The sequence below is a fragment of the Peromyscus eremicus genome, chromosome 2 (genome assembly GCF_949786415.1).
Source record: "Peromyscus eremicus chromosome 2, PerEre_H2_v1, whole genome shotgun sequence".
NCBI lineage: Eukaryota > Metazoa > Chordata > Mammalia > Rodentia > Cricetidae > Peromyscus > Peromyscus eremicus.
The window spans coordinates 68206248-68317874 of NC_081417.1; the positions used below are offsets into that span (position 1 = coordinate 68206248).

Below are 111627 nucleotides of genomic sequence, written 5' to 3' on the forward strand. Positions count from 1 at the left end.
GAGTCACTCGTATTAACATTTTACCTGCAGACAGCCTTGAATAAAGTAGTACTTTGGCATTAATTTGTTGAGCTTATATGCAAACATAATAAACATTATTAAATATCAAGAAAGCTAACATTTCACACCAGATCGCTTCAGACCAAATTCAAATCGAATTTGAATAAATTAGAAGTACTGAGCGTACATAACCTTCTTGTGCACCTTGAATATTCGAAAGTTAATCCTTGTTTTGGTCCTGTCTGAAAAGCAGAACAGCAGCACAGTGCTCTAGGGAAAGGCTGCTCCTTTTGGTCAGCCCATCGGATTGAAGGGAAAGGACCCTCTAGGCAGCCTATCTGCTGGTTTGAAGAAACAATGGCACTGTTTTAGTTCCAGGGCCAGACACTAGTGCTAAAAGAAAAGACCTATACAGCCAGTGCTCTTCTGTCTTCCATAGTTATCACAACTATGAGAGCTTCTCAAGTCAGCAAGCCGTTCAATTTTTTTATTTTTGAATGTTGACACACGAGTGTACGCAGAGTGGATGGCACACTAGCTCTGAGGAGGACAAGCACTGATGCAGGTGATTCCTCCCCTGGAGGGAGTGCTCTCTCAGTGCGAAGCCACGCTCAGCTGGAAACCCGGATCTACCCGTTGTTATTGGAGAGTGCCTTGCTTTTGTCTCGGAGGGCTGAGTTTCCCAAGCCCGTCTCCTCTAACAGCATTGCTTCTTAGTGTGTGTTAACCTGTGCTCTGAAGGAAATGCTCTTGTACATTAACAATGTAAATTTAAATAATTAAATTAAATTACATTTTACCAATGGCTACCGGTGTGTTGAATGGGCATGCTTCCTTTAACAGCTTTCTCTTAATCGGTATAGTAATATTTACTGTGAAGTCTTTAAACGCATCCACAAATGGATTTTTTTAAAGGCTTAGTGATGCTGCAAAGTTAATAGATATTCTGAATTGGGAATAGATTAAACCTCAGCGATTGGGAAGAAGGATGCTCTAAATTCAATAACCATTTATTGACTGTTTCCTGGGGGCATGCTGGTGTACCTAGGACACACACACCACACCACACACACACACACACACACACACACACACTGTGTGAAACTACATTTTTTTTCCAACTGCAGATAATGTGGATGGAACTAACCATTTGTTGCCTAGTAGTCTTTTTAGAGGCAAGAAGGAATCATTTTTGCATCAAGATGATATTGTTTGTGAACTCAAAATTACAGAATTGAGGCTGTAGTCTTCCAAGACTGAGCAGCAGCGTGCTCTGCTCTGCCCCCACCCCCTCCTCCTGGTTTATTTCATCACTGCTGCCTGGACCAAAGCTCCTTCTTTTTGAAGCCTGCAAACTCATCCCCAAACCTCAGAGAGTCTCAGTCTTTGAGAGCTGATACTTTGAAAGTAGAAATACTCTGGTTGTTCTAAGGAAATTCAGCAGTCCGCACGTTAGGCATTTTCTGTGACAACTAAATCCAGTGTGAAACTTAGGAGTCAGGCCATTCTCCCTACTTGTCAACAGCAGGTTCATTAGCTCAACTATAAAATATGCTGAGTAAGAAACGAAGGAGAGATATAGCAGATCTCCACCCGTATATGAATTAAAACCAATGGTAAGCCAAAAGCAAAACCAATAATAATAATAATTAATGAAGCCCTTTTCTGGAGACCATAGGGACAAAGGCCTGGTTTGAATAGGAAGGGACAGGAGACCAGGGATAAATAAATCAGATTTGCCTGTAGGCGAAATTTACACATGTACAGGGATGTACACAGAAAGTTCGTTGTTGACTTTTTTCCATTGCGTGAGACAAACATTACATAGGAAGTACCACCGTTGTAACTGCACAGTTCGATAGTGGTACATACATTTACACTGAGCAAGCAGCTGCCAGAATATCCCCATCTTGCAATGCTGAAATTATACCCATTAAACAGCAGCTCCCCATTTTCCACTCAGAGCCCCTGAGAACCATTTCTGCCTCTGTCAATTGACCACAGGATTTGCCCCTCTCTGTCTAGCTGATTTCACTTAACATTCTGCAGCCCACGCCACAATTTATTTCTTTTCTAAAGCTAAATACTCTGTTGTAATGTATAGTCCACATTTTGCTTATCCACTCCTCTGTCAGCGCATACTTGGACTATACTCACCTTCTGGCTGTGGTGAATAACAGGGGAATAACAAAAAGGTGTTCCAACGTCCTAACACCCTGCTTTCCCTTCTCTGGCTAACAGTTGGCCTCTGGGCGTAAGTAGGATTTAAATGCTTTCCAAGGACAGTCTTGGTTATATGTGCATTTTGTTATTGTTTTGGTTTGGTGACTTGGGGTTTTGTGTTTTACCTTAGCTGCTGATTTCAGGGAGTCCTCCACTAGTTCCTTCTTTCAGGAAAGATCTGAAATTTTCTCCCCAATCATGGATATTTATAAGCCTTTGTTCTAGAGCTAGACTAACAACTGAAAAAAAAAAAACAAAAAAAAACGAAATCTAAGAGGCTTTCAGTACTGGCCCAGATATTTGTCTTTGAAAGATCTCAGCCAATTGAAAAATTCCCAAGTATTAAAGAATGAGTCTGCATGAAGACCACAGTTGGAAACTGAATCCCATATGTAAAAGCAAAGAGCCTTTATTTTCAAGCTTGAAGCTTGGAGCTTGGACTCTCTGTCTGACACAGTGAATAGAGTAGAGAGCCCCACGCCCAGGCAGAGTGGTTTTTTGTTTTGTTTTGTTTTTGTTTCTTATCATAGCAGAGGTTGGTGTGAGGGGATTTCCAGGGTTCAGGACCCTGATTGGCTGACATTTGTCTAGGGGTATAAGGAATATTTGGAATGTCAGGTATTTCCCCTTAGATGCAGGCCCTCCCTGGGTGGGGTCAACTCATGGCTTTTTCTGAATGTGGCTGTTACCTGCCAGTAAGCCTGTTAAAGAAGCTGTGTCTGGGCCTCTAAGTCTGTCATGGCAGTTGTGTGGTCAAGCTGTTTTGGGCCACCCACAACTCCACAGGGTGGACAGAATTTGTGGCAGTTTGAATGTAATTTGACCCCCATAATCTCACAGGGATTGGGACTATTAGGAGGTGTGGCTTTGTTGGAGTGGGTATGGCCTTGTTGGAGGAAGTGTGTCACTGTGGGGGTGAGTTTTGAGGTTTCCTATGCTCAGGATACCACCCAGTGTCTCTGTCTATTTCTGTTGCCTGCAAGATGTAGGACTCTCGGCTACTTCTCCAGCACCATGTCTGCTTGCACACTGCCATGCTCCCCTTCATGACAATAATGGACTGAACCTCTGAAACTGTAAGTGAGCCACCCCAGTTAAAGGTTTTCATTTATGAGTTGTCATGGTCATGGTGTCTCTTCACAGCAAGAAAAACCCTAAGATAGAATTCTTCAGGAAATGTTTCCCAGAACCTTCCTCAGCATTGTCCCCAAGTTTTTCTGTGACACTGATGGGGATACCACAACTGATGTAGCTGTGTGACACCCTCCCAGCCTTATTTATTGCTCCCATCTCTACATCAGGACCATTCCATGGTTCCATTAGAGTCGAGGGGTCATCGACTTCTGTCACCGGCTGTGATGAGACCACCCCTCACACCTCCAGAGGTGTGTGATTTGGGGGGAAGAAAAGAGAGATCTAACATTGATTAAGCTCCTACTCTTTACACCAGAGATTCTAGTGAGCCCGTTTACCCATGGTGCCATCTAATGCTTAGCATTTCTCAGTGTGGTTTTCCTTGGTCTAAAAAGGAGGAGGGAGGTGAGAGAGGTTAAAGCTATAACCCAAGATCCTACAGACAGCCTGTGGGATTTGAATACAGGACGGCACCTCCCTGCCGCCCCTCATTGCCTTCTGGAATTCACTCACTACCTGCTCCTGCATAGAACTGAAGCCACATAACCTCAGTTCCCTGCTCATGAGCAAAGGGTAGTAACTCCACCCCAGTGCCACAGCCATACTCCAGTAAGCATTTGTCCTTCCTGCCCAAACTGCTGGCTTCTCTACGGCACTGGCCATGCTGCCCCCACAGTTCTCAAGCCACTAACCTCAGACACACTGGACTGTGTAAGGACCAGGTGCTGGCTTCTTGGACTCCCTTCAGGTGCTTCTTTCGAAACACCAGTATTCTCTCTCCTCAGAACAGACTCCACATATCACTATTGCCTCCTAAAGTTCAGAGGACTTGAAACTTGCACTCCTGAGGCCCCACCCCTATCTGAGGAGCTATAGACAGTTGATGGCTGCTGGAGGAGGGAGAGTCACTTTTCTTTAGGCATGTGGCTACCAGTAGGCTTTCCAAGCCCCAGTGGATGATGCCATGCCTGTGGGATATAGGCGGCAAGAACTGGACTTAGTGGGTTAAAATAAATAAGTAAAACATTATATATATATATATATATATATATATATATATATATATATATATATATATATATATATATAAAAGGACATGAAGCTGAGAGAGAGAAAGACATGGTACAGATCCTGGGGGGAGTTGGAAGGGGGTAATGAGGGGCAGATATGACCAAGATACATTGTTAAGTCCCTATTGCCGAAGACATCCTGCACTTCAGACGCAGGGCCCAGAGGACCCTGAGCTGGAACTGACCTGAAAGCCTTCTCCCTAAGGACTAGCTTTCATTGTACCAGAAGGTGCCACTCAAGCTTCCAGAAGGGGGAAGCAACCAACAGGTCTTCCCAGATCTGATGCCTATGAACCACAACCAGCATGGTCGCGAAATGTGTACCTTGGTGGTTACCAATAGCTCTTCAATTGGACTTAAAACCTGCTCAACAAGAGGGAAATCATGCAGGACACTGGAAACCTAGCCAACCACCTGGGGTTGTGAAGTCATCAGTCTTGGAGGAGAACTTACAAATGCCACTCTGCTAAACCAGCATCAATCTAACCACGTCCTAAACAATTGTCCTTATACCCACAGGTAAGTGTGATCCTCATCCCTCATCAAGGAAACATCTCTTTGTGGCAAGTGGAGACCAATATAGAAAAGCACAACCAACCAAAATGCAGAGTTATGGAGCCCTGCCCCAATGGATACATCTACAATACAACTCCCACACCTAAAGCTCAGGAGTCATTGTGAACGTAACAATTGTAAGAACCAGAGGATCGGGGAGTTTGCTATGAGATTGTGTCTCCCAGGAGTGTCAGAAACTACACCCATAAAATTGCACCAACATGAGCTGAACAAGGACAACAACAGATACACCAAAGTGGATGGGAAAGTCCTCAACCCTGTACAAAGAACTATAGGGAATTAAGGAATTCTGAGAGAGAGAGAGAGAGAGAGAGAGAGAGAGAGAGAGAGAGAGAGAGAAAGAGAGAGAGAGAGAGAGAGATCTTCCCTAGGGAAGAGTACCCCAACTAGTTATCTCATAACAAATGGTCATCCCTGGAAACATATATGCAAGTAACATTATATAGACTGAGCAGGTTGTATCTATGTGTTTAGGGCTATGTATGTATACATACATACATATGTATATGTGTGTGTGTATGTGTGTGTGTGTGTGTAACAACAATTAATGAAAAAAGAGGCCATAAATTTGAAAGAAAGAAAGGAAGAATGTAGCCAACAGTCAGACTTAAGTAGGTATATAGACTGCATTAAAAACCCTGGTGGCTCATACCTTTGGTCCTAGCATTTGAAAGGCAGACACAGGTGGACATCTGGGAGATCCAGACCAGCCAGGACTAAATAGTGATACTCCGTCTGAGGAAAAAGAAATATACACTGTATACACGTATGAAATTTTCAAAGAATAAATTTAAAAAATAAGGAAATTATTGTGCTAGAGTGTACAGTGTTGTTCCAGCAGTGACTTTGTAAAGCTCATGTTTACTGTGCCTTCTGTTTGTATCAGAGGCCATGTATTGTGACTGACCCACACCATCTGTGAACACACATACACACATGTTTGCATACTTGACACATTACCTACAGACCATTCTCAGAACTTACTTTTGATGGCTATTTTGGTTGTCAACTTGACTACTCTAGAATTAACTAAAAGCCCCCAAAATGGCTAGGCACACCTGTGAGGGATTTTTTTGTTTTGTTGTTGTTGTTGCTTAATTAAATCATTTGAAGTGGGACAATCAGATCTTTGAGGTGGGAAGACACACCTTTAATCTGGGCCACACCTGCCGGAAGCCTATATAAAGCACATGGAAGAAGGAAGTTTTTATTCTTTGCCTGCTTGTTCTTGCCTTGTCTAGTAAGTGCATCCCTTCACTGGTATTATATTCTACTTCTGGATTCCAGTGTATACTGAGGACCAGCTGAGACATTCAGCCTTGTGGACTGAGCAACTATTGGATTCTTGGACTTTCCATTCACAGCCATATGGTGATACTTTATTTGTGCTGAAATGTGATTTTATTTCTATGTTAATAAATAAAGTTGCCTGGGGGTCAGAGCTAATAGCAAGCCATAGCAGAAGTCTGGCAGTGGTAGCACATGCCCTTAATCCCAATCACATGACAGGCAGATCTCTGTGTGTTCAAGGACACCACCAGTATGGAGACACACGCCTTTAATCTCAATACCAACCATAGAAGACCTGGAGGTTTGTATAGGCAGGCAGTGACAAGGAGGTCATGTAGTTGGGTTTACAACCAATGAGAAGGCAGAACAGAAAGTCAATAAAAAGACAGATACACAGGAAGTAGGTCTCTTTCTCAGGGGAAGGACCGCAGCGGCAGCGAAGGGTAAGAAGACAGTTTTAAGTCTCAGCTCTTAGCTATTGCTCTGACCTCTTGGGCTTTTAACTCTGCTTTGGTTCTGTGTTTCTTATTTAATAAGATGGTTACATCTACATAGCCAGCTATTGCTGGGTTAGCTGGACCACAGCCTGTAAGTCATGTATATATATATACTACTATATATTCCATGCCTGCATGGAATACTATCATCGTCCTTGTCACTGCCTGCCTATACAAACCTCCAGGTTTGCTATGGTTGGTATTGAGATTAAAGGCGTGTGTCTCCATGCTGGTGGTGTCCTTGAACACACACACACACACACACACACACACACACACACACACACACACACACATATATATGAGACAGAGATTCATTCTATATGTTCTGTTACTCTAAAACAGTAGTTCTCAAACTTCCTAATGCTGTGACTCTTTAATACAGTCCTCATGTTGTGGTGACTCCCAACCATAAAATTATTTCATTGTTACTTTATAACTGTAATTTTGCTACAGTTATGAATCATAATGTGAATGTCTGATATGCAGGATATCTGATATGCCATCCCCCAAAGGGGTTGTGAGCCATAGGTTGAGAACTGCTGCTCTAGAGAATCCTGATTAATATTCCTATCGTTAAATAATTCATGCCTGTCTAAGTGTACAAGAGGGTGCTCATATATGAGAGTATATACACACATGTATATCTTCCTAATATGTCTGCTTTCATGTTCCCTTATCAATACACATTTATTTATTAGGTTTTCATTTTTATTATTTGTGGGGAGATGGTGATTTGTGTGTGTGTGTGTGTGTGTGTGTGTGTGTATGTGTGTTTGTGTTTACCTGTGCACTGGCATACAGAAGCTAGAACTTGATGTTGAGTGTCTTCTTCTATCTTGCTTGCTTGCTTGCTTTATTTATTTATTTATTTATTTATTTATTGAGACAGGATTTCTCACTGAACCCTAGAGTTCACCAATTTATCTAGACTGAATGGCTGGCAAGACCCAGGAAATCTTCCTGACTCTATTTACCTACCCGCACACACAAGCATTGAGGTTACATGGTCCTGAATTTCTGAATTTTTACATGGTTGCTTTGCAGGGATCTATATGCACAGCAAGCATTTTAGTAGCCAAGTCATCACACCAGACCTCTACAGTTTTTATGATCTTAATCACGTATTGATTTTTAATGTTTTTATTTTAAATTTTTTTGTACTTTACTTATAGGGAGCATGAATGCTATGAAACTCACATGTAGGCCAGGGGACAATTTTCAGGAGTCACTTCTCTCCTTCCACTATATGAGTCCAGGTCATCAGACTTGGCAGCAAGTTCCTCTACCCACTCAGCCATTTTGCCAGCCCGGTCTTTCTTATTTTAAAAGGATAGTTACCCTTACATTTATATTTTTGGTTCTCATGTTGCCAAGATTCTATGGGAAATTAAAATAATATAATAATTGGAAATGCATAACTGATTTAAAAGTGAAATATTTAACATATACAAAATTAAATCTAGTTAAAAGCCAAAAATTACTAAAATATTTTATACAATCAAAAAAATAATATAACAAACATCTCTGAACTTAACCATCAACACGAGGACATCTAGAATTCCCCAGTGTCCAGTTAAATTTCCCTTCTTCCCTCATATTCTGAATATTGGATTACCATTGGCTATGACATATATTCCTAAGCAATGTCTGGCTTTAATATCATGGGTGTATAATTAATATTCATAAATTAGATTTTCCTCAGGTCAAAACTATATTAGAGATATGTCTATGGTTTATAGAGCTCTTTTTGGTTAATTTTGACTATTCCTTAGTGTTGTGGAGTATTATTTTAAAGTGTTTTGCATTTTTTCCTACTGCTTGTGTTAACAATGCAAAAATGTGTTATATTTGTTTGATTAAATAAAATTAACCTGTGAGCAGGAGGCTGAGTCAGCAAGTAGCTGACAAGAAGTGATAGGGAGGAACCACTTGTAACCAGGGTTCTGAAGTGGGGACTAAACGGAAGGACGGTTGGGTCTTTTGGAAGACTCTAGCAAAAGGAGAAGGTGAGCTACTTGCTATTCAGCCTCTCTGAGTGAACAGAATTCCACCTCAACCTTTGAGTGGTGAGTTCTTTAGAGGGATAGAGATTTAGATAAGTTCCCTTAGCTTTGAAAGAGTGGGTGCCTGAGGGAACAGAATCCCCTCAGGCTGCGGCCCTTGCAGCCTGACTGCTGCTGACAGCAGCGGAGTTACAATCTCATTACACAGCCGTTGGCAGCCACAGTTATAAAGAAAAACAACTTAGTACCTCTCTTGATATGCTATAATTTCTCTATTCATTTTGCTTCAGCCAATGCATTGTTTTCAGGCTCTCCCTCTAAACTCATGTTGTGAGCATTTTTTATATACATCTCTTCATGGGCACATTTGGGAATTCTTCCAGGTTTTTAAAGTACAATTCACACTCCAGCAGCATCTGCCTCCAGCAGCAGATCTGAGATCATTCTAGAAATGTAACTTTTTGACCCTCATCCCAGACCAATGGGGTCAGCAACTTTTGGGGGAAGAGAGCCTACTAGGTTACATCTTCCCCAACACTTTATCACACACTCTCTTAAAGTTATTAACTAGTGGTTACAAAATAAACCTTATGGTGTCTTATAGTTATTCTTTTTGAAGAATAAACTTAATCTGCTCAAAACAATGCTAGCCCCTTACCTTTCAGAAACAACTAACCAGTCCCCCATTTCCCATTTTTTTCTACTCCCTATTTCCAAGAGGGTGAAGTTTCTGTCATCTTGAAGACTAGAAATGTCTTTACTATATTCACATGCCATGGCATCTTCTAGATGGCATTTGAGACAGCACAACTGTTGCCTGGCCCAGAGATGGCTCTGTGTGAGGAAATATCAACTTGGAGGAGAGTCAAGGACACTCTCATGATAGGCAGTATCTTTGGACGGTTTATAAATAAATGAAAGACTGGTATTGGCGGAATCTGTCTGATTTGTATTGTAACCCATATGTTAGCTAAGGCCTTTTCTCCCTGGGATCTAGAAGGGATTATTTTAAACTCTGTTCCACAAATAGGAAGGTCCAAAGACCTCCTCAAGATAGCTACAGATTCTGCCAGTTTCTGTACCAGCTCTGGCTTCAGGCTCCCACTTCTGTTTCATCAGCTTGTTCGTGGCTCTTCTTGCTCTTTTCCTGGTGTTGCGTCTGTTTCTTGTGCTGCTCTAGAAGGACTTAGATCTTTCACATAATTTCTGCTCATGAATTATTGATAAGACTTTATCAAATTCTACAAACCTTTCTTAAGCGACAATTGGTGCTTTGTGCCTTTTCTTCTCCATCCTTCTAGCCGTCCTTCCATTGGGGCTGTGAATGCCCCCTTAGGCCATGGAGATTAAAGTGTCTCCTACAGACCTTAGAGAAGTGAGTTGGAAGAGATTGAGTCCCTGAGGGCTCTATGAAGGAGAGCTATCCTGTCAGCCCTGGATAACTTATCAGTAGACTCTTCCCGAGAGAGGAAAGTGACTCTGAGTTAAACCATGGTTGTATCGGAGCCAAACTATATCCCAAACAGAACACACGGGATGCAAGAAAAATGCTTGTGTAAAAGACAGGTGGGAAGATTCAGGAGTGTTAAGGACAATGACTCAGTATGAGTCATCATGTTTTTAAGATGCTAAAAATAAACTACCAAGATGTCTGTTCTGTTGTGCTTTCTGATGCTGTGATAAAACACTGACCAAAGCAGTTTGGGGAGGAAGGATTTATCTGGCTTATCCTTAAGGTCATAGTCCATTATTGAAGGAAGTCAGAGGCAGGAGCCTGGAGGCAAGAACCATGGAGGACTGCTGCTCGTTGGCTCACTCTCAGGTTCATTCACTGGCTCATTCTCAGCCATATCTGAGAGTTTTCTTATATGCTACTCACAGTAGACTGGGCCCTCCTGTATTAGTCAACAATCAAGACCGTCTGCCACAGCAAGCCCACTGACCAGCCTAATCTAGGCAATCTTTTGACAGAGACTCTCTCCGATGATTCTGGATTGTATCGAGTTGAGAGCTGAAGCCACTGAGGATACTGTCTAATGGATTTCTTCTTTATTCATTCAGTGTTGAGCAAGCAAGGCCTTGTGCTTCTCCTTCCTCATAACTTGTAGACCTGGTAGTACGTCCTCAACATTTTCTTCTGTTTTATGGTTTTCTCTTATTATGGTTTTTTTTTTTTTTTTTTTGGTTTTTCAAGACAGGGTTTCTCTGTGTAGCTTTGCGCCTTTCCTGGAATTCACTCTGTAGCCCAGGCTGGCCTCGAACTCACAGAGATCCTCCCGCCTCTGCTGGGATTAAAGGCGTGCACCACCGCCGCCCGGCTCTTATTATATTTTTATTTATCTCTAGACATCCCATTTGGCATTTCTCAATTCCCGAGAGAGAAAACCTGATTAGTCTGCCTTAACTTATTGTGTTAGGCCACATTGCAGATGCTGGACATTCAGTAGTAGGTTCCTTTAGGTAACTGATCCACTCAGCTGTGGTTGAAGAGCACTAATCCTTTAGAAAATTTGTGTGTGTGTGTGCATATGTGTGTGTTCATGTATGTGTGTGAAAGGACCAAGCAGACACCATAACAGGCTGTCAGTCTTCTCTCAGAGATCAGGCCTCAATTTCAGTTTCCTGAGACTTGAGCAAGCAGTTTCTGGAAGGGCCATGAATAAAAGACATAGTCCTTGTAGTAGCTCCCTTTCTTCATGTACTCTGACTGTTCAAGGTTCAGTCAATTGGTTACTGTTTGGGACCCCTCACCAACTTAGAGCTACGTGCATGAGTCAATGTGAATGTGCTAGGCCAGCCAGCCTCCATGGCAGCTCAAGGACAGGGCCTGGGCCACTGAGTCAGCCCCCACAGTCAGTACGTGTGAGGTCAGTTAGCCTCCATGGCAGGCCAAGGACAAAGGCTGGGACTATCCAGGCCTGCCCAAAAATGATAACTGTAACCCCCAACTGGTAAGTTCAAAGGTTATACACCCTCACTCAATCATATGACGCAAAGGCTTGTACCACCCCTCTTGTGGTTTTTCCCTTTAAAAACCCCTCATTCTGAGAGCTCAGGGCCATCCTCCTCCACCTGCTAGTCAGAGTGTTGGACACAGACCAAGCCAGGGCTTGCTTGTTATCAATAAACCCCTGTGTGTTTTGCATCGGATATCGGCTCTGTGGTGGGCTTGTTCGGGGAGTGGGGGTGGGGTCTTCAGACATGGGCATTACATGTGCACATATACATTCAGATGGAGACCAGAGGTACAAAAAAAAAAAAAAAAAAAAGAAATACAAAATATCTGCCGGGCGGTGGTGGCGCACGCCTTTAATCCCAGCACTTGGGAGGCAGAGCCAGGCGGATCTCTGTGAGTTCGAGGCCAGCCTGGGCTACCAATTGAGTTCCAGGAGAGGCGCAAAGCTACACAGAGAAACCCTGTCTCAAAAAACCAAAAAAAAAAAAAAAAAAAGAAATACAGATGGAGACCAGAGGTCAATGTCAGGTATCTTCTCCACTTACTCTCCACCTTACTTTTTTGAGACAGGGTCTCTCGAGGAACCAGAGCTCACCAAATCATCCAGGCTGACTAGCCAGCAAGTTCTAGGATCTGCCTACTTCTGTGTCCCTAGCTCTGGAGATCACACCACCATGCCCAGCTTTTTATACTAGTACTGGCGATCCAAATTCAGGTCCACAGCAAGCACTTTACCAACTGCTCCAGCTCCCCAATCCAAAACATCTGGATGTGGACAATTGCACTGTGGAGAAGCTGGAGACACTGAAGAGTCTTGTGTATGGTATGGATGGAAGCTTGGCTTGGCTTAGGGGCAGTCATGGAGTTTAGTGGAGTCATTTTTTTTCCCTCTCTCCAGTACCAAACATAACACCTGGTTTAGGGGAAAACATTTTTAGAAAATTCTCATTGAGTGAATTCAGGCTAGACGTTTGCTGATGGGGGTTGGAAGTGGAAAAATGTGAACATTCCACAAGGAAGAAAGCATGCCATGATTCTCAAAGTTGGTGTCCAGAGCCAAAGTGTCTAGTTTCATCTTCTTCTGAACTTTCAATGCAAAAGAGCGAGTGAGCGAGCGAGAGAAAATCAACACAACCCCGAGGAAGGTTTGTTTTTGCCTTCCCTTTAGAAAGCAGCTGTCAGTTTAACTTATTGCAAAATAAGTGATGAGCATGACTGAAAATGCGTTTTATCTGTAATTAGAGAGATTACATTAAACACTATTATTTGCAGACACACATTGAATTAACCCTAATCGAGGCTAGCAAATAGTAGAGCCTGCCTATTTTTCGCCTCAAAATTTTTAGAAAATTGTGACAGTTGACACACAGGGACAATGCTGACGAGATTTCTTTCTGTCAGATGCCAGACAGTAATTGTAATTGCCTTTAAAAATGTTTTAAGCAGTTTCGTTAGTAAATCAGAAGTTGCCACAAATCAGGCTGATAGTTTTGAAACATGGGGGCTGTTGACTGTGCATTCCAATATGAGTTTAATGAATTGATTTTCTAAGGAATGTAACTTTGCATCTGTTTTCAGGTGTAATTAATTCGCTCTGATTAATGTGATTAGCATGGATATCGGTGGATTACATGGGATGCCCCTTATTTGTTCACTTGTTTTTAATCTGCCATGATGTCCTTTGGGAAATTATATAAGTGATTTGGGGGGATATGTCTTACTGGTGGCGCTGATCACATTGAATTTCTGCAAAAGAAGAATCCTGGTGGGAATTCACTGATTATTCACAGACAGTGCAGCCATGTACTTTTGTTTGAGGGACTTATTGAAGTTTACACAGTCCCTGTCTTTAAGGAGCTTATAATCCAGAGGGGAAGATGAGGCAAACATTCCAATGCAAGTCACTCACAAGGAAGAATGACTGTCCTCCAGTTCTTCCTCTGCACGGTCCTCCCCATTTCTCCTGAATCAACACTGCTGCTGAAGGTGTGTTAATGGCCACCTCACTGCTAGTGCTTCCCACTCTCCTGAGCCGTCTTTATGGTGTCAGCCACTGCCCTGAACCCTCCATCTCCAATTCTCTTTTCCTGGGAACTCTAGGCTTGGGAGGGGAGCACCAGATGCTTCCAGATAGCTTCATCTACCTATTGCAAAGGTAGTCCAGCACCCTAGACCCAAATCTACTCCAAACTCACTTCTGCCCCTATATAACTGCAAATGGATCTCCCATCCACCCATACAAGCTAACTACTGTGAGCCTCAGGACAAGAAGGCATTCATCTGTAGCATGCGGTTCTTAAACAGTAATGCTCATCTTTACAATCATAGGGAACCATTTAGAAAGTTTACTGAAAGATAGTTTCTTGGGAGTCATGTGCAGAGATCCTGATTCAATGGACTGAAGAGGGGTCCATGAGTTTGCATTTCCAACAAGTTCACAGGCAACGCCAATGCTATTGAGCCAGCAGTCACGTTCCGAGAATGATTTGCCTTAGAAAACAAAGAGGATGCAAGAGCTACCAAGTCACCATCGTGTTAGTGGTCACTGCTAGAAAATGAAGGTCCAGAAATCCAATCGGGCAATAAGAAGAATGGCAGAGCACTGAGCTAGGCTATGAAACACAACACTGGGTAAGGTTTTGATACAATGTGTGTCTGCAACCTCGGTTTCCTTGGGTCTTGTCTGTCTCGCCTATAGAAGTAGGTAATAATGCCACTGTGCACCAACTTTATGGGCCATACTGGAGGACTCTATTAAATACCTAATTCAGTGCCTTGCACATTGATTCTCAATAGGGATACTTAATAAATTATATTAGTTTGTATTTATCTTTGGAATTATCCACTCCTAAGTGATCTGTAAATAGTAATTGTCACATGCTTGTTTGTTTGGGTACTGGAGACTGAGCATGTGCTTGCCCTCAGTTTTAGTGGCTATCATTGCTGGAATTATGTCATTGCTTTCCTTGGTAAGCTTACCCAGGTTATGGAGAAATTATAAGAGAAAAAATTTCAAGTAACTGAAGACATGATGAAACGCCGAGGGTTATAAAACCTAAAGTTTCTTTTGCTCCTTAAAATTATTGAGTTTGGGGTATTGATAAACTTGACACTTCCCATGAAAGGCCTTTTTCCAAACTTTTGTACTATTTTACCACCTGTGATTCTTCCGGGTAAATTAAATTTAGCTCAGGACTTCTGGGTAAGATGGCGACTTAGGGGCCGGGCGGTGGTGGCACCCGCCTTTAATCCCAGCACTCAGGAGGCAGAGCCAGGCGGATCTCTGTGAGTTCAAGGCCAGCCTGGCCTACAGAGCGAGATCCAGGACAGACACCAAACTACACAGAGAAACCCTGTCTCAAAAAACCAAAAAAAAAAAAAAAAAAAAAAAAAGATAGCGACTTAGAAGCCACTTCGGGATGAATAGCCGATCACAGTTGGAGAAACGGAGGGAGTGGAAATATTTTATCCTTTCATCGGTGGCTTCTCCAGTCCCCAAAACAACACTCCCACAAACCTCTTCTACTGTCAGACCCATGAAGCTTCTCTTCTATCAGGTTGGACTTTTTTGCAAGCTGGTTAGAAAACCCTCCCGAGGAAATCTACAAGCTGCTGGCAGGGGTTTATAGAAGGGGTTCCCAGTGACAGCTGCCAGGACCATAGTCAGTACTTGGACAAAGAATTAAGCATAAGCTGTAAACAGTGTCCTCCACTATTGCAAAACCACATCACTGATGCCTGTTGGGTACGGATCACACCAACTGCACCTGGGCTATCTGGCTCACCAAATCAAGAAAATGCCACACAAAGGGGAGCTGAAGTCCGTAAGAGAAAAACAAGGCTGGTGAGTAGAGTCCAGACCAGGATTGTGGAGACAAAGCAACAGGTCCACCAAGGAGACCAAAGGGCATCCGTGTTAGCGCAGCCCCATGTCCTCATCAGAGAAGCTTCTTTGTGCAGTGGACAGTGATTACCACTTTGTGCAGTGGACAGAGGCTCACCACTGACCAAACTGCTGACTGAGAACAAGTGGTTTGTGGAATTCTCAGCCATGAATGAGATATCTCTATTGCACCTTCCACCCAAAACTCAGGGAACATTATGGAAGAATGAGGGGAAAGATCCTAAGAGCTAGAGGTCAGGGAGGAATGCCATGGAACAGTATTTTCTGGACATGGCAGGACCATTGCCATCGTGAGGTCAAGCCTCTGTGGTTACCTGTATAAGATCAAGCCCATTGTGCTGGGGTGTGGCTCATGAGTCCCCACCCGAACCGAGGGACTATTAACAACTGGAGGCTGCTAAGGGAGGGAGGGTTAGTTTTCATCCAGTGGGTGGCCCTATATCCATGAGTACATGAACAGCACAAATTGGATTTTTGAGAGAGAGAGAGAGGAGAGGAGGAGTTGGAGAGGAAAGTAGGGAGTTAACATGATTGAAAAACATTATATGCATGTATGAAATTCTCAAAGAATAAGTAAAAATACTATATTAAAATTTTAGCTCAGACAGCAAGAGGGTGGACCAAATCTGATCCTCTTTACTACATTCTATCGATGATGTTTCAAGTGTCTTCTCAAAAGGGAGTAAAAACGGCCAGGCATGGTGGTGCACACCTACACTCTCAGCACTTGAGAAGTGCAGGCAAGAGGAGTGGAAATGCTGTTATTCTCTACGTGAAGAATCCATTGTCATTATGGGCTACATAAGCCATTCACCATGCACATACATAAAACCCACAGGACAGGGGAGAGAGAGAAGTAGAAAGGAAGGGAGGGAGAGAGGGAGGGAAGGACAGAAGAGGGGAAGGAGGGAGAGAGAGAGAGAGAGAGAGAGAGAGAGAGAGAGAGAGAGAGAGAGAGCGCACAATTTAGTGGATATAGATAACACTCCGGCTGTTGAAGACTAAATGAAATACAGCCATGGATTACTATGAAGCCTTTGACAACGGTATTAATTTGTACTTAATGAAATTAAATTCACAGAAAAATAGAAAACATATACAGCATTATGCATTTTCTTTATTAATGAGTGTAGGTTTATTTGTGTGTGTATGTGTAGAACAATATATACCTAATTGGTAACATAATATTTTCTCTGTGGTGTAATTATGAACACTAGCTATGAGTAATCTGTACTTTTTATATTTTACTCTGTGATTATTTATGATTGGTATAATAAACATTTAGCAAAGACAAAGACATAATGAGCCCACAGGTCCTACAAGGTAAGTGGCAGGAGCTTGTAGGTTAACATTTCTCAGGCTCTGGTGCATATTAGTATCACCTAGGAGCTTGACTATCTAAGTGACTAAGATCAGAATCTCCGGAGTGTAAGCCAGGATTCAGTATTCTTTCTATGCTTCCCAGGTATTATCAGTGTGAGAACCACTGCTGTAGGAGGCCCTCCTCCATCTCCTTGCTCCTGAAAGGATTTTGGGCTCAGATTTACACAGGGACTCCACTTGTTCCCACAACCAAGCTAGATACTAAGAGAAACAGCAGTGTTCCTTGGTTCTTAATGCCAATGAGTTTTATTCAGATTTCAGAGCCATTTCATAATGGATGCTGGCTAGAAATGACTTTAGGCACTGGATGACTATAGGAAGAGAAGTTGGGAAGTGGGCAGGAAGTGGAATACCCACGTCCTTCGTGAGATCTGTCATCTTAGAGCGTTGTGATCTTGAACAAATTACTCCCTTTTCAGAGCCTTCATTCCTCATAGTTCTGCCTCTCTGGGTTACTGTCAGGATTCAGTGAACCAAAGTACTTGAGTTTTGTAAACTAGGAGGCACTGTAGAAGTACTATTATTTTCTTACAACCAATAACATAAACACGTGCTCAGGGAAAGACAAAGCTTGGTTTAGTCTCTTAGAGGAGGCCTCTCTATGAACAGGGAGACCTAAGTTCAAAGAGAATTAAATAAAGCGTGAATCCACAAGCTGAGACTAAAAGCAACTTGACAGGCCAAACATGAACTACTCCTTTCTCAGAAATCCAAAGAAGCAACTCTGAGAAAGATCTTCCCTATGCTTTTCTGATGGCTTCCAGGAATTTATCCCAAAGTAGTGATGTCCCAGAATAAATAGGTTTTCTTCTCATAATTAAGCCAGAGGTTCTGGGAATGGGCTGAACACAAGGCTGAATTCATTACTGAGATTGCTTGCAATTTAATTCAGGTCTTAAGGAGGTGGGTCCTATGTGTCACTGGAAAAGAATCCTTGCATCTAGACAACAGCCTACATATGTCTCTAGATTGACTTTGAAATGGGACTTTTCTCCTCCTCTCCATTTAATTTATTCTCTGAAATAATAGGTCTTGGAAGGAACTTCACTACCACGCTGCCTAGGGGAGGAGCTCACGTTAGGTGGGACCATCTGAGACACCATTCAACAGGATCAACGAGTGGAAGATGTCAAGTGCCCTTCAGGAACAGAGACTATGAATTTTCATCTTGTCGTCTCTGTGTATTACATAACACTGTGCTCAGAGCACAGCGAGGCGTTGCTTTGGATGCCTCTCCTAAAGGCACACAGTTCCTCTGCATGAGAGGAACTTGATAAATATTTGTGGACTGCACAGCACAGCACTGCCACCAACCAGGTCTGCTGTCACACAGAGACATTTTTCTTTTGTGCATCCGAGCTCATGAATGGCTGTGAAATTGATTTCATCCCCACAGTGTCAGGGTTAAGATGCATCTACCCTGAAGGCAAACTCTAAGGTTTGCATGGTGCATTCTAAGCGAGTCATACAATTACAGCTTCATAGATTCAGAAGAACGCCTGTTCCATTCTTCCAGACAACAGATAAAGGCAACCTAAACAAGGAGAGGAAGGCATGGAAAAGCTCTCAGGCTTGGTTTGGACACGAAGTTGGATAGCAATGCTGTTCTCTGACAAATGAAGGACTCTCCTCTTGGAGGGGAAATACAATGAGATGAGTTAAAAGCAGACTACATTGAGCCTACCTGCACCCAAGGAGAGACACTGAAGATACAGCCGAATATGCAAATACGAAGCTCAGAGGAAGCACCTGGAGAGGCATATTCTTGAGAGCCACATAATAGGATAGAAATTCAAAATGAATGAGTACGTGGAGAACGGTAAAGGGGCTTCAGGGAGAAGGAGGCGGCCAGGGCAGTAACAGAAAGTCCAGATGAAAGGTGACAATGAGCACATATGGCATGAAGGAAAAAAAGGTGGAGTTTGGAAGAGCGCGAAGTCAAGCTGAAGCTAAGTGCTGGTGTGCGACGACATGGGCACCTCTGAACCTCTACAGCTAAGGATCTCCATTTCTGAACCCAGCAACCTTTGAGAAGCCATGAAAACGGATTCATTTTGCTTTTCAAATCTAGCCCAGGTTCTTCTCTAGAGCAGCTCTAAGATTCCCATTAAGAAGTGGAATTGGAGGAAATTTCTTTTTTGGTGTATCCGTGTTGGCACAGCACAACCTAGGACAGTCAGTCCATCCTTGTCAAATTGATATTCATATATTGCCCTCTTCGGTTATATTTAATTCCCATATAAACACAAAAGCAAGAATCACACTGCTGTAGAATAGGATTCAGCTAATGAGTTTTGCCAGTCATCTGGCTCTGAACTGAGTCTTTAAACAGTTACAAAATGCTATCAGGTCAACTCCTTCCATGGCAAGACTAGGATGTTTGTTCTCTGTAAAATGATTCCTCAGCCCAGAAACCAGGCCCTATGGGAAACCGTGGGGCCACAGCAAACAAGGCATTCTGTACGAGCAATGCACTTCTCTTTCTGTGGTGAAGTGACCCGATATTATCATCTCAAATACTTGGCCTGACAAACGGTGCCAGTTTTGAGTTGGTGCTGGTGTTTTCGGTTGGCTGTTGGAGATAACCATGGAGGAAACCAAACTGGCTTTAATGAGAGAAAGCCCACTCTAGTAGAAACCCTCCACCTTGAAGTCATGGCTCCTTTATGGATGTACTGAGCAAGAAGAGGAGTAAATAGGAAAGAGACTGACTAAAAACCCAAACCCAAGTCACCTTGTTACCTGGTAAGGCTATCTTTTGGTGAGGTTACTCACCTGAGGCACAAGTGCCGTACTCTGTGTTCATTTAGAAAAGTCTGTGTTTACAACAGTTCTCTAGACACCACCGTTTCCAATTTTTAAATCATCTTTCTTCTAACTTTGTGACCAATCAACCAAACTGTTCATAAATGGACACACCTGTAACGATGACCAACTCTCCGTCTTAGTTAGGATCAAAAGCAACTTGGGGAAGTAAGGTCTTATTTCAGCTTACAGTTCTTGGGACACACTCCATCATGAAAGGAAGTCAGAGAAAGAACTCAAGGCAGAAACCTGGAGGCAGAAGCTGATGCAGAGGTTATGGAGAATGCCGCTTACTGGCTTGCTCCTCCTGGCTTGCTCAGTTTGCTTTATTTCCCCCTTTACCCTAGGTTGCTCTCTTATACACCCCAGGACTAAGTACCCATGGATGGCATTGCCCACAGTAGTCTGAGTCCTTCCATGTCAATCAAGAAGGCACCCCACAGGCTTGCCTGCGGGCCTATCTGTTGGGGGCATTTTCTTAGCTGAGGATGCTTCTTTCCTGACGACTCTAGCATTTATCAAGTCGACAAAACCAGACAAATTAACTAACAGGCCATCTTTGCCGGCTTTATCTCAGTGGGGTTATAGCACTACAGGTATCTAATACCAACTTGTTCCAACATTCTTAGAAGACAACTGTAAGTTTATCCCTATTGTTCTCTTTCTCATTCAACTGGCCAGAAGGAATACCCTGTGAGACCATGGGCGCAGATTAAGAAAAGGGACAATATATCAGAAGCAAGGCTCATGGAGAGCTGAGCCACTTGCCAGAGCAATTTGTTTGTCCTCAGGTCTATCTGAGGCCAATTCCATGCATTTTTCTTGATGGTGAAGTGTTTCTATGCACTCAACGTTATAGCTTAGTGGGTCAGTCATGATACACTTTGATGGGCAGCTCACAGGATAGCTATCATGCTCACATGATAGCTTGGTGTCCCACAGATAAGTAATTGGTCTCTATTGGGGTCTAGGAGCAAGCCATAGGCTGTTTTCAAAAGAATAGTAATTTGGAGAGAATGGCATAGTTTTGCTCCAAATTTCTGTGTGCATACACTCAACATATAGATGACCTATTAATCACAACTCTAACCAGACATTCTGAAAACACTGGATCTTGTTGACCTGAACACCTGCTTTTTGTGACCTTTACTAGCAGGCACCGAGGAACAAGTATTTGCCTATCAGTCCATATCAGAGGAAACATTGTTTTGCTTCAGCAAAGAACCCTCTGAGGCTGCAGCAGAGTAGGCGGCCAGTCAGCAAGAAATATGGCTGACAGATGCAAAGCAGAGAAAGGACAAGCTGGGTTGTGCTGAGTGAATGAAAAAAAAAAAAGGAATAAAAGGAAAGGAAATGATTGGTTCCAGGTTTCAGCACCAGATGAACAAGAAAAAGAAATAAAGGAAAAAACGTGACTGCTCCTAGGTGGAGGAGAAACTTTATTATAGATATGTAGGAGAGCATAGCCAGAGGCAGGACTTCTGGAGAGTCCAGAGTGGACCTGACCAGACTGAGCTGGGCCATGTGATGAGAGAGGGAGGGGAGAGAGGAGAAAGGGGAACCAGGTGCAGCAGCCAGGAGGCCCAAAGAGAGGAGACATACAAGGCCAGGCAACCAAAATGGTTGGATTATATAGGGAAGGGCAGTTGGGGGAAGGGCAGCCCAACCCCTGGGCTGGAGAAGTTTAGGGTAGGGGATGGGGTATGCTGGCCAGGAGGGCTCTGGAAACAGGTAGGGATGGAGGGATGCAGAGAGAACCTGGAGGCCAGCATCTGCTTTGATATGTTAAGTAGTCATGTCAGCCATCACTGAGGACCTCTGCCTAACTCACCCCAACAGTGACAACCCTCAGAGTATAAGGGCTGCTACACTTCCATTGTGTGTTTGTGCACACTCCTCTGTGAGGCCAACAATAACCCTGAGTTGGGATCAGAACTGAGAAAAACCCATTCCCAGCCTAATCAAGATGACTCAACTAAGCCAGACATGGGTCAGCAAGATGGCCAGAGGGGAAAGGGCCACCAAGCCTGATGACCTGAATTGGATCCTCACTATCCACAAGATGGAGGGACAGAATTGACTCTCTAAAGGGGACCTCTGATATCCATTCATGTGCTGTGACACATGCGTGCACACACATACACACACACACACACACACACACACACACACACACACACAAAGTAAATAAATAAATGTAAAAATTTTAAATTGTTATTCTTTGTGTGTAAGGCTTAGTTCACAGTTTTAAACATTGATGTTCAGAAGTTTTCCCATCAAGTTATTTGTTTAAAAACATATTTGTTACTAGAAAAAAAACTGTTTGCTGTAGACATGGTCTTCCCTCTCCTAAAGAATGGACTTCTGTTCTGCGTGGATCTGAGACTGGAGAGTGGAGTGATGGGCAGATGTGGAGAAGGGAGTGATGGGCAGACGTGGAGGAGAGGGGAGTGATGGGCAGATGTGGAAAGAGGCTGTAGAGATACAGGAGTATGGAAGGCCGTCATAGAGGGAGGGAGAAGTTTTCTGGAGAGGAAACCTGCTGCCCACAACAGAAAAAGGGGGAAGGAGAAGATATATTTAAATGGATTTTATTAAGGTTTGAAATATGATTTTGCCATATAAACACTCTTTCATTAGCCCCTTAGAGATTTTCAGCAAGAACATCCTCTTCCTCTTCTACACACATAGAAGGAATGGTTGGTAGACTTCTACGCCTGTGTTGACTGCAGCTTCAGTAGCAGCCTTGGAGTGAGAGTTCTGACTGCCTCAGGGAGCCTGCTACACACCCCAGTGGCACTGGCCAATGGAACAATGCTGTGCACTGTTACAGAGGAGCAATGAGTGGTTTATGTCATACAGGAAGACATGTGGAAACAGATTGTTCTTTGTTTCAGGGAGATAAAGGCCAGAATCAATCAGCCCGTTACTCAAAACCAGCATTCACCTATTCATGATGTAACCAAAATGCTGATATCTCAACCTTAAAAATAAATAAATAAATAAAAGTGGATGTGCTGTAATGTAGATTGTCCTGGAAAGATTTTGGCAGCCAGAGTGATGGGTCCACAGACTCTTGCATCTTTGGGGGAAATGTTTATTTTCTCTGTACAGAACTGAACTGGAGGATTACACTTACAGATACTCGGGTCTTGAGGAAGTGCCCTTCCTCACACCATATAGGAAGGTGTGAGGAAGAGAAAGGCAGAACAATCTTGGAAGAAACACTAACCTTTCCTTGGCACAGTTTTCAAAAAGATCAAGCTCATTGGCTCATGACTATCAGATATTTAATGCTCTATGCATGGATCATGTGACTAAGACAGTGATCCTAACTAACTGTTAGACCTCAATGCCACTCAGTTCCTCTCAACCATTTTCAAGCTGTGCCACCTCAGGCAAATCATCAAAGGGGCATGGAGGGAGTTTAGCACAACGCACAGTATCTCAATATATCTCAGATCCATTATCTTGGCATTAAAAATGAATAATCTAGAAAATACTGACACTGGGTCATCCAACATATAATTGCCTTGTTGGAACCTGCAGGCGAGGTCACTCCTCTGTGAGTCAGTTGGAATGTCTTCTTTGAAGAAGTAAAATTCCCAATGTCACTTGTCCCAAGATGTGACTCCCAAGGGCAGATGGTAGAATGAATGGCCGATGATAAACAGTGAGACACGGGCTGCAAATAACAAGGCAAGTATTTTCAAGGAAGTCCCAGATCTCCCGAAAGAAACAGAGAGTTCTGAGGAGGGTTCTGCGATGCTGGAAGTCAAACTCTCAACCAGAGGGCAGGTGGAAAGGACTCAAACTATTTGAGGGAGATGCTTCCCATGGCAAGGAACTCGGGTCTAAGGAACAGAGGAGTTGAAATCTGAGCCTCCTCACTTTCTTACAATTTGTAACACACTAAGAAGACAATTTCTGTGGTTATATGTCTACCTAAAGGTCACACTAAAACCTCAGTGGCATAAACAAAACTTCGTTATCTTCACAGTCTGTGTCCCAGAAGTTTGGGCCTCACCGCAGGGATGGCTCATGTCTGCAATCTGATGACTGAGCCTCAGCTGTGAAGGCATAAAGGCTGGGGTCAGGTCAGGAGACTCAGGGGCTTGGATCACATCAGCTGGAGGGGTGTCCATGGTTCGTACTAGTTTTGGTGGGACCTCAGTCGAGTTGTTGGCTGGAAGAAGTACAAATGACCTCTCGATAAGATGTCCCTGCATGAGCTAATTTGAGTTTCTTTGTAGCTGTTTCAGGGCCATGTTCTAAAAGTATTTCATAACAGGCAAGCAGAACAGTTATCATGTTTCATCTGACGTTGGAAGTCGTGTGACATCCTCCAAAATCAAGGCCCATCCAGACATCATGAAAGAGAACACAGATTCTGCTTTTCCACGGAAGGAGAGTGAGTCAGTCACATTGTACGAACAGGTGGTGTGAGGCTAATCCTTTGGGTCATCTTTGGAAAAGTCAATTGACCTCAGATAAATGATATATATTACGACTGAACCTCTCTCTTATCTGGACCTTGGGAAATTCTTTTCATGTCCCTCAACAGCTAAAACAAATGTCAAGTCATAGAAATCCTGCTCTGGTAGCCCAATAGCACAGCATTTCTTTGAAAGTTAAATTGGGGTGGGTTGGTGGTGCACACCTATAATCCTATCATGTAAGAGGCTGAGGCAGGAGGATCACGAGTTCTAGGCTAGACTGGACTAAATAGCAACACCTTGTCTCAACAACTACAAAATTAGATTGGGGAAGTTAGTCTGGGTGATAGGTGATTATCTGGAAAGGAAAATTTTTCTCAACACAGACTGGAACAGGGATAGACATCATGTTGGAAAACTGAGAAACAATGGAAGCAGATTCTGCTTAGAGGAGCCATGAGCAGTGGAGGCAGGATGGAGGATGAGAAGTAGGAAACCAATGAAGTCCACAAAAGAAAAAGAGTTTCCATGATGTATAACTAATCCCAATGAGAACAAAGAGACAACAATTTTTTTCCCACTGAAGGAGACCATTGACTGAGACAAAATATTTGTTGTGACTGTGTATAAACATGGAACATTCTCCAACACTTGTCAGTGCTGGCTCAAATGGGGCCAGTGTGGCTCATACTCCCCCAGACATGCTGATATCTCAAAATTACACAGTGATTTGCATTAATACCTGTTATAAATTTGTTATAAGAGGCTTACCACATTCATTGTTTATTATATTAAGCTAGTTTTTTTAATGTTTTATTTATAGACTAGGTATCCATCATCTTCATTTTATGTCACTTCTGAACCTACATTCTCCTGGAGTTTGTGAAACTATTTAGTCATCACCTCCTTGAACATTCTAGCACCAGGTGACAGCAAAATCTGAGGGCTGAGATAAAATTCTTGGCAGGGAAAGCAACAGCTAACGGAAATCTACTTCAGCCTTCAGAATGGTCAATAGGGAACTGAAAGTCTATTACTTCCCTACCCCCTTGTTACGTTTAGCGGTTGTCCTATTCCCACCCCCATCCCACTCCATGTCTCTTTCCACTCTGCTGGCTCTCCCTCTGCCCCTCTTATTTTAGTGATGGATTTTCCAAGCTGTGTATACACCCAGATCTCCCCTCCACCCTGCCCCACACCTTACACTCTTGTAGATACAGAGAAAAAGCCAAGTAGCTCAATATACTCTGCTGAAAACCAGGTTCACAAGTACAAGGACTGAGGTAGCTGGGTTGAGAAAGAGCAGCTTAAACCAAATTGGAATCTTAAGAAGATCTAAGATCTAAAGAAATAGTAATCAAGTTCAAACACTGGTTCCACAAAGCCAGGAGTACAACCAAAGAAGAGATGTAAAGCAAGAACAGATAAGAAAGCCAAACAGTGGTGCACCAATAAAGACCAGTGAGGGCAGGTACTTGGGGGAATTTTGAGTGGGCGTTTAGGAAGAGAAGCAACTACACTTATGTTGTCTTTCAATGCATCCAAGACTTGAACTTCTAAATCCTACACAATTCTCATTCTACCCAGGATGACCGAAGGGCAGAGTGCTAGGAACCTTTGCTGATTTACCCTGCGCTTGTTGAACGGTTCACAATGGTTGTCTGTGAGTCTGAGGCGACTCCCGGGTCAGAAGGGAGTATGAATGCTAATGGAGCCTTGCCTGCAGACACGGCAGTGATTAGAATGGCAGGTCCAATTTGCTCTTATTTGAGAAACTCTGCCTTAGTTCACTTCAGATCTTATCTGGACAGAGCCTAGTACTTAAGCTGTCAACCTGGATAGAGACGCATACTTTTTAAATATAAAATCATTTTAAAGTCCGTCAAATGGATTTTTTTAAAGTTGGTGAATAACTCAAAATTGCCAAGCAGCTTCATTTTCAGGTGCATCCTTAATCATGACATGGCTCCAAATAGTATTTTCCAATAATTATATTTTGTAAGCATCTTTAAAAATGGGTGTAGAAGCATTTAGATGTTTTCGATCCTTTTTCCTAGTTGTTTTAAAAGGTCTAGGAGTCAGTCTTTGGAACATGTATCAAACTCTCAAATTAGACACCATCATTTGAAGAATCCCTAAAAGGTTTGGAGGAGTCTATTGTAATCTATCTTTATTCCCGAAGCTTTCTGCACAGCTGCGCATTTCACTGTGCAGCTGTAAAAATGGATTTTCATGTCATACACTCAAAGCAGAAACAACAGTCTTTGTTCCGTGCAGTATTTCAGAAGATCTGCAGGTGTCAATAGGGAGGAGGATTCCAGGTTTTGCTCTTAGAAAGAGAAGATCCACTGTGGTCAGTAACTGCCTCCTAGAGGGTAGCTGTTCATGCCTGGCCTTACAAAGCCGGAGGTGGATGGTCTTCACCAAGCAGCCACTTATGGACACCTAGCTCCAAGATGTAGTCAAAGGAGCCATGGGGAAGGGTTTTGAGTTTCCAAAGAGGCCTCACAGGGAACCTGGCATGATCACCAGAGTCTATACCTCAGGAACCTGATTTAAACCTAGGAAGACACACACACACACACACACACACACACACACACACACACACACACCACTGTGACACACACTAACAAGCCCTGATACACAAAACAAGAAGCTCACCTGCTATATATATAACTGGCACTTGGGTCCTCTAGATAAAGACATTTTTTGTCTCCAGGCAGATCTACACAGAAAGCCAATTATTGCGAGAAGTCTGTGGCATATAAGCATAAACTCAGAACAAGAGAGCCAGCACATAATTCAAGTGTTTAATAGCTTTGTCTCTGATACAGCCCCATGTACTTGTCTCCAGAAGGAACAAGACAAATTAAAGTCCTCTTTTGTTTCTTTATCTGGGCTTGATTTAATGGGGTTTTCTAGTTATGATGTTTTATACCCAATTTCAACTTGATTTCCATTTTCTTCTGAAAGCAAATGGAAGCACAGTAGGAATTCAAAAGAGACACAAGCACAGAGAACTGTGTCTCAAGACGTGAGGAGAAGGAGTTAAGTGCCCTTAACTACTTTACATGACTTCAGAAGTCCCTAAACCCATAGGAATTACTCCAGTAGTGTTCAGTAAGCAGCCAGTCATCCCTGAGACATCGAAGATGTCACCAGAGAAGAAGAGGGGCTGATACCCTAAGTAACAAGCAAGGGTTCTGATGCTCTAAAACAGGGAAATGAATCAAACCTGGAAGGACAGGAAAACGAGTCTGAGGTAAACCTCCAAAGTTCACTGAGTGCACAGTTCCTGGGTTTGCTTCCAGTGCCTGGCCACACGTGCCTACTGTATACTTTCTAGTCTGGGTTATGTGCAGCATGTTGATCGGCTTGCTCACAGGATTTAAGGGCAAGCTCCTATTTAAGACAGAAAATCAGTTTGATGGTATTTTTGACTTTCTTTTATATTCCAAATAGATTCGAAATAGCGATAGTTTGTTCAGCAAACTCCACTCTGTTCTTGAAGCACTCCAGTCTCCTCTGGGATTAGAAGGTGTCCTTCCAGTTCCACAAGACAGCCTTGATTTAGAATCTTCTGAACCCCTCTTTCTTTATTTGTTTTTGTTTTCCTAAGACAAGATGTCAAGTAGCCCAGGCCGGCCTGAACTCTTCATGTAGCTGAAGCTGGCTTGAAACTCCCAATCCTCCTGCCTCACCTTCCACACACTAAGATTATAGGTGTGTACCACCACACCTAACTTCCGTTTCCTTTCTAAAGCCTGTGTTTTTTCTTTCACAGGCAGAAAGTCACTGCCCATTTGGAGACTGAATGAATTTTTATTTTGTTTTGTTTTTCAAAATCAAAATCTCTTTAAAAATAAACAAGAAAAACAAGATGAACTGTACCAGGCTTTTTCTTTGGGGCCACCAACCAGCTCTCAAATCATGTCATGGAGGCTTATTATTAGTTTTGAATGCTCAGCCTAGCTTAGGCTGTTTCTGGCTAGCTCTTTTAACTTAAACTAACCCATTTCTCTTTATCTACCTTTTGCCTCGGGGCTTTTTATCTTTTATTCTGTATGTCCTACTGTGTGTCTGCTAGCTAGTGGCTGCCTGGCTGGCCCCAGGCATCTCCTTCTCTTCCTCCCTCTCTCCCTGTCTTTCTCCCTTGTTCTCTCTTCTTCCATTTGTCTCAAGCTTAGATTTCTCCTCCTATTTATTCTCTCTGCCCATCAGCCCCGCATACCCCTCTTCTGCCTAGCTACTGGTTATTCAGCTTTTTATTAGACCAATCAGTTGCCTTAGGCAAGCAAGGTGAAAGAGCAACACACCTTCTCATAATTAAACAAATGCAACATAAACAAACGTGATCTCTTAGGGTTTTCTTTTTAATTGAAGAAAGTATCTTTGACATCTTCAAATTCTAAGTGATAGAAAAAATTGAATGTAGGAATATAAACAAGCTTTTCTCTGCCTTCTTTCTTCCAGTCTACTATTATAATCTAAACAATACAAATACAGTTTAGTAACAGGACCAACTACATTTCATTTAACAGACATTTTCACATGTATGATTTTAAAAATCAAGATAACAGATTTCGTTTTCTAATGTCCCTGTAAGCTATAGATATTAGTTATTTTATTTAAATTTAAACAGATTTTTTATTAAAAATATAATTATATTATTTCTCCATTTCTCCCTCATCCTTTTATCCCCTCCCAAGTCGTTATTGTCCACATGCCCCTATCAAATTCATGGCCTCACACTAGTGGAAGCCCATGAACTGTGGACTGGTGGCTGTGGAGCCCCCAAAGGACTGGACTAGATCCTCTGGATACAGAAGATGGTTGTTTGGCTCGAACTGTTTGGGGGGAACCCAGGCAGGGATATCAGGATCTGCCCATGGTCTATGGGCAGGCTTCTGGGAATCCAGTGCCTGTGGTGTGACGCCTTGCGCAGCCTTGGTGCAGTGGGAAGGAGCTTGGATCTCCCTAGGCTCAGTGTGCTGGGCTCTGCTGATCCCCCATGGGAGACCTCGATTTGGGGGATGTGGAGATGAAGGGTGGCTTGGGAAAGAGGGCTGGGGGTGGGAGATGGAGGGGGGATCTGTGGATGGTATGTGGAGTGAGTAGAAAATTTCTTAATAAAGAAAAAAATGTAAAAAAAATTCATGGCCTCTTTTTCTGTAATTCTTATTGTTACACAAACGTATGCAAACAAATATATAAATGCAACCTGCTGAGTCTATTTAGTGATGTTTGTATGTGTATTTCTTTAGGGCTGACCACTGGGATTAGGTAACCATTTAGGGGGCTCATCTCTTGTGAAGACTAATTCTCCCTCTCTCAATAATCGTTGGTTGCCTGTAGCTCTTCATCGGTTGGGCTCAGTGAGAGTTCCCTCATCCATGTTGGCAGTCAACTGGTATTGTCATCATTCAGGTCTTGTTTAAGCAGCCATATTGTTTAGATTTCATGGGTGTAACTTCCCTGATGTATGTAGAAGACATCCCTGAGCCTTGAGTAGGGGTTGTATTGTAGGTTTGTCTATCGGGGTTGGGCACCAATGGTGGTTTTCTGTGATTGCATCTGTCTGCTGCAAAAATAAGCTTCTTTGGAGGCCAGACTAGTCTATAAAGCAAGTTACAGGACAGCCAGGGCTACATAGAATGACCCTGTTTCAAAACAAACAAACAAACAAACAAAGAAATTTCTTTGGTGAGAAGTGGGAGCCACACCTGTGGGTCTAAGGATTAAGTATTTAGAATGTAGTTAGGAATTATGCTGGTAAACAAAATTTTTCCAGCACAGGAAAAAAGATTTAGAGATTTTAAGTTTGCATCTTGAACTTTTTTGAAAACAAAATTCAAGCTTTAAATGCAAAAATACCCCCATTGCCAATAGATTTGTTATATTCAATTATTTTGTTATACATGACTTTCACCAAAATTTAGAAGTTGGGAGACAGTGTTAGTGCCAAAAAGAAATGGTGGTAATGTTACTTTTTCAACACACTCCATCTGTGTCAGTTTCCCCTGGGGATGTTTCAACTCATCTTCACAAAAAGTTAATTAAATAAGAAATAAAAGCAGGAGTTGGTATCTATTTATAACCTCATTCCAAAATAAATTGAAAGTGATTTACTAAACTATCTATAATTCAACAAGATTTCATTAAAAAAAAAAACAAGGAACGATAAATAAACTGAGGAGAGGATTCATATTCAAATACTTTAAAGTCCTGTATACTCACCAAAGTTGGCTTTGGCTTATGAATCACCAATACAGAGAAGGAAACAGTTGTACGATTCATAAGTTTTTCAACTCTTTAATTTATAAGTTTTTTGTATTCTTTAGAGGAGTACAACATTCCAGGTTCTTTGTGATGTGAGGTATTGTCTACACCATTGCTCTATTGGCATATCTGTGGAGGCCTGGCTTAACGTTCACGGAGGTGGGAAGTCCAGCGGTTGTTAGGTGCCTTTCTGTTGCTGTGACAGAACACCCTGACAGAAAACAGCATAATGGAGAAAAGGTTTGATTTTCCCTACAGTCCCTGAGGGGATACAGCCCATTACGACAGGGAAGGCACAGAAGTAGGAGCAGGAGCCTTGCCTGGCAGTCAGAAAGCTGGAACAGGAAGTGAAGCCCAGCTATGCAATCCTCAAAACCCACTCTAGTGATGTACTTCCTCCAGCAAGGCTCTCAACCATTCTATAAAGTTAACTAAAACCTCCCCAGTCCTCATCTCTGTCTAGAAGGCCTTCCCCTGCCAGCTGTACCTAGTGAACACCAATTTATTTAAAATTAATTACAATAAAACTAATATATCATTCACCAATCATAGCTATCAAAGCAGCACTTTGCTTTTGTTTTTGTTTGTTTGTTGTTTTTAGTGTTCTATAAGTGCACAAAATATAAGTGCATAAGTCTTTGTCATTTCTTGTGATTCATCCTTTGCAGTCAGGGCAAGGATCATAGTCCCTGTTCTTCATTGCAGAAACCAAGCTCTATTCAGACCATATCCTTATTAAATGCAATGTTATGGCTTAAGTTTTTTTTAATTTTTTATTCTATTTTTTTTAATTTTATCTTTATGCCCACAGATATGTCTATGTACCACATGCCCACAGTGGCCAGAAGAAGGCATCAAATGCCCCAGAACTGGAGTTACAGACAACTGTGAATTGCCTTGTGGGTGCTGGGAATTCAACACGGGTCCTTTGGAAGAGCAGGTAGTGCTCTTAACCACTGAGCAATCTCACAAGCCCCATGGTTTGAATTCAAAATGTCCCCAACAGGAAATGTGTTTAAATATCTGTTTCCCTTCTGGTGGACCGGTTTATGGAGGTGGAGCCTGACTGGCAGAGGTAGGTCACCTGGAATGAGCCTTTGAGTGTTTTAGCCCAGTTATTCTTCTGATTTCAAGACTCACTTCCTAGTCAGTAGCCAGGGTGTGAACCAGCCACTCTGCAAGCTCCTGCTGCCATGGATGAAGCTGCTTCTGCTACCATGCCCTCTTAACCATGATGGATGACTGAGCCCTCTGAAACTGTGAGCCAAATCAGCTTCTTTAGATTGCTTCTGTTAGACAGTTTGTCACAGCAACAAGTAACTGACCCAGTGGGAGATACCATTTCAGCTTGTTTTCTAAATGAGATGTGGCCTCTTTCTCTCATTCAACCCCCATGACATTCAGTTTGTACATCACTTATGTCAATAATAATAATGGCATAAATTTTATATAGTGCAAAACACTTTCTTGTGCTGAAGTCTTATTTTTTCATTCTCACTACAATTTCACTGTAAGAAAAAAAATTCTTTCCTTACTTCGATTATCCTGTGACATCATCATATTCTCTAAAAATAAAAAAATAAAAAAATTTAAAAAGTAAGAACCACTCAATAGATCACTCCACTGATCACCATCATCTTTCAAGAACCATTAAGCTTGCCATTGTTAAGGGCCATGCTTTCTAGTGGGTGCTGGGAGAACTTTTATAGCTGATGTGGCTTCCTTTTATCCCTTGGTTCCTTTAGTTGTTAAACTTCACACACACACACACACACACACACACAGAGAGAGAGAGAGAGAGAGAGAGAGAGAGAGAGAGAGAGGAGAGAGAGAGAGTTATAATCTAAAATCATATATGCATTATATGTATTTTCTTTCTCTATAAACACTTTTACTAGTGGCAAAGGATAAAAGACCGGTTGTTCTACAAATGAACTGACTTTCTTTCTGAAACTCGGGTTCCCTATACCAAAGATTTCTCTGGGAAAAGATCAATCTCTTCAGACTTTTTGGTCTCCTTTGTGACTGATATAAGGACCAAGTCTACTAGGAATCCACTGGATGAACCAGGACATGTTGACAAGAGCTCCTCATTAAGGGGTTTCTGATGACATCATCAGGGAGGAAAATAATTTAACATAAATCTTTCAGTAGGGAGGCTGTGATTTCTCCACCTTTGCCCAGAGTGAGGCACCAGTCTGGGGATAGACTCGAAGTGGACTGAATTCTCCCCAGTCTCAGGACTAGAAGAACCTTATGCTGACAGGGAGTGTTATACAATTCCAGGAGAAGGCACTGTTCACATGGAGCACACGGTGCATCATGCCTTTGATGTTCTATGACGTGGGGTTTAGTTCATGAGGACCTGTTCTGCTTTCATCTTCTACACAATGAGCATCATAAGGGACATTTGTCTTAGTTTTGCTGACGCTAATAGCACTGCAGACTAAATTATATGGAAAAGAGGTTTATTTTGACCAATACTTCATGCCAGCAGAATCCAAGGAAGCACAGAATATCCCATGGCAAGAGACAGGGAAGAGGTGTGTCTTTGTGTGAGTGTATTGGTGGAAGCATTAAGGCAACTCCATGTAGTTAAAAGGGAGGTTTATTTTGTGGGGTAATTTACAAGTAAAGAAATAGGTTATGGGGTCCGGGAGAGGTGTAGTGCAGTCCAGCAGTGTTCTCTGGAGAGCTCTGCTCAGTCTACCTCCAGTGTCCAGGATCCAGGAACCAAGAGAGCCAGCACATCTAGATCTCAGGTCTTAAGGGCTCCTCTCTGGGCCCTGTCTCATAGGTGTGACAGTTACCTGAAGCCTCAATGGGGGTAGTACTTCCAGGTCAAAGCTGGAACAGCTACCCACTACATCTCCCCTTTTTGTCTAAATAAGAAAGTTCTAACCTAATACAAAACTTTATAGAATTGGAATGATTATCAAATATTGTCCAGGAGAAATAAGGGATAATGACCTAGACAAGATGGAGCTACAACCAACACGAACAATATCAAACAAGAGACACATACTAAGATCCAGAGAAGTCTGGAACATGGGTAGACGGCACATTACAGAGATCATTCCAAAAGGTGCCCTATCCTGAAAAACCTGAATCTAATACTTAATATGTTCTAGCTAAGATAGAAGATTATAACTGTAACTGTTAAGTCTTCAATCTCATCAAAGACCTGAGAAGGAATATAATAATATCTAAGAAATGTGAGAAAGACACAGGCAACTTTCGGGAGTCTTTCAAGAGTAGACAGAGACAGCTGGCAGCCTGGACAGTCACCTAATGTTTCTCAGCATCGTTGGTACATCCCACTACATGAGTGTGTGTGTATGTGTGCATGCATGTGTATAGGGGCTTTTCTGGTCTCCTCCTCTTCTCAGTAAGTCACAAGGATTCAACTATGGAGGGTCCACCCTAATGACCTTATGTGAGTCTAATCACTTCCAAAGGCCTTGTCTCCAAACACTGCAGTCGGGTTAAGTTCCCAACCTCTTCATGTCTCTCTCACAGTAGGAAATAAATTTCAACTTGAGTTCTTAGAGTGGACAAACCACAGTGATGTTTTTGTGTTTTTTTGTGATGGTCTTTCACTATGTCACTTTTCTACTCCGAGTGCTTATCCCGCCCTTTGGTAAGCCCGACATATTGACTAGACTCCCAAGTCACTGGTCCGCACTGCTTTCTGTAGCATTTTTGTAGACACCAGTGGTTCGACACTTGTTAATTGTGTTGTGTTTGTTAACGTGTCTGCTGATTTATCCAGACTGGAAAGCTACTGAAGGTAGCAAGTGTATCTTTGTTGACTGTCAGTCATTATTTTACAGTTCCAGTGGCTGGCATGCCTGTTGAGCCAAACTGCCTGAAAGAAGGAAGGAAGCACTTACCAGATGTCTAGAAAGCTCAAACTATCAATTGTGTCCTTTAGTAAATGTTAAGCATGGGGTGTGGGGAGGGCTTAGGAAATCTTGCCACATTTAAAACCATCCACTTGGGTTCAGAGCATTGCTTTTCTTGAATGTTCACCTACATTAGCAAAATGACCTACCAATTTTATTTCCAAGAAACAAGTACAGACTCCTCTTCCATTAGTAATGATCTGCCCAGAAATATTAGTGTATCTTTGGCTATAGCAAATATAAACATCACTCAAAAACCTTTTGCAAAGCACTGAAGCCTGCACTCAAGGCGAAACATCCCCTAACGGGTAGGACAATGGGATTTGGAACTTGCTGGGCTGTGCGAGAGGGGAGGTGGGGCTCTTTGAGGATTTTGTTGATTTCCAATTCCTTAAATGTATTCCACTAGTTGGGGGATTAAAAGGTTTACTGGGGAGAGTGTCAGTTGTCAAAAGACTGAGGAGCGATCCGATAATCCTGTGAAAGAGAGTTCTCCAACCAGAATGTAGAAATATTTAGTGTCTCCAAAGTAATTTTGCCCTTTGTTCTGCTCACTTGGTTCTTTGATAACAATCCAGCTGCCCTGGGAAGAAATGGCAGGTTTCATAAGCTTAATTTTCACACTGTTTGCATGACCCTTTGTCTCTCTTTCTTTCTGCATCTCTCTTAGATTTTGTCTGCGGCATTGTGACCTCCAGTTGTTAGGTGCGTCCACATTAAAGACTGTTATCTTGGAGGGTTGAGCCCTTTATTATTTGGTACCATGGCCCTTGCCCTGATGACTTCCATTGTTCTGACACTCGTGTAGCCTCTCCATCTTTCTTTTCACGGTAACACTGCATATGGTGAGCTGAATCGGGTCCCTCTAAATATTCATTTGTCAAGTGCTAACTCCCAGCTCTCTAGATTATGACTGGATTGGAAATAGGGTCTTTAGAGAGGCAATTAAATTAAAATGACATCACCATGGTGGGTTCTAACTGATTGTGAATGGTGTGCTTCTCAGAAGGGAAAATCTGGACAGACTTGAAGAGAAGAGTCAATATGAGGGGTTAGTGAGAGGCTCACCACCTGAGAGCTCAGGGAAGAGGCTTGGCACAAATCCTTTCCCCACAGCCTGCAGGAATAAACAGTCCTGGAGCACCTTGATCTCAGACATCCATCCTCGAGAGTGTCAGGAAATAAAATTGTGTTGTTAAGCCGCCTAGGCTGTGGTACTTTGTTACTGCAGCCCTAGGAAACTAGAGCAATGTGGAATTTCTTTTTGTATCCCAGTTACTTTTGACATATCTGTCTCTATACGTAAAATGAGTTTCTTGTAGACACTGCATAGTTGAGTTATATTGTTATTTTGTGTTATACCTACAAAAGGTGGTATATACTTACAATTTACACTTAAAGTCATTGATGTATTTGGTTTAATATCTACAGTGTGTAGCTGTTCTAGCTATGACCTTGAATCACTGCTCCTAGTGAGGTAGCAGGTAACTGTTACACCTGCCTATGACCTTGAAGTACACACCCCTGGGGCATGGTCGCTTGGGACCCTGAAGATCTGGGATGCATGTGTACGACTTTCTTCACTTCCTTGTGGGACTTGGATGCTGGGACAATCTCAGGCGGAAGAACAGTGTGGGACTGTGCCTCACCCTTCCAGGATCCTGCAATAATTCCTATGTTCTGTATCATGAGTTTCTTTCTCTAATAAATGCCTTTGTCCTTTAAGCAGACTCCATGGATTGCTAGCGATATTTCTCCCATTAGCTGTGTCCGTGGAGTTTTCTGTTCTTTGCACTTTTTCTTTATTTCTTTTCACTCCCTTTCTGACTTTTCTGATACACCAATTATCCTTTCTTTGAATTTTTTGTGGTTGCTCTAGAGTATGATATATGTGCATACACACATATATATGTGTGTGAATATATATTACAATTAATCTAACTCCACTTCCAAAAAACTTATTACCACAGTGAAGATACCGTCTTTTTACTTGTTCTATTCTTTTTAATTGTATATGTATGAGTGTTTTGCCTGCATGTTTATTTGTGCATCACATGTGTGTCTGGTGCCCATAGAGGCCAAAAGAGGACCTCAGATTCCCTAGAACTGGAGTTACAGATGCTTGTGAGCTACCACATGGGTGTTGAGAATCAAACCCAGGTCCTCTGAAAGAGCAGCCAGTGCTCTTAACCACTAAACCATCTCTCCTTGAAAATACCTTCTAATAGAGTATTCCTCCTCTCCCTCAAGATACTGCATACTTTATGTACTGTGTTATGTGCTTCACCATATACCATAATTGTCCAATCATTGTTACCATTATTACTTTGAACACAAAGCTGAAAGATTGAAAAGAATTTCAGGGACAACAAGACATCTTGATTGATATGTTACGGTGTAGAAAGTAATTGTCCAAGGAAGATTACATTATAAGGTAGTAAGCTGGAAGAAGGAAACATATTTAGAAACTTCAGGAATACTAGCAAAGAAATGGATGTATGAGTAGGATCTGGACATGCAAAGAGGGAGCTGCAATTAGTACAAAGTATTCCAGGAGGAAGGTATATTTTAGATTGCAGAAAGGACTGATGTAAAGAAAACACTGAGAATTTCATTTCTATAGAATTGAAGAAAGTAATGAATATAAAACTAGAAGGTAGCTGGAGTCCATGAGGAATTTTTCTTCACTTATATGACTGTACATCTTTCATGTAACATAATTGACCGTGATAACAACTAAGATACCACATGACTCAAGAAGCATTATAACTGGCTAAAGTTTAAACAATTTTTTTATTATCATCTTAATAATAAGCATGTTTGCGCCGGATGGTGGTGGTGCATGCCTTTAATCCCAGCACTCAGGAGCAGAGACAGGTGGATCTTTGTGAGTTTGAGGCCAGCCTGGTCTACAGAATGAGTTCCAGGACAGTCAGAGCTGTTACAGAGAGAAACCCTGTCCTTTTTTTTTTTTTTTTTTTTTTTTCCGAGACAGGGTTTCTCTGTGTAGCTTTGCACCTTTCCTGGATCTCGCTCTATAGACCAGGCTGGCCTCAAACTCACAAAGATCTGCCTGGCTCTGCCTCCGGAGTGCTGGGATTGAGAAACCCTATCTTAAACAACAACAAGAAGCATGTTTGTTATCTTCTAATGTGAAATGTAGCAAAAAGCTGAAGATGAGTTGGGATGATAAAGTTTGCTTTATTCAGTGACATTAATTCTGACATCATCAAAATCATAATTACCTTAGAAAAATCTTGAAATTGCCCATAAAATTCATGCAGTGTGGTTTTTATGCATACTGCCTTGTGCAGCAATTCCTAGACACCCTACATTTTGAGAACACCTGACCTAGATAAACTAACATCTGAAGATAGCTGAGAAAGAGAGGGGTTTTACAGGAAGATCTGAGACTGTAATATATTCTACATGTAAAATGGTGATCAAGTGCTTGCGTTGTATCTTAGAGTTTCTGTTGCTGTGAAGAGACACCAAGAGAAACAGCAACTCTTATAAAGGAAAACATTTAATTGGGGCTGGCTTACAGTTTCAGAGGTTTAGTCCATTATCGTCATGGTGGGAAGCATGGCAGCATGCAGGCAGACATGGTGCTGGAGAAGGAACTGAGAGTTCTACATCTTGATCCGCAGGCAGCAGAAGACTGTGTGCCACACTGGCCAAACTTGAGCTTATAAAACCTTAAAGCCCATCCCCATAGTGACACACTTCCTCCAACAAGGCCACATCCTCCAAAAGTGCCACTCCCTATGGGCCAAGCATTCAAACACGTGAGTCTAGGGGCCATACCAATTCAAACCACCACACATGGTGAATGGGACACAAACAGAAAATCCTTGTGTCCCTGTTTGCCTACAGTGTGTACTCCAGGTAATGTGATTTTTTAAAAAAACTCTAGACTCTTCATAAAGATGAGCATATTGCTTGGTGATGGTGGTAGTGGGTGTATGTACATGCATGTGCCTGTGTCTGTATCTGTGTGGTAGCAAGAGACAACATAGTAGATCAGAGAACAAAGAAGTTAATCCATGAAAACATTCAACCCAGTGGCAGCACCAGATGGTAGAAACACCAGGATGATGTGTCTGCAATAATTAGGAGTGTGCTGATTGAGAGTTGTTAGAATTTTTGCCTGAGGTAGTTAGAACAATTAAGGGGAAGGGAATCCTGTGGAAGAGGAGGCAGAGAGAGTGTAAGAGCCAGAGAGGATGGAGTATACCAGGTGAACAAAGCTTTCTAAATCAACTGAGCAAAGCTCATTTGAACATCCAGAGACCGAAGCAGCAAGCACAGGGCCTGAATGGGTCTGTCCCCAGTCCCCTGTGTATATATTACAGCTTTCATCTTAGTATTTTTATGGGACTCCTGAATGTGTGAAAGAATGGGTCTCTGATTCTTGTGACTTTTCTTGGGGTTTTTTTTCTTCTGTGGGTTGCCTTGTCCAACTTGAATGTGATGATTTTTGTTTTATCTTATATTTTATTTTACTAAATATATATATATATATATATATATATATATATATATATTTTTTTTTTTTTCTCAAAAAAAAAAAAAAAAGAAGATACTGCCTGTCTTAGTTAGGGTTACTATTGCTATAATGAAACACCATAATCAAAAGCAACTTAGGAAGGAAAGGGTTTATTTCACTCACAGTTCCATATCATAGTTTATCATCAAAATCAGTGAGTGCAGGAACTCAAGCAGGGCAAGAACTGGAGGCAGGAGCTGACACAGGAGCTATGGAGGAGTGCTGCTTACTGGCTTGCTTTTCCTTGCTCAGCCTACTTTCTTACAGGACCCAGGACCACCAGCCCAGGGACAGCCCCACCCACAATGATCTGAGCCCTCCCTCATCAATCACTAATTAAGAAAATGTCCTACAGTCATGCTTACAGCTTGGTCTAATGGAGGCCTTTTCTCAATTGAGGTTCCCTCCTCTCAGATGACTTTGGCTTGTGTCAAGTTGACATAAAATTATCCAACACACTGCCTAAACTGTAACCCAAATTTTACTTCTGATCTTTCAATTTCAGATACCCAGGGTGTATTTTATTTTGCTAGATTGAGTCAGGCATTTTTCCTGATCAGGTGCCCAATTTCATGTTCATATAAAATGGTCACCAGAGGCAGAGCAATTCCCAGGGAAGGAGTAGTGTGGAAAGATAGCCAATTAGACCCAAATTATTGTGGCAAATTAGAAATTGACCTTGTATCTTCCATGTACTTGTACTAAGATACCTAAAAAATGTTTCTTAATCCACATAGTGAATGTGTATTATTTTCCTAGTATGTTACAGGGACTGTGTTAGGATCTCTGTAAATGATACAGATCTCTCTTCAAGAAACTTAGATTCTCATGAGAAACACACAAGGAGATGAGATATCCTACTGAGTGTGACAGGCACCATTGAAAGGCTAGAGCAGAGCATTGTATTAGCATATAAGTGTCGTTTAACCTGGACTACAGAGGTTTAAAAGCTTTCTAGGGACAACCCGTTTCTTGTTTTTGTTTTTGTTTGTTTGTTTGAGACTGGATCTCATTCTATATATAGTTTTCACTGGCCTGGAACTCAATATGTAGAACAAGCTGGGCTTGAACTCACAGTGATTCTCCTGCCTCTGCCTCCCAAAGAAGAGTAATTTCTTTCTTTCTTTCTTTCTTTCTTTCTTTCTTTCTTTCTTTCTTTCTTTCTTTCTTTCTTTTTTTTTGGTTTGTTGTTGTTTTTTTTTTTTTTGGTTTTTTGAGACAGGGTTTCTCTGTGCTGTTTTGGTGCCTGTCCTGGATCTTGCTATGTAGACCAGGCTGGCCTCAAACTCACAGAAATCTGCTCTGCCTCCCGAGTGCTGGGATTAAAGGCATGTGCCACCACCACCCGGTAGGAAAAGTAATTTCTTAAGAAGAAATAGGGGACCGGGTGGTGGTGGCGCACACCTTTAATCTCAGCTCTCTGGAGGTAGAGCTCCATGAGTACAAGGCCAGCCTGGTCTACATGAGTGAGTTCTAGGACAGCCACAGCAGTTACACAGAGAAACTCTCTCTTGAGAAACTTAAAAAAACAAAGAAAGGAAGAGAGAGAGAGAGAAAGAAAGAAAGAAAGAAAAACATATATAATAAAATATAATAATAATAAAGTATTTATTTAAAAAAGAAGAAGAAATAGGGGAAGTGAGCAGAAATCACATTCAAAAGAGTAATAGTTACAAAACCAACAGGGATTTTGAAAAGGGTGTTTGCCAGGCGTGGTGGCACATGCATTTAGTTCAGCATTTGAGAGGCAGAAGCAAGAGGATCGCTGTAAGTTTGAGGTCAGTTTGGTCTACATGTCAAGTTCTTGTGGGCTAGCCAGGGATATAGAGTGAGGCTCTATCTCAAGAAAACTAATCAATTAAAGATTTTAGGAAAAGGTCTGTCAATAGATAAGTGGGTAATGAAAATGTGATACATTACATATACACAATGGGATACTACTCAGCTCTAAAAAAAGTGAGATCATAGAAAAGATTATGTGGTGGTTTGAGTGAGAGAATGAGAACGACCCTCCTGGGTTCATAATGTGATAAATCCACAGGATTCTGCTTAAGGAGTATTAGGGAAATTTATTAGAGTAAATTGAGGAAATACACTCACAAATACAGAACAGAGTAGACAACTGAAGTCATCCTCTGATCTGACCAGGAGCGAATCCACCTGGCAGTTCCATGGGACCAAGAAGCAGGCAGCAGAGAGAAGGGGCTTGTGACCCTTCTCCCTTTCCTTTTAAGAGGTTATGTACAATGGCAAGAAGTACTGCCTCCTTCGGGCCCTATAGCCCAAGGTCATGGGTGGAGCAGATACTACTACAGGCTCATGTATTTGAATGTTTTTCTGCAGTTGGTAGAACTGTTTAGGAAGGACTAGGAGGTATGGCCTTGTTGGAAGAGGTATATAACCAGGGTTGGGCTTGGAGTTTAAAAAGTTCTTGCCATTCCCAATTATTGCCCCTCCCTCACCCCCTCCTTGTGATTGCTGTTTTAATATGTAAACTCTGCTACTACTTCAGTGCCATGTCAGCCTGCCTGCTGCTGTGCTTTCCACCATCATGGTTATGAACTGTCTTACTCAGTGTTCTATTACTCTGAAGAGATACCATGAGCACAGCAATTCTTATCAAATTAAGCATTAACTTGGGGCTTGCTTACAGTTTCAGAGGTTTAGTCCATTATCATCATTGTGAGGAGCATGGCAGTTTGCAGGAAGACATGGTAGCTGAGAGTTGTATATCCAAATCCCTAGGCAGCAGGAAGAGAGTCACTAGACCTGGCTTGGGCTTTTGAAACCTCAAAGCCCACCCCCAGTGACACACTTCCTCCAACAAGGACACAACTCCTAATCCTTTCAAATAGTGCTATTCCCCAATGACTAAGCGTTCAAATACATGAACCTTTGTGGGCAATTCTTATTCAAACCACTACATGGATTCACCCTCTAAAAATGTAAGCAATCCCTCAATTAGATGCTCTTTTTAATAAGTTGCCTTCATCATGGTGTTTTGTCACAGCAGTAGAAAAATAACTAAGACATATTATAGAGAGTGAGGTAACCTAGACCCAAAAAGACAAATGCTACATGCACTCTCTCATCTGTGTTTCCTGGTTTCAAATCTTTAGGTGTGAGTATATAACATGGAATAGCCACAGAAACTAAGAAGTATAAAGGAATGGGGAGGGGTTGGAGAGAGACATAGCAGGATGCAGGTGATATGAAGCTAGGAATGGAAAAATGGGGAGGAGGGCTCCAGTTGAGGAAAGAGAAGAGAGATCAATAAGAAGAAAGAGGGACAAATAACACCAAGGTTGTTTGATAAAGTCTCAAGGAATCTAATTCATTTATATTCACCTAAAATTATACACAACACACACACACACACACACACACACACACACACACACACACACACAGTTATGCCACTATGGCTGACCATGCTCCCCATAGGAACCATAGACTAACAAAACTCCCTAGTACCAGCCATGAAAAATCCCCCAAACAATATAGTAACCCCCAAAACAATATAGACAATGGCTAATGCCCTTGGTTGCCAGAAAATACTATGCAAGTTGCCAAGGGAGGGAAGCAGTTAATGGTCCTACTCAGTTGTGGCACCTATGAACCACAACAATGACCAGCATGGCAAGATATCCAGATGGATGCAGTAAGTGGCACTCATAGGTTGGTGGTACCCAACAGCTGTCTAATTGAACTTAAGGCAGGAGGAGAGAAACCGTGCCTCATACTAGAAACCTAGACAACTACCAGGGGCTTAGAAGAGAATCTACTATTACCCACTTTGCTAAACCAGCATGATTCCTAGCTATAATCTAACTCTTATCTTTGTACCCACAGGTAAGTGTAGCTATCATCAATCATCAAAAAACTTTCTCCTTTCTTTATAGCAAATGGAGACTGTTACAGAAAACCCAATACAGAGATCAACAGATCTTGAGGAGCCCAGCCCCAATGGATACATGTATGTCATAGCTCTCACATATTTGTTTCAGGAAATATTGGAGAAGAAGGGGAGGAAAGAGTAAGAGCCAGAATACCTGTAAGTCTTCTATGAAACAGTCTTTTCTAGAAATGACTGCATAAAGTAAGGCTTGTTAAGGAAGGGAATGGCTCAGTTGCCTTTGGCCTACTGGCTATGTGTGGGTTAGGACTTCTGTTGGTCTTTTTTGTGTTGAACACACAGACTGCAAGCCCAGCACCACTTTGAGATCTTTGGCAGCAATTAACTCTGCAGCTCACACACGATTGAGTCTGTATGATAATGAGTATTCAGAGACAGGTAATACCTGGGGGGTGCTCACCAACCTAAGACAGAGCGCCTGTGTGGCCTGGGCAGGTGTCTCCATGGCAGGTAAGGTGACCTGCTGACGCCCCACGCAACCTACATCAGAAGCTCATTTTTTAGTAAAAGGGGGACCTGTAGGTCCCTGGCCCCTGTTTTGGGTAACTGTTGCCTTGCTTGCTGACCTTGACCTTGATATCCTTCCTATGCTAATTCCCTGCCGGGTTCCACCCTCCTAAATGCTTAAGGGAAGATCCTTATCTGTGTATCCTGCATAATGGGCGTTAACAGCTTAGATGTAAGATTGTAAAACATTGGTAGAGAACTTCTGCCCTCCGGGGTTCTCCCATTGTGCTGTAAGTCTGTATTTAAGACCTCTTCCCTCCTTCAATAAACGCCATTCAGCATTAAAAAAAAAAAGAAAGAAAGAAAGAAAGAAAGAAAGAAAGAAAGAAAGAAAGAAAGAAAGAAAGAAATGACTGCATAAACAAGACTGGAACAATGGCAAGGTCAGTAGACATGCCAAGTGGGAAGTGAGAAAACCTCACAGGGTCACACCCCTGGACAAGGAACCATAGGCAACTTATAACTACTGAGAGAGAGTTAGCTTCTTCCAGTGATGAGCCTCCTTATTGGTTGTTCAAAACAAAGTGGTTATCCCCGAAACCATATAAACACAAACAACAAGAATGAACTCAGCAGGTTGCATTTATAGATTTGCATACACACACACACACACACACACACACACACACACACACACACACACACATACCAGAAATAATCAGAGAAGAGGCTATCTCTCAGAGCGAGGGAGGACATGGGAGGAATTGCAGGGAGGGGAATTGGGAGGGATTGGTGGTAGAAAAGTGTGGGAGCCCAGTTGGGAGACTGGCTCCCACATTTTGCTACAGGGTACTCTTGAGGAGTGAGGGATAAGGGATATTAGAAAGAAGGATAGAGGGGGAGAGAAACAGATAGAAACACAGGATAGCCTCAGGAGGGCTTGGATCATTATCCAGTGGCCCCTTCTGTCTCTTCTAAAGGACCTTTTAAAGGAATGCCAAGGGGTGGAGCAAAAGACCCTTTCCAATTACGTGGTAACCACACATGTGGTCAGTCAATCCTCTAATGCAGCCCTTCTGGGTAAAGCAAGCTCAGATCTCACTAAGAAACCTTTGTGGGCCTCCACAGAAAATGGAAAGTTAGAAGGGATATGATTGTATTTTAATAAAAAATGTATTAAAAAAAACCAAAAAGGGATGTTTTATCATAGAAACTATTATGGGATTTTTGCTAAATTTTAGAACTAATTACAGGGAAATATCTTTATGAGATTGAGTTTTCTTTCCAGGAAAAAATGTGTCATTTTTTCACATATTTGAGTCTTTATTTGTGTCCTTTATGGAGATATAAAGATGATACTAAAAGCACAGGTTTTGTTCTCAGGTAAGACTTGTGTTATTCCTGTCCTCTAGTGTGTGAGACCTTGACCATGGTAGCTTTCTCAGAAGCCTCAATTTCTAGTCTGGAAAGTGGGTGTGACCGTGCTGTCTACTTTTGAGGTTGCTTAGTGGAGTTCCTCATGTCCTTTTTCCCTTTATTGAAAACAGATTTCCCACCTCATATAATATATCTTGATTACAGTTTCTCCTCCCTCTCCACCTCCCAGTTCCTTCCTACCTCCCCTCAATCCAGATCCACTCCCTTTCTGTTTCTCATTAGGAAAAAAAAAAACAGGCTTCTAAGGGATAACAATAAAATACAACAAAATAAAATATAGTAAGATAAAATAAAAACTATCACACTGGAGTTGAACAAGACAGGCAAACAGAAGAAAAAGAGACCAAGAAAAACTACAAGAATCAGAGTACCACTCATTTGCACACTCAGGAATCCCACAAAAACACTAAACTGAAAGCCATAATATATATGCAGAGGACCTGGTACATACATAGCAGGCCCTGTACATGCTGCATCAGTCTCTGTATGTTCATATGAGCTTTGCTCAGTTGATATAGAGGGCTTGGTTTCCTTGGTATCCTCCATCCTCTCTGGCTCTTACACTATTTCAGCCTCCTCTTCCCCTGAGCCCTGAGAGGAAGGATGTGATGGAAACATCCTACTTAGAATCGAGTATATTAAGGTCTCTTAATCACTGCCTAATGTCTGGCCATGGGTTCTCTGTATTTGTTCTCAACTACTGTGGAAGGAAACTTCTCTGATGATGGCTGAGCTAGGCACTGATTTCTGAGTATAGGAGTCATTTTATTGCTATTTTTATTAGAGCAGTAGTATTTGGTTTTACCCTAAGTTCCTGGGCTATCTAGTCTCTGGTTCTTGGCCACCTAAGCAATGTTGGATATGGGTTTTATGCCATTGAATGGGACCTGAGTCAAATCAGATCTTTGTTGGTTACTCTCACAAACTTTGTGCCACCATTGACCTGGTATATCCTGTAGGCAATGCACCATTGTAGATCATAGGTTTGTGGCTGGCTTGGTGCTTTCATTTCTCCTTTGATAGCATGCAGAGTACTTTCCTATACCAAGGACATTAGAATGTAGGGGTAAAGTCTATATGTAGGCACCAATTCTACTTCTCCACATTCAGTGAGTTGTGTAGGTGTTGTCTTTAGCAATGGGACCTTGCTGTCAGTTTGTGGAGAGCAACTGCTTGGCAATAGCCTGGGTTGTCTGGGGATTCCTATGGGACCCCTTTGGCCAACAACTCAATTAGATGTAACCCAAATGTGGTATTGTAAGCTTCATTTGGTGACAAGAGATGGCTAGTTGGGACTCTGTCTCTCCCATTATTTGGCAACTTCATTTAGATTGCCTTTATATATGCATATGATTTAGGAAGCTTCTACTGTATTAGGTTTCCATACTTCCCCTCAAATGGTCCTTAATTTTAGCTGTCTCTCTCCATCTTCTCCCCTCATTCCCACCTTCCCCTCTCGACTTGATCCTCCTGTTCAAATCCCCCATCCACCCATGATTATCTATTCTATTTCCCCTTCCTAACAAGATCTATCTGTACCCTCTAGTTCCTTATTCTATACCTAATCTCTGTGCTTCTATGGATTGTAACTTGATTACCATTGGCTTAACAGTTAATATCCACATATAAGCTAATATGTACCACATTCATCTTTCTGTGCCTAGGATACCTCACTCAGGATGATTTTTTTCTATTTTCATCAATTTACCTACAAATTTTATTATGCCATTTTTAATGGTAATATTCCATTGTGTAGATGTACCATATCATCTTTATCCATTCTTCTGTTGATGGGCATCTATCTAGTTGTTTTCAATTTCTGACTATTATGAATAGAGCAGCAATGAACATGGTTGAGCAAATGTCTCTGTGGTAGGATGAAATGTCCTTTGGATATATATTCATGAGTGGTATAGCTGGATTGTATCTATCCTTACATTGAGGTCTTTGATCAATCTGGAGTTGAGTTTTGTGCAGAGTGTTAAAGTATGGATCTATCTAGATTCTTCTACATGCCAACATTCAGTTTGACCAGCACCATTTGTTGAAGATGCTGTCTTTTTTTTCCAGTATGTATTTCTGATTTCTTTATTTTAAAAAATCAGGCGCCCATAGATGTGTGGATTTATGTCTGGATCTTCAACTCAATTCCATTTATCAACGTGTCTGTTTTTGTGCCAATACCACGCAGTTTTTTATTACTATTACTCTGTAGTACAGCTTGAAAATGGGGGTGATGATATACCTGGCAGTTCTTTTATTGTTCAGGATTGTTTTGGCTATCTTGGGTTTCTTGTTTTTCCATATGAAGCTGAAACTTATCCTTTCAACTGTGAAGATCTGTGACGAATTGTGTTGGAATTTTAATGAGGACTGCATTGAATCTGTAGAGTGCTTTTGGTAGAGTGGCCATTTTAACTATATTAATCTTACCAATCCATGAGCATGAGAGGTCTTTCCATCTTCTGATATCTTCTTCAACTTCTTTCTTCAAAGACTTGAAGTTTTTATCTTACAAGTCTTTAACTGCTGGTTAGAGTTACCCCAAGATATTTTGTATTATTTAAGACCATTGTGAAAGGTTTTGTTTCCCTGATTTCTTTTTCAGTCCATTTGTCATCTGTACATAGGAAGGCTGCTGAATTTTGTGAGTTAATTTTGTATCCAGCTACTTTACTGAAAGTATTTATCAACTGTAGGAGTCTCCCAGTGGAATTTTTAGACTTACTTATGTATACTATTATATCACCTGCAAATAAAGATACTTTGACTTCTTCCTTTCCAATTTGTATCTCCTTGATCCTCCTCAGTTGTCTTATTGCTCTAGCTAAGACTTCAAGTACTATATTGAATAGGTATAGAGAGAGTGGACAACCTTGTCTTGTTCCTGATTTTACTAGAAATGCTTTGAGTTTCTGTCCATTTAACCTGATGCTGGCTATGGGCTTGCTGTAGACTGACTTTATCATGCTGAGATATGTCCCTTGTGTCCCTAACCTCTCCAGGACTTTTATCATAAAAGGGTGTTGAATTTTGTCAAAGGCCTTTTCTGCATGTAACGAGATGATTTTGTGTTTTGTTTCTTTCAGTTTGTTTATACCTCATGCTCCTTTTAAGCTTCTCCTCCCCCACCTGACCTCTTTGGAGCTCCTCAGCGCTTCCGGCAGGTCCTCTACTTTCTCATAAACACAAGCATACTTGTTTCTGGGTGTTCACTTTCCTGCTACATTTTTAAACTTGTGATTATCATTTAGGAAAGTTGCCTTTCTGATCACCTTGAATTTGTTTCAGTGCATCCCTGCCAGCTCTATGTGAACATAATCATGCTACCAGACAGTAATTTCTTTTCAGTTTCTTTCCAAAATGTATACTGCTTTCTGTTTTCTTCTGCTAGGATCTACTGGGTTCAGTTAGGATCTCAGAAAAACTTTGTCTTGTAGCAGCAGATCTGACTCTAGTAACTTTATGGCTTAGGGCAAGAGCAAAAAAGGTCACACACCTATGTCTACATATTGAAAGATTATATGTGTAGCTAGCCAAACTGTTAGATTAAGTGGTTTTATCTTTCTACATGACACACCTAAGTTATAGCAAACATCATATAACCACCAAGAAGGCCAAAGTCAATCCTAAAGTGCCATGGCTCCCTCTTGCACTGGAGGCCTCCTTTTCAGAGCTCAATACCAATTCTCTTTAATTCAAAAGGTTTTGTTTAACTGATTTTTTTGGCGTGCATGACAGCATAGTCTCTCAGTGAACCCATAGCTCACCAATTCAGCAAGATCAGCTAGCTCATGGATCCCCCGTTTGTCTCCAGAGTGTTAGGATTACAAAAACATGCCACAGAGCTTGGCTATTTATGTGAGTGCTGGGTGCCTGAACTCAGTTCTTCAATCTTGCACAGCAGGCATCTTACCAGTTAAACCCTGCCCTAGCTTTCTTGTTTAACTAATTCTGACATTAAAAAAAAAAAAAAGTGTTTCCTATGGTATTACCTAATGTCTTTATTTTTCTCCTTAGGATGAAAATTTGATCAATATCTCGTTCTTTGAACTAAGGGTACCATAAACACTAGCCTCCAGTATGTCCCAAAGAAAATCCAAATCGCTTAGCAAGTAGTATGCTTTATTTTAGAAATTGCTTTCAATACTTTTTTAAACCCCTAATCTGAGGGCCAAAATTCTCCCTGCACTTTCATTCCACTTGCAGACCTTAAGAATTGAGTTTCCTTAGAGTTGATATGAACATCCTTAAGATTGTTGAAAACTACATCATCAGGGGAACCATTCTTAGCAATATTCTGATCAACACACACACACACACACACACACACACACACACACACACACACACACACACACACACACACACACGCTTATTAGTTGGCTGGGTCTGGAGGTATAACCATTCAGAGAGGAGAACCAGTGACCTGCACACACTTCAGAGCTTGTTCTTGCAGCAGCTCGTCCAACTGGAATGACTTGAGAAGGAAATTAGGTAAATCAGCTGTGAGTACAGCTCTGTCACAAACAGGCTGAGCTGGAGTGAGTCACTTCAAATCTGTGCTGAGCCTCAAAGTCACCAACTATCATTTTAATAAGGACAGACGCCCAAAGCGCTGCAGCAGGCTCTGGACAAAACCATAATTCGTCCCTGCTTCCATCTGTGCCCTTGGCCATTAAGGACCCCCCCGGCCCCCCACCCCCGCAACGGCCAGCCTGTCACTCAGGAGTTTTGGGGGCAGGGCGAAGGCACACCTCTCTGAGCTTGTTTCCACACACCTAAAGAGCTAAGGGCACATGGTCATCCTCGCCTGCAGAATTCAAGGAACACGAGAAAATGCGCAGGAAAACTGTAACATGCAGAGGGTTATCCAAATGTAAACCGTCTTGGACACAGCACACAAGGCGACCTACAAAGCACATGTAGTTCCCTTCCTCCAGGGGCTGGCACCGCTTGTCCTACCTCCCCTCCCGCTGGGACGATAGGGGGCGGGACCACTTGACCCCGCCCCCGGGAGAGGCCCCGCCCCTCTTGCGCCTGCGCCGTGAGTATCGACGGCCTCGAGCTTCTAGGCGGGAGGTAAGGGGCTGAGGGGCGGCCTCCTCCGGGGGCGCTGGGCTGCGACGTGGCAGCGCCGGCCGGGGTGCGGACGTCCGTGAGAGGCGCCAGGCAGCAAGCCCGGCTTTGGGTCGGTGCGAGCGGCGCGTCCAGAAGTGGCCGAGCCTCCCAGGTTTCAGTTTTGGAGCAGCTTGTCCCAGCGGGCGCGGGGAGGACGGGACCCCGCGGTGCCAAGGCCTCCGGGGTCGCTCTGTAGAGACGCTCCGGGCCCTGGGTCGTCGGGTCGCCAGCTCAGCCGCGCCGCTGGGGGCGGTCGGTGTGGCCCGGGGGCGCCCTGGTGACGCCGAGGGGGACGACGCGACGCCGGTGCCCAGGCGGGACGCGGAGAGGCCGCAGCTGCGGGGTCCGGGCCTGCACTCTACAGTCAACACTCCTTGCGCCACCCACAAGCCCAAGGGGACGAGTTACTTTGAGGGAAGGTGTTGTGGGCTATCTGGAACATTTTTTAGGAAAGGGGCTCTTTGGCTTATAAGTAAGTCTCCAGTAACCTACGTCACATTTGAGTACTTTTTCTTCTTCGGGACCCTGAGTATCATGGTACCCATCCCATTTTAGTTGTAAGTACCAGGAGATGAAGTTTGTAAAGCACTTGACGCCTCCCACTGCACATGTGTGCGCCTGGAAAATGATCGCCATTCTGGCTTCTAAATGTCCTTTCTGTCATGAAACAGCAATTCTTAAACATGCACAAATACAAACACAAAACAGAAACTGTGGAGTAATTTACAATTATTGATAGTTTGCACAAGTAGCTGGGAGGTGGTGGTACATGCCTTTAATCCCAGCACTCCCGAAGCAAAGGCAGGGCGCTCTCCGGGAGTTCAAGGCCAGCCTGATCTACAGAGCGAGTTCCAGGACAGCCATGGTTACCCAGAGATACCCTGTCTTGAAAAACAAAACAAAACAACAGAGGAGAGAGACACAGAGACAGAGAGATCCCACAAGTAGTACAGAAGACTACAGCTTCCCTTGTGTTAGCATTTTACATACCATACAGTCACTGAGAGCAGGAGATTAATATTAGATTTAACTGGGTCTCCTGTGATAGCATTCTTTTTCTTAGAGTACTTTCTGTGTTCTACAATGGGATCTAAGACCCAGCCTCACTCTATCTACATGGCACCATCACCTTTTCCAATCTTGGACTGTCTGGTGACTTTTATGCTTTTGAAGAGCCAGGAGTCTTGGTAGTGCCTTTCAAGTGGGAATTTGGCTATAGTTTGTTGTGATTAGATTGTTGCATTTTTGTTCGGAATACCACAAAATATAAGTACCCTTTTCAGTTTATGCCGCCATGGATCCTCGGTTCGGGACCTGCTGCTTGTGGTGTCAACCTTAATCACTTAGTTAAACTTGGTGTCTGGGGGATTCTCCACAGCAATTACTATTCTAGTAATTTTCCAAGTACTATTACGTTGGTACCGTGGCTCCCTTCAATTTCCCTCCTTCCTTCATTAGAATTATTCTCTAAGAAGGAGCTGTACGTTCTTCCTATTTCTTTATCTGTATTCAGTTCTTTGTGTTAAACTCCTATGATTGCCGGGCAGTAGTGGTGCACACCTTTAATCCCAGCATTTGGCAGGCAGAAGCAGGCAGATCTCTTGAGTTCAAAGCCAGCCTGGTCTACAGAGCTGGGTTCCAGGGCAGCCAGAGACCCTGTCTTAGAAAAACCCAAACCCAAACAAAATCTCATATGATTATTTTTCTGTTATTATGCACTTAATATATCAAATTGTTCTCACTTTGACCAGTGGGAGGTCTTGTGTTGTCCTTTTTTTCCTGTACCCCTGTGTTCTCCCTGCCCCAGTCCTGGAATCGACCACTTCTCCAAGGACTCCCGGTTTCCTTCTCTCATGTGTTGCTTGCTGCCCTCTGTCTTTCAGGATGGTGTTAGATACCAACAGCTGTGGTCCAGGGGTGCTCACTGCTATTAGGGTGCCATTGCTTTCGGAGCCTCACAAAGGACAGCAATATGTGCATGTATACACCCATGTATGCAAGATCAGTATTTATGTATCTGTTTGTATAGATTTAAAAAATAAAAGTGCAGAATGGTATCTCTGTCTTCATACCACCAGGTTCATCCTGGTATTGGCTCCTGCTTGTTCTCTAACAGTGAGAACTGACTCACTTTCTGGGAAATGTTTCTTTATTTGTTCAGTCCTAGTATGGGCAGACAGTAATTCCAGGATATCTAAAATACACTACTGAGAGATGAAGTTGGAATTTTCTTTGAGCTGCCAACCAGCCTCCAGATAAAGACATGGAAACTTATTATTAATTATTACTGCTTGGCCTTTGGGTAGGCTTGTCCCACTAGCTCTTTTAACTTAATTTAACCTGTTTCTATTCATATACGTTTTGCTTTGGGGCTTTTTAATCTTTCTTTCATTCTGTATGTCCTACTTTCTTGCTTCCTCTGTATCTGTCTGTCTGGCCCCTGGGTCTCTTTTTCTTTCTTCCCCCAGCCTAAATTCCTCCTCCTACTTACTTTCCCTACCTGGAAGTCCTGCCTACACCTCCTCTCTTGCTATTGGCCATTCAGCTTTTTATTAAACCACTCAGGTGCCTTAGGCAGGCAGGGAAAAACAGCAACACATCTTTATATAATTAAACAGATACAACACATCTTTACATAGTTAAACAAATGTTCTGCAACAGAGAGAAAACACAGTCCATCTGTTTTAATCTTTAGCCTTACAATGTTTGGCAAAACGACTATGTTCTGGGCTTTGGTCGCTTCTTTCCCCACTTAGTGCCAAGGTAATGCAGCCTTATTTTTGATAGCTTATTTTTTGTTTTACATTTCTCCTACATTTTCTAGTTTTTTAATTTTTATGTAGTAGCATTTACTCTTTAGTGCATACAGTTCCATTGGTTTTGACAGTGCAAATAGCTGTATATCACCTCACCATGACGGAATAAATTCTATCACAAATAATTTATATACTTTTTTAAACCATTAAAATAATATAACAACTTCACAGAAGTTTGGGAACTTAGGCATTTTGTATATTTTTGGACATTTTTACAGGTGTGAGATCTTTTATCTTTTTTTAGTTTAGTGTTTTAATCATGTAACGTGTTCCATCTTTATGAGTAAAAAAATAAAAAGTGCTGGAATATACTTTCAGTCAGTATTTAAACACACTTGTACACCACATTCTGACATTGAACTGGGATCTTCCTATAACATGACAAATGTGAACTATTCCATGATGTGAATGCCATACTAGACAATATTTTGTTATGATAACATTGTGCCTGCAATCATTTGAATGCTATGCTCTCAGATACAATATATAACTATATATTACAATTTTGTAAAAATAGAAAATGATAGAGGAAAATATTTTAAATTCTAGTTAGAAGGAGACTGAACTTCTGTAGAAAAGTCTCTTGAGACACCATTTTTTCCCCACTAATCAGACCTTTGGTTAGAATATGGAGAAGTGCTTCTGGTGGAATGTAAACCATAAGAACCTTTTATGGCACATTTGGCAATGTGTATATTTTTAAAACTTAAAAGTGTGTCTGCTTAATATTTCTATTTTTAGTTATCTGTGTTAAATAATCATGGGTGGTAGTATAGATTAATGTATAAGGAAAGTAATCACAATTCGCTTATAATAGTGGAAAATTGAGATCAACTTAAATAGCATACAATGGATGATTTTATGGAACATTCACAGTGTAATTCTATGCTACTAAAAGTAAGTATACAATAGAAATATTTACATGGTAACATTTTCCATATACTTGATCATGTTATTCAAATAAATCCAACATTCATTTATCCATTGAGTCCAGTAATAGGTTACTATGTTTATTCTATCCTTTTATTTTCTTTATTGTTAAAATGTGGTTTTTTACACTCCTTTGCAGTGTTTTGAGGGGGAGAAGGGTGAATTCAATAAATGTTTATTGACCACATTACCTACCAAATACCTTAACAGACTCTCGGGATCCTGAGGTGTACCAAAAAGAAAAGTTCATGAACACACACACACACACACACACACACACACACACACACACATACTTTCTCTCTGTCTCATCTCTTTTCCTCCCTCTCCTTTTAGTAGTCCTTTTAATGAGCAGTTTATTAAATTCAGTCTTGCAGTATGAAAATAATTATTTTGACTTTACCATAAATGATAATTTGCCTGGGTATGTAACAACTCCCTAGTACTTTGAAGACATTCCTATCTTTTGATACATTGCTTTGATGAAAAGTTGGCTGCATTTGTTGTTTTCATCTATCTGTTATCTCTAGTTTGCTTTTTAAGATTTTTTTTCTTTGTCCTTGATGCTCTGCAGTTTCCTATCATGTGCTTAGGTGAGTTTGTTTTTATTTATACTAGCAGGGCTATGTGCTTTTTCAACTTGAAATCTTCTGCCTTAATTCTCAGAATATTTTCTTTGAATAATTTCTGTTGGTTGTTTCTGTATTCTTTTCTATTTGTTACTCAGCTTGTGAATTTATGTTCTTTATCTCCTCATTTATATTCATCTTTTCATCTTCCGAGTTCTGATAGCTTCCATTCACTAGTCCTCTCTCTTCAGCATAGAGTTTTGTTTTTTTTTTTTTTACTTGCCTTATGTTCCAATTGGCCTGTTAACTCTTTTGTAACAAGAATCCACTCCTTTCAAACAGACTTTGAAAAGTCTGGTTCTTCATTTATGTCTTTGTATATTTAAGAATAGACTTGACATTTCTTTTCTTTTTGATCACTTTCTCATTCCTAGCCCCTGTGTTATTTTCTGTTTTTGTTTGTTTGTTTTTCTTGAGTCTCTCTTCACACTCTACTTCTCCACGTGTCTCTAGTTCCTGTCTGCTCTGAGGTTCAGTTTTAACTCTTTTCTTGGTGCCTGTACATTTTCCTTGGGAGCTTTTTGTATTAGGCATAAGAACCAAGTTCTTAGCTATGGGTAGTGGAAGTCATTTTTTTTTTTTTTTTTTTGGTTTTTCAAGACAGGGTTTCTCTGTGTAGCTTTGCGCCTTTCCTGGAACTCGCTTTGGAGACTAGGCTGGCCTTGAACTCACAGAGATCCGCCTGGCTCTGCCTCCCGAGTGCTGGGATTAAAGGCGTGCGCCACCACTGCCCGGCGGAAGTCATTTTTTATAGCCTTTGCTTCAAGATTTCAACTGTAGAAGAAAGGAGAAAAACAGAAGTTGTTTAAAGCAGTTCTTAATGTTTGGGGGCATTAGATCTCTTTGAGAATCTGAAAACAGTGATCTTAAAGAGTCAGGGTCTCACAGAATCAATACGTGAATGTGTATCTATATGAGCCCTGGACTAGGAAGCCATTAACCCAACAGGATTATATGTTCAACTTTTATTATTGTTGGGCTGTGGCCTAAAGAGGTGGCATCAAGGCATGATATATGTTGTTAGTGTTCAAGCTTGGCTAAGCATTTGTGTAAAATCTGTTAGAAGTTCAAATTTATAAAATTGATGTAAGTAAAATTTGTCTAGTTAAAGCCAGTGTGGGGTTCTGGAGCATGCTCACTTCCAGCTCCTACCTCTCCTGTCTTGTCCCCAAAAGCATATGCTGGGACTTTTTATATGGCTATAGAATCCTGGTGATACAGGGAAAAAAAAACAAAAAACAAAAAACCACAACCATATATCTACAGGGAATCTGGTTCTTAAAAAAAAAACTTAAGTTCATTTATTTATTTGTGTATGTCATTTGTGTGCTACAGTGTGCATGTGGAGGTCAGAGGGAGTCAGTTCTCTCCCATGGAGGAACTGGGGATCGAACTCAGGTTGTATCTTGGCAGCAAGTGCCTTTACCCACTGAGCCATTTTCTGGCCTTGCAAACATGCTTCTTATTGGAGTTCTATTGCCGGTCATTTAGCAGACATTGCTGATCACCTTCTTTAAAAAGGAAGAGATGAGGGCCTTCAACGAAAGGAGTTCTGTACTCTGCAGTGTACTTGGATTACATTACATTACATTACATTATGATGATGTTGGAAGTGGAGTTTGATATAAGTAGAAACATTGAGTGAAAATTTTCTTGCAGTTTTGCTATTTGGCAATTCTTTTGAAAGATGGCTTGTCAGTATCCAAAGTATATTAGGAAGTCCTTGTTTTTAGTGGTGTTTACATACAAATGTAAACAAATGTTAACATTGCAAAAGATCCTAGGAGAGAGCCATCAAAATGTAAAGAATAGGTACTTAAGGTTGAGCAGATCATTGATAGTTTTATTTTATTCTGTTCACTTTTGTATTTTCTTTAAACTTTTTGATTGCATTTTTATTTAGAGTGTGTGTGCCCATGTAGACACATGCACCATATTAGTTAGAGAAGTCAATTCTTTTCCTCTACTGGGTGGGTCCCAAGTATTGAACTCAGGTCTTCAAACTTGGTGGTAAGCTCTTTTACCCACTGGGCCATCTCATGGGCCCCCACTTATATTTTCTGAACATTCTAGAGTAGCTTGGGAGGTAAAGGCTCGAGGATCAGGGTTTCCAGACCAGCCTAGAGTTACATGTCCTAGAGTTCCTGTCCTGCCTGTGCTATGAAAATAAAACAGTTTGAAAAGTATTGGTGTAATTATTAAGGCCACTCCACATAGTTAAAAGGAGATTTATTTAATGGCGTAACTTACAAATTAAGGGATAGGTAGGTCGCGGGGTCTGAGGAAGGTGTATTGCAGTCCAGCGGTGTTCTTTGGAGCTCTGCTTGGTCCACCTCCACCATCCAGGGTCCCGGAACGGAGAGAGCGCTCCCTGATCCAGATCTCGGGTCCCCAGGTGCCTTGCTTGGCCCCACCTTGTAGGTGTGACAGTTGCCGAAGTCTCAATGGGGGTTGGAACTTCCAGATCAAAGCTGGAATGGCTACCAACTACAGAAAAGTATTTGAGAATGACTAGATACTACTTTAATAAAAATAATATTTTAATATATATCATTTCATAGAAAAACCAAGCCATTCAAGTTCAATTTTGGGTTTAGTATATATTTGGAGTAAAGAGTAATTACATATTTGTTGATTTTTTTTTATTTAAAAAAAATTTATATGAGTGTTTGCCTGTACGTATGTCTGTGTACCATGTGTACAGTGCCAGAGGAGGCCAGAAAATGGTATCAGAACTAGAACTGGAGTTAGAGGTGGTTGTGAGCCATCATGTGGGTGCTAGGAACCAAACCCGAGTCCTCTGGAATAGCAGCCAGTGCTTTTAACTGATGAGCTATCTCTCCAGCCCTGCATTCCTTATTTCTAAAAAGAACAGAACCTGTTGTAAAAGCATTCTTAAACGTTCCTTTTTAGGTGTTTCTGCATGAGAGAAGAGCAGCTACAGTGGAAGAGGCTTAACAGGCTTTAGGATGTCTGAAGATGAAGAAAAGGTGAAGTTACGCCGCCTTGAACCAGCTATCCAGAAATTCACGAAGATAGTGATCCCGACAGACCTGGAGAGGTTAAGAAAACACCAGATAAACATTGAGAAGGTGAGGTTCATTTCCATTGCAGAAGCAGGTACCTGCATGGATTCTTACTTGCTGTCTGTGATTTCAGCTGAGCAGAGAACCTGAGACTTCCTAAGACACCCCCACTTCACTGATACAGCAGCATTCACTTTTTAAGCTGGTCTCATGTTCTACAAATGTAATGCTCATATATTCTCTTTATTATGTCAAGGAAGGGTGGTAGGAGTAGAGTTTATACCTTTTTAATTTACATGTGGAGGTTTTAGGTAGTTAGTAATTAAATTCAAACTGTTTGATAGTGCCCCATAATGGGAAGGTGGGAGCTGTGGCTGATGGAGCTGCCTTAATCTCATTCACCCCATGGCAAGTGTTTTGAACTTGCGCCTATCAGTAACTTCTGTCCTCTTCATGTAAAGATGTAAATAATTGTGTAATGGAAGGGAATTTCCTTTCTTCACTGCTTCTCTTTGACAAAGGCCCCAGATTGAGAAGTACTGCCAAGGAGGGTTGGGGAAGCAGGCAGAGGGTAGATGAGCTGCTCAGAGACCATCATAGACCCTGCCGTGGACAGGCTGTGATGTGGGGCTTGTGACAATTACTGCAGCCTCAGGTTTACTGAGAACTGAGCTCTGACTTGGAAAGGTGGGTCGTCTTCTGCTTTAAGCATTTAAGCATCTATTTCTCTTTTTTAATTTTAGGATTAGGGTGGACTCTGTGGTCAATAAGCCTTTCAATATAAGCTCTATTCACTAAAAATACCAATTTGTTTTCTCCTACCAATTTTTCTAGTATTTAAGTGCTTTTGAAAAAACACAGAAACTGATTTCTAAGATGTCTGCAATGGAAATTTCTTGGAGGGCTTTTTTAGAATTCAGGATTAATATTTTTTTCATCCCTTAATTCCTCTTCTTTACATATAAGCCATAAGTGATAGCTATAGCCTGTAAGGATGCAGAAAGAATTGTCTGGTAAACTGGTTATCTTGGAATGGAAGCATGTGAAAGGATTCCATGCTTTGCTCATGGGACAGAGAAATATATCAAATCTTCTACCTAGAGTTGAGCAATGCAAAGTAAACAGTTCTGTTTCTATATTGTTACAGCATTAAAAATGTGTAAAAGATTTGATAAGATGTGCTTCAAAGTCCTGAGCTATACCAATTTCTCCATTACAAAGATGATAAGAATTAGGTAGATGAATCAATTCTGAAAGGTAGAAGCAAGAGGTGTGTGGACTATTAAAGCCATTTCCCTGTTATTGTCCTACTTTACCTTTGAGATTGAACACGTCTTTCTTATTTTGTGTGAAAATGTCTGCTTTCATTGCTCAAGCCTCGCTACATGTGTGTGCTGTCCTATCGGTGGGAAGTGAGACCCCTGCAGCAGGGTGGGGGAAGGGAATGGGTCCATTACTGATTGGATTAGTTGTGCCAGGTGTCGGAAGAGAATTATCTTGGAGTTAGTGCCATTGATTCTGCTCTGCCTGAACATGTTTCTTTTAGCATTTTAACTTACTATGAAACCTTCAGACATTATCAGATAATTATAATGGACAAACAGATGATAATATCTAAAGCTAAGAAGGCAAACTCATATTGATTTATGCTTTTAAAAAATATACTTGAACATTTCACTGTCTGTAGGGTTTCTAGATTAATTATGAAAATACATCTTTGTCTATACAGGATTGACTAGCATATTTGGATGGCTAGGCTGTGACATGTAAACATATTTAAAGACTATAGAGCTCACTCTGTGCAGGACAGTTAACTAAAGTTAGGCTCCAGGTGTCTTATAGTGCCTCACTTTCAAAAAGGGATATTCTTCTTGAGGAAAAGGTGTAGAAAGATACAATATTTATTATTCTGGCCATCAGTCATCCAATATGAATTTAAAAGAAAAAAGCCAGACTGGAGGGAAATTGAAGGTAAGCCTTTAGCAGTGATTCTGCGGCAGTGAGAACAAAGAGAGTAGTGTGCTGTGGACACCTGGGCCATGTTCCGTAGGCTTCAGCTGTGCACTCTTACACATGATAATGGTTGTGAACATGTGATCCTGAAGCTGGAAGCCTTAGCATTCAGCGTTCTTAGCCAGTGTGTCATAGGTATAGCACGGTAAATAGGAGCTACAAGATAGCCAACTTGGACCACAATTTTCTTTGTTTCATATTGTTGGGGTCTAAGAAGAAACTTACTGTGAGGGATGTACACACAGGATTTATATGAATTATTGTATGGCTAAAAAGCAGGTGAGAAAACCCCCAAATGGCTTATCAGATAAGGTGGAGCTTGTTTGTCTTAGCTTTGCCTCCATCTCATCTCTCAGGGTAATGGAAGCCATCCATTACCTGCAGGCATGCTCCGTCCTACCCAGCTTCATTTTCCTCCTAATGATCTTGTTAGCACTGTTCTATTTTGAAGATGAATTCCTCAGTAAAGAAGGCAGAGGAGGTATGGCCCTGAGTAATTTTACTTTCTGTCTTACATCTGTTAATGACATGCACCCCATCATTTGCCTCCATTCAAGCTTTGTTCTTTGTTCAAATACCAGCTCTGGTACTTCCTGTGAAGTGTGCTCTGATTGATGTCATCACCTTATATTTAAACATGTTATCTTGACACAACCCTGTGAAGTAGACCTTAACATTTACAGACTGAACATCCACGTTTTAACCCCAGTATACCTGTTAGAGTTATTTTATTAGAGGTGATACTGTAGCAGGGATGAAGTGGGGTTTGTGGGGAGCTAAAAGGGGTGAGTATACTATAACATTATGTGACCATCCATCTGACCTAAGAGAAGGAAAATGAGCAAGGAAGATGACAGGCTCACTATCACTTGGAGCTGGTCCAGGCTGCTTGGGAACACCATCTCATCTTTGCCTTTGTTAGGCTTGGAGCCCAGGCTCCCCAGCTTCTCTAGTTGGCCCCTGCAGAGAGGGCTACCTTCTGTGGTCATGGGGCAGGGCAGTTGCTTGTGGGGAGGTGATGTGGTAACTACGTGTGGCTTATGTAAGCCTCCCACTAGTCCTGCTTTTCTCTCCACCACACTTTTTAACTGGTCTCCTGCACCTAGTATTTCTGAACATCTAGCCTGCCTGTGGCCTCTGTGCCTCCCTCCCGTCCAGCCACTTCTACAGGCCCAGATTGTTGTTCTCTCTGATCTGCTGTACCCACTGCAATGTGGCTATAGTCTTCCCAGCTTCCAAAGTTTGGTTAAAAGTTCTTGTCTGTTGGTGTCTTCTGTTGTGTTCTCATTGCTCTTGTGAATTTTTACCTCTTAACATTCTTTATTGTCCTTTTGTGGGATGTTGGAAAAGAGCAGAAATGAATATTTGTGTTCAATCTGCCAGGTTTAATGAGAAACAAGATTATTTATTATAGGAAATAAATATTAGCTTTCCTTAAGTATTTATTGGTGTTTTGTATTTGCTGTTTCTTAGATTGTTAGCCTTGAATGATATGTAAAAATAGATTTTCAATTCTCAAGAAGTTTGCAGTTCAGTTAAGGAAACAAGATAGAAAATAATTGAAGAATGATCAGAGGCAGCATAGACTATGTGTGAAATGGGTGACATGGACTAGACAGTCAGTTTGCAGCTGGAACCCAGCAGTACCAAATGAAAGAAGCAGGCTGACTTAGTACTTATGTATTTGTTCATATTTGTTTGTTTGTTAATTTGTTATTCCGGTATAGCCCCCTCCCCATCCTGTGACTATCTCCTTTATCAAACTCAGACGATGGTGAATGATACTGGGTCTGATGAATGTGCTGATTCAGCTCTTGCCCATGTTTGGTTATCAAGGAGCAATAGGCACATCTTGCAGTTCTGGCCAGTAAGCCTTGACCAAAAGCCTGGTAGGAATTTGGACCTCTACTTAAAAAAAGATACACATGTAAGGAAACAGACCCCTTTTTTCTAGTGGTCTGGTTATGTCTTCCTGTTGTATCTGGAACTATAACCAGCCCTACTGCATTCGGAGACAAATTTGAGGGCTTTGTTGACAGTGCAGAAGGCAGAACCTGGCACTTGATAACCTTGTAAGTTCCTATATTAAACCACCTGGGATGATTGCCACACTCCTGGTTGCTTTCTGTGTGACGTAGAGAGTGTGTTTGTTGTTGGAATCACTTTAAAGTTTGTGTTTCTGTATTTAGCAACCTGAAGCATAATGCTGTAGTTCTGCCTTAATTCACTTGCCTGTCCTGCTGTGTGGATAGACAAAGACCATCTCCCGTGGAAACTGGCTGCTTAGAGACGCTTGCCAGTGGCCCAAACTTAACTACAAGTTTAAAGGTTGCTTCTAGAGGTTTTCACACATATTACATCACCCTGCTCTTTACCCCTCTCACCAAATGTTTGGGATAATTGCTTTTCACAGTATATCCTAATTTCATACAAAATTGAATAGTAAGCAGTAGCAAACTTAATTATTTTATTCTTTTTCTTTTTATTATTTAAGAAAAATTTTAAGCCAAGCGGTGGTGGCACACGCCTTTAATCCCAGCACTTGGGAGGCAGAGGCAGGTGGATCTCTGTAAGTTCAAGGCCAGCCTGGTCTACAAAGCGAATTCCAGGAAAGGCGCAAAGTTACACAGAGAAACCCTGTCTCAAAAAACCAAAAAAAAAAAAAAAAAAGAATTTTTTAAAATTCATTTAACATACCAACCATAGATCCATCTCTCATCCCTCCTCCTGCTTCCCCCCACATCCTTTCCCACCCCAACCCACCCCCCCCATCCCCTTGTCCAAAAGGGTAAGGCTTCCCATGGGGAGTCAGCAAAGCCTGGTACATTCAGTTGAGGCAGGACCAAGCCCCTCCCCCCTGCATCAAGACCAAGCAAGGCATCCCACCATAGGTAATGGGCTTCAAAAAGCCAGCTCATATACCAGGGATAGATCCTGATCCCACTGCCAGGGGGCCTCTCAAACAGACCAAGCTACACAACTGGCTTCCGTATGCAGAGGGCCTAGTCGGGTCCCATATAAGCTCCACAGCTGTTGGTCTAAAGTTGGCGAGTTCCCATGATCTTGGTTCAGTTGTCTCTGTAGATTTCCCTATCATGATCTTGACCCCTCTTGCTCATAGAATTTCTTTTCCCTCTCTTTGACTGGAATCCTGGAGCTCGATCTGTTGCTTGGCTGTGGATCTCTGCATCTGCTTCCATCAGTTACTGGATGAAGGCTCTATGATGACAGTTAGGATATTCACCAATCTGATTACAGGGGTAGGCCAGTTCAGGCATCCTATCCACTATTGCTAGTAGTCTAAAGTGGGGTCATCCTTGTGGATTCCTAGGAATTTCCCTTGCACCAGGTTTCTCCCTAACCCCATAATGTCTCCCTCTATCAAGATATCTCTTTCATTGCTCTCCTACTCTGTCCCTCCCCCAGCTTGACCATCGCATCTTCTCCCATCCTCTCCCCTCTATTGCCCCCACTTGCCCCCAGTTTACTCATGGAGATCTCATCTGTTTCCCCTTCCCAAGGCAATGCATGTGTCCCTCTTAGGGTCCTCCTTGTTAGCTAGGTTCTCTGGAGCTGTGGGTTGTAGTCTAGTTATTCTTTGCTTTACATCTAGTATCCACTTATGAGTGAGTACATACTATGTTTGTCTTTCTGAGTCTGGGTTACCTCACTTAGGATTGTATTTTCTAGTTCCATCCATTTGCCTGCAAATTTCATGATGTCATTGTTTTTTACAGCTGACCAATACTCCTTTGTGTAAGTGTACCACATATTCTTTATCCATTCTTCAGTTGAGGGGCATCTAGGTTGTTTCCAGGTTATAGCTATTACGAATAATGCTGCTATGAACATAGTTGAGCAAGCGTTCTTGTGGTATGATTGAACATGCCTTGGATATATGCCCAAGAGTGGTATCATTGAGTCTTGAGGTAGATTGATTCCTAATTTTCTGAGAAGTCTGATTCCCACCAGCAGTGGAGGAGTGTTCCCCTAACTCCACTTCCTCTCCAACATAAGCTGTCCTCAGTGTTTTTAATCTTAGCCATTCTGACAGGTGTAAGATGGTATCTCAGAGTTGTATTGATTTGCATTTCCCTGATGACTAAGCATGTTGAGCAATTCCTTAAATGTCTTTTGGCCATTTGAGATTCTTATGTTGAGAATTCTCTCTTTATTTTTCTTCTTTAATAAGAGATAATGCCATTGAGACAGTAATCTCTTCAGTAGTCTCTTTGATAAGTGGACAAAATAATGACAGTAGTAGCAAAGGCTGCTGCTTTCCTTTGTTGAGAGTTATATTACAGTTTTTGTATGTTATAGCATTTAGTCATGCAGTAGCTTTACAGGTCAAGTATTGTTGTTTGTTTTGTTTTTAGGTTTTTTTTCAGAGTTATTAATTTATTTATGCGTGTGTGTGGACATACATGGCACAGGGGGATGTGGAGGTCAGAGGTCAGCCTTCAGAATCATTCCTCTTCCTTCTTTGGTATGGCTCCTAGGGACTAAACTCAGGTCTTGGGCTTAGGGGCAAGCACCTTTACCTGCTCAGCCATCTCACCAGCCCTTGTTTTGCTCTTTGAGACAAGGTCTCACTATGTAGCCCCAGCTGGCCTTGACATATGACCTTCCTTTCCTAGCTTCCTAGTGCTGGGATTACAGGCCTGCACATCACACTTTACTTTTCGTCACTTCGTAGAGGGAGAGAGACATTTTGAGCAGTTGAGCTGCATGCTTGGAGGTTGCTATGTTAGTACATGTGTCTAACTTGTATGTACTTGAGAGTGTGCATGGAATGAATGAATGAATGCAGAATCTAACACTTGTCCTCTCCGGATACCACTTCTTATTGCTCACTCTGTAATTCCTGTGACCTGGTGGCTACGGAGCCAGATAGTGCTGTTCCAGTTTCTCTTGTCAGCTCCAGTGCAGAGCCTTATATGCGCATTACTGTAGTTCTCACCAAGTGCAGCTGTGATCTTTCAGCTATGTTAACTCTTCTTTGTTTATGTCACCTGTGAATTTGACAGTTGAAGTCATCAGTGAGACTGCTGGACAGGAAGGGACAGGACCTCCAGCTCCTTAAGTTCTCACATGCCATCTCTCTACTAATCAAGTAAAGACTTCCCCCAAGATTTACATTAATATTTATAGCCCAAGTCGTTTATATATATATATATTCTTTGTGAAAATTAGGTCAATATTTGCAAATATTAGGAATTTTTCCAGTTTTTCATAAATAAACAGAAGTGTTTGCAAGGTTTCTTAGTTCACTCAGATATCATTTTCTTGTGCCTGTTGATTTGAATTCATTTGAAGTGAGTAGGTTCACTCTTTCTTGTTTTTTTTTCTTTTCTTTTTTTGGGGGAAAGTGGTTGGATTTGCCGATGACAGGACATAGAGCCTCTTAAATGCTAGGCAAGCTCTGCATCTCTGGGCTGTATCCCTAAATCTGTTGCTTTTGTTGTTGAGATGGTGTCTCCATATGTTACCCAAACTGGTTCTGAACTTTTGGCTCAGGTAATCCTCCTGCCTCAGCTACCTGGTTAGCTGAGATTGCAGGCATGCTCATTCATAGCCAACTTAATTTCCTCCTAATGATCTTGTCAGTGCTTTTCTACTTTGAAGGTGAAGTCCTCAGTAAAGAAGGGGGACGAAGGCACTGAACAGTTCTGCTTTCTGTCTTACATCTGTTAATGGCATGCACTTCACCATCTGCTGCCATTCAAGCTTGGTGTTTTGTTCAGACCCCAGCTCAGGTACTTTCGGATGCTCTGACTGATGCCATCACCTCAGATAGAAATGCCCCATCTTAACACAGTGCTATGGAGGAGACCTTAACCTTTACAGACTTAACATACATGTTTTATTGTTTGGAACACAGCTGCAAATGTCTGCGTTCCCAGACATTTATGATGGTGAAATTATAATTGCATACGATCATAGTAAAGAGAGAGATATTACATGATGGGACTGGAGAGATAGCTCAGTAAATAAAGTGTTTGTCAAACAAGCATGAAGACCAGAGTTTGGGTCCCCAGTAGCCACATAAGAGTTAAGCAGGTGTGGTGGTCTGCTTGTAATCTTAGAACTTGAGGAGGCAGAGATGGGGTTTCCAGGAGTTTAGTTAGGGTTTCTATTGCTATATAAAGACCATGACCAAAAGCAAGTGGGAGGAAAGGGCTTACTTTATCTTACAATTCTAGGTCATAGTCCATCACTGAGGAGGTTGAGACAGGAACTCAAGCAGGCAGGAACTGAAGCAGAGGCCATGGAAGAGTGCTGCTTACCGGCTGACTCTGCCTGCTTTCTTAAAATACCCAGGACCACCAGCCCAGAGGGAACACCACCCGCAATGGGCAAGCTCTCCCACATCAGTCACTAATTATGAAAATGTTCTATAGTTGCCTGCAGTCTGACCTTATGGTCATATGGAGGCATTTTTTTTTTTCATTTGAGATCCCTTCTGTCAGATGACTCCAGCTTGTGTCACGCTGACATAAAAACTATATCAGGTGTGGTGGTCTGCTTGCAAACCAGGGCAAGCTGGCTAGTTAGACTAGTTAAGTCAGCAAGCTCCAGGTTCAGCTAGAGACCCTGACTTAATAAGTGGAGAATAACTGAGGTAGACACACAAATCACAACAATAACTGATGTTAATATCTGGCCTCTACACACTCTGTGCACATACATTCACATCTCCTGACATGTGCACTCACACAAAGGTAAGCACATATGTACAACATACACACACACAAACATGTATGAAAAACATCCTATGCACAAGGTGGATGTGCAAAAGTGGAGTATGTAATTAGTGAGTTAGCCTACCCAGGCCTTCGGCATAGGCACTGCCCATCAATAATTTCTAGTATATTAGATTTAGAACATTCCTGTTGTCCTTCATGTTTGTTCCTGTCTTTGTATTTTTAATATTTGGTAGTCAAGGTGAGGCAGTTACCCTTATCTGTACTCTGGAGTAGATGTTATCTTCATTATGTAAGTAATCCTCACTTTATGGCCCTTAGCCACTGGTCCGTCTGCTAATACTGTGTAGCTTTTCTACAGATGATGTAGCATTTTCTGTGAAGTCAGTCATGGCAGCTATGAAGACAGTTCTCTTTCTTTCTGATCTTTTCTACCTGTCCCCCTCTGCCTCCTCCTCTGCAGCTCTCTCCCTGCCTCCTTTCCTTCCTTCATTCCTTCCTTTCTCTTTGTTTTACCCTAGCGTGCTGACTAGAGTTTTTAGTGTGTTAGTGACTAGGACTAGTAAGATCAGATCTTCACCTTCTTTCCAGTCTTAGAGAAGGGTCCTTCTCCACTAATATGATGTAATCTGTGTGGCTTACTTTTTAGCAGCTGCCTGTGGTTCAGAATATACATACTTGTGTGTGTGTGTGTGTGTGTGTGTGTGTGTGTGTATGTGTGTGTGTGTGTGCAGGCACATGTGCCATGTTGGCATGTGGAGGTCAGAGGACAACTTGTGGGAGTTGGTCCTGGAGATGGAACTCAAGTAGTTAGGCTTGGCACCCATCTGCTGAACCATCTTGCCAGCCTAAGAGTTTAGAAATAATGAAAAAGTTGATATTTATCTGTGTATTTACCATTTGTCTATACACTTGATTCCTTTGTGGAGAGTCGGAGTTCTGTCTGGTCCCATCAGCATTTCTCACAGTGTCTGTGCACTGGTGACAGATGTCAGCTGCTGTGTATGTGTGCAGATGCTTCTCCTTCACTTCCCTGGTGGGAGTTGTAGTTGAGCTGTGTCTCCTCTCTGTGACCTGCACATTGTTCCAGTGTGTTCTGGCTGGTTTATCAGAGACTTCTATCACTCTTGTCTTCCTTCCTCTGCACCGCAAGCATCTTTTTCTTTCTTCCTGCTTTTGGGATTTATTGCTTTTTAAAAATTTTTTATCGTAGTTTTTAACATTTAACATCACTATTAACAAACACTTAAAATTCTACGTATGTAGTAAGGATGTATAAGGAATGCTGTTCATCTTTCAGCTTCTTTTATGTCCTCATTCACTATGTTTCCTTTCTCCAGAGAGTTTGTAGACAGACAAAGACAACCCTTTCTTTTGATTTAAAAAAAAAATAATAATTTGGTCTGATACTATTTTGTGTTATTGTTTACCATCATTTCTAAATTTTTAAAATGTAATATTGAAAACCTTCAGAAAGTTAATTACAAAAATCACTGCTTTCCCTGCCTGTTATGTTTGAGTAGAGCAGTAAAGGTTTTTGTGGTAACTGGACATGGTCTCATGACGGGAAACTCATCACTTTCCCCATTTTTTGTTTTTTGTTAATAGTATCAACGGTGCAGAATTTGGGACAAGTTGCATGAAGAGCACATCAATGCAGGGCGCACTGTTCAGGTAAGGCTGTTGTGTGTGGCAAATCAGTAGAAAAAGACAGTCTTGAGAAAATTTTGCTAAAATAATTCAGGATGATATAAGCCTTTATCTAAAATGCTCGTTTCAAGATGTATGAGATGAGACAAGTGTAAACAGAGTCCATTCCCGTTTCACACGCTCCTGAGGCAATGGCAGGATTTTTAGTGCACCCATGTTTGGGCTCCATCTCATGAGGTCAGCTGTGGCATTCTACCGCTAGAAAGTGACAGGTTTGAGATGTTTAGGACTTGTAGGCTTTGAAGTAGGGGGTGCTCAGTTTACTAATTCCTAGCTGACCTCTTTTGTATATTTGTTACTGTTTTACCAGCTGAGCCACATTTCATGTTGCATAGTTTTCCTTCAGGAATAATAGATTAACTTATATTTTCACAATTAATACATTGTCCAAAAACCTTACAAAATTCACAGTATTTCACAAGTTGTATTAATTAATTGGTCGGTTGACATAATGCTACTTGTAGTTTTAACCTTTTTTTAAAAAAGTTTTTCACATATGCCTTGTGCAAATATTTCTTAATTGTTGTGTGTGTTCTTCATGTGTGTTATGTAGCTGTACTTGTAAGACACCAACATCTATAATTTGAGAGTTATAGAATTCTACCTATGAAATGTATTATCCATATTTAGTTATTTACTTTAAAAATAAGTTCTAATTATTTTAAACTCACTTTTAAAAATAGTATTATGTTCAGGGCCTGTGAGATGGTTCGTCAGGTAGAGGCACTGGCCACCAAGCCTGACAGCCCAGGTTCCATCCCCAGGACCCACGTGGTGGAAGGAGAGAACTGACTCCAGCTGGTTGTCCTCTGACCTCCACGTGTATGCCGTGGCACTCAGGCACACCCACACTAAATAAGTAAGAAAATGTATATCTTGAAAAGATACAATCATTAATTTAAAAAAAAAGAACAATACAGTAGAGGCAGAACCCCCACAGTTCTCTATCTTTAAGACCTATTTGGAAGAATCCATTGTGAGGGCTTTGGCTCCTTTCCATGGTACCTTGTTATTACTGACTAGCCCATGTATCTGTGTGGTTTAGACATTATCTCTTCACCCTGCCATGTGGGTGGAGCTCTAGCCTCACACTTAGCTCTCCTGTCTCCCTTCTCCTTTATAATTGCACATAGACAGTCCCTTGGTTCAGCCAGCACTCAGTACCTCATTATTTTGATTAAAAGGACTTATTTTCTGCCAAGTCAAATATAGTGAAATACAGTCCAGCCCTTTATTTATTTTTTGAAGTTAATAACAACCTTATTTTTAATTTCCTAGCTTTCTCTCAGTGTATTTTTGAGTTGTGTTAAAATGTTCCACATGTCTTATATTGCTGTCGATGATATTTTCATGTGTTTAGATATATGTGTCCCATTCTTTATTTTGGAAGTTCTTTTTTTGGTTTTTTTTTTTTTTTTTTTTTTTTTTTTTTTTTTTTTTTTTTTTTTTTTTTTTCAGGACAGGGTTTCTCTGTGTAGCTTTGCTCCTTTCCTGGAACTCACTTGGTAGCCCAGGCTGGCCTCGAACTCACAGAGATCCTCCTGGCTCTGCCTCCCGAGTGCTGGGATTAAAGGCGTGCGCCACCACCGCCCGGCCTATTTTGGAAGTTCTATCCCAAGCCCTTCATCCCTCAGTCCCAGTGTGGACTCTGTCTGATGCATAGCTGGGAACTTCCCTGGTATGTTTCTATGCAAGAGCTGGGAGTTTTCATGGATATTTGGTTTTCCTCCGTATTTCCTCCACTGTTTTGTTGGTTAGCACCCAGAGGTAAAGGATTAAGTAACTATGTGTCAAAAACCCTCACTGTAGATTCACCAGGTGTAGAATTCCCTTTGGAATTGGTTTTCAAGAGTGAGTGCTTTCCAGCTCTCTGTGTAATTCTTTCAAAATCTGAATCACCTGATTCCCCAGACTTTGCAATGGACTTTTTTCCTCCTTGGGACCTTTTGTACTCTGTTTATCTCTACCTAGTACTCTGAAATTTTAATAATGTGTTTTGTGTTGTATCTTATCATTTCCATCTCAAAATTCATTTTCATTAGTTCTGTGAAATTTTATTTATTTATTTGTATTTTGAGACAGGATCTCACTCATGCACAGATTGGCCAGGAACTCACTGTGTAGCCCTGGGTGTCCTCAAACTTATGGCAGTCCTCTTGAAAGCCTCGCAAGTGCAGGGATTGGATGCAAGTGCTACCATACCCAGCTCTAATTTACTCTCCTTCATCCTCCCTCCCTCCCACCCTCTCTCTCATCTCTCTGTCTCCCTCTCCCTGCCTCTCTTCCTCCCTCTCCTCCCCCTCCCTCCCTCCCCCCTCCCCCCCCTTTTAATTTGAAGATATTTCGTTATGGGAGCTGGGGAGTTGGCTCAGTAGGTAAAATGACCACTCTGCAAGTATGAGAACCCGAGTTCAGGTCCCCAGCACATGTAAAAAGTCAGGTATGGAGTGCATATGTAACCTTAGTGAAGACAGGCAGATCTTTGGAACCTGCTGTCCAGCCAGTCTAGATACTCAGTGGGCTCCAGATTCAGTGAGAGACCCTGTCTCAGAAAATAAGGTAGAGAGGAATAGAGGAAGACACCCAACAGATGCTGACCTCTACTCCACACTAAGGGTTACACATACATGTACAAATTGTATACACTCTAGTTTACTGTAAGGGTCAGTAAACTGACTCCCAGACTGTACCTGGCCTGACAGCTGTCTGTTCATTTGTTTGTCTGTTTGCTATTTTATATTACAAATGCAGAGTTGAATAGTTGCAACAGAGATGATATGGCTTGCAGAGTCTAAGCTGTGTACTACCTGGCCCTACAAAAAGGGTTGCCAGTCTCTGTTTCACTGAATGGTGGAACTCAGATTGCATGGCTCAGTGGTTAAAAATGAGCCTAAGAACCGGGTTTCAGTCCCCAGAACCCATATCAAAAGCTAGACACCATAGTACATGTCCATGATTCCAGCATTCCTACAGCAAAATGGGAAGCAGAGACAGATGAGTCCTCCAGAAGATTCTGGGCTTTCTAGTCAGAATTCAGTGTATCAGTGAATAGAAAGACCTTGCAAAACAGTGCAAGGCAAGAACCGACACCAGAGGTTGTTCTTTACCTTACACACAAGCACATATACACAAATTAAATATGTTCAGCATGTATTTAAATTAGTATAGCTGCAATATAGTGAAAATTGAGATTGTATGAAATGAATGAATGCAAGATGTCCCTAGAAAAGGTTCCAGAAGTGCAAGGAATAGCCATTAGTAGCTGCAAATAAGAAGATGGAGAAAAGCAGATTGGTTTGAGATTGAGATGGAAGTACAATTTGTTTGTACAAGATGGTAACTAGATTATAGGCTTAAGGAAGAAGTGGCACTTGCCTCTTCCTAGATCCCATGTGCTGGTGCCATCAAGATTTAGTGTAGGTCCAGTGGTCCTGAGCGTGTTAATGTTAATGAGATTATTATGACCTGGGCTTCTTACCATCTTGACTGTTTAATGTTCCACTAATAATCACATGATTTGATTGAGATATTGACTGTGTCAGAGAATTTGCGTACTGATTTTTAAAATCATGTTGACATTATTGGCCTCCATCTGGCATAAAAGATTTATGTGTGCCATTGAAGTAATGAGATCAAACTTGTTAAATTCATGTGTTTCCTTACTTTATTCATTTCTGCACTGGATTTAGTGTATAGGCTTGTTCATGGCTAGTTTGTGATAAAAAACATTTTTTTTTTATTTTGGAGAAACAAGTTACAGGTTTTCCAGATTTATCAGAATTAGGTTTCTGTAAAACCTTCCTTTTTTCACTTTGATTTCATCTTTTGAGACAAAGGACTTCCTATGTGATCTAATTTTCCAACCTTTTCTTTTATGTTTTATGCTTTTGGTACCTCATACAAGTAATTTTCTCCATACTTATATGATGATAAACAAGATTTTGTTTCAAACTACTTCATTAGTTTTATTTTTGAGATACAATGTTATATAGCTCAGATTGGCCTTAAACAAATTATAGAGTTGAGGATGGCCCCAAAATCTTGATCATCCTATCTCTGTCCCCTGAGCCCTAGTATTAACAGGTGTACACTACTATACAGGATACCAATTAATTTGTTCTTAAGTACCTTACAGCACGTGTGCATGCGTGCGTGCGTGCGTGCGTGCGTGCATGCGTGCGTGTGTGTGTGTGTGTGTAGAAGTGTTCAATGCTGACTTTCTTTTAATTAGGCTTTCTAAATTTTTGGTCAATGTACATATGTAGTTAGTTTTCATAAATAGATTTTTATAGCCAATTACTTTTAAATTCTTATAATTTCTAATAATTTTTTGTAATCCCTTTGGATATTTTCTTTTTCTAGTTCAACTTTTTGAGACTCATTTTTCTTTTCTTCTCTTACAGTATCACCATATTTTCAGATTCCTATTTTATTTTGATTTCTTGATTTTTTTTAAATCTGGCTTACTGACCACTTGAGTTGCTTAAAAATAAACTTGTTCAGCCAGGTGGTGATTGCACACACCTGTAATCCCAGTACTTGGGAAGCAGGGGCAGGCAGATCTCTGAGTTTGAGGCCAGCCTGGTCTACAAATTGAGTTTCAGGACAGTTAGGGCTACACAGAGAAATTTGACTTGAAAAGCAAAAAAAAAAAAAAAAAAAAGCTTGTTCAAATATATATCCTTTTAAAATTGCCACTTAGGGCCAGAGAGACGGCTCAGTGGGCAAAAGCATTTGCCACCAAGCCTGACAGCCTGAATGATACTTGTAATCTGCATGGCTGAATGAGAGAACTAATTGCCAGAAGTGATCGTTTTGACTGCATATGTATGCGCGCGCGCACACACACACACACACACACTCTTAAAATAAAAACAATTTAAACACTGTATAAAACAAAACATCTCCTTCTGTAAAAGAATTCTTTTATTTAAATTTTTTCATACAGTATATTTTGACCTTATTGCTTCTCTTCCCTCAACTCTTTCCCAAATTTTTCTCAGTGATACTTTCTTATAGAAAACTGGTTTTCCCTTTGCCAGCAGGTATCAATTGCAAATTGATTCTTGGCTAAGGGTGGGACCTGTGTTCACTTCTCTTCTGTTTTTATTTCTATTTTTCTGGATATAAAATGTCATTATACTATATTCAAATTATAAATTAATAGCTTGAATCATATGAGACAGTTTGCTTTATACAAGTTACATACAATTTCTGAACTTGAGTTTCCTCAAGTTAACATAATGGTCCCTAACTCTGGGGATGATTGTAATATTGTCAGTCATATGTGCCAAGAACCTACACAGCCCATGTAATAACAGCAGATATTCAGTAAGTTAGTTTTAAATGGGTTATAGAATCACATTACTTTCATCCACTCTTCTGACTCATCCTATAAAAGTGTAAAATGAATATTTTGGGTGTGGATGTGTGTGCAGGCCAGAGATCAGTGTCAGGTGTCTTCCTCAGTCGCCTTATTTTTTGAGACTGAGTCTTTCACTGAACCTGGAGCCTGCCTATTTGGCTAGACTGTCTAGCCAGTGAGCTTCAGGGATCCTTCTGTCTCTGCCTCCTCAGTGCTGGATCTCTGGCATGTGCCACTGTGCCTGGCTTTTTTATGTGGCTGCTGGGGATCTGAACTCATCTCCTCATGCTTACATAACAAGCATGCCAACTGAGCAATCTCCCTAGCCCTATAATAAATATTTTGAAAAACAGTGTCTCTTGTCTCCCCTATAAATCTTAACACACAGTGGAAACACTGATTGCTACCAGAGGTTATGAAAAGTATCTCTCAGTTTCTGCCTTGAGGGGTCCTGGCTGAGTGACAGTGCCAACGGTCAGTCCAGTATCTGTTTAGAGATTTAAAGCTTCGAGAAGAGTTAATGAAAGTTAGTATTTGAGTAGTTGTGAAATGTGTTATTAAAATTATCTATCTGGATTCTGGATAGTGGGTAATTTTTTTTTTTTTTAGATAAAAGAAACCGGAAGAGCAGAGACGTTTAGTGCTTGTCTAAAATATAGTTTTTAAAGGAATTTGAGAATCTTGGTGTTTGAAGTACTTAGTGGCAGTGTTAGGAGTCCAGGTCTCAGTGCTCTAGTGGCTTAGTTACATGCTGTGGGAGGCTTGCTCCCACCTTATAAAGGGTTCCTATGAGGAGGAGAGAGGAATAAGAAATATTAGATAGAATGGTAGGCCTAGCCGACAAGAGGAAAGAAACATAGGATAGCTTTGGGAGGACCTGGATCGATACCCAGTGGCCCCTTCTGTCTCTTATAGAGGGCTTTTTATAACAATGCCAAGGGGCAGGTCAAAAGACCTTCCCCTTGCTAGATCAAAGCCCATTGCACAGCTAAGTGCAGACCCTTCCACATACCTGGTAATCACACACATGGTCAAGTCATCCCCTTATGCAGCCCCGCTGGATAAAGCAAGCTCAGATCTCACTGAGAAACCTCTGTGGGCTCCCACAAGATGCAATAGTATGGTGGTTCTCAATCTGTGGGTCATGACCCTTCCAAGGGGTTACCTAAAAAACATTTGCATATCAGATTCATAACATTAGCAAATACATTAAGATTCATTTTATATATATATATATATAAAATTAAGATACATTAAGATTCATAGCAGTAGCAAAATTACAGTTATGAAATAGCATTGAAAATAATCTAATGGTTGGGGGTCACCACAGCATGAGGAACTGTATTAAGGGGTCACAGCATTAGGAAAGTTGAGAACCACTGCCATATTGAGAATCAATTCCCATGTTTAGTCATATTTTCTTTATAATCTCTTACTATTATCTCAAATGGATAGGCATTGAAGTATGGCCCTTAACACATAATAGTAGATGCTCATTAAATACTTGAATAAATGAACTAAGTCCCTTTTTTCCCTTTGACATTTTAGTATCCTTGCCTGCTCCCCCAACCTCATGCTGAAAATTGAATCTAGAGTGCTATGCAAGCTAGACAAATGTTCTTCTGTGATCTATGCCCTTAGTTGTGATTTTCAATCTTCTTAATACTTGGTTATTAGTTTAAAATATATTTACACATTATTTTTAGTACTGGTTGATACTAAAACATAGGAAACATCATACTATCAATAACCTTTATGAGGTAAACAGTACAAATAAAGAATAGTCCAGATTTATTTTAATTAAATAGTTATGACTCTGGTGCCCTTAGCAGCAAATCATACTATGTCTAGAATATGTTTGCTGTGGTATTTAAATGTTTACCAGTGGACTTGTGCTTGTGTTTGTAAAGAAATCTGATTAATTATTACGATACCAAATGTTTTCTGCTGTACACAATTTGCTCTCAAAATTGCATGTTATAAAAACATATTAGGAATCCTAAACCAATATTTAATGAAGGCAAATATATGCATAGCCACTCATCTTTTAATCATCAAATACATAATTAGCCATTTTTTCAGAATTCTCAATTAACTTAGAATAATTGCTTTTTACAATTATCATCCATATAGAGAAGTATGTATTTGACTATATCTTAGGCTTTAGACAGGAATTTGGAGATATTTCTGAACAAAGTGGGAAAAGAGACTAGTTATTAAATTTAGTTATTAATCAGAATAAGTGAGGATATGTTCTTATTTGAAAGTTTGGGCATAGTTTACAGTTTATAAATTTGTATCTTGCAAAATGTGTTAAATACTGAGTTGATAAACTTACCTTTTTAAAGCTTGCTGCCCTTACGGTTCCATTGTTCTAAGTTGTGGATATTTTTGTAGTTTTATTATTGTTATTATAAGATGGGGTCTCCTGCACAAGCTGGCCTGGAGCTTTCTATGTGGGTGAGAATGACCACGAATTCCTGATCCTCCTGTCTCCACCTCTGAGTACTGGGATTACAAGAACACTCACCACACTGGTTTAATGCCATGCTGCTCTTTAACCAGGACTTTGTGTGGGCTAACCCTTCCTGTAGTTTCAGGGTTTAGCATTCCTCTTCTGGTCTGACTATTAGAAGAACAGAAATATTTTATCATCTACCATTTCTTCAGTGTTACTGTAGATACTGGAAAGAGCTATATGCAAAAGAAAAGAAAATTCTTCTTCTGTACATCTTGTGTTTGGTGTAGTGGCATGGGGAAAGTGCTGTGGGATGTTCTGTATGGCAAATGTGTTGCTAATTAGTCAATAAATAAAACACTGATTGGCCATTGGCTAGGCAGGAAGTATAGGTGGGACAAGGAGAAGAATAAAGCTGGGAAGTGGAAGGCTGAGTCAGAGAGACACTGCCAGCCGCCATGATGACAAACAGCATGTGAAGATGCCGGTAAGCCACGAGCCATGTGGCAAGGTATAGATTTATAGAAATGGATTAATTTAAGCTGTAAGAACAGTTAGCAAGAAGCCTGCCATGGCCATACAGTTTGTAAGCAATATAAGTCTCGGTGTTTACTTGGTCAGGTCTGAGTGGCTGTGGGACTAGCAGGTGAGAGAGATTTGCCCTGACTGTGGGCCAGGCAGGAAAACTCAAGCTACAGGAAAGAATCAAGAGATTTTGTTTTTATACATTTTTAAATTTTATTCTTTTTTGGTTCTGGAGACTGAACCCAGGGCCTTATACGTGCCATACAAGTACTCTACTACAAAGCTGTATCCCCAGCCCAAAGTGTTTATTTTTTTATTTTTATTTATTTATTTTTTTTGAGACAGGGTTTCTCTGTGTAGCTTTGCGCCTTTCCTGGAACTCACTTGGTAGCCCAGGCTGGCCTCGAACTCACAGAGGTCTGCCTGGCTCTGCCTCCCGAGTGCTGGGATTAAAGGCGTGCGCCACCACCGCCCGGCCAAAGTGTTTATTTTTAACAACATAGAACTGTCCATATTTGGGGAGGATTTTTTTCAGTAAATTTCTTTTTATAAGTATGGGTGTTTTGTCTGCATGTATGTCTGTGCACCCTATGTACTCTGTGCCCACAGAGGCCAGAAGAGAGCATTGGATCCCCTGGGACTGGAGTTGTGAGTGGCCATGTGGGTGCTGGGAATTGAACCCAGGGCCTCTGCAAGAGCAGCCAGTGTTCTTACTTGTTGAGCCATTTCTTCAGCCCCGGGTATGCTGTTTTAAGGGGGTATACTGATGCGGTGATACAGCCAGGCAGTTCTGTCACTTCAAACTTGTGTCATTTTTCTGTGGTGACAACATTGACAATCCTCTATCTGTTTGGACACATACCAGAAAGTGTGGTTACGTGTAGTTCCCCTGCTGTACAGTAACATCAGAGTGCACTAGAACTGTAGTTTTGTGCCTGTTGAACAACTTCTCCACCTTCCTCTTCCCTCCCCAGCTTCTGGTGATCATTATTCTACACTTGGCTTCTAGGAGAGCAACCATTTTAGATTCGGAGATCAATGAGATCGTTTGGCATTGTTCCTTCTGTGCCTGGTGTAATGTCCTCCAGATTCATCCACGCTGCAGATCAAAGGCTTTATTACTTTTTCTTGGGTGCACAGTTTCCACTTGTATGTCTACCTGCCACCAGATTTTCATTACCAACTCACCATTGGCTGACACTTAAGTTGCCTTTGTATTTTGTTTGGCTTTGCAGACAGTGCTGTGGATAGCATGGGAATACAGATAGAAACCACTTTGACAAACTGCTTTTATTTCCTTTGGATAGACACCTTGAAGTGGGACTTCTGGATTACAGGGTGATCATTTTTATGTGTGGGAACCTCTGTTTCATTTTTTATAATTGCTGTACTAATTTAGATTTCCACACAAGAGTGTCTAAGAGTTCCCCTTTCTCTACATCCTTGATAGCATTTGGGTTGTTGTTGTTTTTTTTTTTTTTTTTTTTTTTTTTTTGGTTTTTCGAGACAGGGTTTACCTGTGTAGCTTTGCGCCTTTCCTGGAACTCTGTAGACCAGGCTGGCCTCGAACTCACAAACTCACAGAGATCCGCCTGTCTCTGCCTCCCGAGTGCTGGGATTAAAGGCGTGCGCCACCACCGCCCAGCGCATTTGCTATTTTTTAAGGTAGATTTTTTTAAGTAAATAAATACCTAACATAATTGATGGTTACACTTGCCATGAAGAAAAGTAAAGCCAGGGATCAAAAATCATAGTAATGAACTCTTTTATAAGTAGTCATTATGGAAGGTTCTGGATAACATTTGAGGAAAACCCTAAAGACACTTAAGTCATAAACTCAGGAATGGAGTTCTCAAGCATGGGGAGAGTCTGGTGTGAAGGCTGTGGTGGGAGGATGTGTGGCATGTCCACCGGATGCTAAGGAGGTTGTAATGGCTAGTATGCATGAAGAGTGTACAGGCGAGGAAGTCAGGCTTCAGCCGGGGCACACCACGGGAGGCCTTGAAGGAAACAGTAACTCGAGGATTGGGTAGAGAGCTCTGGGAGGTTTTGAGTATATAGTGGCCTGAGACAACCTGAAGACATCTCTTTTCTATTATAATAATGATAATCTTGAAGGGCCAATGATAGGAACAAGCAGATGAAGAAGGAGGCTAGTGTAATCATCAGGGTACTGTTTGTTAGACATGCTTTTGTGTGGTGTCTACTGGGAAGACAGGAGCAGGTGTGTACTCATCCCATACAGAGAATGAACTATAGATCAAAGAAACAGTTCCACCAAAGTCTAACTTAAGTGAAGCAGTGAGTTTATTAAGGGTTACTTACAGAAGTCTGGATGAGTTGAAGGCAGCTGCATCCCTGAAAATCCACCGTAGCTGGGGTGAAAACTCACAAAAGCTGCTTCCCTGGAGCACTCTGATTTTCAGGCAGCTTGACCGGTGAGACAGTCCCTTCTACCCAGCAATATAACCTTGCAGGAGGGGCTTATGGCTCTTCTAAGTTTCAAGAACTTCCTCAGACTTGTGAGTTCAGTTCCTGACCTTTTGTGTTCTGTTAACTTCCTGCTAACAAACCTTTTTCCAAGATAGAATATTTTAATTTGCTGTACAACATTAGTGAAGGTATACACAATACCTTTAACATAATATACACAATACCTAAAATAATATACACAATACCTTTAACCCACCCCACCCCATGTGTCTGATAGGCAAGATTTTTACCTGCTCTCTTTGTAACTCTACTAGATGATCTCTACCCCAAGTCTAACATAATAGGAAGCTGCCTGAAAGCAACTCTAACATTGAGAACATTAAAAAAAAGATACATGCACATATTTTAAACACATAGAAATATTTAAAATTGTAAGATAATATGATAAACATCATGCATTTACCATTCATCTATGTCATATCCTCATATATGATCCTCATAGTTCCTTCCTTTTCTTTTTTCAAGGAAGGTGCCAGTTCTGGCAAAGCCTAGTGTGTGTCCTTCCTCCATCCTGCTTCCCATCCCCCATTTCATCTGAATGAAATCTTTGTCTGACTTAAGTAGAACTATATAAGTAATTTATTGCTACACATTTCTTCTCCTGTTCCTCAAATGATTTTCTTGTGGTATTAACTGCCATATCATAGGCTATACATACTTAAAGTACCTAATCTTTAATATATGTTTGACCTGTATCTATATGATAAAGGTCTCCCATAATCAAGGTCATGCATATTTGATCCCCTCAACCACTTCTCTCTGCACTCCTGGAGCCCTGTGCCCTCTAGGTCTCTCTCTTCCCTGACCCTCAAACCACTAACTGGCTTTCTGCTGCTGTTCACTAGGTAGGAGATTTCTTAGAACTTTATATAATCTATACAGTTTATGAAAAACATAATCATAGAACACAAAATCCAGTTTATTTCACTTTGTGAATGTTCCAAGTTTAACCCTCATGTTATGTGCATCCATATTTAATTTCTTTTTATTAATGAATAGCATTGTATTATATGAATCTATCATAGTTTATCTGTTTACCTGTTAGTAGACATTTGGTTTGTTTATTGTTTTGTCTGTTACAAATAAAGCTGCTGTGAACATTTTGGTGTGGACAGAGGAATTGTTTCTCTTGGGCAAATAACTTAGGAGCAGAATGATGGCATTGCATGATAGTTGTTATTTTACTTTTAAAGAACTGCCTATTTTTCAAAACAATTGTTCCATTTTATTCCCACCTAGTTTCTCATGTCCCTGTAGACACTTGATATAGTCGGTATTTTTAATTTTATCTACTTTAATAAGTCTGTAATGTGCTTTGTAACTTTAATATTCATTTGCCCAATTAATAGTTAATGATTTCTTTTAGACAGGGTCTGGCTGTGCCTCCAACTCCTCATCCTACCTTACTCTCTCTAGAGTGAGTACAGACGTGCCTCACCACATCCAGCTGCTTCCATTTCAGTTGGGGCAGTTTTTCCTCTAATTGCGCTGTCTCCCTTCTTGACTTGCTAGCTATAACTTCACTCTGCTAGCAGTTGTTTTAGAGCTCATTGTAGTCATCTACTACTGTTTGTTTTCAAGGGATAGTATAGGACTTCTTCCCATGTTTAAGAAACTTGAACACACTTGTGTTTCTCCTGTGCCTCTTTATACTGCTGCTCCCCTGTACCTCACCCCTGTAGCCCCTAGAACACTTAATTGCCGTGTAAGGTGACTTGGTGGTGGTGTAAAAGCCTGTGTAGTGCCCATGTCATTCTATTCTGATGTGCTTACAAGTGCCTTTGTGTAGATCCATCTTTTTGTGTTTCATCTTACCTTTAGCTTTTAAAGATTTGACATTGCTTGGGATAAAGTTCTAACCGGATGAACTCTTTTCACTCTTTTTCTGTTTAGGATAGAAACTTTAGCAAGTGTAGAATTCTGGACTTGGAAGACAGTCCGTTGTCGTCTCACTTGGGTTCCTGTAAACCCATCTTTGTGCCTCTGCAAGCTGTCTATTTCCTCTCACTGCTCTTACGACTTACCTGTGGTCACAGCTTTGGGGACTGTCACAGGACATGGTACATTTTCGTCACTTTCACGTGCTTCAGTTTGTTGAGTTTCTTTGACCTCTCAGTTTACTGTTGCGTTATTTCCTGCTTCCTTGTCCTTCTGTCCCTCCCTTCTCCAAGAACTCCAGACACATGTGCTTTAGTGTCATGTCACAGCTGACTGGTGCTGTTAAAGAACTGCTGCCTTTTCTCTTTTCCTTTTGAGTGGCACCCAGTGCTCTGCCTCTGTCTCCTAGTCTCTAGTGGTGGGGTTAGATCTGTCATTAGTCCCTTTCATATATTGTCATCTCATACACATTGAAGTTGTCACCTCTAGAGTGTTTTGACTTGGATTTCCTTAATTATCTTCCTTATTGGTACTTAATTTTTCAAACATGTAAAATGCAGTTGTTATAACTTAATATCCCTTTCTACTGCTTTAGTGTCTGTGTCATTCAGGTCTATTTTGAATCTGTGATTACTCCCCCCATTATAGTTCCTATTCTCCTGTTTCTGTATCTGATGATGCTTGATCTCGTTAAATGCTGTATGTTTTTATGTTCCTATAATATTTCTTGAGCGTTGTTCTGGATTGTTATTAAGTTGCTAGTTACTTAGAACCAATGCGGTAATGCTAGGTCCTGCTTTAATGATTCATTAACTAGAGGCTAGCTAGAGCAGTGCTTAGTTTGCTCAGTGATTCCTCCTTTCTGAGTGTCCTCGGTGCCGTGTGGATGGGAGGTTTCTAGTGTTGCTGGTGGAGACAAGTGCTGCCTCTGCCCTGTGGGAGTGCTGGGCACTATTTTTTTTTTTTCATCTCTTCAGATGATTCTTTCCCCAGCCTTGTATGGGTTCCTCACTTCGAGGTTCTACTTCATTTCCCACCGAACACTCTCTAACAGTAGCACCTGGGTATCTCCAGGGCTATAGTACATGTTTCTTTTCTCCCCAGTGCTCAAGTCTCAGAACTCTGCTCTCCTTGGACAAGCTGACCAGTCACTAAGGTTTTGAAACTGCAAGTAGATATGCTTAACATCTTTCTTCTTTGGAGTAAGAAAATATTAGCATTAAGAAAGACTTTTGTGGCCAGGTTTTACAAGGAAGTGAAGGTGCTGGAAACTGTTACTGTGTAAGTCACTGGAGAACCATCGTGGCCCTTATAGAAATGTCCTCAGCCCCACTTCTCCGCAGACATTGACTTGGAACTTGTTGGGAGCAGATATATCTGAGGCTCACCTTAGAGATTCTGGTTCAGGAGATTTCAGAACTCATTTGGAAGGATACTGCCTGTAAGAAGTCTACTCAGTTCTGTAAGCTGCACAGATACACAAAAGTAAAACCAGTTAGAGACTTGGTAGATGGGAAGTGTGCCTTTCATGATCTTACTAGGAGGCAGAAGGAATACTGGGTCTACTTTTTTATTTCCAAAAAGGGTGTTTGGGCAGGAGGAGAAGCAATAGAAAAGGGAGCAAATGAGGGGAACAGACAGCAGTTCAAAGGGAAAGAGTCAACTGGGAGGGCAGGGGAGGTAGCAAGTGGCAGGTAAGAAGCAGCTTCCTAATTGGCGTCAATAGAAAGGAAGTTACTCTAGGTTATTGTGAGTTCAGAGGAATTTAACTTGAATTTTGCTTTAAAATATTTATGAGATTAATCTGGACTCTGGATATTTGACCTGTGTCCTAATTGGCATAGGGTAGGATGGGGTGGACAACATCTAAGGCATCATGCTGTCTCCCTCTAGGAAGGACAGATGCTGCTACTTTACTTGGCCCAGTGCTTTTGCCCAGTGTGTAAGCTAGTTCAGCTCAGTGCTGTTAAATATGGAAACGATAGGGTGTCCTGCTGCAGATGAAGTGCAGACCAAGAGGGCTTTGTGTTTAGTATGTCCCTGAGACTGTTTTTCAGAGACAACACCAAGCTACTGCTTTGTGACACCTATCCAGATCTCTGTAGTGACATGGATTTCCTTTGGGCATGTTTCTTACCCCCTTGCAAATTTGAAATTTTCCTTAATACAGAATCAAAAGCAAAACAGGAGCTAAGTGGTTCTGCTCTCTGCATCATCTGTTAGCATTACACCATCTGCCCCAAGCAGTGGGCCCGAGCCTTCTCTCTTGTTCTTGTTGTACGTGTATTTTTATATCCTCTTATTGTTCTTGACGTTTTCACCAGCCTCCGCTCATTCTGGGCGCTTACTTGCATGATTCTCCTTGTTTCACATCACTCTTGGGTTCACTCGACTCTCCCCCCCCCACCTCCCCACCCCCACCCCCTTTTGGTAAGTGTCTCAAGATTCTGAATTTCCTATACCGTACCCTGCAGTCATACCTGATTCCTTAGATGTTACTTTCTTTTATCACTTGGGATTTATTTGCTTTTATAGTGTCATAAGTTCACTTTTTAGAAGGTGATACCCCCCCCCCCCCCCGCTTAAACCTTATCACAGTAATTTATGCTGTGGCATCATACAGCCTTCTTCTTCAAAGCTGATAAAATTAACTTCCCCAGGACTCACAACTGCAATATTCCTCTTGCTGTTGTCTATCAGTCACTCTGTGCTGATGTGTGCCTCTCAGGGCTTATCCCTACAGCATGGTTTTATGTTGGTAGGTCGGAATTCATCCCAGAGAAGTAGTTTCTTTCATTACTTCTTCCACCCGATGAAAGAAAAAAGATTCATAGACTAATAACTCAACCTACCTCCACAGTTAGAGCTCCACGACATCTTATCCCTACACAGGTGTTTTCAACCATATCTATCCTTAGGTTGGTTATCACCTAGATCAATGTAAATTTCTTTTCTAAAAGCATTCAACTCTGAACTATATTAAATGTACTATAGACTACTTATACTGTAAATATACTCCTAAATAATTATACTTAGGTACTCGTGCACCAAAATGGATAGCTGCAAGCATTCTAGAAGGCCCTGTGGCCTTGTCTCGATTACCATTACCTTTCACCAGAGGCATCACCACCCTGACTTTTGTGGCCAATATTTCCTATCTTCTCTGTTTAAATTTGCCACCAAATGACTCCTTGTGACAACAATTTGACTCAACCTGTCTCAGAACATTATAGAGACTGAACTAAGCAGAGTGTGTCTTTGAGGCTGCCTTGCTGTGTACTGATGTTGCCTATAACAGTATCTTCTAGTCCATCTTTTGAAGTGGGCCTGTTCACTTACTACTGTTTCTGTACTGAATTCCTACATTTCCCTCGGATTTCTGCACCTTGTTTGTGAGACTGCATGAGTTTGCTGTGGATAGTTTCTTTTACTTGTTGACTTTTGGTATCAAGGCCTAGTCTTTGACTATTCCCATGAGGAATTAATATAATTTCTTATAAATATTTGGTAAAACTGACTAGTGACACAATTTCTGCTGATTTTGCCCTGTTTAAAAACAATTTGATTGACTGTTGTTTAACATGGGGAAAGGAGAGGCAGGACAATTTTTAAAAATACACATTTAATTTGTTTAATAGTAACTAGGTATGGTGAACAGTGCTTACAGTCTCTGCATTCAGGAGGTAGAAGCAGGAGGATCAGGAGCCTGAGACCAGCCTTGGCTCCATAGCAAAATTGAGTCTATCCCGGGCTGGATGAGACCCTATCTCAGAAAACAAGAAAAACAAAATTAATGTTTATGTGACCATTTAGGTTTTGATTTTTCATCAGTTTGATAAATTACAGTTTTGTAGAAATTTGTCCATTTTATCTCACTTTTCTAACTTATTGGCATAAATTTATTCATAATCTCTTTTGTTTTGGTTTGGTTTTTATTTGTTTTTCAAGACAAGGTTTCTCTGTGTAGCCCTGGCTGTCCTGGAACTCCCACTGTAGACCAGGCTGGTCTTGAATTTAGATATCCATCTGCCTCTGCCTCCTGAGTGCTAGGATTAAAGGTGTGCACCACTCTGCCTGGCTTATTCATAATTTCTTATTATCTCTTTAATTCTTTAAGATTTGTAGTGATGCCTCCTTGTTTATGATTTAGGTTATTTGTGTCTGTTTTTAAAACTACTTTTGTGAAGCTTATCAGTTTTTTTACTCTTTCCAAAAATAGTTTGGGCTTTGTTAGTCTGTTGTGTACCTGTTTCTTTGTCTCATTAAGTTTATTCACATCTTTGTAATTTTCTCCTTTTTATATTTGCCTTTGTTTTTGTATTTTCTTGTAGGTTCTTGAGATGGATATTTAGCTTGCTAATTTCTAGCCATTCTTTTCTTGTTTTTCAAATAAAAGAAAAGCCCAAGCCGGGCGGTGGTGGCGCACGCCTTTAATCCCAGCACTTGGGAGGCAGAGCCAGGCGGATCTCTGTGAGTTCGAGGCCAGCCTGGGCTACCAAGTGAGTTCCAGGAAAGGCGCAAAGCTACACAGAGAAACCCTGTCTCGAAAAACCAAAAAAAAAAAAAAAGAAAAGCCCAGAGAAAGCTGTGTATGTCAGCTGCATGGAGGGGAGGCCTAGAGTAGAGAAAAAAGCCAGCCTGAGGGTCAGAGGATGGTCGCTCATGGATGAGGGAACCCAAATTGTCGGGGAATTTAAAAGCATATGTTGGCTCTGTCAAGCATCTGAAAGGAAAAGACACAAGAGAAGAAAAAGGAAGGAAGTTGTCTTAGTCAGTGTTCTATTGCTATGAAGAAACACCATGACCAAGGCAACTTTTATAAGAGAAAGCATTTAATTAGGGATCAGTTCATTGTCATCTTGGTGGGGAGCATGGTGGCACTCAGGCAGACGTGATGCTGGAGGGGTTGAGATTTCTACATCCTGATTTGCAGGCATCAGGAAGAGAGAGAGAGAGAGAGAGAGAGAGAGAGAGAGAGAGAGAGAGAGGCGGGTGGGGGTGGGTGGGGGGTGGGGGGAGGGGAGCGCGCCACTGAGCCTTGCTGGGGTTTCTGAAACCTTAAGGCCTACCCCAAGTGGCACACTTCTTCCAACTAGGCCACACCTCCTAATCCTTCTCAAGTAGTGCCACCACCCCCCCCCCCCCATGACTAAGCATTCATATATATGAGCTTATGGGGTTCATTCTTAATCAAACAACACAAGGGCCTACCCAGCTGAATATCATGGCAGCCCCTAGAGACAGCCTAGTCCTATGCTAATATATATGTAGTTGGACTATGTAAAACTCTTGTTTTACGAAGCACTATAAATTTTAATATGTATCACTTTTCTTTGCATTCAAGCAATAGTATTTTAATTTCCATTGTGATTTCTTTCTTTATGTACAGACTATTTAGAAGTATCTTTCTTCCTTCTAGATGTACAATAGATATATTTTCGTTAATGATTTCAAATTTAACTTTATTATGCTCAGAGTGCATGCTGTGTATAATGTTAATGTTTTTGAAATTTGTGAAAGTTGCTTTAACATTGTTTTTTATGTATATATTTTGTATGTTGGGTTAATGTTCTAAGTAACTTATATCAAGCTGTGTAAATTTCTTGTTCAGACACTCTATACCTAACATACCCTTGCTGTTTCTTTTATTAATTACTGAGGCTTTTCAGACCTTTCTTTATGACTGTGGATTTATTTAAAATTTTTGGCCTAGGGAGATGGCTCATTGAATAAAACATTTGCCACCTAAGCATAAGGACCAAAGACAGGCAGGCATGGTGGCCACCTGTCACCAAAGTACTTGGAAGGCAGAGACAGGGACTGCCTAGAACAAGCCGTCTGGCTAGACTAGCAGGTTCATTCAGAGACCCTGCCTCAGAAAATAAAGTGAAGAACGACCAAGGAAGACCCTTGATATCAAATTTGTGCCCCCACATGCATGTGCATTACCACATGCCCCCTCCCTACATCCAAACATGAATACTCACACATACACATATGGTTGTCAGCTTTTGTATGATATATATTCTGTCTGTGTTGTTATATGTTTCTGAAGAGAATCTTATTATAAAGTGATTCTCAATTTCTGGTAATGTGTTGGCTTTAAAGTGTGTTTATCTGATAATAATGTTGCTGTAGTCATTCTTAGGAGAGGATGGTAGGTTTATGTGGCTTTTTTTTTATTCTTTTAGTTTGAACCATTTTATATTTATGTTTAGATGTATCTCTTTTGTTTGTTTATCCAGTCTTAAAATAATCTTTATTTATAATGCATATTTGTTTAATTTATATTTGATATAATTATTGACAACCTGGGTCCTCTAGAAGCAGCAGCCAGTGCTCTTAACTGCTGAGCCTTCTTTTTAGCCCCTATTACATGCTTTTATCTTATGCTCTGTTGGTTCTTTTTTCATTTCCATTTTTACCTTACTCATTTTGGAATTGTTTACTTTTATTAGAAATTATAGAATATATCTGTGACTTAGCCATATAGAACATATGGGTCCTTAGAATATTTTAGTTCCATATGTGCCCCATAAGCTAAATGCTAGTTGTACAGCATTTACAGCATAGTAGTCACATGCAATAAAAGAAAAATTTCTATATAAATTCAAAGTTTGAGGGCATGGATTCTAAATATGTTGGATTTGGCCAGCCAAGAGATGTGGGAAATTGAAAAATGCCCCATGGTAGATAATATGTACTAATTTGCATTCATAATCATTATAGCAAATTATTCTGAAGAGAAATAGGTCTTATATGGAGAGATGGCACTGGTAATGTTTCTTTTTTTCATTTATAGCAACTCCGCTCTAATATCCGAGAAATGGAAAAGCTTTGCTTGAAAGTCCACAAGGATGACCTGGTTCTTCTGAAGAGGATGATCGATCCTGTGAAGGAAGCAGCAGCAGCGGCCACAGCAGAGTTTCTCCAGCTCCATCTGGAGTCTGTTGAAGAGCTCAAGAAACAATTTAATGAGGAAGAAGCCTTATCACAGTCTTCTCTCACCAGATCCACGACCGTTGGTGGTAACACATGTCTTATTTTTGATACTAGCGGTGCTGATAGCGAAAGCCCCTATTCTCAGGTAGAACAAAGAGAGGCCTTGTATGTCCCCATGAGTCTGCTGGCCAATCCCAAACAGACCAGATATGTGTACCCTGGAAATTTTGCAAGATAAAATTGTGTGGATTGGAACTTGGGAGCTTCAAGTACCTGCTTGCCCATATATTGAAAAGAAAAGTTAAAGTTACTACTAAAGATAATATTGTCCTTGTATGAGATGTGCACCTCTCTCCTCTCCAGTGCAGGGGCAAACTGTTTGTATAGTTGGTTGTTTTAACTCTTTGCTCTTTAGAGGACCTGCCACCCAGCTCCTAAATAAATACATGGAGTCTTATTCTTACTTATAAATGCCCTGCCTTTGCTTGGCTTACTTCTCGTCAGCTTTTCTTAACTTAAATTATCCTATCTACCTTTTGCCTTTGGGCTTTTACCTTTCTCTATTTCTGTATATCTTTTCTTTCCTTCTTATTCCGTGTTGGGCTGTATGGCTGGGTGGCTGGCCCCTCGCATCCTCCTCTCCTCCTTCTCTCACTCCTCACTCTTCTGTTTAGTCTCTCTGCTTGGCAGCCCCGCCTATTCTTTATCTAGTCTAGCTATTGGCCACTCAGCTCTTTATCAGACCATCAGGTGTATTAAACAGTCAAGTAACAACAGCTTCACAGAGTTAAACAAATGCAGCCTAAAGAATGCAACATATCTTTGCATGATTAAACAAATATTCCACAGCATAAACAGTTATAACACATCTTTCACTGTTTTACAGCATGTTTGCGAGCTGTTCTTTTAGACTGTTCTTTTATGGCTTCACATACTTGTTAGGTCTCTCTCCACTCTCCATTCTCTGAATGTAACTAACAAATGAAAAATTTATGGTGGGATCATGGTGTCAACTTTTGTGAAGTAATATTCTAAGAAACAGCCTTATGAACACAGTGTTATGTCATTTCTAAGGATGTATTTGATAATCCTAGATGACAATGTGCTAGTATCTTTTATGCAGAAAAAATTATCTTAATATATCTTAATACTTCAAAGTAGCTGTGTTTTGTTTTGTTGGATAGTTTGGCTTAGATTTAAATTTTATAAGTAGTGAGTAGAATAACTAATGAGGTTTCTGTAATTGAGTTGTCTCCTAGAAAGCTTAAAGTCAATTTTTTATTCCTCAAAAACTAAACTTGTAAAGTATGTTGGTTTTACTTTATAACTGCTGACCTTGTTTCTTTTTCTGTTGTAATTGTTTATCTTTTACTTTTAATTTATTCCATTTCCTTACATTTTATATCTCTTAAGAGACTTTTAGTCCTTATGAAAAATATGGGCTACAAATCAATTAGAAATTAAAATGGAAACTTAGGGATACTGTACTTGGCCAGATTTCCTTTATTATCTACCAGGGCACTCTTGTTTTCACTCCTTATCTCTAAATTTAGATTATTTAAAATGTATACATGTTCACTGCTAATGATTCAGTACTTTGCAAGGGAATGCAGAAATATTTAGGCTGCCTAGCGGAGTTTCTGGGTAACATTACACAGTGATTTACACATATTGAACTGTTCATAGATGTATTATAAAAAAAAAATAAGCAAATGTATATTAGGGACAATTTTGTCATTTCAGATATGCTGCATACCTGTAATCCCAGCACTTAGGAAGTTGGACTAGGGTGAGCAATTGAGAGTTCAAGGCCATCCTGGGTACACAAGCGAGCCTTTTCTTATAAGACTAAACCAAACAAACAAACAAACAAAAAAGTACTCTAGTCACTTCTCTGCATAGCCAGTGCTAAAATGTTAGTGCTTAGCTCTTAAAGAACATTTGGGGGTCGTGCTTTTTGGTAGTTTGTTGTTACTTCAACTTGTACCTTAGTGCTCATCCTTTGACTATGAACTCTTACAAACTTGTAAAGGGTGTGTGTGTGTGGTGTGTATGTACATGAGTGTGTGGTGTGTGTATATGTGAGTATGTGTGGTATGTGTATATTTGAGTGTGTGTGATATGTGTGTGGTGTGTGTACGTGGTGTGTGTGAGTTACAGTTCTATGGTTATCACCACCATATTGGTGCAGAGGAAGGCTGCTCCTACCACAGAGTAAGAGCTGATGCCTTTTGTGCATAGGTAGAGACTGGGCTTTCTACTTCCATGTGTTAATGGACTGCCTTCTATACCTAGACATTTGGCAATGATGGCAGTAATAACAGTGAAGATAATAGGATTTTCTGGAAAGAGTAGCTGGTGTCAATCTCCTCCTCTTTAACTTCAAGTGGCCCATCACTAGTGTTTTTATCTGAAGCAAAATACTTAAATTCATCCAGGACTTTTCTCACAATAGTAACATAATAATTGCTTTAATTTGCATTTTGACATTGCATTGTATGCATTTATCCAAGCAGAACTATTTATGGCCAACATGGTTGAGTATATGACCTGGTTACCCTTTTCAATTACCCTTCACTGTAAACATAAGGCTAGTGTGAAACCTGAGACTTGGCAGAATCAGAGGAAGTGTGTATATTAAAGAAATAAAAAAAATTAGGATGGAGACAGGATGAGGGGTAAGAAACAGCATGTGAAATTAATTTTAAACTCTATCGATTCTCTCAAACCTCTCAATTCATGGACTATCAGATAATCTAAACATCTAATGCTTGCCACTGGAGAACACAGTGCTGATATGATGAAGGCAGTCATTCTGTTTGTAAAACCACAAAGCTAAGGTATAGCTAACACAGAGTGGAGAGTTCAGTTTCTGACTGCTTGCTCTTGACCCCAAGTCCACTGTGCATGGAAAGCAGGGTCTGACCAGCACCCGAGGTCGCAGAGTAAGCCTGTACTTAGTTGCCTTGTATGCAGAAATGTTACTAACAAAGGAGGATAATGGGAAGAACACGAGGAACAAACTTTCATAGGCTTCTGAGGTGGACAGGATTGGGCATGTGCTGTGGCTGCCTACAGACTATGGACTCTTCTGTCACTCTGCGTGTTTTAATCTGTGTGCTCTAGTTTCTCCTTACTTTTGCTTTGCATACCCGTTATAGTAATGACAGCCTATACAGAGAAATGTATGCTGTTTGCGTGGAAGTTAAATGTCTTAAAATTCTTTCTTCTTTCTAAATACATTGGTTGGAAACAGATTCAGCAGCAATCTTGCCACATTTCCGTGAGTGAAATAAAAAATACAAAAATAGTTTCTATTTACACATACAAATAATGAGTAGAATAGGGCATCTTATGTTCTCTAGAAAATGAAGGGAGTTTTGGGGGAAGCTGTGAGTGTTGCTGTATCTTTTGTCCAGATTCTGAGTTCCAAAAGTCAACTCTGCTAATCTTGCTTGATACGAAAAGCTCCCTTGTGTCTGTCTCCTTGTGGGGTGACTTTGATTTCCTTCTCATTGCTCCCTATCAAGAGAAATGATGGGCCCATCCATGTGATTTGCATTCAGAATGGAGGTCCATGCCATTTGGGGTGAAGTGGCCTCTCTGCAGTTCCTGTCTGTCTTCCCATCCCCACATCCAGGGCATCCCCTTCAGCAACACAGCAGGAAGAGAATCTTAGTCTATTTTCAACAAATACTCTCAGAAGAAAAGATCTCAATCTTAAAGCTGCTGGTAACTTCAGACCAGCCTATAGAATTTGAAGCAATACTGGATTTTTACCTTTGGTGTAAGTGTGCACTGAATGGTTCTGCAGAGCACAGAGCTGTTTTTGTCTGATAGTATTCAGAAGATCCATATCCCGTTGATTTTATTCTCAAAATCCTCTTCTGTGTCAAGTTGTGACTTAGAAGTCATTTTATTTTGATAGATAGGTTTATGTTCAATATGATCAGTAAATTAATTTCATTGATTCCTTAAACTTGAAAAGTTTAAGGAATGCCTTTGAATTTATTTAGTTTTGTAGAGAAACACTACTAACGTTGTGAAGGTTAGTGGAAATTTCACATGTATTGGGCTGTACTTCCTGGTAGAATCTTTGCGCTTTACAAGGTACAGAGGAAAAGAGAGGGCAGAACATTGTTATTTACTAACATAGCTTATTTATCACTTCAGCCATGGGGAGTTAACCGTCTTAGGTTTATTTGAATGTATAGCCAGTTATAAGCCTTTATATCCAGTTGTAGGGTTAGAAAACACACACACTCACACACACCACGTACACACACCACACACATATCACACACACTCAAATATACACATACCACACATACTCACATATACACACACCACACACTCATGTACATACACACCACACACACACACACCCTTTACAAGTTTGTAAGAGTTCATAGTCAAAGGATGAGCACTAAGGTACAAGTTGAAGTAAGTGAATTGCAGAGGTTGTAGAAATTAAAAGAGTTCTTTCTTGACAGTCATGCCTTGAATTGATTTGTGATGTTCAGAGTTGTAAATTAACAACAAGGTTTTACATGGAAAAGAAAGGACATCTTTGTTGTAACTGAGACACATACGTAGTTTGGTTTCAAGTGAGATGGAAATGACCTAATCATTTCTTTTTTGTACTGACCAAGATCTTTTATGTTTAAAATGTCAGATAATTCCCATCCCTATTTTTTTAGATAAAGCATTTATATATTATAATCTTATCTTGTTTTATAGACCCTGCCTATTTTACTTGCATCTTCTTTGATAGTATATAGGTTATGATTTAAGATCTTTAGAGTGCACACAGTTAGAGCTCTGCCTCTGTTCTGTCTGATGCTGATCAGGAAGTTACATGGAATGTGAAGTGAAGAAGAAGTCATAGTTCATTCATTTATCTTGACTGAAGTGAAAATTAAAATATTTCAAGCATTTGAAAAAAATAATTGAAATCTTTCAAGATTGGCTCTTTACTATAATGTTATAAAATGTACTCTGTGTCTGATTTTTTTCTCTTTAAGATAAAAACATAGACAATACAGATGGCACTAATATTAAAAAAAAAAAAAGAAAAGAAAAAGAGGACAGGAAGATGGGAAGGGGGAGTATTGGAGGTTCCAGGCAGAGTAGAAGGGGACCTTGGGTTGGGCATGATCAAGATATATTGTTGACAAAGAATAAATAAAAATATTCTTTTAAGAAGCATATTAAGAAAAACCTGAGTCTATATGGACAATGTGACACTCCTAGAATCTCAGCAGAAATATATATATTTCAAATAAATCAAGTTTAGAATTGAAAAATAGCCACTATGAATTCTGATTGATGTCTGCATTGCCATTTTTTTTTTTCAACTGATTATGTCCTTCCTGGTCAGGTCAAACAAGCTTTTATCTTAAGAATAAAGTGTTTATTAACTTTGAAGATAACTAACCACACAGTTTTATAAAGTATCATTTGTCTTTAGACTTGGATGAAAAAAAAAAAAAGAACAGAAAGGAAATAAGAATTAATATAGTTTCATAATGACTGACTCAGGAATAGGTCAGGTCACAAGTCATCATGTCATTTCCTAACAGGCTTGTAAGGCTTCAGCAGCCTTCTGCTGCCTACCACATAGAGTCCTTACCTGTTGAGAAAGGCCCCTTCTCGCTTACAGTGTCTTCACACCTGCACCTCTGTCTTTCCATTCATGCTTGATAATGCCAGCTGCTGATGGCATCTTAGCTGTATTACTTCTCTCTGGAGGTCTTTGCTCATGCTGCTTTCTCCATCTGGCATTTATGTTCCTCTCTTCTTTGCCGAGTAATGTCACCTTTTCCAGAAAGTCTGAACTACCTGCCACATCAAGCTAGATTAGAACTCCCTACAAATTCTGTCTCCTTATCTCTAATGCAGTCTCCCCCTTTTTTTATGATCACCCCTTTGTATGTCTAATTCTTTAGAATGTATGTTCTTTGAGAGTAGTACACTGTATTACTCATGTTTTCATCCATTGTACTAATGACGACATATAATGTTAAAGTTGGACCAGTGAGATGGCTTAGCAGTTAAAGGTGCCTATCACCAAGACCCGAGTCTGATCCCTGAGACCCACATAGGCGAGAACCTTCTCCTACTCTATCAATTTGTCCTCTGACCTCCACATATGCATCATGGCACAGACACATGCATGTCCACACACAATAAATAAATAAAGCATAATTTACAAAGACGGTAATGGAGGACTGCAGGTGTTTTGAGTTTAGAGGAGAGAACAGAGCTTCTGATGTCCTCTGCATCTCCACTGTCGCTGCTCTAGAGCTGGAGATCACCATTTTGTCTGCACTGGATAGATTGTAAAGCCTCCCAGCTGGGTTTTCACTCTCACCTGTCAACTTTATCCTTAACATGTTCTTCACACTATGGCTAAGGTCTGATTATGGCACCTTCCAACTTCCCAGTAGTCTCCAGTTCCCTTTATTGGTTTGGTAGTGATCATGTGAGAAAGACACAGCTCTTGGAAAAACTTTTCGATGCCCCCAAGTAATCTCACCTTAGACTGTCAGCCTCAACCTTTGCGTTTTTCTTCACTACAGTCTGTGCATCAGCTAGACTGAATGTCTTTCATTTTCAAGCTTCTGCACACATTGCTCTCCTTGAGTTAGAAACTCCAGGTATCTCCCTGCACCCTCACCCCACTCCACCTGGCTTATTTTCTCTCATCCTCGGGCTTCAGCCTCAGAACCCCTGACTACTCTCTCTCCACAAGTCAGAATTTGATGTCGGGCTTACACTTATGTACATCATACTCACCTATGGCATAGTCTTGTCAGATAATACTGACTGACTTGACTGTTACATTTCTGTACCACAGGTTCCATGGAAGCTCTGTCCATGTCAGCAACAGTAGCAGTGGCAGCAGCAGGGCCAGGTTCTATGCAAAGTAAACAGCAACTTACTTTACAAACAGGAACAGCAAGCCAGCAACCCAGGATTCTCACAGTGGATTTTTCTGACCAGAGCCGCAGAGCTGAGCCCTGTGGTGCTGCCACTTCAGGATGGGTTTATAGCCTACTGTTGTGTCTCTGATAGGCATGCAACAAGTGTCAATTTCATGAATGAAAGATTGGTAAAACCAGTATGAAGACCCAGAAAGACTTGAAGGTAGATGTTTGTAGTGTATATTGCTTTGTTATTATAGTAATGTTTAATAAATAGTTTTTGATGGGTTGAAAGTTTTTAAAAACTAGAAGCAGAGAAACCATGGAAGTATGTGGAAAAATGAATCTAAGCAGAGTTACATGTACAAAAATATTCATATGGCAAATGTGCTCATTGCTGATGAGATTGTCACCAGTAGAGACTGATGTTAATTGCTACAAGCACATAACTATATCACTTTCCTTCTTTTTTTTTTTTTTTTTGGTTTGTTTTTTTTGAGACAAAGTTTCTCTGTGTAGCTTTGCGCCTTTCCTGGATCTCGCTCTGTAGACCAGGCTGGCCTCAAACTCACAAAGATCCGCCTGCCTCTGCCTTCCAAGTGCTGGGATTAAAGGCGTGCGCCACCACTGCCCAGCATCACTTTCCTTCTTTACTAGTACACTGAAGTGCCCTTCTGTATAAACTCCAGCCTACTTTCCTACTTTCATATGATATGTTTATTTATTTATTATTGTGTGTATAATGTGTGAGTGTGTGTGTGTGTGTGTGTGTGTGTGTGTGTGTATAGGTCAAAGGCCAACTTTGTTGTATCTGTTCTCTCTTTCATCTCTATGTGGGTTCCAGGATTGAACTCAAGTGTTTTACCTGCTGAGCCATCTAACCGACCCCACTGTCCTGCTTCTGACACCTGTTGTATCTGATCCTTGTTACTAAAATAGCTAAGGCCAAGCCTGAGGATTTAGCAGCAGAACATGTTAGATTGGTGTTGCTGCTGTGTCTTAGGAACGCTGACCAAGTGGAGTGGCTCCCATTGCTACCTCCTCCACCTCTCACCCTTGCCACTCAGTTGCATGAAGAGCATGTATAGGTTTTGCTTGGTGCCTTTCCATTAACTCACTTAGAGAACAGGCTGCCCAAGGGTACATAATGCTGTTTTTATATTCTGATTCATTTACTTTTAGCCTGAAGGGCGGAATTCTAAGTATTCTGTACAACAGTTGTCTTTGGAGCCAGTTTGTGCTCTAGCCTCTCTGAGAAGCAAGCTCTAACCAGGCCTGTATCCATCCAGGAGCACTCCACACTTCCGAGGCTGAAGCTACTTCTCAGAGTCTGACTCAGATATATGCCTTGCCTGAAATTCCTCGAGACCAAAATGCTGCCGAGTCCTGGGATAACTTAGAAGCGGTATGTTAAATGGATTTTCTTTTTGGTAACTGAGAGATGTAAAAGTAAGTAATTTCCTCCCTCTTTCTCTTTTTAAAGGACTTAATTGAACTTAGCCATCTGGTCACTGATTTCTCCCTCCTAGTGAATGTAAGTATGTAACCGAGGCTCCAAACTGATCTGTCACTGTCTTTTTGATTAGAATTTTAATAGAAGTCACATGTTTTTAAAATATTTGTTTTTATTTTATGTGTATGACTATTTTGCCTACATGTATGAATGTGCAACACCTATATGTTTGATGCCTACAGGCCAGAAGAGGGCATTGGATGCCATGAAACTGGAGTTACAGATGGTTTTGAGCTACTCTATGGGTGCTAGGAACCAAACTTGGGTCCAATGCAAGAGCAGCAAGTGCTCTTAACTCCTGAGCCTAGATTGCAGTTTAAAAAATGGTATTAAACTGTAAATATGGTCCCTAAATTCTAGAGCAATGTAGTAAATATTATGTAAAAATATTGTAGATTCTCAGCATTGGAGGTCTTACAAGGTTGCATAAAGACATAAATCAAGTCTACTTTCTGCCTGTGGGGATTCCATAGAAGGAATAGGCGGGCTGGAATTCTCAAGCATGATAACTAAATGCAATCTAAGGTATAGAGAGAAGCCTCATCATTTCCAAGAAGAAGCATGTATTCCAGGGAGGGAGGCATGGTTTATGAGACAGCAGCATTAAAGCTATCATAACCAAGCTAGTGTTAACATGAACCTTGAAGAATGAGTAAATGCTCAGAGGGTCTCAAGGGATGCACTTCAGAATAGGTGAACTAGGATAAGACATGGTGAGCTCTATGGACTGTCAAAGAGTACTAAGTGTACCTATTATCCAGAGCCTGTAGTACCAGGGCCAAGCAAGGATTGATGAGGACCAGCTTGTGCTGGTATGAATTTTGGGTTGCTTTGTGAGCCTGAAGGAGCCAGTACAGATGTGTGATCAAGCTGAAGTCCTGCAGTCCAGTTTGCTTTAGGAAGACTGTTATAATGATGAAGAGGAGGTCATGGGGAGGGTGACTAACTAGGAACCAGTTGCAAGAACTTAACCTGTAGGTAGAGTAGTAACATTTACCTATATAATGTAAAGGAATGCTCAGAAGACTTTTTTGAGGATCAACCTGGAGGAAGGTAAAGTCAAAACCAGGAAACTTTAAGGCCTGGATGAATCTGTTGCCATAGATTAGGGAACACATTATGGTTTTGGTAGGAAAGATAGATTTTTCTAAACTGTTTGTTTGTTTGTTTGTTTGTTTTCCCTTGGGAATTATAAAAAGGGATGGTGTGTGAACACACGTGCGGATACCTGTTTGCATGTGTGCAAAGCAGTTTCTGCTTGTGCTCTGGCTAAGTTAGTTCCCTGTTCTTGATCAGGCCGTGAATGGCAACCCAGCTTGTCTGGGTCGTGGCTTCCCTAAGGCCTGGCTTTGAGGTGGGAACTCCTAGAGCATAGCTCCTCAGAACTGGAATGGGGAAGGACTCCAGAGCTTGGTAATCTAGCCTGTACTTTGCCCAAGCTTCTCAGACCACTGCCCTTCTGTCTTTTTAACAGTTATGGGTGCTCAGCCATTCTTTTGAAAGTTGTTGGAGAGGGTAGAAGCTCTTCCTTGTGTAAATTCTGTCATGTAATTTCTCTTGGGCACATTTGTCCTCTGGAGCCACCTGTGGAAGAGTTTGTCTTCTTTCAATGTAGAGGGTTTCAAGGTTTTGAGAGAAATGTTCTTGTTTCTTTGACCTACCCAAACACATTTTCACTTCTTAGAAACTTTCTCCATTTGTAGCTCTCCTGTACCAATGAGTTCTAGACCGTCTGGTATTAGCCTGTTCTTCTTATGTTCTAGCTTATGGATATTTTCTTGAATGGTAATGACTAAAATTGAAAGCAGTAAATTGTTTGAATTATTTCTGATGCCTCTAAGTCAAAAGAAGAAAATATTAGAAGTCTCTAGACCAGCTGTCTTTATGACCTGTTATTATTTTAACAATGGTAGGGAATGATACAAGAGTCTCCAAACACATGTGTTGTTTAAAATCAAGATCTATCCAGTTATTGTAATTACTAATCTCCCACTCTAATGCAGTTCATAAAGTCTTCATATGCATGGTTACATAAATATATGCACTCGCCAAAGCCATCAATCTGCACACTTAAATGTGTTTCAGTACATGTAAAGTATGCATCACTAAAGTTGATTTAAAAAAACAGACTAAAGGTATACTTAGCTCTCCTCAAGACAAATGCATTTCTCTTCCGGTGGGTAGGCATATGAAAGAAAATAAAGTTTGTGGAGAATTGGCAGATGTATGTTCAGTTATGTTATAGAGTAAGCAGGTTGAAACACCAGTCTAAGAAGCACTTATACAGGAAGGTTCTGGCCACACTCACAGCTCCATACAAATGTCCTAGTTATAATCGGCTCTGCAAGGACATGAGGCGCAATGCTGTTTGGCAGAAGCTCAAAGAGAGCCTTGACTGTTATTCCTAGGATGATTGAGTTCTTATGACACATGGCCAAGGATTCACAGAAGCTCCATTTAGGTACAGAGTAAGCAAGGAATGCAGGAGTGACCACATCCTCTGCTGTTGTCACATGGATGTGATTGTATCTGGGCAGCCATGCAGTCAAGGAACTGTCTCTGTATGCACATCTGTGCTATACTCAGAAGGCTGATAATGCCTCTACACTGTGAATGAAATGCCCCAAAGGTATATACTTGGAAGTCATTAGAATATTAGGTATATACATAGTTTGCTTTAAAACAGGATTCACAAAGATAATGAGAGATGACAATATGGCCTAGTAACTCTTAAGTGTATTAATATCTACAGGCCCCTGCTCTGTTTGTACAAGTGCCCCTTTCTTGTGACCAGATCCATTTCTTAGTAGTCAAGGAGAATTTAAAGATCTCTGGGCCAAAAGTTGGACAACACGCTATGCTTACTGCTGGGTCTGTTTTGATTTCTATCTATCTTTTTCTCTGTGGCTTTTGGAATCCAATTTTGTTCTGGATGCATTAGAATAGGGCTGCAGTGGATTCAGTTAGATTTATCCATGCATGGCCTCTATGAGCTTTAGCATGTTATTTGACAGCAGGGTTCTGCAAACCTGATGAGAGGACTACTTCAGACAGCATCCTTCATCCTCTGCCCCCTCTGCTTCAGCTGTTCTGCAGCCATCTTTACATTACCTCTTACCCTTGCCATCAGTGTCCTTCAGTCCCTCCCACTGCAGTGTTCCTGCTTCTCCACCCTGCTTATTGCCTTTGCTAGGCCAAGATAACCATTCTCTGCCTGTGTGGCACATCTCTAGTTCTTTCTGGGCTTTTCTGTTGGTGTGATTGCATATGATTAAGGCTGGACCTTAGGGAGGAAGAAAGGGAACTAGCCGCAGTTTGGGCTTTTGTCGTAAACTCACAGCTCTCTAATTAGAGTCTTATTAGCACACTAATAAGACTATACAACAACCTCTCCAAGGAAGAGCTTTGTTGTTGTAAATTGATTTGAGGGTGAATTTGTTACGTGAACTATTATTTTTGATATGATAACATGAACTATTAATTCATGTTGGGTTGACAAGTGCCCACAGCAAGCATTTAAGGGAAAAAATAATTCCTCATTAGTTTTTAACTCATCTATCCAAGTTGCATTCTTCTCAATAAGTATTAACTTAATAATTCACATTTTCTCCTGAATCTTAAGTGCCCCTATAACTGTTTATACAGATTTAACTATTTTCAGGCCAATAGGACAACCTAATTGAATAGTCCTTAAAGTGTGCCTTACAAATGGCTTAGTTCATTGTTAAAGGGATGCTGAGAACACTTCTAAGTGCCAAAGAGTAAAATGCAAGGCTGGGTATGGGGGTTGAAGACTGTCCAGTGTGGGAAATCTGGGTAGATGAAGACAGAATCAGAAGCAAAGAGGGAAAGTAAGTAGATAGAAACAGAGGCCCTGAGCCACCACTGTTGGGAGAAGCTTGGTTTCGCAGACTGTGGTAATGATATATATGTTCAGCTTGGTCCAGCATACAGAGCTAAGAACTTGGCTCTAAATGCAGTGTAGTTAGGCATTCTCCTGATTGTGATTGACAGCTAACTACAATCATTGTGGATATCATCAAGTCCTTCTTATGCATGAAGTAGAATCTAAAGATATAGACAGTTGGGGGATTGAAGCCAAACTAAAGGAAGAAGCAGCTAGGTCTGTATAATTGAGTGATATCTGTTGATCCCAGGGTAGGGCTTTCTGCCCTCTGGCTTCTCCTATCCCCATGTCTAAACAAGCTTCCCAACGTCTGTAGTACCTACGGTTGTGGGCTACAACCACAGGGCAGATGGACTTATTTTGGGCTGGTAGTTGCACTGATCAATGCATTACAGTTGAAATAATGAGTAATCATAGGGTAGGCATTTTCCTGGTAGTCTTTTCTCCAATTATTCCAAAGGATTTTTGTAGGGAAAAATTAGTTATCTTAATATTCTACTTTAAACTTAAAAAGTCATTGTGGCCGGGCGGTGGTGGCGCACGCCTTTAATCCCAGCACTCGGGAGGCAGAGCCAGGCGAATCTCTGTGAGTTCGAGGCCAGCCTGGGCTACCAAGTGAGTTCCAGGAGAGGTGCAAAGCTACACAGAGAAACCCTGTCTCGGAAAAAAAAAAAAAAAAAAAAAAAGTCATTGTGATGGTTTGAATGAGAAGGGCCCCAGTAGGCTCATTTATTTGAATGTTTAGTTACCAGAGAGTAGAACTCTTTGAAAGGATTAGAAGGGATGGCCTTGTTGGAGGAAGTTTGTCACTGGGGCTGGGCTTTAAGGTGTCAAAGGCCCATGCCAGTTCCATTCTCTGTCTCTTGGCCTACTGATCAGGATGTAGCTCTTAGCTACTTCTCCAGCACCATGGGTGCCACTAAGGTCCTGTCACTGTGCTCCTTGCCATGATGATGGTGGACTAAGCCCCTGAAACTGTAAGCAAGTCCCCAGTTAAATACTTTCCTGTATAAGAGTTGCCTTGGTCAACTTCACAGCAACAGAACAGTGACTAAGACAGCCATAGTGTTGCAGTATCCTAAGTTTTAGGAAGGGGCACAGAAAATATATCTTCCTGAGGTCTGTGATCTCTTGGAGTGTGGACATAGTGATAGCCCTAGCCAACTCCTCCCGCAGCCGAGGGAGAGGAGCTCATTACCCTCTACCTTAGCCTGTAAAGATGGAAAGTTGGTGACAGGCTTTTACTGCAGTGGCTCCTCTGCCAGCACAGATTGTTTGAGGCAAGAGTGGAGGCAGACAGAAGTACTGTCAGGAATACAGGCAAGTAGGATATTACTGGAGCTGGCACTTGTCTCTGTGGCTAAGAAGAAAGCTGACCGGAAGGAGCTTTGCTGTTGTAAAAATGAAAATCTGGTAGGAGACCTGTTATCTGAGAATACCATCACTAGGAACAAGCTCACTAAATTGTTTTGCTGGAAAGATGAGAGGTAGCACTTCTTTGGGAAAACCAGGATGGGTGTTTCTGTTTTCCCATTGTGCTTTGCAGACATCTCATTGTATCCTCCTTTTAACACAATGAAGTAGAAATACCCTTATCTTCATATAGCAGATGAGAGTACTTGGCCCAAGAACATACCAGGGCAGTACTGGGATTTGAACACAGAATATCCTCTCCTAGGTTTTGTGCCAGTCTTATCATGGACAATAGTGACCTTCAAAGTGTGTGAAATGAGAGGCTGCAGAGATGACTCAGCACTTAAGAGCATGCACTGCTCTTGCAGAGGACCTGAGTTCGGTTCCCAGCACCCAAAGCAGGTGGCTCACAACCTCCTATAACTCCAGCTCCAAGAGATCTGATACCCACTAATGTAGTGCACACACACACACACACACACACACACACACACACACACACACCTTCTCAGACTGTATTTCAGGACTGTCAGCCTGTGTGTGGCAGAGCCTGTTGCACGAATCCTAAATGGTCTTATACTAAAACCCAGAGCTAAACTCAGGGTGACAGCTGAAAGATCAGAGAAACAGAGCAGCCACAGCTACCACCTCTTACCTCACCACCTCCTCAGCCTGACAGAGCCTCTGCAAGGATGCACATTTCTGTCTCCTCCCACCTTATATTCCTTTCTTTGCCCAGCCATATCACTTCCTGTCTCAATCTTCCTAGTGCTGGGATTAAAGGTGTGTGGCACCACTGCCTGGCTGTTTCTCTTTTAGACTGGATTAATCTCTTGTAGCCCAGTGTAGCCTTGAATTCACAGAAATCCAGACAGATCTCTGCCTCTACCTCCCGAGTGCTAGGATTAAAGGTGTGTGCCCCCACTGCCTGCCTTCTGTGGCTAACTCTGTGGCTGGCTCTGTCCTCTGACCTTCAGGCAAGCTTTATTTCTTAGATTACAAATATATCAACGCTAGGCCTCAGCAGTTTGTTTCCAGAAACTTTGTAGGTGATCTAGTTTGTACTCAAGTTTGAGAGCCTTGGCTACACTCGTGTGGCAGATTCAAAAGAAAATTGAAAAAAGACGATTTTAGGAATTGTTAGGGATGTCAAGATGGTGGTGGAGAATCCTGGAATGAAGGGCCACCACAAAAGGCCTGGCAAGGAAAGACTATCAATAATGCTAATAGGAAACAGCTGGGGGCTTGTGAGCTGGGTTGTGCTTATGTTCTCACATGAAATGCTGATTGGAATTGGAAGCTTTAGTTACATGAGCCCCAGTCTAAATAGGTTTAGCGTAAAAGACAGTTGAATCACTGTATAAGGGACATTATGTGGAATGAAAGAGAAGTTCTTCTATGTTTTTCTGCAAGGAAATGAAAGAAATTGCCTGTGCCCTAATGGTCATAGTGATCACATGGGTTTCTCCATTGGTTAGGACCTATCCTACTTCACCACCAACATGGTCGTATATTATGGTATATAACTATCTATCTAATAACTAACTATATATAATGTATATATACACACATCTATATGTGTACACATATATACCTACAAAAAAACTAAATAAAGTTGATCTTAATGAGATCCTGGTTCCAGGGTAAGGATAGAGTGCTTGCGCCTGAGGTGTCAGAGCAGAGCTCAGTAGCCACTCATGAGTGACACTGGGGTGGTTTCGCACATTAGAGAGGAAATGGCAGTCTCCAGCTCCACCATTCATCCATCAGGGATCCCTGGAGTCACGATCGCTGCTGCGTCACAACAGGTGTTGCTGTTTGGGGGAGACTACTATATTAATATTGTTGATCTGAACTATCCTAACTTGGACTATATAGTGTGTAGTAAAAAGGTGTAAAACTCAAGACAACAGATTCTTTCATTACTCCCCATTGCATATCAAAAGTGCAAAGATTCCATGCTGGATTACACCGCATTGTAGTCCCATTCATACACAAGAACAATTTTTATTTGTTAGATCAGTGACATTTTACTCCTAAAGTAAATTTGATTTAAAGAAAAATCTCCAAAGAAGGTAAGTTATGGACTTTGTTTGAATTTGTTTTCCTTTTTTTGCTATCAAACCCAACATGACGTGTAAATGCTTATTTGAATTTTTTTTCCTCCTACAAAGTAGGTTCATGTGGAGAATAATATGTTTGTATGTTTGAATGAATTCTAGTGTGAGGTGCTTTTTGCTATGAAGGTACCACCCTTCTATTACCCAATCATTAAGTCCCCCTCTTTTTTCGTGAAAGTGAATTTGTACTTTCTACGTGGTTTATCAGATGCTATTAATGAACCACTATTAAGACTGCAAGGCTGCAGTACCCGGGGGCCTGATTACAGGAATTAAAATAGTGTGTGTTGGCTTCCCACTGCTCCCCAGCAGGACCGCTCACTCATAATTCCTTTGCATCCAGTCTCAGCAGGAGAAGATTGACAGCATTGCAGACCATGTCAACAGTGCTGCTGTGAATGTTGAAGAGGGAACCAGAAACTTGGGGAAGGTAAGATTCTGCTCCTGCTGACAAATCAATGGTACTCTGGCTCCCAGGAATCTCCAGTATTAACCCAATTGATCTGCTCTCTTCAGTGCTGAGGGAACCAGCAATTAAGGAAATAAGGAAGAAATGACACATAGGTAGTGTAAGAAATCAATGGCTGTAATATTCTACTCCCAGATTCATTCTGTCATGAGAGATTTTTTTTCCCCAAAGAGAATGAACTGTGGTCTCACTCTAGGGCATTTAGTTGTTATGAAGGAATATCTGCGGAGGCCTGGGGAGAAGAGAGAGCAGCGCATTAATCCAGGCAGAGTAAAAGTGAGACTGCAGCAGCACTCAGGAGTGTGACCATCTACTATCCGTATGATGTGATTTTCAGCCCAGGTGCCTAGTGTGGAATAACTCCTGTGCTAAATCACAGCTTTGGTGGGAGCCCGTGGCTGCTGAAACTGTTTAAATAAGCCAGCCAGATAGTGGATTGATTGTTTTGCAAGTAAAATCAATTTGTAGCTGTCCATTCTGGAGCAACCTCCCTTTGTTCTGTGGTCTGGAGCAATGGCAGTACCTGTGGAATACTTTCACACACACATTCCCAAGAATAATCTCTGAGGTTAATTATGAACCCAGAGTTAAAGAGGCATTGCCAGGAGTAATGAGAGGAAAACGCACATCACCACAGGCAGATTTTCTCAACTCAATTTCTAAATTGAATTTTTTTTCTTTTACAGGCTGCAAAGTACAAGCTGGCAGCCCTGCCTGTGGCAGGTGCACTCATCGGAGGAGTGGTGGGGGGTCCCATCGGCCTCCTCGCAGGCTTCAAAGTGGCAGGAATTGCAGCTGCACTTGGTGGTGGGGTATTGGGCTTCACAGGTGGAAAATTGATACAAAGAAGGAAACAGAAAATGATGGAGAAGCTCACTTCCAGCTGTCCAGATCTCCCTAGCCAAAGTGACAAAAAATGCAGTTAAAGCCCACACTTCCAGCTGGTGCCAATGCATCCATCCTAAGGAGCACCTTGCTGCTGTTGAATGCTCAGCTGTTGGAACACAGTATTGGGGAGTGGCTCTTCATGTCCATGTGGTATTGAACCACCATAACCGGATGTATTTGTTTGCTGGCTGTTAATGGAGATGTTAGAGGAGCCTGGGCTTGAGGGTATGTGATGTCTATCGGGTCAGTTTAAAGACTGCCAAAGAGAAAATGTTCTGCCTGGAAATGTGAAAACTGAACCTCTAACTCTAAGGATCTAAGATGTGTGAAATGTGTCGGGCACACGAGGGTCAGTGTATGTGTAAATTATTTCCCCTACAGAGAAGGAACGGAATGTGAATTCTGGAGTCTTTCTGTCAGGCAGGGATGTTGCTGCTACCAAGGGGCCCGGGTGAACTACTTCTGTGCTTGGATCCATCTATATTTTCTGGTGAAGGAAACTAACACTATAAAATGGACAGAGACGCCCACTTTCTCTGGACAATCTCTTCATTGTGACACGGGTGACATCTTTTCTGAAATCTTCCCTCCTTTCCAGCTCAGGAGCACAGAAGCCCGTGTGCTGGATCTGCTGACCCAGCCACAAGCCCAATTGCAGCTGGTGATTCTGAAGGTTCTCTGCTTCTGGGGTGAATTCTACCATCTTGTGAGGATTTTTCTCATAATCTGCCTTTTTATATCATTTCCCATCTCTAGTTACCTGTAATCTCGTAAGTTGAAAAACAAAAATTTAAACATTTCCAACATTTTTTGGGCAAAGGGGAGTACAAGGTCACATCATGGGGCACTTTAGAACTTGAAGGGGCTGGCATTCCTGCCTCAAGGGGTCTGGCTCCTCAGTCTTGTAGCAAGGTTGAGAAGGAGCTTTCTACCTCACTTCCGTTACTGCTGCTGCCCTTTCTCAGGCTATCTCCTGTCCTTCCGTTTTCTCTGCCGCTCTCCCAGTGTTCACACATAACTTCTCTCATGTTCTAAACGGCCAAGATTCAGACCCAGTGAAAGATCTGTGGTGCTAACCCAACAGATAACATGGACAGCGGCCACAGGCCAGTCCAGCTCCACGTCTGTCTCAAACATACAGGTTTGAGATTTAGAGAAAAGGAATTTAAGACTGCAGGCAGCCTCACCCTGCAATCCTAACTCGTCCTAACAGGAAGGAGCCACTGGCCGCCTCATTCTTCAGTCTCCCCTGAGGAGAAAGCACAGTCAGCCAGGAGCATGGGTTCAAGGACCAAAGGGTTTATTCTTTTAAGAGCTGTGTTGAGCCAGGCCGTGGTGGTGCACATGCCTTTAATCCCAGCACTCAGGAGGCAGGGGCAGGCAGATCTCTTTGAGTTCAAGGCCAGCCTGGGCTACAGAGTGAATTCCAGGACAGGCTTCAAAGCTACAGAGAAACCATCTCAAAAAACAAAAAACAAAAAAAAAAAAAAAAAAAAAAAAAAAAGCTGTGTTGTTGATGTTTGACCTCTATTAATTGCTACTTTTCCTTCTGTGTTGCAAGATCCTTCCCTTTGATGCTTTTGAGTCTTACTGATGCATTCATTCCTATGAAACGAAACACTACATCATATTAAACTATTAGGAGGTATCAAGTATTTGTTATCTGCTGACTTAAGACTTTAATATCGCCCTCCCCCCAAAAAAGGAAGTACTTGAGTAAGTGTCAGATTCTGAGTCACTGACACTGGGAACTAAGTATTTGGAGTAATGTTTTTAACTTCATCCTTTGTTCTCTGTTTCTTGCTGCTCCTTTAAGGTGGGCATGTCAGACCTGAGCAGGAGGCAGAACTCATCCAGATTTTATTTAAAACAAGATGCTTTTTAAATTTTGCTTTTCAAGATGGTTTCTCCTATGTAGCCCTGGCTGTCTTGGAACTCACTCTATAGATCAGGTTGGCCTTGAACTCAGAGATGCACCTGCCTATGCCTTGGAGGGCTGGGATTAAAGGCACACGTTGCCACCGCCTGACTAAAACTAGATTCTGGAACCTCCACGGGTAATTCTGATACAGCCAGTCCAGCCTGCTTAGCTGGAATTATAAGAATAGCAATGTTGTTTCATTGTTTAATCTCCCACGTTCACCTCATCTTCCTCATGGCTTAATACTCATCCCGCCAGTCCCTAGAGGGCCACTCAGTCAATGTGCCATAACAGCCATAGCACAGAGGACCTAGAAGAACCAGGATGAGGCTTGCCTTTGAAACCCACGTCGTCTTGGGGACTTTGCACTTTTACTGAGCCACTGTGGGAACTGTTGACATGATCATGAACTGTCAGTACTGGGCTTTTGACTCTAGCCGTCTAAATGCTTAAGGAAGTTCCAGTCTTCTTAAATTTTTATACTTTAAAGTTACTTAGAAATTGTACTTCATTTCCCTACAATTGAACCTAATAGCTAACTTTTTGTGGAAATTGCTTAGAAGTGTTTAATCAACTATAAATGATATAAAGTACTTAAAAGTATAAATTAGTCAATATGACACAGAAGTGATCTTAAAATTGGACTTAATATGCCCCATAGTGTCAAGTTAAATTTATCTTCTCTATGATTTATGTCTTATTTTTATTTCAACCAGTTAAAAAGGACCACTTTAATTAAGCTTATAAAAGTTGTTAAGACTCATTTCAGTAATGGCAGCACTTCTAAAGACTTTTTGATGTTATAATCGGAGAATTTCTCTGAAATTTTGGTGTAACACACAGTAAAAAAAAGTATTAAAATTGAACATATATACATGAAAAATGTTTATCATTATGTGCAATACATTTTGATATTTTGTTTTTCAACATACTAATTTCAATCTACTAAACCAATTGCTGCCTGCAGTTTTCAGAAAACATCCTTCCCTACAGACAGAAGAACTGGTGTTTCCCAAGCAGTTAGCCAGGCACTTTACCAGGCATTTATGGAGAGGGTAACTGGGCCTCAGAGGAATTGAGTAACATGTAGAGTCATTCAATTCCAGAGGAAGCTGGGATGGGACTGGGTGTGTGTTGATGCTCAGTCTCTCTTGGTTATGCTCTGCCACCTCTCCCGAAGCCTACAAAGCCAGCTGTGAACAACCCATGCTGGTCATTTGCTTCTTTGTCTTCTGGTGCCTCATCAGGTGTCCACAGCCTGCTTTTAACTGTGGCCATGGCAGGACACAGCCCTGTACTGTTCCTCAAGTATAAAATGAAGAGCGCCACTATCCTGCCTCACCCTCTACACATTGGTTTATATCATAGGTTATGATCATTGTTTAACGTGTTTTATATAATTAAAAATAATCATTAGTACTTTTTCTTAAGACAAATCTCTCATAGCTTTTAGAATCAATTAATCATCACCCTTTACATGATGCCCCTGGGAAGCCATGCACACACGGTAGGGTGCTGGGGACACTTAGGCTGTTTCTGAACATCTGGGAAGCCATGCACACACAGTAGGGTGCTGGGAACACTTAGGCTGTTTCTGAACATCTGCTTTTGGATTTGCCACCAAAGAATTGCACATCAAATAAGAAAAGCCACAGGCCATTTCCCATACCTTTGTGACTTGCTCTTTTCCCATCTCAATTTTGTGTCTTCTGTTGGCTTAACTATCCTACCTCACACACAGAAGCCAGGGACCTAACATGCCTAGAAAGTGAGCATGCTGAAGCTGCCTAGAACTGGCCATACTTCTAGAGCAGGGCCTGGGGTTACCCTGAAACTCCTGCATGGCCACAAATGTCCTTCTGTCTGTCTGCCTTCCATGCTCTATGTTTTCTTCAGCGTGAGAACGGGATGCTCATAACACCCAATGTTTACAAGGCGGTTTGAAATAGAACTACAAATATCTAGCACACAATATTCCAGTAAAAGCCCAGAAGCCAAACCATCCATTGACTAGCTAGTGACACAGGCATTTCTCAAAAGAGCCCCAGAAGCCCTTCACTGAGAGCACATGGACTCTGGATAGAGGAGGGAAAGCCTGAGGTAAGGTCCTCCATGTACACGCAATGCTTTCTCACCACAGACTAGAATGTCGCTGTGGTTCTCAGGTGGTTACAGAGATCTGATGACGTTCCCAAGTAGTTGGAGGTCTAACAAGGCCAGGGTGCTTCCTCTCTGACCCAGTCATCAAACACATTCATACTGTTTGTGTATGGAGTTTTGTTGTTTTTGTTTTCTGAAATAGGTTTTACTGGTAGCCCAGGCTGGCTTTGAACTTGCAATCCTCCCACTGCCATCTCCCAAGTGTTGAGATTATAAGCATCCAACTCTGTTTTATAACTGTTACTAACACCCATGTTTCTAGCAAATGGTTCTATTTGGGTTCATCAGTTTGACACCCTTACACACACACACACACACACACACACACACACACACACACACAAACCCTTCTTGAGTGTTATAAATAATAGTAAAAGAGTTTTGTATCTACATTGCTACCTTCAAAGACATTAATTTGTGACAAAAATACATCTGTGTAATATTAACCAAACAAATATATTGAAATAAAAACATAAGTGCCCAAGATCACAAAGCTACTTTGTGTAAGATCTAAGAGAATGATCTGGGGTGGAGGGTCCTCCATGTGTTTTTATTAAGTTTTTGTTATGTCAAGTTGCCTGCTGAAGATTGGGTCTCAACACAACCTCAGTGGTCCAAATCAGCCCAAATAGAAAGAAATGTTCCTAGAGGAAATTAGATGTAATTTCTTGACCTTCCAAACAGTGTCAGTCACCTCACCACTTGTGCCTTTACAGCCAAAGCAGAAGGACCCCCTTTAACAGCAAGTGGAGCTCCAGCAGCTCCTGTCCACTCCTTGCACAACTTGTTTGAGCAACAGTCAATAGTTTGCTTTTTGCATACACTGCCCAACTGTTTGAGCTTTTCCTCTTAATGCTAATTACTAAATTGTGTTACTTGGGTTTCATTAGCTAAACCCCTTAAAGGAGTTTTCCACAGTATTATTGAACTATAGGTGTTGGCAAGGTAAGGACCAGGAAAGGCTAAATGGCAAGGATTTCTGCAAAATTAAGTTCTTCCTGAATTGGTTTGTCATTTATTATGTTGCTGAGTGGTGCGTGAATAAGGAAATATGCAATAAAATTCACCCATTTAGCAAACAGTAAACTGATTTTCGGTTGTGTGTTGAATGCTAGTATCATATAAAGATAGACCTGTAGACTCTGTCGTAGTGAGCCACACAGTTACGGAAAACGGGTACATCACACCAAAACATGTCGAGTACCAGGAAGACAATGGACAAAGGATTAGAGGCCTCAAAGAAGGACCTGGAAATGAATAGGAAGGCTTTGTAGAGCTCAGGGTTTGAGCAGTAGGTAAGGGAGATATGCCTAATGGAAGAGGGGCTGTAAGTTTCAAGTGAGTGAGGAATTCCATGAAATGTAAAATGACATGGGAAAAATCAAGGCGTTAATAACAAGAAAACAGGAATTGAATGGATGACCTAACAGTGAAGCTGGTTAGGGGGAGACAGATTAGAGTGGCTACATATATCTAAAAAATGTAATTTGTTTACTCAACCTTAATGTGGTGACCCCCACCATAAAATTCTTTTCATTGCTACTTCATAACTAATTGTGCTACTGTTATGAATTGCAATGTAAATATCTGTTTTCTGACGGTCTTAGGTGACCCTGTGAAAGGGTCACCATTGTTGCCAAAAATGTTCTCATTTGTGAGATCCCCGCTGTTTACTACTGAGTGCTTTCTCAGTGATGATTATGCATTCCATAAACATTTATTGGAAATTCACGGAGAAGAGCCATGGAATTGACCTTTTATAGTGCCCAGGACCTCCAGTCCCATTTGCCATGGTCATGTTTTCTGACAGATGCATTCATCTGTGGGTTTTTTCAGAGTTGAATTCTTCAGAGTTGAAATTTTCTCTTTAGTGGTAGTAGGACCTCTCCAGTTAGACTGGAAGCTTCATTTGGGATATGACCATACATTTGCGTCTTTGATTTTTTTTTTTTTTTTTTTTTTTTTGGCATGAAATACATCGATGAAAAGAGAGAACAGTTGAGTGGCAAGGCCATAGCATTTGAGTCCTAACTTTGGAGGTGTGTAATACAATGTGCAATAGCTAGGACATACCCAATCTTTGTGTAGTGCCCACTTCTGCCATTAAGAGGGACGCGAGATTCATGAGAAGTTTGGGAAATACATTGAGTACTTGAATGTCAGGAACATTCCGGAATCTTGAGGTGAAGATATTTCTCTGTTAGATTTTTTTTTTTTTTTTTTTTTTTTTTTTTTTGAGAGGGATTTTTCTGTGTAGTTTTGGTGCCTGTCCTGGGACTCGCTGTGTAGCCCAGGGCTGGCCTTGAACTCACAGAGATCCGCCTGGCTCTGCCTCCTGAGTGCTGGGATTAAAGGCGTGCACCACCACTGCCCAGTGGGATTTTTTTTTTTTTAATGTTGGATTGTGGAATTACTAGGGTCTATATTAGTTACTTTTCTTGTTGCTGAGGCAAATAACAAAAACACTTAAGGAACCGGGTTTATTTGCCCCGGTCTCAGGAGCTTGAGGCAGCCGTTGGCATTGCCTCTGCAGCCGGGAAGTGATGAACACTGGTGCACAGCATTCTCCTTTTTATGTAGTCCGGGGCCCCAGACCACAGGAAGGTGCAGCCCAGATTAACCTAATCTAGAAGTTCCTTCGCAGACGTGTCTAGAGGCTTGTTTCGATGTCTGGTGATTGTAGATCTTGTCAACTTGGCAGTATTAATCGTCACAGGGCCTAAGAGATTTACAATTGCATGGACTAGTGAAATAGGATGTAGCTGAAGGAGAGCAAAGGCTTGGTTGGGCAGAGAATGGAATTAGGCTGGAGTAAGACTGAAGCTAAGAGGGACACACTTTGACAGGACTTGAACCCAGGTTTCTGATGCTAAAGTTCATACAC

General features: G+C 41.3%; 1 protein-coding gene across 4 annotated transcripts; it reads left to right on the top strand.

Annotated features, from left to right (window-relative positions):
• Nucleotides 1-49829: 49829 nt before the first annotated feature.
• Nucleotides 49830-107466, top strand: Stx17 (syntaxin 17). Of its 4 annotated transcripts, none has more exons than XM_059254327.1 (8): nucleotides 49830-49898; nucleotides 57226-57404; nucleotides 67664-67729; nucleotides 87287-87512; nucleotides 95642-95757; nucleotides 95836-95886; nucleotides 103649-103735; nucleotides 104461-107466. In XM_059254327.1, the coding sequence occupies exons 2-8, from the start codon at nucleotides 57282-57284 to the stop codon at nucleotides 104698-104700; spliced, it is 909 nt and encodes a 302-aa protein (XP_059110310.1). In that variant the 5' UTR covers nucleotides 49830-49898; nucleotides 57226-57281; the 3' UTR covers nucleotides 104701-107466. The 4 variants fall into 4 exon arrangements, with proteins under 4 accessions (XP_059110310.1, XP_059110312.1, XP_059110309.1 ...); XM_059254329.1 differs by lacking the exon at nucleotides 49830-49898 and adding an exon at nucleotides 49899-50007; XM_059254326.1 differs by lacking the exon at nucleotides 49830-49898 and adding an exon at nucleotides 49905-50049.
• Nucleotides 107467-111627: the final 4161 nt, after the last annotated feature.

What these genes read in the sequence shown, in the direction of transcription:
- Stx17 (XM_059254327.1), top strand. Translation starts at nt 57,282, where the DNA reads ATGTCTGAAGATGAAGAAAAGGTGAAGTTACGCCGCCTTGAACCAGCT. An exon ending in ACCAGATAAACATTGAGAAG is followed by an intron (nt 57,405 to 67,663) that starts GTGAGGTTCATT and finishes TTTTGTTAATAG; the next exon opens with TATCAACGGTGCAGAATTTG. An exon ending in ATTTCTCCCTCCTAGTGAAT is followed by an intron (nt 95,887 to 103,648) that starts GTAAGTATGTAA and finishes CTTTGCATCCAG; the next exon opens with TCTCAGCAGGAGAAGATTGA.